The sequence below is a fragment of the Tribolium castaneum genome, chromosome 4 (genome assembly GCF_031307605.1).
Source record: "Tribolium castaneum strain GA2 chromosome 4, icTriCast1.1, whole genome shotgun sequence".
Classification (NCBI taxonomy): Eukaryota; Metazoa; Arthropoda; class Insecta; order Coleoptera; family Tenebrionidae; genus Tribolium; species Tribolium castaneum.
Window position 1 is genome coordinate 21,432,293 of NC_087397.1, and position 132,538 is coordinate 21,564,830.

Genomic DNA, 132,538 nt, shown 5'->3' on the forward strand with positions numbered 1-132,538 from the left:
AAGCTTGACGGAAATGTGAACCTTCCATATCCAAAATTCATTTAAACCTACAAAATCCAATTTGTTTAAAAACAAAATTGTTGGCGTTTTTCCCAAAGCACTTTTTTTTCTCCATTTTAATTAGCATGTATGATTGGATCATATGATGTGAACATTGTTGTAATCACGAATAAAAAACCAAAGTTGAGTGTACATTTGACGTCAAGAATGCCTTGGAAAATACGATGATAGATGTATTATCCGTTTTCTTTATACACAATTGTCAGTGTCAAAATCGAGTATAAAAGTAGTTCGTATCGCTTTAAAATGGAAAATTGAGGAATTATATCTACACATTACGTAAATGACTATTATTGTTTTTCTGTCAAATGTTTGAATTAGATTTCTAGTCACTTTTTTCATTTTTCAGCTAAGTTGTTTAAAGTGTAGGGTTTGTCTTGATTTGTGTTTTATATTTCTTTGTTTTTTTGTGTGTATTCTTTCTTTTTTGGATTCAAAACCCTTTTGCTTTATTTTGTCGGATCTGTCACTTTGACGTCAATCACAATTTAAATTAAGCGACACATTACGTTCAAATTTCATAGGTGACTTGATGAACAATCATTTTTGAACACATTGTAGTTTCTTTAATACGGGGTGGCACACCGACAACAGTCCACCCGCATTTTTTGTTTGGACATTAGCGATTGTCTACAGTTTTTAGAGTTTCATGCACTTTCCAAAGGGTTCTTAAAGACTACATATTTCATGGCCATTTAGAACATTTAATTAAATAATTAAATCAATGAATTGTAATTTTTAAAACGTAAATTGTTGCATCAAATAAAAAATAGCACTTATTGTGAATAGGTTTTATAGACTTTAAGATGACATCATAATTAACCCCTGTTCTTACTGTACTATGATAAGAGGGTCTGACCGAAAGAAGTACAAAAAAACAAAAAGCATTCATTTTTAATTTGTTGTTTGGTTACTTAAGAACAATACCATGAGATCGAAAATGTACTGAATTAAAGCAAGCCTTGAAAGGGAAGTGTAACTTTAGCCACACTTTTTTTTCAAACATCGTGTTGCAAAAGGTAATAGGGAAAACTAAAAAGATGTCCAGAAATACTGTTTCTATTGTATGTCTATGTTTATTTTCGTTGTTTATCTTCGATCTCATGTTATTATTCTTGCTTTTTAGTTAATTATACAGGGTGTATACAAATTGTCGCATAAGCTCTCCAGAACGCTATAGCACACATTCCAACAAACACTAGAAAAATAATAAAAAAATTCTCTCTCAATTATTCTCAAGTAATAGGAAGTAAAGTAGATTTTTAACTTTCTTAAAATATTTTAATCGGTGATAGAACCAAGAAAGAGGCCAAGTTCTTTTACTCTTCCACGTCAACAAAACTGCAAATTATTTATAATAATCATGAATATTAAATTTCTAAAATTGTGATTTTTATATCTAGAAAGCTAAAGAATTGATCTGACAATCCCACAACAATTAAAATAGAGGTACGGCAAAAACATTTTACATTTTTTCCTATACGTACGAAAGAACTTATGCGCTATTTTGTATACACGCAGTATATTTCTTAAATCTGAGGTGATGGATTGTGTAAACTGGTATTATCATAATTAATTAAACTCAAGAGTCAAATAATCAAATTTTGAACTATAATAATTTGGTTGGGTTTTTTCCCATAATTTGCACTAGTTTACCAATCATGGAAAAGAAACCGCCTACTCTAATTATAAATTTAAATGATCTTATAGTATACAACAAAAAACATTTTGATTAACGCACAAGGAACAATTAAGTGACTTATTATTATTATTATTATTACTTAAGTTTGATTGAGTTTACTATGAAACTTTAGACCTTTTTATTTTTCTTATTTTAAATTCCACCTTTCGACGTGAAATTAAAACACGACCTTAATAGATACATAGATAAGCCAAACACATTCAGAGCTTTTTGCCATTTGCTATTTGTCGAGTGTTTTATTGGCAAAATTGGTGATTAATAAAAGTTGAATATGGTTTCAGTGTCCATTTATATCATTCGATATGGTATTAAAAAATGATTTTTTTTCTTATTACAACCCTATCGTAAATCCTAGCACATTTAGAGTTATTTGCCAAAAACTCGTATGGAAAGGTTGGTGTTTCTAAGTGTAGTGGTGTGGAGAAAAATGAAGTCGACTTAGAATTTTCATTATTTGGTGAAGTTACCAGAACGTGACTAAAAAAAATAATGACGGTGTAGGTATCAACTTTGTCATTTTAAATAAATATTGAGGTTTTTTATTTAGTTTTAGTATTACCAGAGTTATTCTATTATAAATAAAAATTGCTAACTTAATTTTTAAATATTTTGAATTCGTATTTGTATTTGTCATGAAGTAAGTGACATTCTCTTAATTATTGTTTCTTATAAAAAACATAATTAAGTTAAACATGAAAATTTCCTTGTCTTACACTAATTTCATTTTGGAGAAATTACTTCATTAATGCGTATAAACAGAATGTACCATGTACGGTTTCAAACTCTAACTTTTACAAGTAGTTAAATACAGTGACTACTTTTTTTACAATTACCGCAAGTTTTTGCCATTTATTAATAGTTATTCATTGTTTAAGTGTTTTAGAAAGCATTTTATCCACGCAAGAATGTTTATAATATTCTTAAGTGGACAAAATGCGACTAAAACACGAATGCAATACAACGTTTTATCCACAATCACCACATTAACAAAATGGAATTAATCGAAGTTAAATTAAAAATATTTGTATTCGTAAAATGAAACTTGGCAGGCTTTGTTTGGTAGTCATAACTAATAGTTGCTATAGCAAAAGTGTAATAAAGTTACTTTATTCTACTAGTGCATAATAGGTCACTTTATATGCTTCATAATAAATCATATAATTATAATGTGATTGTGGATAAAATAATAAAAACCTGATAAACTTTTAAAAAGTATTGCAGATACCAGTAAAAACATATTATTTTCGTTCTTATTTTTAGAAACATTTGATGCGCAATAATTTTATCTTTCAATGACTATTATTCAGTCATCATCATTAACCAGCAAAAGTGAACCTTATGATGTTAATTAAATAAATTAAATTCCTACGTTTGCAATCTAGACTAGTGTATCAAATTAATACAGATTGTTTTCAATGACAAACATGAAAAACAGGAATTAATATCCTAAAAGAACTTAGTGCCTGATTCAAATTGGTGTGAATGCTTAAAATAAATATTGTTAAATTTAAATTTAATCTAAACATACTTACTTTGACTGTGATTGTTGGAGTTTAACGTATTCGTCTTCAAGTCGATGTTTGCTATTAAAAAATGTTGATCCACCTGTAATTAATTTTATGTTATAATAATTGAAGACCGATTCCTATTTTCTGAAAAAAACACATTAATTTGTACATTACAAACTGCCCAGAAAACTTCAATTTTGAAGTTTAATCATTTTACTTGTGTGAACCTTTTTCATTTGTGCGAAAAAATTGGTGGGGTTGAACCCCGGGAATGGAAGGAATACAAGGATGGGAAAGGTAATCAATCTGGAAAGTTTCGGTAAAATGGGATTTTTTATTGTGGGACAGGAACGAGGTATCACAGATTGTAGGATGGAGATGAGATATACGTACATGATTTTTGTTAAAATACATATTGCTAATAATTGATGACTCTTTTTTCTTTAAAAGTGAACGTATGAGATCTGAGATTCCCTAATTAAAACTTAACATAAATCTTAACTTTAGAGATCCTAAATACCCCTCAGTAGGTAAAATAGAAATTAACAAATTTCGTATGAATTTTGTGCATCCAACAAAACATCATTTCGAAATATACAAAATAAAAATAGAATCTCTAATACATAAAAAAATCGTTATATATCACCAAAATAAAACTTAGATAATTTACAGTATATTGCACATCACTGCAATTTGTTTGTTATTCAGGCAGTTTGGAAGACTTGAGAGCATCTTTCTTGCCTCAAACAACATTGAATGATGGTGACGAACAATTCAACAACGAAGGGGTGAAAATTACTCGGTCATGATTGTGGTGTTGAATTGTACATCTTACAGCTTAAATTTAATCGTGATTACACATTTGTACTGCGTTTTAACAAAAATACACGTCTGAATTGACGTTTTCTTAAGATGTTAAAAATCTGGGGTTATAGCAAAATAGCATCCAAGTGATTTGTACTGTGTCCCATACTGATAATTTAAAATTGACTTGTTGAAAATTCTCCATATACATATCTACAGTTGCTTAAAGCTTTGTGTGCATCAGTAGGTATTGTAACGTTGATCCCGTGTTCAGTCATCCCATTGGTTTAAAATGCCATGGGTGGGGATGGACGTTATAATTTCGCTTGATGCATTCGACTAGAGTTTGGATGCTACTTTGTTACTGCAGAGTATTAGAAACTAAACATATATCGTGACACTTATTGAGCACTGCTCACAATCACAAATACAAACTCAAATTTCTCTTCTTTCAACAGTTGAAAAAAATCACATTCAGAAATAGACTTAAGTAAATGTTTAAACTATAGTATATGTCTACATGCTAGTGTACAATCACTGGATTTGTGTGTAGTGATTGTGTATCACAATGCGGCTGAACAGGACAATCTGTTATACATAGGTACACGAAATCATCAGGACCATTGTAGTAGGCGTAATAAAAATAACCGTAATTTAGTATTGTCGTGTTCACTCGCTCCCAACAGACTTAAAATTAGTTTTGAATAGTCCTCAATAGTTCACTCGTCGTAAATTTCTATATAAAGATATGAAATGTCTCTTGAGGTGGTGGCACCTGCCTCGATTTGCTGCAGCGATCTCAGGTGGTCAAGCTTGCACCTTGAGCAGCACCTTGAGCTGATTCTCGATGTCGTGTTGCTCGGGCTTTGGGGGCTGCCGGAAGGGCAGCACACGCGACGATGGCGGCGCCTGCATCCAGTGCTGGGGCGGCGGGGGCAGTGCTGACGGCAGCGGCGGTTCGGTCCACTTGCAGCCTGCGTAGTGACCGGCCCCTACCTAAAAGTGATTAACAATATTTAAATTTCAATGTTGCCATAAGTAGACTAATAATTGTATCGGCCTCCTTCTAGTGCCATAAAGGAGACAACAATTATCCTAGAAATTTTTTATAAAATGTGAATATGTGGTGATTATAATATTGATTTTGATTTTGTAGATATGCAGGGTGTCCCAGCAATTTGAAAAAAAAGTCCATTATTGACCTTTAATCTACATACCCCTTCTATCCTTTTAAAAGAACACAGTACAGAAAACATATGTTTTCATATTCTATTTGTTAACATTAGGTGGCAAATGTTTTCATTGATCAGGACATAACAGATTATGGTTGTATGTATGGCTATCATTATTAGAACTTCCAATACCTCTTATGTGGGGTTTAGACGAAAACTTATGCAAACGAGTTTTGAGGTAATACAATCTAATACCTCATTATTATTATTTTTCCCTAATGCTAACCCCGATATTATCGTTAATGATTCTGAAAAAGAAAATCAGCATACAGATGTTGAAGAGACACATGTTGAAAATTTACCCCTTTCATAATTTTTACAAATAAGAGGGGGCCTCAGTGATAAAAATTTGACAAAATAACACCTAGGGGACAATTTTCCAGCGGTGTATAATGTTTTATAATTTTTAACTTTTTAACACCCATAAAACTCTTTCTACAATTTTTTAATTCTTCATTTATCAAACTTTTCGTTGATTTGACTAACCAGCACGCTAATCAATAAAATTTTGTCGATAACATATCAAGTGATGAAATGTATGTTATGACTGGCGTTGTGCTTCTGTAAGTGGTTACTCCATACGTCCCAAGACAACGCATATACTGGAAAAATTCAAAAGATGTCAATTTTGTTTGTGTTTAACGAATTGTTATCTAGCTAACCGCCCAAAGTACGCGTTACTAACAGCAAGTTAAACAGAAACTTTATTTATACGCTAGTGTAGAACAACATTTTATTCGATTTTGGCTTTTAAACCATGCAATTTCAGAGATAAAATATCAGTCACCAAATTGTCAAACAATTTTTTCAAACGTGAAACCATATTTATTGTGTGTGGAGTCGTTTTCTAATAAGAGGAAAATAATATATTAAAATATAACACGTACGATTTTTCGAGCACGACAGCATGTCCGGAGTGTTCGACATAGAGCAAGTGTTTTAAAACCACTTATCCATGAATACTTTACGTTATTTTTTTTATTGGTACATTTTGAAATCGTAAATATTAACACTGAAAAAATTGAAAATATTGTAATGTGAGATCAGTATACCTTCCGTTGTCATGGAATTGATTGTCATTATAACAAAAAATCATTAAAAAGTTGCCATTTATCTTCACGTTTCTTGTGTTATTGTTGTTGCCATGGACACTTAAAAAAACGTACGTTTTTTAAAGTTGGATTTCACTCTGCTGTGTGCTTTAAATAACAAAATGGATTACCAATAAAAAAACGTTGTTTTTCAAATTTTTCTTAAAAATGAAACGGTAAATTACAAAAATTTAAGTTTCTTTACTCCAAAATAAAGCTGATTTTTCAAGAAATTGTTTTACATTATTATTTTCCACAGTCATATACATATAAACACAAAAAATTTTTAAACTGCGATTGAAAAAAATACAATTCAAAAATAGATCAAATTTAAAAATTCTAGGGATAGAAGCTTATATTACCAGATATAACAAACTTTTCATAACAAATAAACTGCATTATATCAGAAAATTATAAATTATTACAACTGTTGTATTTTTTTAAATAAATTATCACAGGAAATCAAATGTTCGTCAAATGTTTATGTCTTTAAACATAAAGTAAAAAAAGTTACTACTGGAAAAACCAATATACAGAGGGGTTCAAAAAGATGTTGCCAAACTTTAGGATGTTCTAGAGATCAATGAGACAAATTCTGCCAATAAACCTCTAATCGCAAATGAACCGTTTTGTTTCTGGAGCCAACTTGATCCAGAAATATAATGTCGACTTGTATACATTAAAAGACTACAAATTTAATTAATTTTCCTTAAAAATAAGATACAAATAATAAATTTACAACAGTGGTGCATGTCTTTTTGATCTACAAGAAGTCGCAATTCCATAATTCAGCGGGTAGATTTATGTGCCGTTTTGAACGACTCCTGTAAATTTACTGTTTACACAGAATACTCATATCTTATCGCCAAACCTTCTTAACCGCCAAACAGCTGACAGATATTTGGACATTTTTCACACATCTTCCACAAAATAAAAAATTAAGAATTATACAGGGTGTTTCACGTAACTTTACGAGGTCTGCGTCGGATGTACGCACCAAAATATCCAAATTTCACAAAACACTAGATACAAAAAATTCACATCTTAATTACTTAATTTTTAGAAACCCATGACAGTAGTTGTCAAACTAATCATTGTCTGATTAATAGTCATAAATTACTATTTTTTAGAAACAGTTGTCAAGTGTTCCATCAAGAAACGGAATGAATATCATCCTAATCTCTCTATCTTAATCACTAACTACCCAAAAACGTTGAGATTTTTTTGAAAGGGTGAACAAACTAGAGAAGACTAATTTTTCAAAATTTGTAATCGTGTTCCTATAGGAATACGTATTCTTGGTGGCATTTTGCAGGCGCAGGCTTCTCGACTTCTTTTAGTTCGAAATTTATTTACTTAACTGTCAGTGTCACTTATAAAATCAAAAATTACAATGTGTTCAAAAATGGTTGTTCATCAAGTCGACTATAGAATTCCAGTTCAACGTGCTGTTTTGTCGAAATAACTATTGTATTAGCTGTTTCAAAACTATAAAAACGCCAACGTCGCAATATACCAAATTATTTATTTAAATAATATTGATAAAATTGTAAAATAGTTATTAATGATTAGATCTCCCATTGAAACTATAAATTACATTAGCTATTATTTTTTGAAGTGCATAAATAATTTATAACAACCTAGTTTAAAAGAAAATGCGACGTTGGCGTTTTTATAGTTTTGAAACAGCAAATAGTTTCATCTTTGTCAAATCTTTGAATCAGCTTTTCCATTTTTGGCAAAGTTGTTTCAAGTATAGGGTTTTTCCTGATTTGTGTTTTATGTTTCCGTGATTTTAGATTCGAAGTCGCTGCAATATTTTAAGGAATCTGTCACTTTAACGGCATTCACAATTTAAATTAAGCGGCACATTACGTTCAAATTTCATAGGTGACTTGATGGACAACCATTTCTGAATAGTGTGTTTGATCTTAAAATTGGACCAAATGTTCGACACTTCGAACTTTAAATTGGAATAACTTGAGTTAGAGAGCAGATACAGAGAAACTGTTTTCGCTGCTGTAATAAGCGTTTTTAGTACTATCATATAAAATAAAGTTGTTGTACAAGTTGCTAACTAACGTGGTCTCTACACAATGTGATGAATCTTTAAACAAAATAAATTACCGTCGTGGGGGAGGTGGCGGAGCCCCTAACGGGACTCGTCTTGGCGCGGCTGCGGGGGCCCCCATCCGAATTCTTCCTCGCCATCGCACTGACGACACACTTTTGCACCGTTGAGTCTTTGCAACGTAAAATGAACATGAAGTCCTCGTTTGATTATCACAGAGTTGGAAACGGCGCAATTTTGCTCCTGCTGCAGCTTTCACAAAATGGACGCGATTGCACCGAACAAAGGAGGCCCGTCTTCGAACAGATGGCACGATTTCGGACGCCTTTTCAACTCACACTACTGATGTCAACTTCCAAAACAATCAACAACTTTTTTACGTAAATTTCGCACCAAATTGCCAATTTTTCCACCGTTTTCACAAACACCTTGGCTCAACTTGCCTTTCTCCTTCTCCTATTCTATCAAAACAACACATATTTCCGATTATTTTACACGAAGGTAGTGCGTCACACGACTGCGTCAATCGATAGACATTTGGGAGCTTTGTGATTGGTTGAATTCGAGAGGACAAATGAGACGAACAGAGATGGATGCTATGGTTGTCCTTGCTTAATACACACCTTTGGGAAATACTTCACGTCACTAGCGGCTAGCCCCTGCCGGTCTACAAATGTTCGCTCAGTCGAAATGTTGCGAGCGAGGTCGGAACAGTACGAACGGAGACCATAACGGACTTCTCATTTCAGCTGGGCATATTGGAATAGTGGTTTTTATGGAAATATGTTGCGCGTGGCTGGGGCTTCGCCCCAGTTAACTAAAAGGAAACAAACCCCACGACCAATTAAACTCGAAAACGTGGAACTCGAAACGTGGAATAGTGTTTATGTTTATGAACTGTACGCCACCCTAGCTCCATAAAAAAACACTATTCCACGTTTCGAGTTCCACGTTTTCGAGTTTAATTGGTCGTGGGGTTTGTTTCCTTTTAGTTAACTGGGGCGAAGCCCCAGCCACGCGCAACATATTTCCATAAAAACCACTATTCCAATATGCCCAGCTGAAATGAGAAGTCCGTTATGGTCTCCGTTCGTACTGTTCCGACCTCGCTCGCAACATTTCGACTGAGCGAACATTTGTAGACCGGCAGGGGCTAGCCGCTAGTCTTCACGTCCCCACCATTGACGGTCACTTTCTAGAACAAGGAGGAACGGAAAACATTTTATGACGTTTACATCAATTACTTGAGAAATCGAACTTTGTGCAACAGGACTGAACTCCATTATCATTTTTTTTTGTTATTTTGAGATCATTGGTTTTCAGGGTTTTCCCCTAAATTTGGGGTACTATTTGCTACAGGTACGGTGTTATGGTCTTGTGATGGAATTTCCTATTATTATAGTCATGGTCATCAGTTCATGCCAAAACCAGAGTACCGTAACCACCTTCGGCATAGCCTTCAGTTGTTAAATTTGCTTATCTACAAGCTGTTCTCTAATTCCCTGAACCCAAGACACACCCCAGGATCCTAGAATCCCGTTTTCCAATTTGCCCCTTGGTTTTGCTCTACATGCAACCAAAAATACACGCATTCGGTTTTTTACTACAGAGGACTATAACTTAGGAGACGAAACAAAATACAAAATGGCAGGAATTTTCTGAGCCCAAAGTAATAGTACGGCAGAGTAAAAATGAGGGCGCTTTGTCTCGGCACCAAATCGTTTTATAATTATATTATAATTTTACAAAAAAGAAACAAGAAATTTATGCCAGAATTGGGGTTCGAATCTCCCACACAAATTAACATGCTGGCTATAATTTTAAAACATTCTCAAAGGGCTAAATAAAGTTGAAGTATTTACTTAAAACTTAATGAGTATAAAGTAAAAGCAAATACTCGGAGTACAAGTAAAAGCAAATAGTTGAAGTAAAAAGTAAAAGCATTTGCCCTTGCTTTTACTTCGTAGTAAATACTTAAATTTTTTGGAGAATCTGCTTTCAAAATAAATCATTATAGTAAAGTTTTCTGGTTATAATTTTTAAAAGGGATGTTATTTCTTTCGATTACAATTGTTGCTACTCAAGAACATATAAAATGTCGTATCGTATAATCTGACCCCTTCCAAAAAAATTATTATCAAAATTCAGCCTGTTCTTAAATATATATCATTATTGTTAGTGTTATTTTCCTCATCATCTCCGGCAAAATCTTCATCCATCCACCAAATAGTTACAACATTATATAAAACAAAGCAACAAATAATTATTCAATAAATTTCCATTAGGGAAATGAAGATGTTTTCGTTCAAACCGATATAAAGTCTTAAAATCTATTCCTAAGTGTTCGCGAGGTTGTTTATAAGTTTTTCTTACCCTTAGCCACCATCGTTTCGAGTTTGAGGTGTTACTTTTAAAAAGTGACGCTCGGGCTGATTAGTATCAACACTTTTGAAATAAATGCTGAATGAAAAAAGCATTTACTTTTTTATTCATTTTGTTTTGAGTAAAACTTTGACAATGAAGTAAATACTCGATCAATATGTTATACTCACACTTTTACTCATACAATTTAGAGCATTTATATACTTGCAAAATTTGAAGTAAAAGCATTTACTCAATGCATTTTTTTGGAAAAGATGTAAGATGTAAGAAAAGATGTAAGAGTTTTTAATTCGTCTGAACATGTCAAATTCACATATAAAATATTGCTAACCCATTCCTTAACACCCTGTTATTCAAGACGCCGCCAGACATTCATTAAGAAACAAAAATATGCAGAGTATCAGCTGTTTCAAGACCATAAAAACCCCAACGTCGCATTTTACCAATTTTTTTTTAAGATTGATAAAATTGTAAAATAGTTATTAATGATTAGATCTCTCATTGAAAGTATAAATTACATTAGCTGTTAATTTTTTGAAGTGCATGAATATTTTATAACAGCTAATGAGAGAAAATGCAACGTTGGCGTTTTTATAGTTTTGAAACGGCTCATATGTGAGTTGAAGTTAGGTATTTCTTTTGTTTTTGTTAACACATTATTTTATTTGTCAAACATAAAACTAATTGCTGTTGTTTCTGTAAAACAGTCATATTCTAAAAACAGAAACAGAACACTACAATCAAGTAGCTGTCAAACAATCGTGTTGCAGTGTTGCAAACAGTTGAATGAGAAAGTGTTATTCTGTTGCTAACTGAATTCATTCTTGATCATCCTGTATATTCGTGATTAAAGTTACCAACATAAGTTGGTGTACACAGTGTCTTTAATAATAATAAAGTGTTTACGATCTTGAGGGAGCAAAGAAGGTGCTGTTGAAGGTATAAATATCCAATAATGACTTTTCTTATTTTAACTCTTAGTTATATAAAATTACGTACCACTAATGAATTCCGATAATACAACCGTGATCAAGCAATGACACCATACGTCCTCTAAATTTTACATTTGCAAATTCAATCCCAACAAATAATAAATTGTAAACAAACCAGCAACATTTTAGGGTTTTTCGTTTTATCCCCAAACAATGGCCACAGAATAACAGTTTTACAGAAACGCATCTGTCCTTGTTCCGATAGAGCGAAAGTGTCACTAGCACATCTATTGTGGCCAGCGCGTACTAAGTGTTATCGCGGGCGATTTGAATTGCCCGTAGTTATTTTGCTTTTAAAAGTTTGATTGCATTTTTCGTATTGTTTGTAAACATTCACAACAATAGTTGCTAATAACACTTTCTGATGTTAGACAACTATTGTTGCTGAATATTTACAAAGAATACGAAAAATAAAATATGAGAATAAATAAAGACAATAAACTTGTAATAAAAATTTATTATCACTAGTCCAATATACACGATACGATAACTATAAACTGATGGTTAATCCATAAAATTATTTATACACAATTACAAAACTCTAAACAATTCTATTAGCTGTTTCAAAACTATAAAAACGCCAAGGTCGCATTTTCTCTCAAAATTAGGTGTTATAAATTATTCGTGCACTGCAAAAGTATAATAGCTAATGTAATTTATACTTTCAATGTGAGATCTAATCATTAAGAACTATTTTACACTTTTATCAACCTTATTTAAAAAAATTTGGTAAAATGCAACATTGGCGTTTTCATAGTTTTGAAATAGCTAATATTACCACACTAACAATGTCAAAATTAAAGTAAAATAGGTCACAAACATTTGATTTTTGTGAAACAAGAATACACCAACTGAACCCTACTGACAATATTTGTTACGCAAAAGCTCAATTATTTTGTACAGGTTATATCGACATCAATATTATACTTTTTTCCACTAAGAAAAATAATGTAAGTTATTTATTCAGAGTTTGAGTGTAAAATGACCGCTTTATTTCACGAGTGGTTTATCATCCACGAGGTGAAATAAATGGATCGATTTCCACGAAAAGGAGTTGAATACAAAAAACTTTTTATTCTTTAAATTAGACCCAACGAAGTTTAAAATTGCTTTAAATCTATTAAAAATAGTCTGACGTTTCGTATTAAGAAATGCCAAACAGTTGTCAAAAATTCCTTACACAAGAGAAAAACCGAAAGTTTTTACACTGTCTCGGAGAATAAATAAAAATTAATACTAATATAACCAGATCATTTGAAATGAAACCGAATATTAAGTCAGAAAATGTGTATAAATCAAATAAATATATTTTTAAAAGTAAATTAAAGGCTATAGGCAAATGAAAATAGAAAAACAATGAATACAAGTGCGAGAAATAGTCAAAAGTATTAAAGACATTTATAACCCACATCGACTAGTGCCACAGAGAACCAAAAACAAAGAATGTGAAATCACTAAACCAAAATAATAATAATATTAAACAAATTTAAAAAATTAATAAACTAGAAATTCGTATGGGTGTGTTATTTCAACAGTAATTTGATCAAAGATTTTTTACCCCTCAAAACAAAGATAAATAGAAAGCCAATTGTAGAAATATAACCGCATAAGCATAAGGTTACTTCAAACTATCTTGCCCAGGCAGTGCTGCTTTGAGTGTGTGAAAATATGTATAATGTAAAATAATCAAGGGATGTAAAATTAATAAAAAGTATTTGTATAAAATATTCGAAAGATCAAAAATAAGCATTTGAAAAATAAACATGATTTTAACAATAAATGTTTTCAAATGTTATATCATAATAATTATTTATTTAACGAGTTTGAGTGTAAATCGGACGCTTTATTTCACAAGTAGATTTTTAAACCACAAGTGATATCAAGTGATTTATCATCCACAAGGTGGAATAAATGAACCGATTTACACAAAGAGGAGCTGAACACCACAACATTTTATTCTTCAAATAATATCCAACAATGTAAATTGTTGTAAAATTGTAAAATGTGAAGAAGCACGTTCCCACAAAATACATGTTACACACACATTTTGACGGATTGATTAAAAAAAAAAGAGAAAGCAGCTCGTAGAAAGGTTAAAAAAATAACATTAATAAAATTTTGTAAGAGCCTGATTTTATAGTATGGTAACTATTGGCCGGATTATTTTAAGATCAAAAATACAGTAAACGATAAGGCAAAATAATATGTATAAAAACTGAGTTTTCCAAATACTTAAAAAATCCGACCTCTAGTGTTGGTAACCTTAAAAGGATCAGTTTGAATTTATTTCAAATTAATCTTAAGATGGAAACTATCCACGCTAAAAAGCGTCGAATTTCAACCACTTTCCTCTAATGATTTACAGCCATTTTAAGTAACATTTTTAAATCATATTTACAGGATACATTTTTCTACCTAGGCTGTAAAGGAGAAAGACTTTTAAAATGCAATCAGTACTTTATTTAATTCAGAAAAAAATCCTGAAATTGAAGAAAAAATTGGTGCTCTTTGAATATTATTACGCATTGAGTGCGAAATGTAACAGTGAGTGTTAAAGACAAAATAAAATACTGTTGGCCCTGTAGTGGACCCTTAAGAATAAGATTTCATTTGAAAATAAATACAAACTGATCCTTTACACTGGTTCCTAAGAGTACTCTGCACTTGTTATACACGCGTTTATACATTTTATGTACTTCAAGAACGCCTATGGCGACTCCTGTAACGCGAATATAACATATGCATTTCTCTTTGCAAAGGATCTTGATTATCGACCTCAAAGTCATTCACTTTTCCAGAAACAATCAAACTCAACTTTTTGAGATATGTAAAAATATAAAATTTTACAAATTTCTCAAAAAGCTGAGTTTTAATTGCTTCAGAATGTGGACAATTGTCGAAATCAAAATCCAAAGACTGTCTTAGGTGGCTGACTATCCTTGCCAGAATTTGATTGTGAAAAAGCACTGTCGGTACGAGTACCTTTAGCTGACTATAAATGTGAAGTAACACCAGAATTACATTCACATTTATATATTTCAGCCTTCTGTGCTCTTCACTATCATATTCCAGCATTTCCACCAGCCGATGATGACGGGGATCTGGATCGCCAGTATGCTGTAAATTACGTTGACAGATGTCACATTCATATTCCCCCAAAGAGAGTTTATGAACAAGAAATCCGCCAATATAACCCACAGCATATGCGTCAAGATCATCACTATCATCATCTACTGGTGGTGGTGGATGCCACTGATCCCTACTACCGTCGCGATCAACTGGCTCTGGAGGCTCAGAAAGAAAATCTCTAATTGTGACCTGCAGGATATCATCGTCTCCTTCACAATTAGAACCACGAGAATGATACGCCGAAAAATTTCTAATTAGCAAGGACTTATAAAAGGGAACGAATGCCTTGCAAGTTGGATTCGTGTAACGAACTCCATATTGTCTTATTTGGCCAAAAAAGTTCTCCAGCGGATCTTGATTAAACGCTCTCGCAGGAAATTGCGTGAAACCAAGCTTTTGCAAAGAATTTTTGATCAAACAAAACCCTTCAAGAGTTCGCTGCCATCCCATCAAACACTTTGGACGAGGGCGATCCTCAGCGTTCTTTGGGAGGAATGCCATATTGCTAAACAATCGTTTCCCTTCTACCCACGTCCTGTAATGAGAACTATTTTGGGTTACCCTTCTTCGCAGTTTTTTCTTTTCAGACTGTCCTCCAAAGCCACCGTTGACACTGTCGAAGATCTGGTCTATCTCCAACAAAAGTTTTGCGGTGTAGTAAGCATCCGGTGGTAACCTCCCGGTTTCTGGTCTGGCAAACTCATTTATCACTGCAGCTACTCGCTGGCTCAACACCTGTGCCGCTAATTTTACTTTCATTTTCCGAATTTTGAATTTGTCCACATGTTGAGCCGAAATTTTTGGCAACAGGCGGAAAACCCTGTTCTTTTCCCGATCAATTTTAACCACCCTCTGAATATATGCCCACTTAGCAACCCCCCGCTTTTGTTGCCCCCTTACAACATAGGTAAACTGACAATCACGCTCTAAGAGACCATTCCGGAATGCCTTCAAAAGATGAGGAGGGTCAAACAATGGAATCACTTCCTGATATTGATTATCAGGAAGCGGAACCCTGATCACATTGTCCTGAACCACATCATCTTCTGAAGCTCGCACTCTTTTAGAATGATCTAATAGAGCGTTGATTGCCTTGATGTTGTTGCTACCCATGTCGCAAACGGAGGCAACGATATTTAACCCCACCGCGGTAGCTGCAGCAACAATTTGTTTGTAGAAACTAACAATATTGCTGGCTTTCATCGCGGATTTACAGAAGGCAAAAGCTACAGGTTGCTTCCACCGTCTGTAAACACCACGAATCATAAAGACAGCAACATGGTCAGCAACCTCTCCAGTCCGTGTCGTACCGTCATCCTCAAATCCTATGACTCTGTCCTCATGCGGCAAATAGTCCAAATGAGGCTGTATTTGTATCTCATCAAAAATGAGGACACAAATACGATCTTTCTCATTTGGGCCTACTCGCCGACTGAGAACTTCAATCATATGATTTGAAATGCCCGGTCGAATAGAAACTTTACCGAGAGTTGCCTTCAGTGTGCGTTCTGACGGTAGTATAAACATCTTAGAAAGAAGTCTATACGTTCGAGGACTGCTTTTGTGAATAGCAATGGCGTCAGCCTTGTCCTCAAACGTAAAACTTCTTGCCTTAGATTTACACTTATAATTTCTCAATTGACTTTCTAAAAATCGTTGCTGAACAGGAGTAAGTTCCTCAATCAAATGCCGCACTGCTTCATCTTTTGCTATATCTCTCGCCGCCTTTAATTGGTTTCGAACATTTTCCAACTTTCTCACGCGGTTTCTTAATGATCTGGCCAAACTGTACAGCTTCATTTCGTCTTCGCTAAAAGCGACTTTTTTTTTCTTAATTCCCAGTTGGGATAAAATTGCTACAAGAATACATTTTATTAAACGATTACGAGTCACTTAAATCTTAAACTTACGTTTATGCTTCCTTTCTGTAGGAAGGAGATGTTCTGTAACGAATACAAAAACAATATAATAACTAATAGCATATAATAGCATATTATTGTTACTTACCTCTTTGAGTTTTTATAGGCCTAGCCTCCTCGGTCTCAGTGCTTTCAATGTCGTACGCTAAAACATTTATAATTAGTTTATTTCCTGTACTATACTAGCAAATATAATCCAATTATGATTATAAATACATATACAAACTGATCCAGAATTACTGAGTTTGTTGGCAATACTGAATTCAAATTTTAAAAGATATTAATTGAGTACTCCTCCAGCTAACAACAATTTAACAATCTTGTGGGGTTGTACGTCAAATAAATGTCTAAAATAACCAAATCTGTTTGCAGTGTTTCAAATTATAAACAAAAATACTTTCAAATTTGTTGCTAACAGTCTCAGTATTTCAGGATCAGTCTGTATTAAACAAGAGCATAAATGAGTTCACCAATGTATGATAAAATTAAAAATGTACAAATTATATCAAACATGCAAAATAGCGCTTTAGCAATATGAAACTTACTCAAAAAGTGAGACGGTCCAGCTTCAACTACAGGGCCGGACTGGCGACTCATTCCTGAAGGCCCTGGTTGCGGTTCATCTGTTGAAAGTGGTTATTTAGTTTTTTAAATTACTTTTACAAAAAATTTACATGATTATTCAGTATTCTAACCAAGATACATTCTAACTAATATAGCTATTAACTATTCATGCTGCTTTTTTATTTAACTATAATTACAACATTGTAAAAGATTACTTACATTGTCGAAACGCTGGACCAAAACGCAGTAGTAATAATTGTTTCTGCTAAACAAGTAATAATAAGTATACACAATTACTACTTAGCATGCACTAAGTTTCCTGAAAAAACAAATCCAGAAGTGGCAGAAATTTTAGACTTCACTGTTGACGAGATTTTAAAATCACTTACGATGAAACAAACCACTGAAGTAGAAACCTGAACAAACTGAAAATACATAACTACATAAATTAAAGTGCTAAATATGCCCATTCTTCCCTATGTTCAATTTGAAAAAGGACACACCAATGCATTGAGAGTTTTGCTATGCAACTAACATGCAACTAATTAGACCACACACTGCCAAAAATGTTCAAATTGTTAATTAAATTCTGCAAGATTATTCAAGTAGAAAAAAAAATGTTAAATGCGTTAATCGTTAGGTAACGGTATTAAGAAAAGAATGATTAATTACTACACTAAATATTCGAAATGACTTGAAATGTTCGTTGTATGGCTTTAATTGAAGAAATGTTATGAACTAGGTGTATTGCTCACCCCAACTATGTAATGTGTTGTATATCAAATTTCTTAATTTTCCTTTTTTAAGCAATATAAATTACATTTATACCCGATTTTGACACTGACAATTGTTTATTTAAAAAAACCTATAATACCTTTGATTGACTACATTAACTAAACTGCAGACCAACATCTATTTCCATTAGCAGACATGCAGTGATTTTGATGCACTACATTTTATTCTACTTTTTAGATAAATATTCCCATTTACTAGAAGAAAATAAAACAGAATAGAATAGGAAGTAATAGAATACCTGTTTCCGGTAAAAGACCAACACCTTCAACCAGAAAGCCTAGCCCAACACCCCCCACCCCAGGCCCTACCACTTTAGATCCCGATGCCATCTCCAAACTTTCCATGGAAATTTTGGCACCTGTAATCCAAAAAACGTTAAAACATGTGCGTTTTGCATTAAACAATCTTACGTTTTACTGGAATGTCTCCTTTTGATGGAGTTACTCTTTTCCTAGGAGACACCCCAGCCTGCTCCAATAAACACGATGCCTCTTTTTCCGGAGTAAGAAAGTCTGGGATGACCGACACCTTTGAGGGAGTGGTAGGCTCTGTGTCCAAAGGTGATGTTCGCTTACCACCTTCCCCATCTAAAACGAAACTTTATGAGTAAAATCATACTACAAAAGTAATAATCTCACTTGTTGACAAGTCAACAGATGGTACCGCATTTGGTTTAAGTTTGGTGGTGCCCTCATAAAAATCATGTGCACTAAAATGCTTGTGACACACATAGCTGAAACAGATTTAATGCAATTGAATGTAAAACATTTCCTTAGCTACGATGGCTACGATGTTATTTGTTATAAACATGTAAACGTACACCTTTAATACAGACTGATCCCGAAATTCTATCTGTTGTCAATACTGAATTTAAATTTTAAAGGATACGAATGAACTACGCTTCCAGTTGAGAATAATTCAACAATCTTGTGGGGTTGTACGTCAAATAATCGTCAAGATTTAATTTTTCTCGATCAGTCTGTATTATGTGATTGTTAATAAAAAGCTAATTTACAAAACAATTAGTTGATATCAAATTTCAAATCGGTATTATGTAAACTGACGTTTGGCAATGCAGAATTAATGTATTAATTAAATTATTATTTTTATTATTATTATAGGTATTAAAAGTTTGCCGCTTCTTACCACGATAAACGAACAATGATAGTATATGCAAAATTTGGTTTTATTAGTTGCCTGAGTGGATAAAAATTGGTACTTTTCACAAATTTCATAGAATTAGAATAATTAAATGCGGCAAATTGAAATTCCAGAACCACCTGAGATCCTACACTCTCTTATAAACAGTCCGTATATTTACCATTTTCTGGAAAGATGGTAATATGAGTGGTCCACCAAGCTAGGGTTGTTCACAGCAACCTTCCACTTCCGGCACCTGTCTAATCCTTTTTTAGGATTTGGGAAGCGGAACATAGGCCTCTGCCTGTTCTCGCACCCAGGGACAACACAACAATTACGGTTCGTCATGATTTCCTAATATCAACCAATTATTTAGAATACGGCGTGAAAATTGAAATAAGTCCTTACCTCTTAGCTGTCCTAATGATAATCCTAACTATAATTATCCTAAATACTAAAACTAGTTGAAAATCCTGTAAACAAAAACATAAGTATTTTTCTACATTTTGCTCACAATTTAGATGTACCTAACACTATAATTTATATTCCCTCAATAAAAAAGTTCAAAAATAAAATACACACACAAAAAAAAACACAAAACAGTACTAATATCACATAAAACAAAGCCGAAGGCGAACACCAAACAAACGAAGCACAAAATGGCGATTTGCACAATGGCAATATTTACTTTTTAAATTGCGTCATCCACTGTTAATTTCTGCCGATAATATAGGTAGCTTCGCTAAAATTGACTACACGTGTGTGCGACATCTGCGATGGCCAGCCGAACTACAGTCGATTTTGAATTTGGCGCCTATACTTGGCTTGGTGCATTTAGGTTTCACCACCCTGACAATGGCCGTCATGGCCACACTGTAACTCAGATGTGTAAATAAATTAGCCAGTTGATTTTGTAGAATTTTACAGCAACTGTTATAGTTTGGTTAAATTATTGTTCATAATTTGTAGTATCCGTGCGATTTTGTAAGTATAGAGTTGTTTTTGTTGGTAAATGCTCACATTTTTTAATCTGCCATCCCCACCTCTTATCTTTGTTTGTGTTGGTGTTGTGACAGCTTAGGAGGGTGTACGTAGCTGATTTCACAATACTTGTGAACATATTTGTGAAAATTGGTGATTATTTCCCACTCATGTGCACTAGAGATGGGGCGTAACGTGCAAAAGTTGCATTTGTGTTTGTCTCAAATTGAGTTTATTTAACGGACGTGTATTGTGAATGTGCCCTATTGGATCAATAGTACACTACAAATTTGTAAAATTACTCATTCTCTCTTACTCACTCAATGGTGATTGTGATTATATGCTACAAGGTTGTTTTCCCATTTATTGTCTCGCGATTGATTGAAGATGAGGAATGGTTTTGTTTCAGTTGTTAGTGTAATGAATTCCAATAACCACAACCAGTCTCGGAGGAACTCTTCGTCCTTCAGTAGGCACACAAATAACCACTCTAATCGACCAAATCACGGCCACCAGCGGTGGCCTAACCGATATCCCAAAGATTACAGCAGGGAATATGATAATAACTTTAATCGAGGGTAAGACTTGAAAATCGTTAAGGCATTTATTCTATTTAAAGCCACGCTTTGCAGCGAATGCTCAGTACCCCCTAATACTAGCCCTAAGGACTCCAACTACGTTCACGGGTACCCCAAAGTGCCCTCGCAACTGAGCCCCGTTTTGAGAAATAGCCACATACACTACAACAATGAATCCGCTGGTTTGTAGTTTTGGCGTAATTGCATTATTCACTCTCTTGAATTATAGGACACCCCCACCAAGACAGACGCCACATTCCCTTATCAAATGCCCCCGAAAGACGACACGCCCCAGTTCAAAACTACCACAATGGGGGCGATAGAAGACACATGCCTAATTTGGGGGACCGCCGCCACATATCGCCGCCCCTCCATATAAATATCTGTGACAATTCAACAAACATTATGAATAATTCACCGCCGGATGTTTTACATCAAAGGATGGATTTTTCTAATTCACAGAGGAGGCATGGCCGAGGTATGTGTCAAGTTAGCGTCGGAAATGAATGACAATTGACTAAAAATGTGACGTTTGTGTTTTACATTTTACATTCTTTTCGTAATCATACTTCTTCCGATTATGCCATGCATCCCTGTACATCCCTGGAAATCCTTGAAGGTGTTTTTTGCTGTTAAGTAATTGTTGGACGCTGATTTTATAACTGCTACCAGTTTTTTTCTATCAGCTGTAGTTTTTGAGATAAGTTAACATTTCTTTTAAAACATTACACAACTTTCAATCATTAACTTTTCATTATGTTGCCTTCATTTTTTTTACTGTTGAATGACTGTTGGATACTGATTTCAAAACAGCCAAAGGATTTTTTCTATCAGTTGCAGTTAGATATTGGTAACTCATATTAGCATTTATTAAAAAAAATCACACAGCTTTTTTAGTCATTTATTAGCTGTTTTAAAACTACGTAAACGCCAACGTCGCATTTTCTCTCAAAATAAGTTATAAATTATTTATGCACATCATAAAAATTAATAGCTAATGTAATTTATACAGGCTGTCTCAAAATTGACGAATCACTTAAGTAGTCCAAATAAAAAAAAGAAATAAGATTGGGGGCTTCCCCACAAAGATACAGTGTTTTTTTTTAAATAGCTTTATTTAGAGTAAATAAATTTTATATTTTCGTAATTTTTCTTAAAAATCAGACGGAAATTACCAGAATTTAAGATTTTTTTACTCCAAGATAAAGCTAATTTTTCGAGAAATTGTTTTACATTACTATTTTTCACAATCATTTACACCATAAATAGCAATAAACACTTGCCTGCATTTGATGAAATCGCAATTCAAAGTGCACCTGATCTCGGAATTCGCCAATTTTGAGACACGCTGTAGTTTCAATGAGAAATGTATCCATTAATAAGTATTTTACTTTTTTATCAACTTTATTAAAAAAATAAAGCGATCAGTAATAAATTCGATTTTGATCAGTAAAAAATAATAAATGATCAATATTTAATTAATTTTTGCACAGTAAAAAATTTAAATGACAAGTTCAAAGCGATCAGAAAGTCCTTCTATCAAGTAGGCGTATCACTTGAGCACGTGTGTCCAGTCTTGTGTATTAATTCAGCTTGTTATCAAAATTTAAACTGAAATTACCTCAAACATAAAGATGCCGTGAATTCGTGACATAAATAACACCCGAACGCTACACGATCCCTAATTGGTGTCTATGAAGCAAAACGATTCCAACAAAAATTTAATTTGCTTAATTTTTTTTTTTGACATTTGGCTTGAGTTACGCAGACATTCGTCCTTTGATCGCTTTGTAGATCACGCACAGTATTTTATTAAAATTTGCCCGGTAAAAAATCGTATATGCACAGTATTTAATTTTCGTTTGCACAGTTTAAATAATAAACGTTCAGTAGCTAGCTTGCTAAGCTAGCGAACTAAATGGAAACATACTCCTCGAACTATTCTCTACTCCTCGAAAACGTAAAACTCGAAATATGGAATTCTACAATTTCTCGTTTTGAGATGCTGTTATTTACTGTGCATTTTTTATTTTTACTGATCAAAAATATTTGTGGTTTAAATAAAATACTGTGCATTTAATTTGTACCCTTCAAAAAATAAACTGGCAAAATACGTCATTGGCGTTTACATAGTTTTGAAACAGCTTATACTTCTCCGTTACTTCAGATTTTTTTGCTGATGTGAAGTAACTGTTGAACGCTAGTTTCAAAACCACCAACAGATTTTTCCAAGCAGCTCTAGTTTTCGAGCTTATATTAGCACTTTCCGCATTTTTCATAAGCTCAAAAATGGAAACTCGAGCTGATGTACGAATTCTGACGTCAAATTTAAATCAATCTAAAAGTATACACGATGTCCCACGAACGAGTGCAAATAGTTTAACCACAAATTAACAATTAAAAATTAATTGATACGTAATTTTTATAAAAAAAAAGTTTTCAGTTTATTGCCCTTTAAAAATAGTTCCTAAGAAAGATGTTTATTTTTATATCTTAAAAAATATTTAATCAATAACAGCGTAATTCGTATTTATGTAGAGCGTCTCAAAAGGGGGCTGTGGATGCCCTCTTGAAATAAATTGTCTCATTAGTTTTTAACACAAAATTAGTTTAGCTTTACATTTGAATGCTCATTCAATTTAGAAACTTTTTTGTTCCTTGCAATTTTTTCTTAAAACGACGCTTATTCAAAGCAGACTGCAAAATGTCTTTCACTTTAATGCTCAGATTCTTAAAAAAGCATACTGCAGTACCATAAAAGTTGTGCTTTTAAATCATCAGGCGTCAAAGTTTACATTTTTATTAATTTATTACTAAAACTAGAGTTTTGACATTATTTTTCTATGAGTTTATTCAGTACTCGTTCTAGTCTTTCTACATAAAGCATTCTTTACTTTAATCAATTTTGCTTTAAAAATGAATTCTAAAATACAATTTTAACACATTTCACATGATGAAGCTTTGAATTAGTCTGATATTCCAAACTGGTCGCAAACTCTAGCTACAATTGGAATTTTTAATTTATTTCGATCTGTTGTAGTAGATGGAGAAGAAAAATAATGATTAGAATTTGAAGTCAAATTTACCTAATCAGTTCTAGATTTTGTCTTTAAACTTTTTAAACATGCGAGGGCAAGGTGAGAAATTTTCGGCCTACCACAGAATTTACATTGTTATCAATAAAAAATGTATGCGGGAGCAAGTCATCATGTGTCATAATAGCATCCCTTAAGTTTCGTCTTAATCTGACAAATAGTTTTTTTTTCTGAGCATTTTTTAAAGTAAAGGTTCATGTCTATTTTGAACAATGGATAAAATGGAGAATTTCGCCGTCATTAAATTTTTTGTTTTGGAGGGCTTATTGCTAACAGAAATTTATACAAAGTTGGTGGGAGTTTATAAAGAGTCAACCTCTTCATATTCTACTGTCAAAAATGACCAGCTGAATTCGACCGTGGTCGCAAAATGATGAGTTTTGTAAAGGACGACCAAAAACAGTAACCACGGAGGAAAACGATTTGGTATTGGATGATCGGCGAATGTAAGTGTATGAGATAGCTAAGGTCATAGGGATATCTGAGAAAAAGGTGTAGTTTATTTTGCACCACGAAAAAATTGTGTGCAAAAGGGTGACGCATGAGTCCAATACACCTGCTCACAAAGGTGCTCTGGCAATGGGAAAATTGAGGGATTTTAAACATGAATTATTAGAACATTCTTTATATTCGTTTGATTTGACTTCCCCAGACTTCCACCAACAACAAATTTTAAAAAAATGTGGTTAGGAAAAATTATTACTCGAATGAGGAGGTGATTGCAGATTGCAGACATACTAGAAAATCACTTCAGAGATGGGATTAAAAAATTAGTAACACAATGCACTAAGTGCGTTGAACTCAATAAAGATTATACAAAAAATAAACGCATATTTGAATTAAAAAACGAAGTCTTTCATTGTGAGGCCGAGAATTTTTCACCTTGCCCTCGTATACCATCCAAAGCCATTTTTCTAACGTATTATGTTTATTTGCCGAAATTTTTGTAATTTATATTTACGCAAAAAGACTACTTGTATTTTAAGGTTTTATTATTTGCTTTGCTCTCTAAATACTCGTAATATTTCCGAGTGAGCTGCCTAATGCATTCAGATGAAACAATTTGAATTAATGTGGCTTTGTAGATTTTTGAAGTCACAATTTCTGAATTGAATAAAAAATTTGTTTTTGTATGAGAATTTTTAAATTTTAATTGATTTCTCACATAAATAATATTGTAGCGTTTATTTGATGATTCTCTGTGTGATTTTGATCTCAGACGCTCATAACAAAAAACATCATTTTACGATTTACTGACCTATTTGTCCAAATTAGTACTTTTATTTCACTTTTAATAAGTTAAAACTTGTGTAAGGAAATTATATAATTTTTGAAAAAACAGAACATGCGTAGAAAGCTGGAAATGATAACAATTTTTTTTAGCGTTTTCACAGATACGTAATTTAAAAGATACTGCTTTTAACAATTAAATTTTTTTTTATTCAATTCAGTCTTTATTAATAGACAGACTGCAAGTAAATACAGCTTTTTGTGCAGATATTTAAATGAAAATTCGGCAAAGAATACCAGCAGGTATTATGAAGATTGGGTTTAATTTTTTTATAAATTATATTTGAAGTCAGCTCAAAGTTCTGAATTCTTCTGCTGCTTTAATTTCAGAATTAGCACATTTTTAATAATTCTTACGTCTATCGTTCTTATTTAATTTATTGCTTTCTCACTTATTCATGATTATTTTGCGTTTTCGTTACTTCCTGACTAAGAATTGGAGAATGTTGAGAAAATTAATGGTGAGACTTTTGCTCTCACAATTTTCGTTTCAAAATTTACAAAAACTGTGATCGATTTAGAATTTGTGCCTGTTTGTGTTTTGGTCTTCAAAATTTCTTACAGAATTTTATTTTTTTGTTTTTTATTTGACACGTTTTTTAAAAAATGTATCTGTTTTTACAGAAGTTCGGGTGAGCCCGGTCCACTTCCAGCAGCACTCACCGCAGTTTTATAGACAAGGAGGAGAAGAAAGTATTAAAAGTGAAAGTCCGTCCCGTAAACGCCGACGCTTGTCGCGTTCTGGCCATCACATTGAACTGAATGCTCAACCGGCCTCACCTCCAAGGAGGTCACCTAGGCAGCACCCACCCTCTACTTCACATCACAACTTGCAGGTGAGTATTGCCGACACTGCAAAGGTATTGTCCGTTCACTTGATGTGTTATACAGCGTTGGGCAAAAGTATGGAACCAAGCGTTTTAGTCATAAACTATGTACCTTAAGAAAAAACTAATTAGTACATGCCATCAGCTACATTAAAAATGTGATCGGTTTTTAAGAATAATTTTTTTTTTCGAGATTATGGTTTTCGAGTTATTCAAAAAAAATTTTTTGAAGGCACCCTACTACGACGATTTTTTTTGGTAAAAGATTGTGCTCCAAAAATAATACCTACTTTAATAAAAGTTTTTTTTTTAATGAATTATTAAAATTACGGTCCGAACTCATTACGAAGATTTTTCGAACTTGGCCGAAGTGGTTGTATCCATAGATACTTTTAATTCACTAGATTGGTTCGTCAAATTTTTCGCAAATATAAACGTCCGTGGATACAAAAACTTCAGCCAAGTTCGAAAAACCTTCGTAATGAGCTCGGAATGCAATTTTAATAATTTATTTAAGAAAAACCACTAGTTCAAAATAATCTTATTAAAACAAAAGTTATTTTTAGAGCATAATCTTTAATAAGTAGGGTGCCATTTGAAAAAAAAAAATTTTTTGAATAACTCGAAAACCAAAATGATTTGGAAAAAAATTATTCTTAAAAACACACTTTTAAAGTAATTGATGTACTAATTAGTTTTTTCGTAAGGTACATAGTTTCGGCATAAAACGCTTGGTTCCATAGTTTTGCCCAACGCTGTATGTATTATTTTGTGATACATTTCATCTAAGAGAACTAAAAAAGACACAAGAAATTGATAAGGAGTGACATGTTTCGAGATAAATAAGCAGAATCTTTTTTAAGTAGTTGATAATGCGTTTCATAAACAAATTGACAGCTTTTACTATTTATAATACTAACTTTATTTGTTTACTTCAGGTCTTTTTGGAACAAGAGTTACTATGTTTTGTTTTTTTTTTCAAGTTAAGCAAACTGTTTGTATAATAAAATTACGTTAACTGATTTTTCTTTTTTATTTTTATAATAACAAACTTAAATTTTTAATGAGTTTTGCTTTTTTGAGCATTATGTACGTTTTTGACCGTTTTTGTCCTTTTTCTTTTTGTGAAATTTTGAAAAATCGCTAAATTTGGTGGTAATACTTATATAATTTTTATTTCAAGCTTGAGAAGATAACCTGTGGAGAACTTGTAATAAAACAACGATTGTTATGCAACGTTTTGTCTATTATTTATAACACATACATCATCAGGCACTTGGTAACAATACATTTGTATGAAATTTAAATGTGAATAACAATGTCATTAACATTATGTGGATCGAAATTTAGAAAAAGAGCATGTTAAACATCACTCAGATAATTTTTAATTATTTTTTATTTCAATTGTTTTAGCACGTTTTTCTGCCAATCAATTTTGCTAAACCATTCCAAAACTTAGCTAAATTAAGTAAAAGATGTTGGGAGGTTTTAGTATGGTTGTAAATAATTTTACCAAAAATAAGTAAAGTAAAAGTAACTTTTATCTTTGAAAATATTACTTTATGCATAATTGTTAAAATTTTAATTGTCTCTGCTGCTTTTTGGTTGTTGAAGTTTTTGTTTTAATTTAATTATATTTAATTTAATAAGAAGTTGCATCTTAAAATGAGGAAAATAGAAATGAATTTATCTTCGAAATGTTTTAATATTTTATAAAATTCTTACAAAATATTTATAAATTAAGTAAAATATTGAATCGAATCAGTTTCAAGTATATTGTCAAAAATTGCATTTTAAAAGTTTTAATTTTTTGATTATGATCTCTAAACAGAAATTTGTTCTTAGAACTCTAAAACACCATGGATTTTATATCATGGTTACATGGAGTCATAAAAATTTTTGTGAATTCACTTTTTACCTCTTTCCAAATCGCAGATATTTTTATAATAGGCAATACTAATTGTTTGTGGTGTTATAATATTTTCTTTACACAAATTTGTTTATTTTTTGTAAAAAACAATTTATTTTGACTACGTCTTTACCCTGGCACCCCCAAACATCATCAGAAATAAAAGGAGCAGACTAGCATTACAAAAAGATGTGGACATGGAGTAAGTCAAGGCAAAGCAATTTAACTCAACTTACCGTTTGAAACTTTGAAACTTACAGGGTGCCAAAGTTTAGAAATTATTTTGATTTTCCTATAATTACTTCGTAACTGAGTACATAGAGAAAGTTCCTATTCTATAAAAATCGAATGAAAAATCAAATACAGAAATTTAATAATCGTCCAATAGTTCTTTAACAAAATAAAAATGACTTTTTGTATTGTACACAACACGGGCGTCTTGCTTTACAGAACGTTTCCTTTTAACTCGCTGATACAATTTAATTTACCTAAATTTATTTGTTTAAACATTCAGTGCTTGTTAATTATTTCACTGTTTTAATATGTCTGTTAATATTATTGTGCCATCAGCATTGAAAATGAAGCTGGAAGAGTTTCGAAAACGTGTTTTGCAATAAAAATTAAGAAACCGTGGGTTCCATTGACATTACCTCAATTTTATTATCAAAAAAATATAACAAGTGTTCAATAATTGTTCTGGTCAGATCGCCTATGTGTGGCAATTGTCACAAAAAACGTATGTCTCGGTTAAAATTACAAAACAATAACAGATGACAGCTGTCAGTGTCAGGCCAAAAATTCACACGTTCAACTGAGCTTGCAGAGTAAATTTTTGAACGTCTGCATACAATTATCATGATTTTCAATGTGATTTTTATCAAAAACTCCTAAATGCAAAAATAAGAACATTTAAACAGTTGACAGCAAACCATATAAGCTTATCACGCTACCTACGTTCATGCTAGAAAGAGAAAATCACAGCAAACCACGACCAGAACAATTATTGAACACTTGTTATATAGGTTTAGATACGTCACTTTCAAAGGCTACTGTAAAAATTTTCTTAATTTATGATCATCTCCTGATGGAGGAAGTAAAAAATTACTAAACTTTTACTTACACTCAGCATCCCGTACGCTAGAATGCTGACATTAGTAAGTATACTAATTCACACTAAATACAAAGTGTATTTAAATGTGTAAATGTAAAATGTAAAAATGTAAAATGTAAAAATGTAAAAAAATGTAAATGTAAATGTTACTTATCTAGTTAACTTTATAATAGGTTTAGATGTAACATTATGTGCCGCACTGCTCAGTTGAATTCTCTGTCAAATGTCAAAATTGTCAGTTATGAAATTTACAAATTGTCATTTAATTATATTTAATTTTTTTAATTTATAAGCAACTAAAATGTTACCGTGTGCAAGAAAACACTTTTATTATCGAAGCTTATTTCCGAATTGGGGATTAATGGAGAGTGGGAATAATATTCGAAGTCTGAATACTTGTCATTAGTTCTATAAAACGGCATTTCTGATGTTACATGAGACCTTCACAGGCGACTAGATGAAAATCATTCTAACACACCTTGTATAACCCATTCTCAAATTTGGAACTCAGAGAAAACTCTTTTTTATCGAACTCCCGGACAATAACTTTAGTGGAAATAGGATAAAAATAAAATTCCTTTAATCCGGGTTTTACACTAACTTTTTAATTTATTTTTTAAAGAAAATATTACATTGTTCTATCAATGTTGTTGCATAGTTTGTATTAACTGTTAGCCATTACCTAAAAATCATACTCTGTTGTTTTTGTAATTTGAATCAATAAATATCTATCATCTGTACCTGAGAGCGAAAACAGTTTTATCCAAAATGCTCAATTTTCAGGATTAATTTAAAGCAAAAATTATCATTTACCTAGTAAACAATGTCACAATTTTACTAAACATTTGTGGACGGTTATTTTGTTATGGAATTTTTGAGATATTTGTTTTCATTCGATTTATAATCAATAAAAAGTACTAAAGGGAGTTGATACTTAACACCCTACACATATAAAGATAGATTTTTTTACGTATCCAAAAAGCCAAAATAAATTAAGTCTCATCCAAGTGATAAATTACTGTTTAATGCGTTGAAATAGATTTTTTTAAACAATTTAAATGTAATTATTTATCAAAAAAGAAGGTTAGTCGTTTTTCGGAAGATCTTCAGTATTTTGAACGTAAGGAAGATTTCTGCAATAATCCTTACATTCCCCTGGTTTAAGCTGTGGCATATCGTATTTTGCTGTTCTGATGGATTTGCATTCATTTCTAGTTGAAATTTAAAGTCTTTTTTGGTTTTTTTGGCACATTTAACATTTTCTGTGAAATTTTTAACTAAAAAATTTTTTATAGGGGAGTCCCCCGTTACGTCGTCCCAGATACCGTGATAGGAATGACTTCATACACGCACATCATCAAACGTTTTTACCCAGTCCTCCACCCGTTGCTCACGCCCATCCCCATCAGTCTACTGTAATGATGGATATCAATCAGGTAATTAATAACTAAATAAAAAAATCTAATAAAATAATACATAACAATTTCAATACAAGGTACCCGTAACGATTCCAATGAATCACGAAGCCATGTGGAGTTACACCTCGCCCCCACACATATCGCTGTGTACGGCCCCTCCAGGTGCTCCTCCACACATGCACAGTTGTCATATGCACAATGTATACCAAGCGCCCCATCAACTCGTACCCCAACAATTCCCCGGTTGTCTTCCACATCAGGGTTATGGGGGCTTCCCTACTCCGCCTAGTGCCCTTTCCGTCTCAAACCAACACTACAACCAACATCTCCCGCCTCAGAGACCTGATAGTCTCGAACTGGAGCTCCTCAACGATCATCATTCACACACACATTCAGCCCTGCATGGTGCGCCCCCATTACATGTGTCTCCACTTCAAGTCACACCACCTGCATCTTTATTCTTATCGGCTGAGACGAGAGGCAATCAATTGGAGTTGCTACATGCGAGGTCGAGACAGCACAGAAATCCGCGTTTGCAACCACCGAGGACGCGTTGGCATCATAATGCACCCATTATTTCGGCGCCCGCTCAGTATTCAGGCTTCCTACTTCATTTCCTGTAAGTTGATTGGTTGAAGGTTTTATACGGATTACTATAGGTCAGGATACGAAACGACGTACAAATAACGTTAGCACAAGGCAACCATAAAAATTACTAATGTATTGAACATTCAATTCTCAATAGTAAGAAATCAAAATAATGCAAAAATTATATCGTAAACTATACCGGATGTTTCAGTTTGGAATTCACACCCTTTGCAACTTTTTTATTAAAAAAAAAGTACAACAGACCTATACAGGGTGACTTAGTGGTACGTGATACTATAACTTTTTGTCTATGCAAGCTATCTATTTGGTTTTTTTTGAACAATAGGTCTTACAATAAGGCACATTCTAAAAATATTTTAATTTGAATACAAGGTGTTCCAAAATAAAATACTCAACTAAGTTCTGTTTTTGTAAATGAAAACACCAAATTACATTTTTAAAATCGCGACTAAATTGTCTATATAACGTACCCGGGTTTCTTAGACTTATCTGTCATAGTCAGTGTGAGGAAATCTTATGGGCGAAGGTTAGTGCAGTCAAATAAACCTTTAAATCGAAATGTTGTGGAACAGCTTGCATTGTTGATATAAGTTAGGAAAGAGTATTAAAAAATGTTTAGACAAAGAATTTTTTGTTTCAATCCTCACGAAGGGGCTGAAAAGACGTTTTAGCTAAAAATTTGCAAACACCTAAAATTGGACACATTTTGCGTTTACATACTCATATCTTCCTTCTGGATAAAGCTAGAAACTCCGTTTTTTTGCAAAAAAACTTTCAATAAATGCAGATTTATACGTAGTTTAACAAGGTTGAGTTTTGATAAAGGGAAACCAAAAAAATTACATTTTCTTGTAGCGTGGCATAATTGTGTAGTGAAATTTTCGAGATACGAGAAAGTTTTTTAATTTAAAAGATAGACTCCCACATATTCGAGACGAAATAAAGCTAATACTTGAAATAAATTTTTGGTGCAAGAATCATTTCGTTATATGTAAGACTCACCAAGTTATTGCAATTTAAAATTACTGCAAAATGCGCCTGAGGTGAAACCGAACCGTATTTCCCTCTGAAGCGTGTTCATCGCCTTTGATAACATTTCGAGAGCTAAAAATCGTAATTCGTAAATAATTAAAAAATAATTAATGTCACTTATCTATTAATATTATACCTTTACTTTTAACCGCCCTAACTCTCTGTTAATTTTAATAATATCTAAAAAGTCAAAAGAACATTTTTATCTCTTGTACTTATTTAAAAAGCATAAAAGTGACCCAGTAGAACTAAATTACGAAATTGTAATTCATTTCAAAGAATTCTTTGGTGTGACATTAATATTTTTTTAATTATTTACCACTTTTAGCCCTTGAAATGTTGTTGAAGGTTTGTGTAAAGCTTTTATATCTGCTAATATTCCCATAAAAAAACTACATAATCCTTCTTTAAAGTCCTTTTTAAAAAAATATACAAATCGTAACGTTTCTGACGAATCAACAATTGTAGTTACACGCTGGGGTACTTGGTTAGAAGCAAATTTCTAAAAATTTTAATCAATTAAAATCATTTGTTTATTGCTTTAAACGACGATGCACAAAGCATTAAACAATGTAAAACTTTAGTTTCTCAACTTAATTTTATTGAAAACAATTTTTCAAATATTCCAACTCAAATTTTTAGAAACGTAAAATTTAAAATTATCCATTACTGTTGAGAAATTTGATTCTACGTTGATAGAGTTAAAATCTGTAGAATGGTCATTACAAGATAAATTTAATGCAACAATTGACGCAGTTGTTACTGGAAATCCCGATTTTCTAGTTTTAAAACAAATAGCCAATAATGTACCACCTTCGACATATTTTGCATTAGCACCAAACTTTTTATTTACTTCTGTAAAACTGCAAAACGGAATCAGTTTTCGAGAATTTAGAAAGAATCACAGTTATTCAAGCGTATTTCTCAGAGAAAATGATTAAAATATTTTTATTTAGTTTTTAATTTTAATTTCCACAGATTTAAAACGCAACATTTTCAAAATGTAATAGTGACTTACGCTCCCATGTATTAAACATCTTCATTGGTGTCCATGTAAGATTGAGGAAATGATGAAGTTATTTTTTAACGATTATGTCAAATTAGGTGCCTTGTCAGGGTTTGAACTAGCCAATCAGAAGCTGATATTAGCGACTATTTTAATTAAAATTGGTTCAGAAAATAATCTCAACAAATGTACCGCAGTCTTAATAAATTAGCGACTATTTTATTGCCACAATTTTTCTTGGGTACTCCATAATTATAATAAAACAATAATATTTATGTTTTAATTAGATTTTTGTAAGCGACCGGTAACATTAATTGTTTAAACCCCAAGTAAACTACGCCAATGCACGCGCTGTAATGGACCATTTCGTCGATAAATATGAACATCGCGAGAGCGCTACGACGTGTCGGCTGATCGGTTGTGGTCTCATGGCCACCCCATAAAATTTCCTCACACTGGTCATAGTTTTTGAATTGTCAATTTATATTATGAGAAAATAACGTCATGTGTAGATCCACAAGAAAATGTATAACTTTAGAACCAATCATGTTAACTTAACTAACATTTTTCAAATCGATTTCTTAAGCTTTAGCTAAGGTACTGGATGCTGTCATGGACAGAGGTACTGCCATCATATGATTTTTTCAATGACAGCGGCTTTTGACCTTGAAGAAATCACAAAAAATTAAAAATTAAAAAATGAAATATTTTAGAATCTAAAATTCCAATGGTAATCACGGAATCCAGAAATCTATTATTTCAAAACCCCATAATAGGCTGCTGTTACAAGCGATATAACCTTAATTTTAAATGCCAAATAAATTAGTTTAAAACAATTCATGTAAACAGTGCTCTTATTAACGCTACAAAAGTAAAGCAACTTTTTCATTTAGTACTTCTTGTTGGATTTTTTTGGCGTGGAAAATAAATAAAACAAAATTAAAAAAACCCAACATACCAAACCTTTATTTGAAACACTTGAAACTTGAAACAAATAAAGGTTTGGTGTGTCGGGTTTTCTAAATTTTGTTTTATTTATTTTTTTTCATTTAGTGTAAAAAAAATTCTTCATTTAAGGTAAAATTAAAGAAAAATATTTTTGATGGGTTAGTTACGTTTTTGCAAAGTTATTTAGAGAAATAAATATCCCAAAACGCAAACCAATATGTTTAGAATTAAAATTCATAGTGGTGAACTAGTTTTTTGTGGAGAGACAAACAAAAATTTCTAGACAGTTTGTCTTTTCCAAATACAGGATGTAAAAATAGTTTCACTCTACAATGTACGAGGACATTGAAAAAAATGACATTAGAAAAAAATGTCTAAATCTGGAAAACCCAGAAAAACAATATTCTGGATGTATAGAAAAATTAAAAAAAAATCAAAAAGATCTTTTGATGTAGAGGCCAACAATTATTGATAAAATCCTTGAACAAGAAGTTAGTGCAACAAAGTTCAACTAAGGTTTGACGTCCAGTCAGGAAACTATTAGTTTCGGAAGGTAATCATCTCACCAAACTTGAATTTGCACGACGGCATTTTAGCTGGAGAGTTGGAAACTGGAAAAAAAAATTAGCGCCGAAACTTGATATAAAATTTTTACTTATGATTTTTTGTACTCGTACTCGTACTCTTTTAAAAAATTCAATTATAATTTATCTGTGTCTGTAGTCTTTTTTATAATTATTGAAATAACCGCATTCGTCCCACTCGGGCTCGGTTGAATGTACTTCAAAAGAAATACAAAAAGCTATAATCACAGATGCTATAATGTAAAATTACATTTTAAAATTGAACTTTTTCTTTATTTTTTTTTGAAGTTTTAAAATTCTGCATAAAGAATACAAGGTGTGCTAAAATGATTCTTATCTAGTTAATTTGGAAATCGATTTACATGTAAAAAAATGCCGCTTTACTCAAATGAATCTACCTTCAATAAATATCAAATCCGACAGTTGTGAAATTTATAAATAGTAGGGAATCATTCGTACAGTGTGACGGGGAACCATTTTGTAGAATGTAGAATTTTGAAGAAGCCCCAAAAAAGGTGGCGAAATGTCGACAATAAATTATATACCAAAGAATAAACTTGTCCGCATTCCCTAATAATTAGTCACACCTTAATTAAACAAGCAGAAGATGATTGGAGAATTTATAGAAAAAACAATCTACAGGTTGTTTTAGAAATACGTGTCTTAAACATGTAACAGAACTCAACATAACTCAACATGGAAATCATTTGTAATTTTTTAATAAAAAACTGCAACTTTGGAAAAAGATAACATACAGAAACGTGTACCCGCCTGTGGGTACAAAAATAAAAGAGCCGGACTATTCGGAAGTAAAATTACCGTTGGGGGCGCCACTGAGCTAGGTCGAAAACAGTAACCATAAATGGCGGGAAAATGTTAATTCGCATATTTTGAGCGTTGTACGAATTTTGAGGCTTCACAATTATTGCATTGCCTATGCGGAATGACTATTGTATCTTTGGTACAAGAAACGAATGTTCACAAATTAAAGATGACGAAGAAAACACGAATAACGAATGACTGTTTGGTTCACTTTCTTTATTGGAAAATTATTACGACATTGAAAAGCCTACCTTTTGGGATAATTTACGTTTAAGTGTATCAGCAGTTGTTAATCTTAGCTGTAGTTTTGTAGATTTACCGCAGTATTTCATGATTTTTTCAGTGGATTCTAACCTAAAATTCACACACTTCACTAATTTATTGGTTTCTTGAGCCCAATTTTGTGTTCGCCGTGATCCTTTATTTATAGTATTTAATTAAACAACTATTTAATAACATTTTGTAAGCAAAATTTCGATCTTTTTCACTATTTATCCACTTTCAAATTCCAACAATAAACACTTTATACTACGAAAAACCGCAGAACCAAAGTCAAAGCTAGTATTTACCACCACGTACTTTTAAAGTGATTCTCTCTGTAAGTAGTTAATAATATACACGCAAAATTGTTAAACAATTCATTAAATTCAATTAAATGTGGAATTACGAAAATTTAGTTACTGTTTTCGACATAGTTCAAAAGTCATCACCAGAGGGCGTCTAGTTAATTTTATTTCCGCATACATTCAAAAGTTTTCTTAAAAAGTAAATAAAATATTACACTGTGCAAGAAAACACTTATTATAGGTGCCTTTAATTATATTCCATTTATTTTAAGGGGTGATTGTGGAGCTCAAAAGAAGTTAAAATAACTCAATTTGCCTTATACGAATGTTTATAGTTTGCGATATTAAAAGTTTTAATCGACGAATAAATTTACGGGGCAGACATAAATTGTAAAAACGCACATTATAAAAAAATATGATTTTTGAGGTTAGCTCTTCAAAACCTGTTACATTCTTTTAAAGAAATTTTGTTAAAATTTGCAAAAGCAGCCTCAAAAAATTGCCCAATATAAAAAATGTAAAAATTTTGTTTTTTTTTTGTCGATACCATCGAATTTTATTCTCTCAAAAGTCACCCACTATTATTTAGTTTTGCAGACTTGGAAATAATGTATTCAAAAGACATAAACTTTGTGTATTTTTTTTATGTTTCGACGCGATAATGGTAAAGATACAGTGTTTCAACTACAAAAAAAGTTTAGGTAAAAATTAATTTTCCGGTAGTTGACCAGAGAGGGGTAAAATGTAATATGTCGCTTGAACGTCGAAGATAGAAATATTTCTCGCAAGAAATTTAATTCTCTATAACTTTCTTCCCAACAGTTTTCCTGAATCTTGTTAATTAAGCTTATTAAGAATGCAAAGCTCAACATTTCTGCATTTTTTCCAAGTAATTAGTACATTGGTTGGATTTAATTAATTTAAAATGATTTCCCCCTCGAATAATGCTTAAAGAGCCTTTATTTTTTGAGTGCGATTTTGTATCTCCTTTCGTCTCCTACTCTTTGTTGATATTTTTGTATGTTTTTACGACTGTTTATGGGTATTTTTTCAGTGCAATGTTTTCGAACCCGCCAATGTCTCCATTCAGCCAAACCGATCTCAGTAGTTCCGACACAACAGAAACGGAGAATTACGAAGCTCTTCTAAATTTGGCTGAACAATTAGGCGAAGCGAAACCTCGAGGTTTAGGAAAATTAGAAATTGAGTCGCTTCTCAGTTACAAATTTAATGCCGATACTCATCAAGGGGATCAGACTTCATGTGTGGTGTGCATGTGCGATTTTGAAGCCAGACAAGTGCTCAGAGTCTTGCCTTGCTCACACGAATTCCATGCCAAATGTATCGATAAGTGGCTCAGAGTAAGTTGTTTTAAGATTATTTTTTATTGTTTTTACAACACTGTGTGGAACAGCTAGCTATAAAGTAGTTGTTTACATTATACCTGCGGTAGGAGTAACTTTAAAGCGTGAAGTTTTAATATTGAAGTTCGAAATGAAGCGAAGAGCTTTAATAAAACACAACGCTGTAAAATAGAATCTAGTGCACAAATAATGTACAAAAGACCATTCTTCGATTAATTCAAATTTCAATTTTTCCCACAAGATGGCGCTCATTAGAAACTTAAGCAGAACAATTATGTGTTTTGTCTCAGTCAGTGCGTAAAATGTGGTTTATTTGTAATTTATAACATGCGATCAAAAATGATGTAAAGTAGAGCTAGCTGTGACTGTAGAATTTTAGCCTAGCCACATTTTAGCCAATTGTAGTGGTGTATAAATATCGGTATGTGTTTGTAGGAAAAAAACGTGAATTAACTAAAATCATTTTCTTATAAATTTGGGAATAAAAATTAAAAATCAATCCCGCCCAAATTTGATAAAATATGGGTTAACAAAGAGGTAGCAGGACACATTAAAAAATTATTCTTTTAAATACTGGTGCCATATTTTCGAAAATCCACAAAAATATTCGAAAATCCACAAAAATATTTAGGTATGTAAAAATGAAATGATCTAATGGCAATTCCCACACAGAATATAAACTAAGATAAACGGATTCTCATTAGAATTTAATTAAATGAAAGATTATTAACCTCAAAGGGTCAATTATTGTGTTTAGTCACATTATGACTCATAAATAATGTAATAATTTTAAATATTTTGAGAAAGAATGCTTCCTTCAGATTTATTTTATTCTTCTTGCAAGGAAGTGCAATTTTAAAAAATTACAGATTAAGCATTAAGAGTAAATTGATCCATATTTTTTATTTTTTAAAGTTTTTTGTGGTTTTAGTAGCTACCAAAAATAAACAAAAAAGTACAGATTATATTTTACCTTTAAAAATACTTATACAATTTAGATAAACTTGGGCATACAGTCGTTTTAAATAATGATTTAACTGTTAAACGTTTAAAGGGCACTAAATTGACTCATAAAATAAATATAAATATAAATATGCGTATGGTGGTAATGCCATCACCCAAGTGCCAGAGTTTTCAGGTCGCATCTACAGCCTCTGACCTGACCTAACGACCACTAGTAGTGACCGGGACCGACGGCTTAACGTCTCCTCCGAAAGACGAGTTTTGACTCATAACTTTGTAGCACAAATTGGTTTCCCTGATATTACTGGAATTTGAAACCGAAACCACATTCAATTTAAAAAAATGTTTCTTGTAATTTATTTTTTTGTAGAATGTGCTGTTTTCGAGTAAAATAAAAAAATTGAAAAAGTGTAATCAATGCACAGACATCGCAGTGTTTTAGACTGAACGGCTTTCATTTCATAGTTTGAAAGTTTTTTAAGAGAAACAAAGAAATTATTTCAAAAACTAAGTAGAATCGATCAATCATCAGAATTAAAAGGTATGTCTAAAAATTCAATAAAATCTAGGGTGTATGTTTGTTTTTATACAGGGTGTATCTGAATAGCTTATTTCTGAAACACCCTGTATAAACTTATTTTAGGTGATGCAGGGGGTTAGTATATCTTCGGCTTTTGTAAAGAAAAAGATTAATTTTCTAACATTATTGGACATACGCTGAGACACTCAGTATTGTGTTGCTGAAGCCATCACACAGTTATATTTTTTCACGCAAATTGAATGTAAAGTTTTTTTTATAAAAAACATTAAATTGTAAAGAAATCATTGTTTTTCATTCGGTTTCAATTTTTTTTCAGTCCAACATTTTTGAATTTTTACTTGTTACACACATCTGACAAAACCCTCATTTTTAAAAACTTCCATCGTAGTAGTAGGTATACATTTTTGAAAAAAATAAATACCTTTCTATTTCTATTTGAATGATTATAAAAAACAAGCCAAATAGACAGTTATCAGTAAACCGAATTTTTTATTTAATCTGTATAAATTTGATCAGTATATTTTAAAATTCCTATTTTGAACAACCGTGAAATCTAAAATGCAGCTGTAAAAATAGTGAACATAAAATTCCGTGCAGCTAAGAAAGCAAATTAAAAAATCATTTAAAAAGGATTACAGCATCAGAACTTATACCGGGTGCTCAAAAACTGGCGCACCAACTCAGTGGTACGTTATTGAGAAGCAAGTGGCAGATTACGGAAAAAATGTGGAAAAAATTCCTAAAGTCATATTTAAAAAAATCTGAAGCTACAAACTTATTGTGTTAACTTTTTTAGTTTTCATTATTTTTTAATGTTTTCATGCTTCACACAAGGTAGTCGTTCCCTAACAAAACGATGAATAATTTTTTTTTAATTTTCTATCAGATTTTAGCAATTTTTTTAATTTAAAAAAAATAAAATTCATCCAAAAAATCGCAATGTGTAGATGTGTCAACACTGGGAATTATTTCCTAGGAAACCGTTTCAAAAATTATTTATTTTTATTGTTGATCAAGTTCTATTGCGATCACGACTGTTAGACAACGTTGCCACATATCATTTATCTAAAATCCGTTATTTATCAATAACTTTAATACAAAGACTTTTTTTACTATTTTTACCTTTATATGTAACCAGTTCTCTACCACACACCATTGAGTTGTTGCGTCAGTTTTTGAGCATGTTGTATAGTCCGACTGCTGAAGTGTGTAATATTATTGAAATAAATAAAAAAATTTAAATATCCAGTCATTATTTTTAATGTTGGTTACAAATTATTTTTGTTGGCATTTTGTGATAATCTTGCTTCTTATATATTTCTGGCGTTTTGATTTGTTACCAGTTCAATTAAATAGCTATTATATGTTACTGCTCATTTAATTAATTCAAGCATTTTTGTATTTTTTGTATTCGATAAAGATGGTAACAAATACAAAGAGGCAAGTAATATTACTAACCACATTTAAAAATTTTTTGCTATAAGAACATTGCATCAAATGATTTTCTATCATAACCTTTTTTACTAACATAATTGGATAACATTGTTTTAAGCACAGCTTACTCTAATATGTCGCCATCTCTTTAGTTCCTTCTGTGACCACTTATTACCATAGTTACCAAATTAAACCTAATAAACTACCATAGCTACCAAATTAAACAAATAAACTAGTGTTTTTTTGTTTTAAAAATGTACTCTGTCGGTAAATAATTTTAGTAACTGGCTACAATTCTTTTCTTATAATGCGGCTTTCTCTCGTAAATAGAAAATAATTTATTGGCAATAAATTAGTCACAGTTCCGAGACACCTGCAATTAGGGTAATATCAGTATTGCCAATAGATTTTTTTGTCACTTGGCATAATAACTGTAATGTGTATTTGTTTTTCAGTCAAACAGGACCTGTCCTATATGCCGTGGGAACGCTTCGGACTATTTCAACACCAGTGATTAGAATTTCGAAAAAAGTCCCAACGGAAACAATAGCCTCCCTTTTAAATTTTTTTTCAGAATTGAAAGTTTTGTTGTCAGGTGCCATTAGTTTGCCAGTAATAGATTTATAATATCACTAATGAACAAAAATATATATGTGTTAACACTTCCTATTTTACTTATCTCGTAGATATCGTAAGCTTGAAATTGTTAGCAATTATTGTCAGTAAGATTTAGGTGAGCCACATTTTGTTTTATTATTAGTGTCTGTATTCATGTGTCAATGTCGTACACCTAATTCTTCATTGTAACTACCTCTAATACAACAGAGTCGTCAAATTTGCGCAATCAACTCTGTATATACATACCTTTTGATTTTTATTTGTTTGTTTGTGTGAGTGTACGTACCATGTACTACATCTTCCATGATAATGTTGTTCGTTGTGTAATTTTTTGTTACTAACGGTTACATAAGGCTTATCGTTAAATTAATTTTAAATGAGTGTGCCTTTTTATGCACCGAGGTGTTAAATTGGCTCTAGGTTTAGTTGTATTATTTTGCTTATCTAAAAAAATTAAAAAAAAATGTTACAATTCTCCGATGTCTTGCACACACATGCTTTAACTACACTATACGTAAAATTTCATTTGTACTTATTACTTTCTCTCGATAATATTGCAGTACAATTCAACGCTTTTAATGTCATTTTCACCATTGTTAGACTAAAGTAAATTTTATCGGGTGGTAATTATTGTACAGAAAATAATTTAATGTAATAGGTGTGCCTTTATATTGTACAATTCAACATCTGCCATTCCGTTTGATTTGCAAATATTTTTAAAATATGATACAAAAAAATAAAAGAAAAATTATTCAAATGGTATGCAGGACTGCCTCAAAAGTCAAACGGATTAGATAATACGTCTTAGAGCTGAAGAATTGTTCTGTTTTATTAATTTTTAAGTGTAGCTTTATTATTTTAAGTTTTCGTCTTCATTAAACTAGAATTTTAGTTTCGTTCTTCGTTGTTAAAAAATCCTTTGTGGCAGTTAGTATATTTACAACAACATTTTGAAAATGCCTTTAGTTGTTAAGCACCCTCACTTGATGGCGTACTGTTGGAGTTTTTAACACATTCCCTAAATAGCTGAATATACGTTGTCAGTAACTATACTAGTGACCCACGTATAATTATTGACAACGTATGTGTCCATGATTGATTTAATTTGCGTTCGTTGAAATGGCTAAAATTGTTTCGTATTGTTTAATTTGCTCAATTTAATATGTTAAGGGATGGAATAGTTTGTCTCGTAGCCATTTTATAGATTGAAGAAAAAGAAATGATTTTTGTTGTTTGGATGTGTAATGTTTTTGTTGCAATTGCGTGAAATACTCAGTAGAGGGTGCCGTTGTTGTTCAGTATACACATATCTCAGACACAAGTGCAATATGAAAATCATTTTAGCATTTTTTCAAACATGAACTAGCAATATTAATAGTCTAAGGCATTCACATTTAGCAATTACTGCATAATCAAACTATAGAATTGTATTTTTGTGAACGTGAATACCTAAGTGATACTTTTGCTTTTAGTGGATTTTAATATTTATGTATTCATAGGAGCTTATAGTGGCTACTATACTAGTTCTTATTTCAATAAAATATTCAAAAGATTTGTATTTTTCTGTAACTGCCTACCAAACAATTCAAAAAAATGTTAAAATAAGAACTTTACAATATTTTTGTGAAGAAAAAAAAACAAAAAAATATTGCCATACTTGACCTGAATTATTATACTTTCCAGTAAATTTTAGTCAATTGTAAATTCTCTATTATGCTTTCGTTTTCCAGAGAAAAGAAAAAAGTGTCTTTGGCCTTACTTCAAACAGAAATGGAGTCCAAGAAATTTAAAAATCTCAAATTTCTTACAGAAACTACTTTATCGTCTCTTTTAATATTTTCTGTTAAGTTTTTCTTTTTGTTTAAAAGCACTTTTAAATATTTCTTTACTTCCAAATACAACTATTATTTTTTTATTTTAAAATATCTAATCTATAAACTAAACGTGTCATTCTGGTTATACAGGGTGATTAAAAAATATCATACCAACTCTTGCAAGGTGATAAAAGACGTTCAGCAAAGCATACACTGTAATTCAATTTTTTTATAAGCAATTTTTTAATCATCCTGTAGAAATACCGTCATCGAAATAGTTGACAATATACAAGCTGGGGAAAAATTCTATTGAAATAAAATCTTTAACAATTAATTTTTAAAATACTGTACGTGAACCACAGTTTAAATGACGATATTTAATAATAAAATTTTTTACAGATCTAAAAAAATTCATCGTCTGATTTAATCAATAAAATTTCAGAATTGAAAATCTGAAAGATTTTATTTATTTATGTATCAAATCCTATTTGACCATATGAATAAGATGATTTAAAAAAACTTAAAAAACATTGACTCCAAAAATGCCCCTTGTCCGAATTCGACAAAAATTTCTTATATAAAAAGTGAGCGGTGAGAAAAAGTAAGCAAAAATTGCAGATTTTGGAAAATCATTTTGAAAGTTTTTTTCATGTTACTCACTTTTTGTGCTCCGAGAAAAGCAGCGCTGAAAAATTTATATTTTTGATATTTTTTCCAAAAAATTCTCAAAACAGTGAAATTTTAATATTTCTGTAAATGAAATTTATTTATGATGTCACTGGTTTTCAAGTACTGATGGAATATTTTATGACAATAATAAAAAATAAATACAAAAAACAAAAAAATACTGGAAAGCTTTATCTTATTTATTCCTCGTTGGGCTATTGTTTCACCAATATTTTTTAAAATAATGAGCATAAAAATACAAGAAAGAGGAAACAAACAATTATCTCCAATACGTAAAATATTTTTTTATGAAATTCTCCATAATAATTTTTGAAAAACAATTTACAAAATGTGAGCTGCGCAACAAATAAATATGAGTAAATTCAGGAAGGTTTGTCTGTAGCTCCCTATTTTACACAATTCCATATTCTTTATTATAAAACGTATCTTATTTTTGAGGTTTTTTGATTCTAAAGCCAATTTTTTACATTACTTTTGTACAGAACATTTAATAATTAATTAATCAATGACTAGGTACAGAGCAAAACATTATGTTATTTGTTATCAAAGGATCATTTCTGAGTGATTATTATTTTTTGAGATAACTACAGGGAAATCTACTAAAAGTATATTTTTATATCTCGAAAACTAATTATCGCACTGAATTCAGCATCTGCTGTTAAATGCTCTATATTTTTCTCTATACCTGTGAATTATTCTAAAATTCCTTATAATCAAAATTAATTAATTATTACTATAATTACTACTAAGTAGCTGCAAAAAGTTATTTGTGTCATCTGAGAACAAGCGATACTTAAATATTGCTGTATGCAAAACAAACAAATGGCGCTAGCCATTTAAGTAACAGTAATTAAAATTTCAAATAAACAAAATATTTATTAAGAATTTTCTACTCAATAAAATTTAAAAAAGCAGAATTGTTTTATTAATCTCATTAACTAATAGTGTTTTTATTATTATTATTTTGTTTCATTGATATTAATATTTTTAATAAATAAATAATAATAATAAATAAATAATTCCAAAAAAAATCACGTGTATATTGAAAAATATAAAAGTATTTACCGGTAAAGGCATCTAAGCATTGCTTGGTCTCATATGAAACAAAAAATAATATTTTTTTAGCAACTTAATGATAATTAATTAATTAATCTTAATTCTAAGAAATTGTAGAAAAATTCTGAAGAAATTCACAGGAATAGAGAAAAGTATAAAGTATCTAATAGTAAACGCTTAATTCTGAAGGAATATTAGTTTGTGAAATAGTATAGTAAAAATATGCTTTTAGTAGACTCAACCTGTACAAGGTAGGCACTAATAGTTTCATACTAAACAACGGATATCTAAGGGTTAGGATATAAAATGACGTACAAATAAAACGTTTCCCTTCTCAGTAGTTCCGTTAATGTCGCCAGAGAGCGCAGTTGTTTCATTACCATCTAAGGTTTCAGAACAATGAATTTAAATAAAATGGTTGTATTTGTATTACGGTTGACACATAGCAAACAAAAAAACAGGCTGATAGAACAATAAATTCTCAATAGTAAGACATAAACAAAAGCAAAAAAATTATCGTAAACTAAATATATTAAAAAAAAATCAAACTTTTACCAATTTACAGTCTGACCTTTATTTTTCAACAAGAAAAATGTTAGAAAAAAAGTTGTAGAGAATTACGTTTCATACAAAAATGTCCGCAAATCCATGTCCCTATCTTCAACTATTTAGACCCAAGGAGGTTATATAGTATATAACGTCCTTGTTTAGACCCCAAAGTCATTCAAAGACGCTCAAGACGGATTTGCTTCATTTTGCAGTGGTCAAGTATTGGAAAGTTAATTTATACCTAAACCTTTAAAGATAGAAATATGGTGTCTTTTTTGTAGAAAATCCAATTCACAAAGTGTAAGGAACAAATTTGTACTTCATAATCTTCTACACTTTAGCTATATAGTGTGAAAATTTTAACTGAAATAAAATTAATAACTTGGACATTGGCAATTTTGTAAAAATTTCAGAAACAGGTCGCTTTTTGTTTTTTATAGCCCATCATGTGGTGGATATGGTTTTTGTTTATCTGCTTTCAAAACTGCACAGCCACCTCCAACTTTTTTTTCAAATGTAACGGTATGTCGTATGACACCTCATATGAAAGAGCACATATTGTGAACGCCTAAGTGATGAAAAAATTAAAGCAGTGTGGAATTATTGACTAAAATAAAATTTATAAACGATTTTTGTGAGAAATCCCGAAACAGGTCGATTTTTTATTTTCTTTGCACATCATTTGGTGCATGCGGTTTTTAATTATCTGTTTTTAAAAATGCACTGCCACCTCTAACGTTTTTTTTTTTTTCAAATGTAAGTATGTCAAGTGTCACCCCATGTGAAAGAGCGAATACAACGCACTATTTGTTTTCTGAATATTTTCAAAGCCTACCCGATAAAAAAATGAAAACCAATTTTTATAATTTGAAATTACGCAAGTCACACTAGAAATATTGCAATATGTTACTATTATGCTAATATCGTTATGTTATTTCCCAGGAGAGAAACGGTGCCCATTTTGAACATATGTTGCATTAAATAATGTTCAACTTATAAAATTGGTTTTTATTTTTTTATCACGTAGGCTTTGCAAAAATTCAAAAAACAAATAGTTCGTTGTATTGCTTGCGAAAAGGGCTTTCATACGAGGTCTCACTTGACATACCATTACATTTGGAAAAAAAGTTAGAGGTGGCTGTGCATTTCTGACAACAGATAAACAAAAACCATCTGCATCAAACAGTAGGCAAGGAAAAATAAAAATTGACCGGTTTCGGGAATTTTCAGCAAAATCGTTTTAATCAAAGTTATGAATTTTATTCCAGTTAAAAATTTCACGCTGTAAAAATACTTTCAGTCTTTGACGCCCAACATTTTTCTTGTATCTTTAACCATCGTGAAAAATACGAAACAAAACGCAAATTTTAAATATTTTTTTATGTTTCTTATGAAAATTTTAGTCGCCACTTTTTCTCGTCTGTTAAGAGTGCAAAGCTCAACGTTTCTACTTTTTTTTTCCAAGTAATTAGTGAATTGGTTGGACTTTTTTTTAAATCGATATTTTTATAGTCCTCCGAATTTAAACTAAGTTAGAGTACATATCTGACCAATTTTGGATTTCATATATGCTTACTTTCGAGAAAAAATTGAAAAAAAAAATGGACCACGCAAGGGATTGAACCCACAACCTTATAAAGGTATACATTTGGGAAGTGACTTTCATGATTTAAAATTTTAAAACAAACATCTTTTCGGTTTAATTTTATAAAACTACTTGAAACAATTACTTATTTTTAACAATACAGTCTCGTGAGACAGTTTTTGACTGTGGTTTTGATAATTTCACACATAAATCAATCTCTAGTCGAAACATCAAGAGAGGGCAAACAATTCCTACTTCCGTCTATTCGTAATGACCTGTGATAGTATTTCAATCAGTTGTAATTACATAATTAATCTCCAAAACGAAATTATACAATCTTGATTTGAAATTATTGCACAATTTTCTTGGTGATAAGCAAGTCAGCTGTCAAAGTTCATTGTCATTTGATTGGCAGTAGTGGCGTCTGACGTTTAAACTAACCTCTTCAGAACAAGTTCCGAATTTACGCTCAAATCACCAGGAAAAAGTGTCTCAACTTGGCAAAATGTCTCTGATGGGAATCCGCGGCCTCCTAAAGTATGGTAAAATAATCAACGAAAGTGTGATACTCAACACCAGATCAATCACACTTATGAACATGCGGATGAACAATGCCCCTGAAGGACAAGCAAAGCAGGAGCAAGTGTCACAAAATAGTACACCACCACCCTCTGAACAGCCAAAAGTGGAAGACATTGAACAATTAAATAAAAACATTGCCGAACTCACCGAAAAAAATAACGAACTTTTAGTAAGTCATACAGTAGTGTTGTGTAATTTTATTGTGTGCAAAAACTCTAATGTATTGTAGGATAAATACAAACGGGCGTTAGCTGATGGCGAAAATTTACGAAACCGGCTAACCAAACAAATTTCAGAAGCGAAATTGTTTGGTATTCAAGGTTTTTGTAAAGATCTCCTCGATGTGGCAGACGTTTTAGGCAAAGCCACTGAAACTGTACCCAAAGAAGAAATCAGTGATAAAAATCCGCACCTGAAAAGTCTATACGAAGGACTTGTAATGACCGAAGCGCAACTACAATCAGTTTTCAAGAGGCATGGTTTAGAGTGTGTGAATCCACTAAACGAAAAGTTTAATCCAAACTATCACGAAGCCTTGTTTCAACAGGTTTGTTTAACTTTTGGGTAATATTACTGTCATAGATTACTGTGTAATACAAAAATGTTTATTTTAAATTTTTTGTGATTTTACCATCTCAGAGCTGCAAATTACATACAGGGTGTCCACTTTTCGAGCTCCACCATGGGGATCTCAGTTATTAAAAGAGATACAATTTGATGAAATTAGGGCAAAGTTGTGAATTTTTATGTTGAACAATTATCTAACAGAAAATTTGATGTCATTTTTAGTTTTTGAATTATTGAGAAAAACTAAAATTTTGTAATTTTTGTCTTTAATTTTTTAAGTGAAAATCAAAAGAACTATACGCTTTTAGGTAGGACATTCTTCAGACACTTTTTGACAAGGAATCTAAATCTGTCATTGTCTTTTCCAATGCGTTCTTGTTGTTAGAGTTACAACACTCAACTTAGGTTTTTTTGTGGACGCCATATTTGACATTTGTATTTTTTAAAAATCATTTCCTGATTACAATGATGTATCACATGATATCATCGAAACTTACACACTAATTAAAATTAACAAAAAAGCGTTTTTGCAAAGAGTGCTTTGGAAAGATCATCAAAAATTTTGTTTAACAAACAAAATTTTGACAGTTCTATTAAATATACGAGCAGAATTTTTATAACTTTGTCTTGGCTTGTTTTGCAACTCATCAATTATCATGTCCTTTACTTTATAAATAAGTAAGCTTGACGGAAATGTAAACCTTCCAGATGCAAATTCAATTAAACTTCTAAAATCTAGTTTGTTTGAAAACAAAATTGTGGACGTTTTTTCTCAAAAATGATTTTTCTTTGTTTTGATCAGCATGTAAGATTCGAACGTATCATGTGATACATTGTTGTAATTAGAAATAAAAATACTTTTTAAAAATACAAAAAGCGAATATGGCCTCCATAAGAAAAACCAAAGTTGCGTGTTGTAACTCTGACATCAAGAACGCTTTGGAAAATGGGATGACAGATTTAGATTCTTTTTAAAAAAGTGGCTGAAGAACGTCTTAGTTAAAAGTTGTTTTGGTTTTCGCTTGAAAAAATAAAAGCGAAAATTACAAATTTCTGTTTTTTCCAGTAATTCAAAAACTAAAAATTACATCAAATTTTCTTGCAGATAATTGTTTAGCATAAAAATGCTAAATAAATAAAAAAAAAATAAATAAAAACTTTCCTCTTATTTGAGCTACCTTGTATCTCTTATAATAACTGAGATCCCAATAATGGACACCCTATATATGCACTTGTTATTGCTTAAAGGCATTGGCAATCTACTTTACGTATTTCATGTTTTAATGGAAACTGAAAATATCTTTCGTTCTATACCGTTAGGTTCTTTTCAAAATTTTCTGCGATGAGAAATAAGCGAAATAACTGCTTCAAAAGATAGTAAGCGTGTCGTAACAACCGCCTCTTATCACTGAACCCTGTCAATCACCAAAAACTTGACAGATATTTGATCAGTTTTCACACATCTTTCACAAAATAAAAAATTAACTATTTTTTCAAATAATTTCTGTTCTAAATTTTGTCTTGAACTTCGCAAATACATCTGAGAAATTTTGCTAAACTCTGACAATGGTTCAATTTTAAATCAAAATATATCCCATTTCAGTTCATTGTAGAATTTTGCAACAACGCATTTGCTTTTTTTGAGTTTCTGGTGGGTTCTCTTGGCTCAAAATTTGTAACTGGGATTTAGCTTAACACAGAATTCTTTTCATTTAAAGAAACTGTCAATTTGTGCTTTAATTCACTCAAAAAAATTCAAATGCGCTGTCAAAAAATTCTACTATGAAATAAAATGGGATTTAACTTAAGTTAGAGGGCGTATCTAAGTGGCGTTGCTACGTTTTAACTGAGAGGAAAATTTATTTCTGGGTTTTCATTGGAAAAAAATTAAAATCATAATCACGAAAAGAGGCACAATTGTGTTCCAAGCAGGTTGGAAGCCCATTTTCAACAAAAAAAAAGAAAAAATTCAAAAGCTAATTTTATATATTTTTTTTGTTAGTAACATTTTAAGCCTTCTTTTTAATATCTGAATCCTAGATTATAGACACTATTTTAAAATACGTTTGCGATAGCAAAGTGTTTTCACTATTTTAAAACACGCTTCCCACAGCAACGTGTTTTAAATTAAAATGTTCCAAAAAAATTTTTGAATAACACTTATGCGAAAACTTTTAAAGTTCTCTGGTGTCTATGTATCTCGCATACGCTGGTTGCATACAGCCCTCTAACTTTAAGCTTGTGTTTTCGCACTCGTATTATTAATAACTATTTTTTTCGACTGCATTTCTTTGTTTTTAGGAGGTTGAAGGTAAAGAATCTGGGACTGTTGTAGTTGTTTCCAAAATTGGCTACAAATTACACGATCGAGTCATCAGGCCGGCTTTAGTAGGCGTCGCCAAATGAGTATTGTAAAAATTATCGTTTTCTAAGGCTTTGTAAATTACATACAGAAAAGTGGTTGTTATTTTTAGGTTTGTGATTTTTATTATTTCACAAAGATACTTGTATGTTAATAGAAAAGAGAATAAATATCTGTCGAGACCAAAAGTTGCTTTGTTCAATGAGTAGTTCTCTTGACCAATTTTTGTTATACCGGGTGTATTATAGAAATACGTGTGTTAATTTTACCACGTAATAAAACTCCTCAATTACAATTTTTCTATAAAACATTATGCAAAATTCTTATTAATGTATTTTCACTGTTTTCCTCCTTTTTTTAATGTAAACGAGCCGGTTAATGTTTAATAATTATTTTGTATTCATAGCAACAATTTACATTGTTTAAAATGTCTGTTGCTATCACAGCTTTTATTTTTGTATTGAGACCATTCGGGCCTTTACACCTTATGCAACCAACATTTCGGCACAATTTTTTTTTCTCTTTTTTTTTCTTTTCCATTTAACGAGCCAAGCATTCAATATTTAAATTATTTTCTACATCAAAAATCTCACAACGTTTTAAAATACAAGTTGAGAAGCTTCTTTGCGTCACTTTTCGACCCTCGAAGAGACGATTTTACCCAGCCACCGGATGTGAAACAAAAGAGCAGGTAGCGAGGGCCTGAAAAACACCACATTCCTCAAATTCCAAGCGGAGAAAGCTGATTCCAGATGGCGGACTTTTCTATTGTTTTATCCTTATTAAATCGTTAATTCTCTGCATTACCAACCAGGGAAAAACCTAATCTAAATCAAATTCACAAGAGGAAGCCCTAAGCTCGAAATCGCCGATCTTTGATACCGTTTGAGGTACATTTCGATTCATCCCCATTTTATATCAAACAAAATCGTCACGGATTGAATCAAACCTGCAAACTTCATTCAACATACAACTCCAAACCTCATTCAGCTTAAGACACGAGAAAATTATCAAGAATCAAGCAGAATAAACCCGAAGAAAGCTCTTTTATTCCACGTGGAAACGCTTTTATTAATTAATTGGCGATTGAGGAACAAATACGTCGATTCTATCACATCTCGACATCACCCAGAGACGTTTGCAAACTTCCTGTCAATCCTTCGAAGATATTAACGCATTGTTTATCAACTTTAAACAATATTTCTTGTTAGTCACGTAGGCCACAGATCCAGTGACGTCACGCAACCCCTATAAATAGTTGCCGCTTGGAAGAGGAAAATGAGACAGTGTGTACGCTTGGAAGAGGAAAATGAGACAGTGTGTACGTCTTTTCGGAGACAACGCTTGCACTCGTCTCACTGCTGTAGTTGAGCTTCTTTGTCTTCGACGGGTTGAGCCAACTAGCTTTGCGTTCCAAACTCATTTTTTCCACCGACGGGTTGGAAAGACTGTTTGGAGTAACTCCTGGTGCTGGATGTAAATCCTTGGCAGCTTCTTTGTCTCCGACGGGTTGAGCGCCAACTTCAAATAAAGGATTGATTCAGTTACCAACTTAATTCAGGTGCAGCTTCTTTGTCTTCGACGGGTTGAGCGCACCAGCCGCGAGTTTTGTTGAGCTTCTTTGTCTGCGACGGGTTGAGCCAACTAACTCGCGAAGCCGATCAATCTCTCCCGCCGACGGGTTGGAAAGATTGATTGAGAAATATTCTCCTGGAGTTGAACGAAAATCTCAGGCAGCTTCTTTGTCTCCGACGGGTTGAGCGCCTCTTCAAAAGATGAGATTGGTTCAACTTTCAGCTGGGGTTTTTCACCATGGCAGCTTCTTTGTCTGCGACGGGTTGAGCGCCAAACGGTGAAATGTACCTCGAGAGAAACCTCCAGGTCTCAAAGAGACAAACTCTTCGTCACACCACCGGGATCACCATCTTCAACGGTTGGAAGTCTCAGGGGAGGATCTTTATCTAAATCTTTTCTTTTTCAGAGCGTTAATTAATCTTTTCTTTTACAGAGCGTTAATTAATCTTTTCTTTTACAGAGCGTTAATTATTCTTTTTTCCACGGGGCGCAAACTTAATCCTTTCATGTCATTTATTTTATTTTTACTAGACTTTCGCTTACTGTAAAAATACTTAAGTTTAGTTAGGTGCACGTGATATGTACGTGTTGAATTTGACGAGAGCTCTTTTGCTTAATTAAAACAAACTGTTGATTACGAAGGCTTAATTTGGCTGCATGTTTGAGTAGTAACTATCTTTCTGTCTCCCTTTGGAACTTGCCATCACACTAGGGAAAAAGACCTCGGCAGTCCCAGTAAGTGCAATGGCCCAACTACAAAACATGCCAATTCAAAAGAGAGCCTAGCTTTTCCCCCGGGGCTTGGGGAGAGATGTATACCCAAGGTTAGGGAATGGAGAGCACGCGGTGGTCGGAACCTCTGGGAGTCCCTCTTGCAACCGTCTTTCTAGAATCACCAGGTTGGGTTCGAGTAATCAACTTTGCATTCAAATTTCCCGCTCAGTTCTCCGAGATTCAACACTCGATTAGCTGGTTGCCTAGGTATAGTGTTTAACTTGTTGTCTATACTCACTTCTGAATTGTATAACGTGTTGCATACTATCACCAATGACTGTAAATTTAGTGAATAAACATTTTGGGTCGAACTCTTTGCGTTTTCCTTTCCCAGACACTGTAACCGTTCGGGGGTCTGGCCTTGTCAAAATATTTAGTTTTGAGGTGATCGTCTAGAGATTGTTTGGAGGACCGCTACGTTGTCGTGTAGATTTGGAGATTCGTTATTTCAAGCACTGTGTGTCTGGGAAAGGAAAACGCAAAGAGTTCGACCCAAAATGTTTATTCACTAAATTTACAGTCATTGGTGATAGTATGCAACACGTTATACAATTCAGAAGTGAGTATAGACAACAAGTTAAACACTATACCTAGGCAACCAGCTAATCGAGTGTTGAATCTCGGAGAACTGAGCGGGAAATTTGAATGCAAAGTTGATTACTCGAACCCAACCTGGTGATTCTAGAAAGACGGTTGCAAGAGGGACTCCCAGAGGTTCCGACCACCGCGTGCTCTCCATTCCCTAACCTTGGGTATACATCTCTCCCCAAGCCCCGGGGGAAAAGCTAGGCTCTCTTTTGAATTGGCATGTTTTGTAGTTGGGCCATTGCACTCACTGGGACTGCCGAGGTCTTTTTCCCTAGTGTGATGGCAAGTTCCAAAGGGAGACAGAAAGATAGTTACTACTCAAACATGCAGCCAAATTAAGCCTTCGTAATCAACAGTTTGTTTTAATTAAGCAAAAGAGCTCTCGTCAAATTCAACACGTACATATCACGTGCACCTAACTAAACTTAAGTATTTTTACAGTAAGCGAAAGTCTAGTAAAAATAAAATAAATGACATGAAAGGATTAAGTTTGCGCCCTGTGGAAAAAAGAATAATTAACGCTCTGTAAAAGAAAAGATTAATTAACGCTCTGTAAAAGAAAAGATTAATTAACGCTCTGAAAAAGAAAAGATTTAGATAAAGATCCTCCCCTGAGACTTCCAACCGTTGAAGATGGTGATCCCGGTGGTGTGACGAAGAGTTTGTCTCTTTGAGACCTGGAGGTTTCTCTCGAGGTACATTTCACCGTTTGGCGCTCAACCCGTCGCAGACAAAGAAGCTGCCATGGTGAAAAACCCCAGCTGAAAGTTGAACCAATCTCATCTTTTGAAGAGGCGCTCAACCCGTCGGAGACAAAGAAGCTGCCTGAGATTTTCGTTCAACTCCAGGAGAATATTTCTCAATCAATCTTTCCAACCCGTCGGCGGGAGAGATTGATCGGCTTCGCGAGTTAGTTGGCTCAACCCGTCGCAGACAAAGAAGCTCAACAAAACTCGCGGCTGGTGCGCTCAACCCGTCGAAGACAAAGAAGCTGCACCTGAATTAAGTTGGTAACTGAATCAATCCTTTATTTGAAGTTGGCGCTCAACCCGTCGGAGACAAAGAAGCTGCCAAGGATTTACATCCAGCACCAGGAGTTACTCCAAACAGTCTTTCCAACCCGTCGGTGGAAAAAATGAGTTTGGAACGCAAAGCTAGTTGGCTCAACCCGTCGAAGACAAAGAAGCTCAACTACAGCAGTGAGACGAGTGCAAGCGTTGTCTCCGAAAAGACGTACACACTGTCTCATTTTCCTCTTCCAAGCGGCAACTATTTATAGGGGTTGCGTGACGTCACTGGATCTGTGGCCTACGTGACTAACAAGAAATATTGTTTAAAGTTGATAAACAATGCGTTAATATCTTCGAAGGATTGACAGGAAGTTTGCAAACGTCTCTGGGTGATGTCGAGATGTGATAGAATCGACGTATTTGTTCCTCAATCGCCAATTAATTAATAAAAGCGTTTCCACGTGGAATAAAAGAGCTTTCTTCGGGTTTATTCTGCTTGATTCTTGATAATTTTCTCGTGTCTTAAGCTGAATGAGGTTTGGAGTTGTATGTTGAATGAAGTTTGCAGGTTTGATTCAATCCGTGACGATTTTGTTTGATATAAAATGGGGATGAATCGAAATGTACCTCAAGCGGTATCAAAGATCGGCGATTTCGAGCTTAGGGCTTCCTCTTGTGAATTTGATTTAGATTAGGTTTTTCCCTGGTTGGTAATGCAGAGAATTAACGATTTAATAAGGATAAAACAATAGAAAAGTCCGCCATCTGGAATCAGCTTTCTCCCCTTGGAATTTGAGGAATGTGGTGTTTTTCAGGCCCTCGCTACCTGCTCTTTTGTTTCACATCCGGTGGTTGGGTAAAATCGTCTCTTCGAGGGTCGAAAAGTGATGCAAAGAAGCTTCCCAACGTTGTGAGATTTTTGATGAAGAAAATAATTTAAATATTTAATGCTTGGCGCGTTAAATGGAAAAGGAAAAAGAGAAAAAAAAATTGTGCCGAAATGTTGGTTGCATAAGGTGTAAAGGCCCGAATGGTCTCAACACACAGTGCTTGAAATAACGAATCTCCAAATCTACACGACAACGTAGCGGTCCTCCAAACAATCTCTAGACGATCACCTCAAAACTAAATATTTTGACAAGGCCAGACCCCCGAACGGTTACAGTATCCAATTTTTTCCTAATTTTCAGTAAATTGTTGGAATATATTGAAAATTTGCAAATTAAAAAAATGTTTTATTTTGTTGAGCGCCGTTATCTGTTAAAATTAACACAAGTGTTTCTGAAATGAACTTTGTATAGTTTCGGTAGGTTTGCCTCATGGTAGTTCATATGACGATATTGATATGCGGTATCATTAAGTTAAACATTGTTTTGATATGAGCGACAATTCCATTTTAAAACTTGTGGTTTTCTTTTCTTTGCATCATTCCGTGCCATTTCTACTTTTTTTCTTTATTTATTGGTAGGTCATATAATTCGTAGTTCCAAATGTCAGTAAAGTAGTTCAATCGAAGTTGTAAACAGAAACACAGTTTTAATTTTTGAAACGTTTTAAGTGCAAAAATGAGTCGAAAAAGAATAACAGTGAAAGCCAAACACCCCAATCCACTTTTCGAACGCTGGTTAATCGAGTGGAGAGACAAAGCCAAAGAAAACGACTCGAAAATGCAACACTGCTTTTCCATGGCTTTGAAGTCCTTAAAAAATTACCCTTTACCACTGGAGACCGGAAAAGACTGCAAAATATTGAAAGGTTTCGGTGAGAAGTTGTGTAAAATGTTGGACGACAAACTGAAGCAATTTAAAGCCAACGAAAACACCGATATAGTGACCAAAGTAACAACTCCTAAAAAAACTAAACCAAAGGAATATATTCCACAACCGGGTTCAGGGGCTTTTGCCATCTTGTTAACACTGTATGAGAAAAGTCTTGAACCTAATTATCCTGGACATTTAACGAAAGCTGATGTTATAAAATTTGGCCAACATTTGTGCAATGTTTCATTTACTAAAGCTGGACCAGATACGAGATACACAGCTTGGTCGTCAATGAAGACTTTATTAGAGAAGAATTTAGTTGTGAAACGAGGAAACCCAGCCAAGTTTAGTCTAACAGAAGAAGGCACAGTTTTGGCTGATAAATTATTTGTTCAAAAGAAAATTGAAGAGTTTCAAAATCAGGATAATTCGTTACCTGGACCTTCATGTTCAAGTTTAAGCAAAACAAATGACAATAAGGAACAACATGTTTCGCCAACACCCTGTAGTGCAAGCAATGAGGCTGTGATTTTAGCTCCAAATTCTTTCGACATTATTTTATTGGTTGATAATCAAGAACTCAACGGGTATTGTATTATTTTATTTCATCATTTGGTAATAACACGAAAAATTGCCTCACTTTCTCTAGATACATTGCTTTTAATACCGATGATTTTGGTCTCAAATTTTATAAGTCAATTCTGCTTAGTTTTTGAAATAATGCTATTTTATGAAAACGGGCTCTTTTTTAAAATTTAAAAAACGTAAAAAATGATGAAGTTTGTTAAAAGTTGAATAACTAAAACAATATAATAAAACGTTAAGGGTCAGTTTGAAATTAGAGAAATCGCATTTAAAGGAACATTAAATTAAGTGTTGTTTATAATGTGCTCATGGCTATGGATTTCTTGTCAAAAATTTCACATTCTAAATCAACCTTAACTTATTTTATGAAACTGGCCCTAAATGAAACTGTGGCACACTCTATTTTTCGTTTCATAAAGTACTATAGAAGGTGATTCAAAAGTGTCGGACAATCTTTCGGGAGGTGATAAAGGACGTCAAACTGAATTAAAAGTTTCTATTATAAGAAATTGTTTGAGCCTTCTTTACGAGATGTAGCTCTTCAAAGTTAAATTTTTAAGTTTTGGTCTTTAGTGCTTTAGATCATACAGCACTTGCAACATTAAACTAATACCTGTTAAAAAATCACCAATTATGTGTCATAGTGTACAAAACATTTAAAGGTAATTAAAAAAATGTCAATAATTTTTTTTATTTATTGATGTTTGACATAACAATAATGGTATCGTCTTATTTGCTATCATACAATTCAATTTAATTAATTTTTTTATTGTATTCAAATTTGCTAATTTTTTCAAACAATAATTTTTAATAAAATTATTAACTATTGCGCAAGTTTGTATCAATAAAAAAATCAATAAAAAACTTGATTATACCCCAAAATATTATACTATGTCATTTAGAAAAATTTTAAATGCATTTTCATTTTTGTCATACAATGTGTTCAAAAATGGTTATTCATCAAGTTAATTATGGAATTCAAATTCAGTGCTGCTTCCCCCAAATGATGCTGTAGTTTCTCTGGCAAATCTTTGAATTAGCTTTTTAATCACTTTTTTGCATTTTTCGGCAAACTTCTTTCAAGGGTAAGGTTTGTCTTGATTTGTTTTATATTTTCGTGATTTTTGTTGTGGAGTATTTTTTCGTTTTTGGATTCGAAGCCTTTTGCATTATTTTGACGGATCTGTCACTTTGACGGCATTCACAATTTAAATTAAGCGGCACATCACGTTCAAATTTCATAGGTGACTTGGTGAACAACTATTATTGAACATATTGTATGATTTTTTTAAGGTTGTACATGTCATTTCTTTATTCTTAAACATCCTAACTCTGTTAATATTTATAATATCAAAAAAATCAAAAAGACATTTTAATGTAAAAAATGTTTACAACTTTTATTTAGAACTGTTTTTCCTAACTCTTACCTATTTTGAATAATTTTGAAAAATTGTTCTTTGTTTCTTTGATTCAGTATTTTTAAATACCTACTTGAAAATTTTCATTTGAGTTTGTTTTGCTCCCTTATACTTTTTTATTTTTATAAAAAAAATCTCTTGATAATGAGCTTATTAACAATTTTATTTTGCAATGACACTTGGCAGCTCGTATATTTTTTACACCATTTGGTAAATGACTTTAGAGTAGTGTAACAATAATAATAATTATCATTAAAAATTGCGAGACATAGTTACTTTCAAGATTTAAAACCTAGTTCGAGTTCATCGAATACTTACATCGAGTAACCTGTAAGTGTAATTTTTTTGGTCGAGAATGCAATATTGGGAAACCGAAGGTATATACAGCGTTTAAGACCAAAAAAAGAACTTACAGTTTGAGTTTAGTAAGCTATTTTTAGCAATACATTTTCTGAATATATTTTTATGAAAAATCAATAAATGTCAAATTAAAAATTTGTGTGGATTTTGTACTGATGTCACATTACATTATTACCAATGTTTGTTATAGTATTAATATGAGTGTTTATGATTTCAAAGTGTACCAATAAAAAAAATATCGTAACGTATTCGTGGATAACTAGTCTTTGAAACACTTGCTCTATTTCTAGCACTCCGGCTATCCCGTCGTGCTCGAAAAATCGCGCGTGTTTTAAAGATCTCAATTATCCACTTATACTTTAATATATTTTTATTTAATATAAACTTTTTTTCTGATTGTGTTCTATTATTTTGTCGTATTGTGATGCATCTCCAAATTTAGGAGTAAATTAATAATATCAAAAAAAATATATATACAGGTGTCATTAAAAAAAAAGTTGACAGTTAATATTTTGACAAATAAACGTCATCGTAAAGGAAAATTGATACAATTCAATTTGTCAATCTATTTAGGAATATAAATTCCATTTCATTTCAGTAGAATTTTTTTACAGCGCATTTGAATTTTTTGGAGTGAAATAAAGCACAGATTGATTCTGTATAAGTAAAGAACTCTGTGTTAAGCTAAATCCCAGCGACAAATTTTGGGCCAAAAAAATCTACCAGAAACTCCAAAAAATACAAATACGTTGTTGCAAAATTTTACAATGAACTGAAATGGGATATACAGGATGAATCATAAAAGTCTCGGACTGTTTTTTGGGTAGTGACACAAAATTATTTGAGCCTTTTTTCACGAGTTGTAGCTCTTGAAAGTTAATTCTTTAAATTGGGTAAGTTTCTGTTACTTCAGATTGTGTTTTTTTTTTAATTTAGTGGAAGCAACAACTTTTACAGTATGTAATATATACCTGTTGAAAAAAATCACCAATTGATGTTTTTTTATGTATACAGAACATTTAACAAACTCGCGAATTCGAAGAAAAATTAAATTCGACATTATTGTAAACAAAATACAGTTTAAAAAAACACATTAAAAAAATATTCAGTTAAGTTGCTTGGAAATAAATCTGTCTTCATCTTTATGCTTAACTGAACGTCTTTTACGAGTTGAATTTTGAATCACTTTGTAATAATTTAATACAGTGCAAATATTTTTAGCAAATTATTTAGAATAACACTTGTATTCATTTCAAAATACCCGTTTAGTAATTTTCTCACTAAAATTTTGATTAATTCCTAGTTGCTTTGTTAAGTAATGCTGCCAACTTAATTTTAAAATCACAGCCACCTTGATGCAAATTTAATTCTTTGTAGGAGTAACGGTGATGTGGAAACTGATCCTATTATAATGGAACTAAAAAAACTAAATGTTAGATTTGAGACCAGAAATTTAAAAGTGGGAGATTATGCATGGATTTGTCGCGATTTTATATCCAACCATGAATTGATTCTACCGTACATTGTTGAAAGAAAAAGAATGGATGATCTAGGTTGTAGTATCAAAGATTCTAGGTTTCATGAACAGAAATTCAGATTGAAACAATGTGGCATCCCCAACTTAATTTATTTAGTTGAAAGTTACGGAAAAAACGAACATGTTGGCCTCCCGTTAACCACTTTATACCAAGCAGCTACAAATACTTTAGTACAAGATAATTTTATTGTGAGATTTACAAATGATACAAAAGCATCATGTGGTTATTTAGCGTCTTTAACAAAATTTCTTGAAAAGTTATTTAAGGTTTTTAGTAATAGTTTTAATTTTTCGTGGTTTCTTATAGTTTTTTTTTAGCCAAAAACTTTGGTAGGTTGTCAGAAGGATGACTTACAGGAATTTACACTTGACGATGATTTGATACAGTTGATGCGTTTTGCTGATTTCAACATAAGTTCTTCCAAAACAAGGGTAATAATTTGTGTTACTTATTCACAATATTTTAATAAATCTTATAGCACTTTAAAATCAAAGAAATGTTCGTAAAACAACTGCTAAAAATCAAGGGAGTATCCGTGGAGAAAGCACTTGCAGTTGTTGAAAAATATCAAACACCAAAAAATTTAAAATTAGCATATAGTGAGATTAGTGAAGTTGAAGGAGAGAAGCTTTTGTCAACGCTACAATTTGGTGCAAATAAGAAATTTGGGCCTGTTTTGAGTAAAACTGTGTATAAGTTTTTCTGCAATAACTACTAAATATAAAAATAAATTAATTCATGTTTTCATTCCACCCAGAATTCAAATTTGGCGCGTAAAACTTACACGTCACGTGATGTAAATCTGGTAAGTTGGTGGTTTTAGAGCACAAATTAAAATGCTAATTATTATGAATTCGCATCTTTGTGTTTTTTTATCAATGGAATAATCATTATTTGAGTGGAGTGCATTTTTAATTTAATTTAAATATGGGGACTTTTAGGAAAATTTTGCAAATTGTCCGCTGCGTTATGTTGGCACCACTGCGCTCATGTCAGATGGCCGAACATAACCTATAAAAAGTTGATTATTTTATTATTTTTGTGCATAATTTAACAATGTGTTAAATGAAAATGGATGCAAGAGTGAACGACTTTCTTAACGAAATTGACGAAATAGCCCCACTTAGCGAAAACAAGGAGGATTGTGGTAAGAATCATTTGTCTTGTCTTTGGTCCAAATCTTCAAATTTATGGTTTGCTAAAGCTTGGGAAAAGTGTTATGATGAAGAGAGCGGTTATTATTATTACTGGAACACTAAAACAAACGAAGTAACGTGGGATATGCCCGCCGAATACAAATCATTGAACAAAACCAAAAGTAAAAAAACTTGCAACTTGTATATCCCTCCACGAACAGCCCCCTTGTTTCCAAGCACACGTAACTTGTTACCGCCTGTATCAGATGCCATAAAAATTTATAAAATTGGTGAATGTGCTGGGAGTAGTACAAAGAGTGAGAAAGTTGTAAAAGGGGAAGAACATAAAGTTAAAGAAGAGAAAAAGACTGTGGTGAAAACTAAACCGGTTAGGAAACACAGTGATTCTGATGATGAGTAAGGAATTATGTTATTAATGATTGTTTTTTGAGTATTTTTTTCTTCTAGAAAAATTGTTTTGATCTCATCTTATAGTGGCGACAGTGAATCAGAGGAGGAAAAGGAGGAAGCAAATACAAAAAAATTGGTAAGTCATACTTTTATTATCTAAAAATTAGTTTTTGAAAAACAAATTGAATAAAATAAGCCAAAATAACTGATTTCAAACTTTATTGTTGTCAAAATTAGTTTTTAGAATATTTTTCAAAAAATAAAGTACATTGCCGAAAAATGCAACTTAAAACTTGTTTTACGATTCTCTGTATCGAGAAGGAGTGTTTGAAATAAGGAAAAGACCAAGTACTAAAAAAGTCAGATTATTATTTTATAATAATACTATCTTAAATCTTTTAATAGAGCGATTTTGCTTAATATGTTAACTCAAACAAAGTAAGCAGAAGAATTAAATTTTTTTTAAAAATTAAAATTCCATGGCTTAAGTATCAGAATTTAATTATTAGTTACTGCAATTAATAATAAATTTCGGTTTAGAAGAACTGATTTCTGAGTTTCAACAAATAAATTTGAATTTAATTTTAAAAGCTCAATATTTAAATTTAAGCTTTTTGTCACCACTCCAATTACAGAAGTTAATTATTAGTACGATTTAGATTTTTTCACGATTCCATATATTCTTAATTTAATTCATGTATTTGAATAACTAAATGCCTTCTAAATGTTGTGTATTTTTGAAAATGCTTGATTTTCAAATTTCTAATTGTTTTATTCGAAGTTATATTCACACTACTTATCCCAATAGGTTTGTAATTGTTGTTTTCTAAAAATTAATCAGAATTATAATTGTAATTAGGTAATTTAATCTGATCAAACACGAATTAAAAGGTAACTCAAAATAAATTTTGACCACGTTATCAAGTTTAACTTGAAGATGCAGATAAAACTTGCCAAGATCGTCAAAGGTCATTATTATTATTTTTGGTTATAAATTTTTGATAAATTTTTGTACTTATTGCTTACTATTGATCTTGAATTGCAAAAAAAAAATCTTTCAGTTTTTAAAAATATACTATTATTTTTGTTAAATATGAAAGTTGATTATTTATTATTATCTAACTCTGAAAAATCTAGCATGTAAAAGCTCTTTTTTAATTTTCAATAATTTTACTAAAGGAGACAGTTTGGATTACTAATTAAACAAGTAGCATTGACTCAAATATTGCTATCACTACAATTTAAAACATTTTATTTACGAGAAGAAACTTGACTTCAGAAAACCTCCAATAGATGTTTTTGGATGGTGTTTCCTACAATGAGTAAATAAAATAATCTTATAATGTTAATATGTATATCAATATCAAAAATGATCATATGATATCAAAAACTGGAACAGTAGAAACATTGAGATTTTTTGTATTTAATTCTATTTTAAATAATTGTTTACATCTTATGATAAAACTGTCAACTAGTTTAGCTTCAATAGTGATATTTTGTTGATTGTTTGAACTTTAAATATTTATACAAATCGTTTTTAGTTACAAAATTTTAATTTTTGATTTTTGCTTTAACTGAAACGGATTTACCATTGTCTCCACTAAATGACAGACTAATATCCAAGAAATTTTTTTCTGATAATTTGAGTAACAGATTTCGTTGTTTTTTTGTCTTTACGGGTTAATTTTACAAAAGAGATTAAATTAGAATGTATTTTTATGGTTTTTTTGAAAATTCCATTTTACAAAGAATATACAGGGCATATCAGAAATACGTGTGTTAATTTTAACACGTAATAAAACTCATCAAATACAACATCTTTTCTATATTATATCACATTTTGCAAAATTCCTATTTATAATTTTCACTGTTTTCCGCCTTTCTTTTGTGCACTGAGCCAGTCAGTATCTATGGTCAGTATTTAATAATTAGATTGTATTCATAGCAACAATTTAATAGGTTTATGTTTAGATGGATTTTTATCATCTGAAATTTTTGCTTTTAAAGAAGTGATCCCATGAGTTAAGGATTCCGGAAAATTATTCGGCTTTTCACTAAATTTAAAAAAGCCATAAAAGTAGTGAATGTAACAGATAGCATATCTTTTGATATTTCCAGTTTATTTAAATTAGGTACAGTAACAAAATCATTATTTATTTTGTGTTTGTCTGTTTATAATTGTTCTTAATCTTTTGCAATACAGAAATAATTTTTGTAAAAGTATTGTTTTATACTTTAGCTTTTGTTTATAAACGATAGGTACATTCTACTGAAGTATTGAGTTATATATTGGACCTAAATCTTTCCTTATTAGGATTTATTTGGTCTAACTTCTCATTCTGGTATTTTGTTTATGTTTGAAATTCCTAGTTATTGATCTGTAGCTGCACAACAAATTGAAAGAACTCAATATGTTGGAAATTTGTCACTATTAATAATTGTAAGAATTGCCACAATTATTATGTTTTTCAGTTGGAAACATACGTAAATAAAGGAGGCCTTGTTTAAGTTTCTTCTCAATTTTTAACACAGTTATTAATTATTTCAAAATTCTTATTTGTGGAAGTACCACCTGATCAAAAATATAACTATTGGCCAACTTTTTTTAGTTTTTTTTTTTTTGTTTTTATTTACATATTTGAATTTTTTTATTGTCATAATTAATGATGATTTTAATGACAGATGCAGCAGGATTGCTGTATATGATCAAAAAGTTTTCAATCTGATTTAAAATCTTGTTGCCACTGATGAATTACTGCTAGAATCTTCCTTTAATTTAAGTTGAGGATTCGCAGTTTCTGAGGCAAATTAGAAAAAATCGTTAGGCATATCTTTAAAACAAACAATATATTTGAAGATAAATGGATCAAAGCCGCTCCTTACTTCAGAAGATAATGACGAAGTTACGAAACAGAAAACATCAACTGAACCTACGAGTAAAGCTTCAATTGTACCGAAAAAACCTGAAAACAAGGAAATTTCCGGTTTTTCACTCGTTGCCGGTTATAGTGACTCCGATGAAGAGCAGGAAGAATCAAACCACAAGCCTAATTTTTTAATAGGACCACCTCCTCAAGAAAATAAAGTTTCTCATAGCACCCTTTTTCCCGCCACTAAACCAATAGACGTTAAAGATTTTGCTGAATCGCCAAAAATAATCGGAGAAGGTGATGAAGGTTTTGATTCAAAGGCGTTTCAACGTAAACGCCGAATTGGAGTTGCGTTAATAAATACCGGTAAAAAAACAGTAATTGATGATGATAACGAACGAAAAGGACTGGGATTTTCTAATGATAGCAATAGTGGTGAGAATTCAAGCAGTCCGTATCCCGGATTTAAAAGTGGAGGTGTTATGTTTGTCAAAGCTGATGTTTTAAATCCAACGAGTACAGAAGAGAAAGCTGAAGATTGTAGTTTGATTGAAGAAACGTACACGACATTGAAAGAAAAATTAGGATTTTTAAGTGAAGGTCGAGAAGAGGTTTCACCTGTTCAAGTGATGCTTATTCAAGTTGAGGTGAGTTATTATGAATCTATTGTTTCATCAGATTGCCAGTATTTTGACTTCTAATAAGGATATTTATCTCAAATTCTGTGATCTGTTAAATCTGTTTTTGGGAGTGGATTATTCGAGTTATTTTAAGGGAGTTTTCGAAATTTAAAAAAAATTAATTTGCATCATTTCCTTCAAGAATCAATAATTTACATATTTCCCTCAAGAATCAATAATTTACATATTTTATTCGGAAGTAAAGTTACCATTGGGGGCGCCACTGCGCTAGGTCGAAAACAGTAACCATAAATGGCGGGAAAATGTTTATTCGGATATTTTGAGCGATGTACGAATTTTGGGGCTTCACAATTATTACATTGCCAATGCGGAATGACTATTGTATCTTTGGTGGAAGAAACGAATGTTGACAAATGAGAGATGACGAGGAAAACACGAATAACGATGACTTTTTGGTTCACTTTCTTTCTTTATTGGAAAATTATTACAAAGACATTAAAAAGCCTACTTTTTGGCATAATTTACGTTTAAGTGTATTAGCAGTTGTTAATCTTAATTGTAGTTTTGTTGATTTATCGAAGTATTTCATGATTTTATCAGTGGAAAAATTCTAACCTAAAATTCACAAACTTCACTAATTTATTGGTTTCTTGAGCCCAACTATGTGTTCGCTGTGATCCATTACTTATAGTCTTTAATTAGACAACTGTTTGATAACACTTTGTAATGAAAATTTAAATCTTTTTCACTTTTTATCCACATTCAAGTTCCAACAATAAACACTTTATACCACGAAAAACCGCAGAACCAAAGTCAGAGCTAGTATTTACCACCACATACTTTTAAAGTGATTCTCTCCAATGTAAGCAATTAACACTATACACGCAAAATTGTTAAACAATTTATTAGATGTCAATTAAATGTGGAATTACGAAAATTTCGTTACTGTTTTCGACATAGTTCAAAAGTCATCACCAGAGGGCGTCTAGTTAATTTTATTTCCGAATAAGAGATAGCTTAGATCTTCTCTTTGTTAATTAATGTCAATTAATGTCAATGTCAATTAATAAATCAATTTTTACACATGAAATGACCCACTTTTTATTTCACTAATTTAATTCTGATCGATTTCAAGGTATTTTAACTTTTCGTTGACATTGAATTCATTAGCCATAAGAATGGAAAATCCAAGTTTTTCAAACCTGAATGTTATAAATTTATTTTACAATAACTAGATAACGCATAGAAAACTTTATATTTAAAAAAAAACATTTTCTAAGATGTATATTTGTCTAACTTACCGAATTTATTAAACAAAATGGTTGTAGTTTGTTTTTGTTTTTTTATTACCGAATTTTTCCGACAGTATCGTAAGTTAATTAAAATTTTCGAAAATATATTTTATGTTTTTATCATTAAAAAAAATCCTTAAGGTTTAGAAATTTTCTTACAAAAAGTTGCGAATTTCAGGAAGTTATTTTGTTTAAGGTTTTTTGCATTTACTTTTTCTAAGAACTCAAAGTTGGTGTAAAAAACGAAAATTTGTTTGTAAAGTATTTATTTTAACATAGTTTTGCAGCTGCTATTTTCAGAATTAATGAAAAAAAAACAATTCCACTTTTTTAAATAATGCAAAAGACGGTCATTTTTTTATTTAGATGGTAACTAATGGGCATGCGCATATCCTGTTTAGTTTTTTTTTTGGTACGAACGTGTACAATATGTTCTACTTTGACTAAAAATTATTCTTTACAAAAATTACCAAATTTGGAAAATAATAATAAGTGTTAATAAACTCTAGTTGTATGGTATGGTAAAAAGCAGCAAATAAAAGAAAATTTTGCCAACATTTTTTCAAATTCCGGGTGGTCAAAAATCGGCTCACCAACTCAATCTTTTTATTAAAGTTATTAATAAATAAATAAATTTTAAATAAATGATATCTGGCAACGTTGTCTAACAGTCGTGATCGCAATAGAATTTTATCAACAAGAAAAATAAATTATTTTTGAAACGGTTTCCTAGGAAATAATTCCTAGTGTTTATACAAACCGTGATTGTTTTTGATGTTTTTTTTTTAATTCAAACAACTGCTAAAGTCTGATAGTAAATTTAAAAACAATTATTCATCGTTTTGTTACGGAACGATTACTTAGTGTGAAACATAAAACATTGAAAAATTATGAAAACTAAAGAAGTTATGTAGCTCCATATTTTTTAAAATATGACTTTTTTCAAGATTTTTCCCGTAATCTACACATGCTTCTCAACAACGTATCATTGAGTTTGGTGTGCCAGTTTTTGAGCACCCTGTATACAGCAACATTTCTGTTAAGTAATTAAAATCATTCATTTAACTTGTAACAAGATTATTTTTTAACATCAATATTTCAACTTTAATATTGTTTTTAAACATACATGTATACATGTTTGCACCAAAAAACTAGTAGACCTTACAATTTATGAAAAAAAATCCATGTTTAAAATAAGAAAGTTGAATACATTCCAAAATATATACTATCACATTTAGAAAAATTTTACGCTGTGGATTCAGGTTGTACTACATTAAAAGCCATTTACTTTTTTTTAATTTTTAAAATTGGAAAATCGGACCATAAACAAAAATTCTACATTGCCTATCGTTTTTAAAAAAATCACCTAGTATTTGAAAATGTTCGGCAAAACATTTTTGGGAATCACCCAAAAATAAATGTGTCTTTATTTGTGTTATTGATAATTAATTATTGTTAAAACTACTATTAAATGTCGTGTTTTAATCAAATTCTTTCCTAGTAGGAGTTAAATACAATACAATTTTCTTAGCTATTTTTATTTATTATAATTTTTAGGAAATTAACGTAACAATACCTTATTAAATTAAAGTAAATTGTAAATTGTCAACCCTCATTTTTTATGGTAGACCAACATTAGAAATGAATTGTGACTAAAAATTTATCCAGACCTATACTTTTAATAAACATTTTAAAATAAACACAAAAATTTTCACTTTTTGTTACACAGTATAATGCAGGGAAAAATGAAGGAATGCCACATTAGAAGTATTGAAAGTTCTAATAAAGATATTTATTTAAAAGTTGGTACTCGGCCATAATACGTTGAGTTCTGCTCAACGAAAATATTTTTAACATGGCGGCACTCCGGTTATATCGGAAGTCGATATGAACTTTCTTATTTTAAATGGCAAGCAATTTTTTCACTACGTTTTTGGATTAGATGAGTTATTTTAAAGCCGTTTTTACCAGCTTTCCCTAAATATAAGTTTAACCTTTTTCGAGATATTAAAGATTTTTTGAAAATTTGTGGATTTGCACCTGTCACTTAAAAAATCGGTAACTCTCTTAGTTGCATAGATTTTGAAATCATATTTAGAGAATTGAAAGAGAAAGCCTATTTCTGTTTTCCAGTGTGTTCAAAATTGAAAAAGAATTTAATAAACCCAAAAATTTTGTGGTTAAATTGGGCCAATTTCAAGTACCCATATTTTAATTTTACTAAATGAAGGAAAATTTTGTTCTGCATTGATCTGTATTAGTATTCCCTATACCTATAACTGTAATAATTTTCAAGTTATGTTGTTTTTTTGAGATTGTAGGAAATTTCTTACTAACCACAGCTATTTTGCTTAGTTTGTCAAAAAATATTTCTGATTAAACAAACGACAAAATCTTTTTTAAAATTATGTTATCCGTTCTGTGAAAACAAAATAATTTCATTGAATGTGAAAAACTTTATTTTCTCACATTTTTTCTCTTTTTTCCATGGTAATCTATGAGAAAAGGCCTGTGCCTAACGAATTTCTCAATCCCAACAAAAAGTTATTGTAACTTGAAAACTGTTAGACATAAGTATAGGGAATGTTAATCCAGATCGATACAGAATTATATTCTCTACCATTTAGTTAAATAAAACTTGTGGCATTTCTTTGAAAAAAAATAATAGTTATGGGTGCTTAAAGATCTACAAACTTAACTTTAAAAATTTGGGGTTGGTTATCTTTTTTTAGAAATTTGAAAGCACTAGGGGAAAGATCTAGGCGTCCTTTTTCAAATGAGCTGAAAAATATTTTCAAATTTTTAAAAATAGCAGTTAACGATTTTTGAACTTGAAGGTACAAATCCAAAAAAAAAAAATTACAAACGCTAAATATTTCGTAAAGGCTAAATTTAGGTATAAGGACAGCTTATGAAAACTACTTTAAAATAACTCTAGTAATCCAAAAAACGTATTAAAAATATAGCTTTCCATTTAAAATAATGAAGTTGATAGTGACTTCCGGTATTTTGAAAATATTTCCATTGAGCAGGACCTAAGATATTATAGTCGAATACAAATTTTTAGGTGACTATCATTGTTAGAACTACCAATACTTCTGATCTTCTTTTCGATGATCTGAATTCTAAATTTTTAGTCTTGAAAAATTAACAATCTTTGTTTTTCCCTTGTATTCTTCATTTAGCAAAATAATGAGTTACTGCCGTATTTGAAAGAAAAAATTTGATTTTTGCAATCAGGGACGAAATGTCATTACTTTGAGATTTCATAAAATAGTATATTACATGACGAGAGTTATAAGTAACTATTTGTTATATAAGTTATATATATGTTATATAAGTAGCTATTTGATTTTTGACGGATTTATATCTGCTAGTAGATATTTCCTTTAATTTTGAAAAGAAAACTATCAAATGCATACAGGATGTATCAGAAATACGTGTGTTAATTTTAACACGTAACAAAACTCAACAAATGAAACAACTTTTCTACATAACGTTTTGAAAAATTAAAATTTATAATTTTCGTTGTTTCCCTCTTTTATTTCAAACCGAGAATCTTCCTAATCTGCCAATTTGACACTTGGTAAAGTTGTTTAGTCTGCGGTCCGCTTCAACGCACCTGATCCTTGACTATGCCCGTTTTCTCCAAACATCGCTTCAATTTTACTTTTTTTCGCGCACTTTCGGCACGAACAGGCTTCACTTTGAGTGGCACAACCACGTATTGCGCCACACCGTAGCTATTTACGTCCCCTATTTTTACTAAAAATTATTGTATTGTATTTGTATCTATGTAGTTATATGGTATTAAATAAGACAATGATTGTAATGTTAAAAAGCAGCAAGTAATAGAATATTTTGCCAACATTTCTAAATATACTTGCAACATTTCTCTAAAGTAATTAAAAATCATTCATTTAACTTGTAACAAGATTATTTTCAACATCAATATTTTTAATTTTCATTGACACTGCAACTTTTATTAAATTTTTTCAACTATAATATTGTTTTTAAACATACATGTATTAATTAATTAATATACATGTTTGCACCAAAAAACTAATAGTACCTTCCGAATTATGAAAAAAAATTATGGATTCATGTTTAAAATAAGGATACATTCCAAAATAAGTATACTATCACATTTAGAAAAATTTTAAAAGCTTCAAGCTGTGGCTACAGGTTGTACTACATTAAGGCTCGGCTTACAGAAAGTGAAATTAAGAATTAATTCAAAATTAAACTAATTCTAGTTATGTTGCCGTTTAAAATACATTGACAAATGTGAAGTTAATCGCGATTAAAATTTAACTGCAATTAAAATGTTCTGTAAACCGGCTTTTAAACCATTTATTTTTTTATTAATTTTGCCATTAATAAAAATTCTACACTCCTTATCGTTTTTAAAGAATCACTTTGTATTTGAAAATGGTTGACTATATATTTTTAGGAATCATCCAAAAATATAATATGTATCTTTAGTTGTGTCTCTAGTTGTGTGAGTTTATTGTTAAACTACTATTAAATGTTAATTAATTATGTTAAATTAAATTAATTTTTAGTAAATGTACGTGACAATTACATTAATAAATTGTATTTGCGAAAGTGATGTAATAGAAAGGACTTTTTTGTTAAAAAATACGAGGGAAAAACAAGGAATGCCACATTCTTTAGATTGTTATAAAAAAAAACGAGAAATAAATAATAGATTTTATCCGTTTCTTCTCTTCGATGATCAGTAGTTCTCAATTTTTAGTCTTGAAAATTTAACTGTCTTTGATTTTCCCTTGTAGTTTTCATTTGGTGGATTTGCTAATATGATTTTTGACGGATTTATATCTGCTATTAGATGTTTCCTTTAATTTTGAAAAGAAAACTATCAAATGTACCAAATAATCTCACACATTTATTCAGAATCCAAAATTTGTTGATATTTAATAAATTTCGGGTTTTTAGACTCTCTACATCGCACTCAAGTCGGGAAATTTAAAACACACCTATTTAAAGCAATGGCTTGATGAGAAATGCTCCGAACTCATTAAACTTGAAAAAGAAGCGACTCCAGAAGGTTGGCTTCTTCAATGGGATAGGTACGAAACGTGCAATTTTTTATTTATAGTTTCAGTTTTTTTCACCCACTTTTTCTTTATCCTGTGGCCATCCTTTTAACCTTATTATTAGCTCCATTTTTTCTGCTGTTTCCCCTCGCAGCCAACATCGAGATATGCAGTCAATTACTTCAGGTAAGAATTATTTTAATTTTCATTTAATTGATTTGACTAAAAACGAGCTAGAACGTATAGTTTTGACATTGTTGAAATAAAATCGAAGATGCAGTTATTCCAATTGTATGAGGCATTTTTTCTGTAGTTTTAAATCAATTCAGGTTCGTAAATTTATTTTCACTTGAGTTCATTACGTTTTGTTCACTTTTATTAAAGTTTATTTATCACGTTTAAATGAGTGGATTTAATGAAATGAACTCGTTTATCCATTTAATAGTTTGATTAATTGCAATTGTATTAATCTTTTTTTGTGTGTGTAGGACATGAAGATTGGTGGTATTCCTGTGGTCCGAACGCGAAGCTGGATTTATTTATCTTAAATTTCTAAACTTAAATTAGTGTGTAATAATAACTGTTTTGCGGTGTCGCAGGTATAGTATATGCAGAAAAGTGAAAAAAGTAAAATTGGAAGAGAAAACTTAAAAAAAGATTCATCAATTTCCTTGTGTGTTAATTAACTTGATGAATCTTATTTATCATTTTTCCGCGCCTAAAAAATCACTTGACGACATCAAGTCAAAACTGTGTTCTGTGAGGTGGTTTTGGTGATGTTTTAGGTCACATAAGCGCTATTTTTATCAAAATGCGTCTACGGGGGAGAGTCAATGGGAATATCCCCAAGCCGATGTTACAGTGTGTGATGAAGCTATGGATATTTGTACAACACCTCCTCCAACAGAACCAACAATTCATATGTCGCCTCCTTTGCCTCCAGTCATCGCTAGTCCGAGTCCGCCGCCACCACCTAGCATTAGTGACTGCAAGACCAGTAAAAAAAAGAAATGTGGTGAGTTAACTTCAATATTTCTCCCGCCAAAATTAAATTTGCGTCAAAACATCTCAAATTTTTGTTTCTATCGTGTTACAGTTAAAGAGGAACACTAGTTTGAAAATCACGATATTTCGTGCGACTTAGTGCGTTTGAACTTTATTTTGTAAGATCATGCAAGCTTTATGTAATTTAGCTCGGTTTTGTGCGAAATTTCTCCAAAGATAAGCAGTTCCATAAAAAAATGGGTTATTTTTATAAATACGTGCTTGAAGTTACCAGCATATTATCTGATCTTTGAGAGAAACTATATAAGTGAAAAATCACTGATTTTAGTCGAATTTTATGTTCTAAATGTTTTTTAAACCGTAAGTTAGACAAAACGTGATTTATACGTTTTTGGAATTTTTAAACACGTTCCCAAGATAAAAACTTAATTTTTTTTTGAAAAATTTCACTAAACATAGATGGAAATTTGATTATTTCTACCAGAGCTAAAAAAGAGGAGTTTCTTCAGCCAGAAAGGCAATTATTACACAAAATTTTATTAAAAACACCGAAAAGTCTTATTAAGTCCTTTTTTTCAAAAAATTTACTTAAAATTGGACAAAAAAACACTGAATCAGATCGAAAACAATGTTTTTTTTTAGATTGAGACTGATTTATTTTGCACGAGATTGTGAAAACACACCTAAAGATCATAAAATAAAGGGAAGTTGATGTTAATTTTTGTAAGTCATTTATTTTGTAAAATCTTGCCAAAACATGTCTCAAAATAAAAGAAAAAATGAAACTGATGTACTTTGTTTACTTCACTCGATTTCGTTTGTTTTTGAGCAAAATTTTGTGAAGACTAAGCTGAAAAATGACATATTTGGTTGAAAATTATTTGTTGATTTTGGGTAAAAATTTCAAGGAATAAGTCATGAGTAGGCGTTCGTTTATAGACGCGTCATTTTCATTTTGGTTGACTGTACTTACAAGGGTTTAATTTTTTTATTTTCCAAAAAACCTTGTTATTGATTTTTTAACGAATTAAATGTTAAAAATATTCCTTTTTTTATTTATTTTTTTTAATTGAGCCTTTAGCTAAATATTTTTTTTTTAAATATTATCCACAGCATGCAAAATTTTGAAAAATCTAGCAATTAAAAACCTCGTCAATACTGAAAGTAGAAAATAATTGTGCTTTTATGGAGCGAGTAACCCAAAGTTTGCCATATCCAGAACTAAAACTATTTTACGTAAAATAATGCACTTATTTTTGAAAAATTTCATTTGTTTTTAAAAAATTAATGAATGGTATCATTTTTGTTTCTTTGAAGGACTTATTCTTTGATAAAACTATTAGGTCCGGTTTATAGAAAGCTTCATCAAATTTTAATTCGTTATAAAAGTTAACAACGCGAATAGACCAAACAAATTAGCTCAATTTCGTCACGTGATTCGTTAATCACACATTTAATTGCGAATTAAAATAATGACGCTTCTATAAACCGGTCCTTTATATTTAAAAGCCGTTAAATTTTAAATGATAAATTTTAACAGCCCTTCCAACCAATTTGCATTTCTAGTTCAAGTTTATAAACAAACACAATTTACCTCTACTTTTAAGTTCTTTCTTTTTGCCTTTATTTGCTTTTTTTATATTATTTACCTTAACACATTTATTTTTAATGGTGCATTTTTTTTTAACAAGAAAACAAGGAGAATCTGATAGAAAATATAACTGCTTCGGTAAAATTTTTCAGTTAAGCTCGCTTTTTAGTTTGCTATCGTCGTCTATGTATTGCATGTCTATGTTTTTATTTAAATTTCTCTATATTTCTTCAAGATATTCCTCTCCCTCCTGAGCCAAAAAAAGATGTATCTAGTGAAAGGTATGCCAGCAATGGGGAACCATTTCCTCCAGGTGTGGATGCGTCTGATGTGACAACAAAAACAAAGGTATTTGGGTGGAAAATGAGGGTTGAAATCATTTTATTCAACGATTTTTTTTAGGATATTAAAGGAAATGATATGACCGATGTTCTAAACTCGTTTTATTCAGATATTGCTGCAATTGAAACTAGTAATTCACCACCTGTTTCTAATGTTAACGAAGATACAAAATTAGAGTCGACTGTGGACAATGTTCAAGAACCGATGAAGAAAAAGAAGAAAACGAAAGTAATGCTTAAAGTTGTAATATTACTTTGGTATAACTTTCTTTTGTAGGTGAAATTGGCACAAGGAATAGCTATGAAGAAGAAAGGGGTGTCGAAATTGGTGGAAAAATGGAAGAATGTACAATTGTCATATAATGATTGAATGCAAAAGTTTTTTTACCTAAATAATAAAGTAGAGATCAAACTTTTTAGGTATTTTGTATTCCATTATTAAATGATCCACAGAAACAAGTAAACAACTGCCAACTGTTTGATTGGCAATTTTTAATTTTTCAACGTTAAAGAGCAAAACAATTAACAACTGTTGCTAAGAAAAAAAATTAAACTGCTTAAAAGTTAGTTCTTCCAAAGTTGGAACGAAAAATACGTAATAAAAACAAAATATGACAGTCACAGAAGACTTCAGTCTTGTCAACTTAATTTTAAATTGTAGGCCACTGCTTAGAAGTTTATTTGGAAGCATGGAAATATTGTAGCAACGTTTTCTTTATACACCATTAAATTATTATGATCACCCCAAACCGCAAGGACCCTTCAAGCTAATCTCTTAGACAAGCTTATTGCAGACAGGCTATAGTCTTTCAGAGGAACCGATCGATATCGTAAATATTTTCGGGACAACCTTAACATCTTAGTGTGGGGATCGCTTATCTTATACAAAGAAAACGATGCTACAATAAATAACTATTTTTCAATAAACACAAACCGATAACTTATTAGAACAAAATAGAACATTTTACTTGTACTGCATCTAAATGTTTTCCACAAGCCTAAACGTAATCTTAGCCTAGATAGTATTCACCATCCACTTTTAGAAATTGAATAAATTTTAAAAAATAATTGAAAATAAAAAAGTTGTCAAAAGGACGGGAGATTTAAGTATCTCTTGATGTGGTAACAGATGTGTTTTAAGAAATCTCTGTGTATTGGTTTACAATATCTACTCAGTATATTCAAAAACTATAAGTCACGCCGAATTTAGTGTTTGCAATAATTATCAATACCTTGCTCCAAATATTTTTAAAAAATTCACATTCGTAAAGAAAAAAATTGGCAAATAATAAAAATAATGTTAGTTTTACCTTTTTCAAACCTTTTGAGTACAATTTTAATCAAAATCTGGTGATTTTTGTTAGAGATTGTTAATCTAAACTCTAAACCATAGATAGAGGCTAAATCTAAAAGTTACTAAATGAGATTGTTGAAAATGAAATAATTTTTGTATGTTTTGAGCCGAATTTACAGCCTGTTGCAGTTATTTATTTCTAAACATTTTTCTCAAAAACAAATTTTTTTAAATAATTTGTAATTGCACTAAAAACGATATAATTTTTTATTTAATTTGAAAATTTGCATTTTTATTGTGAAAGCAAAAATTACGGTTTTTTTAAGTCTACGAAATGTTATTTCAGCTCGATTTACTTCGTATCTGAACTAGAGACTCATTTATTTTGCAAGATCTTAAAAATCACAAAAATTAATCGAAATCTCGCTCGATTTGACCTAAAATTCGGTAGAAATAACTAAAAAAATCCAAAATTGTGTTTATCTTTTTCAAGCTCTTTACTACATACTGAAAGAGTATAGTTCGTTTTTTAGCAAAACATGCAAAATTTTGGCAAAAACAAGTCCGAAAATGATATTTTTGTTTCTTAAGCTTTTGACCACGTTTAAAAGCCAATAACATTTAAAAAAACTACACCTATAGCTACCAACTTAACAATTAATCAACTGGTTACTCTTACTATTTAAATGAAATGATTAGGTAAAAAATATGCACGTACATTTTGCCAGTTTTTTTTATTCATTTAAAACGCCTTAAAATTAAGCTACTAACGCCGATGCTGTACTTGACTCATACTTCCAGTTTGGGGCCAAAACATTCTTTGTCTTGTAGTATCTTGCAAGTCTGTGTATCCTCGACTCTACCAAAATCAACCGGAACTTGCTGTCTTTATCCTTGCGATTACGTTCCAAATGTTTACGAATAGCCACTGCTTTCTTAATCAAATAATACAAATCTTCGGGTAAATCAGGCGCAAGACCCATAGCTTTCATAATTCGCAGGATTTTATTGCCTGTTACGAACCGAACTTGAGCCACTCCATGAGAATCCCTGAGTGTGACACCTGGCCAAAAAATCGCAAACTTAGTTTCATAAAAAGTGTCACACTGTTACTCACCTATTTGTGAAGGGGTCAAACCTTTCTTGCCCAGTTTGAAAATGTAGTCTTTGACTTCATCTGGAGTGACTTTTAACCACGTGGGAACGCTACGTCTATAGGGCAAAGCTGACTGGGCGATACCCTTCCTGTGCAGTGAAACAAATTTATTGATGTCTATTTTAAACAATAAATCATTACCCAGGGGCGTGCATACGACCCATTTTGAGAAAATTGCGAAAAAACTAATTTAATTAAATTAGAAACACTTCACCTGCTACGGTGCTACGAAATGTCACTCGTTACCAAGGTTGCCAACTGTGCTACTGCCATTCGCAAACCTACGGAGGACTATAAGTTAGGAGACGAAGCAAGACACAAAATCGCACCCGGAAATATAGTACGGTAGAGTAAAAATGAGGGCGCTTTGAGCGTTATACCGTCTTGGCGGCAAATTATTTTAAATTAATTTTAATTTAAGCAGTTTATTAATTACTTGGAAAAAAATGCAGAAATGTTCAGCTCTCATATCTCTATCGTCCACGGTTTAGGCACCAAAACCGTTCAAAGACGGTGACGTGACGGATTTGTTTCATTTTACCGGTGGTCAAGTAAGGAAGAGTCAAGTTATACCTAAACTGCAGAAGATAGAAATATGGTGTCACGGATTTTTTTATAGAAAATTTAGTTCTCTACAACTTTGTTTCTTACTCATCTTTATCCGTATTTCCAGTGTTGTAATAAATATGCTTATATTTTTGCAAATGCTGCAAATATAGTCGAAGATACAAAAAAGATGTAAGAAACAAAATTGTTGAGAATTGAATATTCTACAAAATTCCCGGACACCATATTTCCATCTTCAATATTTTAGCTATAAAGAAACTTTCCAAAATTGCTCACCGGCAAAATGAAACAAAACCGTTACATGAGCGTCTTTGAACAACTTTGAGGCCTAAATGGTTGAAAATATAAATATTGTTTTGCGGACTTTTTTATAAAAAAAGTATGGAGCCGACTGCTAATTAGTAAAAGATTGACTTTTTTTAAATACCCTAGTTTACGATAAAATTTTTGCATTATCTTTATGTCTTACGAACTATTAAGAATTCAATGCTCATATGACTTTTTTTTGTTTGCTATATGTTAATCGTTGTAGATACAAATACAATTATTTTTTCAAATTAATTGCTCTGAAAACTTAGACGGTAATATGACGGTAATGGAACAAATGCGCTCTCTAGCGACATTTACGGAACTATCATTTACGGAACTATCGAGGACGAGAACGTTTATCTGTAGTAAAAACAAAAACACAGTGAAAAAAATCGCCGTAATTTAAAATTGAAGAAAAGTAAAAAAGCAGAGAGAATAAAAACTGAAATAAATACTTTTCTTTTCATAATTCTTCTCTAGTTTTGTATAGAATTTTTCAAAAAGCCGTGCAAATTCTTAGCGTTCACTTTTTACTGTACATTTCTAAAATTATACCGGTGTAAATCTCTCTTTAGACGCGTAAAATTGTTTAAAGGGCAACTTACAATTTGTAAATTTCAACCAAATTACACTAGGAAGTGGACGCAAAGGAAATGAAACTGCTATACAGAGGTTATTTCTAAATACGTATTGCATCAGTCCACACAGCTTCAGTACTCTTCTCTGGAATTTTTAAAATTCTTTTCTGGTGCACGTATAGGTATACTCTTCTAAAATGTCGGTTCGTCTTTGAATATTATTTCATAAGCCATTTTTGTTCTTTATATTCTTTTATAAATTTTTCTCTAGATGCTTCTTTCCAATTATTTTCTAGACTCTACTAAAATGCTTCAAATTCTTTTTTGGATTCTACATTGTGTTTTCTCAAAATTCTTTCATTTAGAATTTTTTTTGCATTGTTTTGGACTGTACTTTGATTCTTTCCCAAAGCTGATTTAAATTTGTAAACTGTCCTTTTCTTTTGATTATTTTTATTTTTTTTATTGCCTTATTTTATAAATATTTTTCTCTAGATTTTTTTATAGAATTATTATTGTTGTGTAGGCTTTTTTACATTATCAAAATTTTCTTTTAAAGACTACTTTGTAGTCCAGTCAAATTAGATAAAAATAAGGCGATCGGTGGAAAAAATTTCTAGGGAGATGGATTTTTTTTAAACGCTTTCTTTAGACTTGGATAAATAAATATCAAGAGTCTCCGAGGGTGGGGGGCAAGCTTGAGGAGGGGAAGGGGTTAAAGGTGGCATTTTTTTATTTCTTGCTTATATTTTGGAAAAGATCACTCTTATTAATCTTTAGCAAAACTAAAATTAAAGCTGATAAAATTTCCTAGAAAATGGTTCTATGCATTTCATTATCTTAACCAAGTGGATGCATTTCAAGTCTTTTATGTCACTGTCAGTTTGCCATCAGATATGGAACAACCTCTATCGTGATTTTTGTAAAATGTGCAAGACCCTAATAAGCACCAATAAAGAATCAAATATTAAATAGACCCATATCTTCATATTTTTTCACAAATTGTCTTTAGACTTTACTAAAAATGCACTTACAAACACTTGTATACATTTCCCAAATACTTTTTTTAGATTCTACTCTGCGTCTTAAGAATGTCCTACTTAAAAACATCTAAAATCGGTGCACTTTCTTAACAACCCCTGTGGTGCAAATAAAAACAAAAGTAAAAAAATTTTTTTTTCAATAATTCAAAAACTAAAAATGACACATTAAATTTTCTTTCAGAAACCATAAAAATACGAAAATTTGCTCAAATTTAACCGACCTCGTATAATAACAGAGATGGTGAAGCTCAAAAAATGGACAGCCTGTATAGCATCGATTTTTGTACAACTGAAGTCTAAAAACAAATTTGATTAAATCTAAAATATTTGGAATACGATTCTCAACTGTTTTTCTCACCAAGTTTTTGGATTTAATATTCTTAGCATTTGCCAAAATTGTTAAAAAATCTTCAAGTTGGAAACACTGTCACTAACGTGCAGTTGTAATTATCAATTGGTTGGCAAAATTACTGAACATAATTAACTATAGTTAATTTTTTTAAATAATCTACTGTCTGTCAAAATTCTGATAAAGACCAGACTATATCACCCTAAAAGTTCATGTCCAACCACTTTTGAAACTAGCTGTATTCTGTATTTGACATTTTGAACACCAGATTTGACATTTTTGAAAATTGGACGTTAGTGTTAATCGTTAATTGGTTAGTCTAAAAGTGGTCTAAAATAAATAACTAAATGTTAAAAAAATACTATTTATGATAATGCCAACCTGACGGCTCTTAGACAGTTGATTAGAAAAAAAACGACTATAATAACAATTTAATATTCATAGCCGGGTGTACGAAACAATGAAATAAATGTGACGGCTGCATGTATTTATTTAAATTTGCCGCCAACTTCACGCCGGTCAGGTGCTACGACAGACGGGTGCTACGTTGTTAATGGCTACGGTACAGTGGCTACGACTTTTTGCTTTTTCTGTCATTGGAAATCTTGTTTGTTATGAGTAGAAACAGTTTAAACTGAAATTCGCTAAAATAAATCGATAGATAAGTTAATCTGGAAATCTGTAAGTAATTGAAACCGGTCGCTTCACCTTATTATGTATTATTGTAACTTGGATTTGAAAAATGAGTGATGATAGTGATTTCGAACCTCGAAATAAGCGCAGACGAAATATTCGTTGTTTAAACGACAGTGGAAGCAGTTCTGCAAGTAGTTCAGTAGTTACAACAACACGAAAAGGCATCAGACGACGATTTGTTGAAGACAGCTCGGACTCAGACAGTGAGAGTTCGATTGAAGCCCGCCCTAAACGAAGAGTTATTCCTGTAAGTGTTGTTCTTTTAATAATAATGATTATTATTGGTGCATTGATAAAATAAATAATTTGTACACAGGTCACAATGGGAAGAGACATTAGTAAGCTACAATTTACATAAATTACATGATAAAAATTCATCCAAGTTGACAATTGATTATGAGATGGTTTTTGTTGACCTGTCTCAGTTTATAGAAAAATTAGTCTTCCAAAAAATTGGAATGAAAGTTGATCTCATGTGAGTTGTACATTTGTACAATAAGTTTCCTCCAGTTTTTGTGCCCATAACTTTTTCCGGTCCCTTAACACGAGTTTTTGATGACAAAATTGAAAGCTCATTCATTTTTCTTTAAAAAAAGTGCGGTTAAAGATACAATAAAAATGTTGAGTACGAAGTTGTAAAGAATAAAATTTTCTACAAAAAATCTTCGATACGATATCTCCTTTTTCTACCATTTAGACCCCAAAGACTTTCATAATTTTCTTATTTTGTTTTCGATAAAGTGTTTGCAGTATCTTTACCTTTGACTATGTATTTATTTTTTAATTTAAAACTTACTTTTCCATTGCAATTTCTGCAGATAAAGCTAAGTTCTTCGCTCCATAATATTTCGGTAAGAAATACATACTTTGAAATATTTCTTTTCTGTACTTTAAACTTTTATGAAATAATTAATAATATTTTTTTTAGTATTATTACCACTTCATTTTAACGGACGGGACACTGCACAAATTTTAAATATTACTTTCGGTTTTTATGATCAGTGGAGTGAATTTTTCTTTAAACGAACTTAGTACCAATCAAACTGTTTCCAACCTACAATTAGAGCCACATTTGTAAAATTTGAAATACGTGCAGAAAAAATACAAATTGATAACGGACGGGACTCAAAAAAGGCTTCACATTTTATTGTTAAACAGTCATTAAAATTCGGCTAAGAAGGTGTAACTTGGTTAAACTTTTGAAACCACGAAACCGAAGAATGGCAGTGACTTTTGATTAATTTACTTTTTTTATACAACGAATAGGACAAATCTTGTACATGAAAATAACTCTAAAACTAACAATATCAAAATTGGATAGTGGAAATTAAAAATTCTTGGTTTTGTTTAACAACGGAAGAAATAAGTGCAACTTATATCAATAACGGACGTAACAGCAAAATTTTCGAAGATAAGAAAGTAATCTTACTAATTAATTCCAATTTCTAAACTACCTGAAACTAGAAAAACAATTTAAAACTTATTCAAAATTATCATCTACAAGGCATTGTATATAAACCTTTATCCATTTGCTTGTGAGTAATTACCTTTAATTAAATTAGCAAGTAGGTATAGTAAATTCACTTTGCTCATAGGAACAAAAATATTTTTTTGTTTTTTCAATATCTCTCTTTTTTGTTTGTTTTTCAAAAAATTATCGAATTTGGTTTTAATTTCTGTGTCTGTAAAACAATAGACTCCTATTTTTTTTTAATGAAAAGCTGTATTAATAGCTTTTCCCAAAAATCTTAAGTTACATGAATTAGTTCTAACCTTTCTTTAACTCTGTGCATTGATTTCTTCTGGTGTTGCTTCCCTCTGCAACATTTTTTTCAAATATCGAATCTCCCTTTATTATCTCCAAATTTCATACCATGAATTAATTATACCTGGGCCTGCTCCGTCTAAACCCCACATTAGAAGTATTGAAGGTTCTAATAAAGACATTTAATTGAAAGTTGGTACTCCGCTATAATCCGTTAAGTTCTACTCAATGAAAATATTTTCAAGATGGTGGCATTTCCGGATGTACCGGAAGTCGCTTTCAACTTTCTTATTTTAAATGGAAAGCTTTGTTTTTCACTGCGTTTTTGGATTACTAGAGTTATTTTAAGGGAGTTGTTATTAGCTTTGCCTTTACCTAAGTTTAACCCTTTTTGGGATTTTTTGAACTTTTTGAAAATTTTTGGATTTGCACCTGTTACTTAAAAAGTCGGTAACTCTCTTGGTTTTAAAGATTTTGAAATCATATTTGCAGAATTGAAAAAGAAAGCCTATATCTGTTCTCCAGTGTGTTCAGAATTGGAAAATAGGTTAATAAACCCAAAAATTTTAGGGTTAACTTTTAGGGACAACTTCAAGTACCCATAACTTAATGTTTTCAAATGGGATGCTCCAATTTTTATTTTACTAGATGGAAGAGAATTTTTTGTGCATCGATCTGTAATAGCATTCCCTATACATACCTGTGAAAATTTTTATGTTATGTTGTTTTTATTTGAGATTGTAAAAAATTTCTTCCTAACCGCAGCTATTTTTGCATAGTTTACCAGAAAAACATTTCTGATTAAACAAACGTCAAAATTGTGTTGTCCGTTCTGTGAAAACAAAATACATTAATTGAATGTTGGTTTCGAAACTTTAATTTCTCACATTTTTTCTCTAGTTTCCATGGCAATCTATGAGAAAAGGCCTATGGCTAATGAATTTTTCAATCCCAGCAAAAAGTTATTGTAACTTGAAAACTATTAAACATGAGTATAGGGAATGCTAATACAGATCGATGCAGAATAATTCTCTACGATTTAATGAAATTAAACTTGTGGCATTTCATTTGAAAAAATTTAGTTATGGGTGCTTAGTGCTGAAAACACTTGGGATTTGTTATTCTTTTTTAGAAATTTGAAAACATCAAAGGAAAGACCTAGGTTTCCTCCTTTCAAATGAGCTAAAAAATATTTCCAGATTTTAAAAATGGCAGTTATCGATGTTTGAACTGAAAGGTGCAAATTAAAAAAAAAAATAAAAACTTTAATAAGTATTTCTTATTAAACGGCTAAATTAAGGCTTACGAAAAGCTTATGAATCCCTTATAATCCCAAAACGCATTAAAAAAATAATTGAAGCTCAGTTGTTATTAAAGTTGGACTTTTGATATTTTGTAAACGTTTTTTATACCCTAGGTGTTTCATTTTTGATTATACAGAGTGTTTTTTGTGTTCATTGTGATACCTTTTTTGCTTCTTACATGTTCCTAAAGACTTTTCCAAATCGGTGTAGGGATTACTGTTAAAAAAAAATGAAATCCAAAAAAAAAGGTTTTATACCTTTAGTTTTAAAAATTACTAAAAAAATAACAGTGCTTTTTCGATGGCTACTTACGTGTTGAACAAGGTCTAACAGACGTATTAATTAAGCTTGGTTGATTTAAATTACTACAGAAAATATTTTATATAATTTCGCATCGAATGATCTAAACGTAAACAGGGTTGGAGCCATCTTTGCCTTTTATTCATTAAATTTGTCAATAAAATAGCAGATATAACAAGTTTTTGATAAATAACTCCGAATGTGTTAGGATTTACGTTAGGGTTGTAATAGGAAAAATATAATGTCGCCAGAACAGCACTGTTTCTATTTTTTTTAACTTTTAAAGGTGTCAAACCGATTTTTTGTTTTTATTTTTTTAACAGTAATCCCTAAATCGATTTGAAACAAACTTTAGGGACATGTAATAAGCTAAAAAGGTATCACAATGAGCACAAAAAATAATAGCATGTCATTAAAAAAAATATTATAATGACGTCATATCTATTTTGAGACACTCTGTATAATCAAAAATATTTTCCTGAAATGTGTCCTAGAGTATAAGTGACATCTACAAAATATCAAATCTCCAACTGTAATAATAACTGAGCTACAAAAGACGGGAGCTGGGCTGGACCAGCCTGCGTTGTATGCGAATTTTCAGATGACTATAGTGGCGGTCAGCTCGATTTGCGTGTCCGTCATCAATTTTATTTTTTCATTACCAACACAAAGCTGTAAAAAAATTATCAAAAACAATGCAAATTTAAACAACTGAGGGGTATCTAAGGGTAGTATCCTTGCACTTTGACAACACCGTCAAGTGTCACGAATTTGTCAACCTGACATTGACAGTAAATTATAGTCGTTGTCGCATGGTTGTCGAAAGTGTTATCGGTGTTAATCGCAAGTATTTTCCGTTCGTTTATTGTGTTTTGTGATTTGCGTTTCGTTAGGTTTTTGATTCTGCGTTTATTAGTTCTTGTTTTCTGAATCTGTATTTTTTGTAACAACTCATAATTTAAACACTTCGTAACCTCAAAAAATATTTGATAGTTTGTTACCGCTATGACCCTGCTATGTAAACGTAGTGACAGAAATGTCTGATGACGCACACGCAAATGGAGCTGAGCGCTACCATAGTTCGTTGCTGCTCGCTTAATTTTTTTAAATTCGTTAATTTTGACACTGCCAAAGACAAACTTCAAATTTTCATGATAGTAGTAAGAACATTGCCAACTTTCTAATTTAGTTACAAAACTTGGTTCGAATATAACAGAATAAAAATCTCTAATATCCCAATATTACAAAAGTGTTCCGACTTTATGTGATATGACACAGACATAATTGCTGCTAATGCCTTCTTCTCTAGCTTTTCATCCTTTGTTCCATCCACATAATCCATCAGTTCACAATTAACTAAATGAATGTCCATTGCATACTTTCAATCCATGTATGCATGTACAGAGTGCTCAAAAACTGGCCCACCAACTCAATGATAAGTTGTTGAGAAGCACGAGTGGATTTCGGAAAAAATCTTCAAAAAATTCCTAAACTAATATTTTAAAAAATCTGGAACTACAAACCTATTTTGTTAACTTCTTTTGTTTTTATTATTTTTAATGTTTTCATCTTTCACACTAAGTAATCGTTTCCTAATAAAACAATAAATAATTATTTTTAAATTTACTATCAGACTTTAGCAGTTTTTGTATTAAAAAAAAAATAAAATTCATCAAAAATATCACAATGGAGTGTTATACTAAAAAATGAAATTTTTTATATGGATAGCTAACAACAAAATAGGCGACCCATATTTTTTTATTTTAATTGCTTACATTGGAGAGAATCATTTTAAAAGTACGTGGTGGTAAATACTAGCTCTGATTTTGGTTCTGCGGTTTTTCGTGGTATAAAGTGTTTGTTGTTGGGATTTGAAAGTGGATAAAAAGTGAAATAGATTTAAATTTTCATTACAAGGTGTTATCAAACAGTTGTCTAATTAAAGACTATAGTAATGGATCACAGCGAACACAAAGTTGGGCTCAAGAAACCAATAAATTAGTGAACTTTGTGAATTTTAGGTTAGAATTTTTCCACTGATAAAATCATGAAATACTTTGATAAATCAACAAAACTACAAATAAGATTAACAACTGCTAATACACTTAAACGTAAATTATGCCAAAAGGTAGGCTTTTCAATGTCTTTGTAATAATTTTCCAATAAAGAAAGTGAACCAAAAAGTCATCGTTATTCGTGTTTTCCTCGTTATCTCTAATTTGTCAACATTCGTTTCTTCCACCAAAGATACAATAGTCATTCCGCATTGGCAATGTAATAATTGTGAATCCTCAAAATTCGTACAACGCTCAAAATATCCGAATAAACAGTTTCCCGCCATCTATGGTTACTGTTTTCGACCTAGCTCAGTGGCGCCCCCAACGGTAACTTTACTTCCGAATAACACTCCATTTGTAAATGTGCCAAACTGGGGATTATTTCCTAGGAAACCGTTTCAAAAATAATTTATTTTTATTGTTGATCAAATTCTATTGCGATCACGACTGTTAAACAACGTTGCCACATATTATTTATTTAAAGTTTGTTATCTACCTATAACTTTATTTCAAAATTTTTTTTTACCATATCTACCTTTATATTTAAGCAATTCTCTGCCACACTCCATTGAGTTGGTGCGCCAGTTTTTGAGCATCCGGTATAGTTGCTACTTCAAGTTTTTAGAAAGATGAAGGAACTTCCCTGGATAGTGTAGTTATTTTACTGATTCCAGTAGCACTTTCTTCGCAAATTTCATGCAGATCCTGGGTCCATAACTAATTGTAAATTAGAAGAGACTCAAATTGTAACTTCTTTATTTTTGATACTCTCCTAACTAACTACACAATACATACAGTGAAGATTGTGCTGAACATTGGCGCTTCTGTGGAACTGTTTGCCGTGCATTGAGATGGATTTACTAAAAACTAAACATAGGCTATTATAATTAATAATGTTTTGTGTGTTATGTAAAGTTCAGCGAAATAAACTCTTTACCATATATACAGGGTCGCTAAAAAGTGTGGATACAGATAAATATTATAAAAACTATTCATCAAAACTTATTGAAATTTGGTATATGCTTAAGAATATATAAATTCTTTCGTCTCAGATGTTTATTAAATTTCTATTTCCATTTGTTCTTTGCATACAAGGCTAACTTGATTTTTTTTAATAGCAACAAGGGTCAAATTTAATATTTTTGAGAAGAGCATTTTTTCCTGAGTTATGTGGTAGAACACATGCATACCTTAATTTAATAGAAACTTTAAAAAAATCGAAAATTTTGAAAAATGTAAAATTTTGTTAGCTTTGGAAATGTTGTCTTTATCTATAGTTAGCTCATTAACCAAAAAATAAGTAAGAGGAAAAAAACACTTTTAACTGAAAAAGAACACGTTTTAATTAAGAAATTACAAACACGGAATACTCTATTTTTTGCTACAAAAGATGTTCAAACTGATTTCCACTAACTTCTTGGCTTTCTTTCCCCATGATAAACCAACATGAGAATTTTTTTCGCTCAGTTTTACTTAAATGTACTATTATTAAACTAATTATTGCACCCAAGTTAAATTTTTGCTTAATATACAAGTCACGGATATCGCTAATAAAAGTATTTTCAAAGCTAACTTGTTTTAGTATTTCAGAAAATTTTTGAATTTTTATTTTTTTACCTTTTAATAAAAGTAAAGGTTTGCTATGTTACAGCACTGAATTCAGAAAAAGATGCTCTTTTAAAAATGATTAAATGTGACCCTTTGTGTCATTAAAGAAAATCAAGTTAGCCTTGTATTTTAAAAATAAATGACGATAAAAATTTGAGAAGCTCTCAGATGATAGAATTTAAACATTTTTAACTGTTTCCCAAATTTCAAGGTTTTCTGTTACACCGTTGTGAAAATATTTAACTGTATTTATACTTTTTCGCGACCCTTTATAATACAGAAGATCTGAACTCTAGTAATGCATTGATATGAATTTTTTTAAACTAAAATGGCTGCTAATATCACGACCCCATAATTTCAACAATGATATGCTGATTACTATGGATTTGTGTACAAAAATTTTACATTCCAAGTATTTTTTTTTTTTTTAAAGAAATTGTTATAAATTTTACATTTTTTACAGAGAGTAACAAGTGACCCAGAATCGGACAGTTCAGGCTCTGTTATCCATCGTCCTAAACGGACGCTTCGAGTGGTCAGCGATTCGAGTGACGACTCGGACCATGGCTTTGAAGGCAGTTCGAGCAGCCAATGGGAAACAGACGTTTCAGACGTCGAAACTCCAGCTAAAATTCAAGACACTGGAGTCGATTCCGACTCATCCGATGGCCAATCAGAAAAATGCCCAATTTGTCTCATCTCGTTCACCAACCAAGAAATCGGAACGCCTGAATCATGCGACCACTTGTTCTGCGTTGATTGCATCCAAGAGTGGTCCAAAAACGTCAACACTTGCCCAGTGGATAGACAAGAGTTTCGCCTCATTTTAGTGCGAAAAAATTTAAACGGGAGCATTTATCGCGAAATACAAGTGCAACCACCGGCTCCACAGAATGAGGTTGACATTCTTGAAGATCCGACTTTTTGCGAGATCTGTGGTTCGAGTGATAGGGAAGAGAGGATGCTTCTGTGTGATGGATGCGACTTGGGGTTTCATATGGAGTGTTTGACGCCACCTCTTGCGGATATTCCACCAGGTGCATGGTTTTGTAATGATTGTACACCGGAGGATTTGGTTGATGCTGAAATCGAGTTGTATGAGCTTCAGTTGCTTCTAGATGATGCTAATGAAGTTGGGAGGCCGAGAAGTAGCCGCAGGACGACAACAACATCGAGGTGACTTTATATTTTATCAACTTTTTGTGTGTGTATGTGTGTGGTTTTAATTGTTTTTTCACATACATTTTTGGCAAAAGTAGTGTAATAAATATTCAGGATTCTACAATTTATTTGTTTCCAATTGCCAAAATCCTTAATTTCACTCATTTGGAAACTAAAGTGAGCAGGACTGTAGTGTTAATGGTACAACTGCCACTTAAAATTAGTCACTTTTGAATGCACGAATATTTTTTGAATATCAAAAATATTACAATCCGTAAGATGCTATCATTGACATTATTTAGTCATTTATTTGATTATTTTTATGTACAGGATGATTTATTATTTCTGTCCGAATAGAGGATTTTTGAAAATAAAACGTCGACTTATTAAAAAAGTTGACATTATTTTTGCGAAACCTTAAAAATTCAGACACTTTAACGGAAAATTTAATAATGGAGTAAACGATTTTTTTAAACATAAGTTATTAGTCTGTTTCAAAACTACGGAAATGCCAACCGAATTATTTTTTTAAATAAAGTTGACGAATGCTAAGAAAAAAGTAGGCCACATTCTAAATTTTTCGTAAAAAAGTTTTTGTTACAAATAAATAAGATAAGAGTTTTTAAAAATTTCTCCAAAATGTATTTTTTTATTTATAAGTCGAAAACAAAAAACGATAGCGGGATGCGGTTTTGACTTCTTTTTGTCAAAAAACAAGCTCGAGAATGTTTCGGACATTCGGACTACCCTGTAAGCTCAACACAGAATCAACAAAAATTTAACAAAAAACTCTAGTGCTAAACAGTCACTGATGATCACTATTTCTCAAGGATTTTAAAAAAGTCTGATCAAGGTTTTCTTAGCTCACGTTGATTCAGAGGTATTTTGATATGGGGTCTCTTATTTATTATGTAAGGTTCTTGGTTTGGGTTTTCTTAAGGTAATAAAAGAGAGAAACTTCGGAAAATTATACAGGGTGCTCAAAAACCGGCGCAAACAACTCAATGGTGTGTGGTAGAGAACTGCTTACATATAAAGATAAAAATTGTTAAAAAATTCTTTGTATTAAAGTTATTGATAAATAACGAATTTTAGATAAATGATATGTGGCAACGTTGTCTAACAGTCGTGATTACAATAGAATTTGATCAACAATAAAATAAATTATTTTTGAAACAGTTTCCTAGGAAATAATTCCCAGTGTTGACATATCTACACTTTGTGATTTTTTTATGAATATTATTTTTTTTAATTAAAAAAACTTCTAAACTCTGATAGAAAATTTAAAAATAATTATTAATTGTTTTGTTAGGGAACGATTACTTAGTGTGAGACATAAAAACATTAAAAAATAATGAAAACTGAAGAAGTTAACAAAATAAGTTTGTAACTCCAGATTTTTTAAAATATGACTTAAGGAATTTTTTCAACATTTTTTTTGTCAATAACGTATCACTGAGTCGGTGCGCCAGTTTTTGAGCACCCTGAAGTTTATATATGTTACGGCTAATATGTAAACTTGGCTAGTTTGTAAACTAACTGGTTAGTTTGTAAACTAGCCAAACCGTTGGCTATTTTAATAGAAAACGCTGTTTCAACGAAATTTGCGGCTAGTTTACAAAAGTAAAACAAATTTTTATTCGCATTTTAACCATAAGTTGGAAGGTTGGTTGTTTTATAAAGTAGCTAAAACAAACAATGTTTTATTTAGTTTATAAATCTAACCCGGTATTAAAAAATAAAAGATCTCATAACTCTTATAATCTCAACGGTTTGGCTAGTTTACAAACTAGCCAGGTTTACACATTAGCTGTAACATAATATACCTTATATGATGTGAACCGACCTTAAAGTTTTCATAGATTTTATTTTCATGTTGTATTATGGTGTTTTGTCCATTATCAAAATACATTTTATTAAAAAAAGGGGAAATTATTTTATAGATTCGAAAAAAACTGTTGTTTTCATATTATTCAGATATTGACAATTATTTACATTCTATTAAAAAAAACTATAAACTCAAAGATGCAAAAATTTTTACTTCCAGAGTCACTTAAAAACTATACAAGTTTTGTATTGAAACTAGATACAAAGAGCAGATATTTATTAAACAAGATAAAATTAATAATCCCTCCTAACCGACTTTGCTCCCTAACTTTTGTCAAGACTAATGAATTATTTTGCTTAAAAAAAGGGTGTATTTATGAACGTTTTTTTTTTGTTATTTTGACGATTAAAAATTTAAACCTACCTCTTTGACATCTGCAAGTGTACAAAAATTGCACCCGAAGCGATCCGTTGAGGTACAATTATTGTGGCTCCTGGCTCTTAGACAAAGACAACAGCGCTTTGATTTGTTATCAATTTCAAATTTTGTCACCAGAATAAAAGAGTATGCGGTTAACGAAAAAAATGTTGCAATGAACTTGTTTGTTAATTGACTATAATATAAAAGGCACTCACTCGCTGTTGCTCGTTTGTGCTTTAAACAGTATCGACTATTAGTCACCCGCATTAACAAATTAGTTTATTGAATAATTATTATTATTCAAGTGACATTCTCTTTTTCACTAGATGACTAGGGTTTGTAAAATCCAGATTAAGACTAATTTTGAATTGGAACCATTTTACCAAACAATGCAAAAAATGAGAAAAACTTAATTTTTAATCAAAACAATTGATAAACGTAACAAGTAGCAGTACTAAATAGTTGGCTTGATGAAGAAACAATCTTGAACAGTCTATAAGTCAATTTTTGATTTTTTGCTATTTTATAACACATTCATTTATTGTGTTTTTAAGTTTGTACATAAACGATTATTAAAAACAGCGGCTACAAGGTAATATGTATCAGAAATGCAAAGAATCCACTAAATTTAACAAGTCTTAAAAAAATTTTGTTTAACAAAACCGTGGTGGGGGTGAACTTTAACAAAAATTATTGATTACATATTAATTTAAGAAATTTATTAAATAGAATAAATTTAACCCAAGTTTGTTTCTGTATTTTTGTTGTTCGTGTTTGAAGAACAAAATTTCGAAAATTGATTATAATTTAGAGTTGTTCACCAGAAGGAAGGTCAAAATTAGTCTTTTTCGAATGTTCATTAAATTACGAATGCATTATAATTACGAAGAATATAACATAAGCCGCCACTTTTTATGTTTTTGTTTTTTGAATGTGGCTTGGTTTGGCACAAATTTGATTTTCATTTATATTTTTCATTAAACGAGGCGTCGTACAGTTATGTGTAACACCCTATAAATCGAACGTACAGTCGAACAATGTGAAAATGACGCCAGGATCGTAAATTATCGGATTGTAAACTTGACGTAGTTTCAAGATAAATTTCTTTAGGAGCCGCAAATTGATTTGAAATTTTTTAGTTCTTCTTCAAAATTAATTTTTTGATAATTGTAATATTTATAACTTACCTATTTTTATTTTCTGGAATTTTTAAAATGCAATTTTATTATTCAGAACTAATTGTTATTAAATAGTTCCGACGTATTTACGCTTATGTAGTTACAACTCATTTTTTTTTAGGTTTTACATTGAAACAAATTAGATTTGAATGAGTTTATGACTTGTCAATGTATTATGTGAAAATGATAATTTTCATAAATTTTATTAAAGATAAACATATACAATAGTCGACTTTCGGTGGTTAATACATTTCTCATTAAAAAAAATACATTTTTATTTAACTTGTTTAATTTCGCTCTCTGTAAATGTGAATTTATCTTGAAACTACGTTTGCAATTCGATAATGTACCGCATCCACACCAGGAACTGCTTTATTGAGGCGTCATTTTCACTTTGTTCGACTGTACAGTGGTATAAAGTCTATGTCAATAAAATATTTGTTGTAAATCAACCTTTAATTAGGTGGTTTTGTCAAATATGTTATTCCACCTTGTACGAGTTGTTTCCATTGACAGCCTTTCTGTTTCCAGGTTTTTAAAGGCGCTATTAATCACTGATTTAATAGAATTATCATTGATGCTTGAAATTGCGCAGAGTTTCGAAGAAATTCTTGATTAGAGAGAGACATGTCGAACGAGACCACGTATTAATTTTTTGTAATTATGTTTTTTCCATATTTCACAATAAAGTTTGCAAATCACTTGAATAGTTCCATCTAATAATCAATCGAAAAGAAGAAAACCGTCATTTTTACTTGACAGATTAGTACCTCGGACTCGCCAAAGTGAAAGGGTTCGCCAACGAATAGCAAATAACCGAAACAACAATGAAGCATCTGATGAACGCCCTCAACCTGTTTCAAGTACATCACGTCCTGTCCGAAGAGTAAAGAAGAAGAAACGGAGGAAGAAGAAGCCACGTTATCGTGTCGTTTATCAGATAGATAGTACCACTGGTGAAACAATCGCTGTGAAAAAACGCCGAAAGAAACGACGAACAAAACCAGTCCCAAAAAAAACCACTGTAAAAAAACGATTAGCCCAACAATTGGGTATTTGTGCACCGAGAAACGTCCCACAGAACTTACCCGACGTGAGAACACAACCACAAACAAACAGCTTACAAACACAACGCTACCATGCAGGAATACCAACGTTAAATATTTTTGGAAATCGGGACGAATTGGATTTTGTGGTATCTGAAGAAGATGATGATTTTGGTGATGGTGGTGTTGTGCTTAGACGTGGAATAACACGTCGAAGAACACGTATTAAAAGTATAACTGTTCCGAATTCGGTTTCAAGCAGTACCGATGTTTTGGGGAGCATTTTAGACGTCCAATCACGATTCCATTCGAAACATACGAAGTTTTCCCTTGGTCAGGATGGTAAATTTACGATGGAAAACACAAAAGATAGATTGAAGGATTTAAATAATTGGAATCAAGTCGTAAGGCAACGACCGATTTCGCAGGAAACTAGCGACCAACCTACATCAAGTGGGCACAGGAGTTCCAGTCCTGAGCATAACAACACAGCTCCGACATCTACCGTTGAAAATAGCAACGTTTCCGCCATTTCGTCTGGAAACATCCAGGAACAGTACAATAACCCACAGGACTACACACAGAGCAATCTCAATACTATTTATGATGTGACAATGGAGGAGAAAAGAGTAGATAAGAAAAAAAAGGAAGATGCATCTGAAGACAATACACCAAGGAGTGGGACACCGGCAAGTGAATCGGAAATTGACATTTACAGTGATATTGAAACTGTGACTACTAGTAAAGTTGACGAAGCTGATTTCAAAGCACCATCACCTCTACCTGCAACACCTAACACCGGAACCGATGATGATAATAATGATAGTGAACCAGACATGGTTATAGATACGGATAAACCTGAAGAAACAACAGTTACCTCAACGGTTGACTCTAACTCAGAAATAACACCAACGGCACAAGACGTATCTTCATCGTCCGAAATCCAGTCACAAGCAATCCAGTCGTCGAACCTACTTTTCGACGATAAAAAATACGAAGAAGAGAAGTGTGTTGATGATGATGATTCGGAAGATGGATGTCCTAATTTTAGTATATATTCCAAAGAAACAATAACTATGGCTAAAACTATAACAGAGGACGCAAAACCGGAGGAAAACCTCGAGAATGATCAAGTGGGTGAAGTGAGTTCTTCACCGGCCACCAAAACAAAAGAACCTGTAAAAAAAAGTACAGGTCTATATAGTGATTCTGAGGATGAGTCAATAGTTAAGAAGGAAAATTCGTTTGGAATCACCGATTTACGCAACATGACTGAAGACATCAGTGAGGAGGAACGCAGTTATACGCCGTGTCTTGACGAAAGACCGCATCATTGTATCGAAGGTTTGGATACGGAAATGATATCAGATGAAGACCGGAACGATTTTGATGAATCTCACGATTTAAAAACGGCCTCTGACGGCGATGCGCTTGAAATCAATGCGAAAGAATCGGAACTAGATTTTACCCGACCTGAGGATTACGAAGAAGGTGAAATCGTCGATAAATCAAAGGTTAAGAAAGAAACAAAAGAACCGGTGAAAAAGAAGGACGAAACGGACAAATCCGGAAATAAGGAAAACGAAAATCAGAATGTCAAACAACCTGAGTTTAAAAAACTGAGTAAAAGTAACAAGGAGCGCAACTATCGCGATAAAGACCGCGAACGGAGTAAGGACAAAGACTCGAAAAAAGATAAAAAGAAGGAGAAACGTAAGGAAATCGAGCGGTATGATGTTAGGGCGTTAATAGCCGAGAAGCCGCGACGTTTGATTACGAAAGATAAGTTTGGGCGTGATGTTAGAAGGAGTCCGTCGGGGTCTGTGACGAAGACGCCGCCTAGACGTACGAAGTCGCCGTCGCCTAAAGTTCGTCGGTCCGTTTCTAAAGCGAGGTCTACGTCGCGTGAAAGAAGTCGCAAGAAGGCGAGGAAACGGCGGTCGGTGTCGAGGTCCAAGTCACGGTCGAGGTCTAAAACGAAGAAGAGACGGCGGTCGGCAAGCAGGGAGAGGAGGAGGAAATCACGATCGAAAGGTATAATAATATGTGTTCTTTATACTTAGGGCCAGTTTATAGAAAGCTTTGTTAAAATTTAATTCGTTGTTAAAATGGACCAATCAAATTTGTTCAATTTGGTCTGATCAGTTAATCACGCATTTAATTGCAGATTAACTTAATTACGCTTCTATAAACCGGCCCTTTTTGTATTGTTTTGCGTAAATCAGTTACTAAATGTTTACCAAAACGAGTGAGCGTTTTAGAAATTATATTATAAAATCTGGTATTTGGTAACTGGATTAGGAAAATTATTGTTATACGCTCACTGGGTATTAAAGGGTATTAAAAAATAACTTTGATTTAAAAAAAGGGTGATCTTTAATTATGGAAGACTATAGATTAGGAGAGGAAACGAGATACAAAATTGCAGAACTTTCGGTACCCCAAAAAATAAAAGTAGTTTTTTGCTGAATTATTGTTAAAAATGCGTTAAAATAAGGATGAAACAACACAAATTTATAAAAACAATTTATTGGCTATTTTTTGTCCCGACCTGAAACGTGTATATGTCACATCAATTTGAAAAAGTCTGTTATTGACATTTAAATGTTAAAAAATAAATTTTTTTCTTTACAAACACCGTATATACCAACCTTTTGCAAAAAATTTAAGTGGAACACTTCAAATTTTATTGATTTTTTGGATGTAGCTTTTAACACTGATGATTGTGATCTGAACTTGCATTGGTCAATACTGGACATTATCAGATAGCTGGAACAGCCTGTATGCTACCGTTAATAATATAGTGTGTTCAAAAATGGTTGTGCATCAAGTCACCTATGAAATTTGAACGTAATGTGCCGCTTAATTTAAATTGAGAAACCCGTCAAAATGACAGATCCTTTAAAATAATGCAAAAGGCTTCGAAACCAAAAACGAAAGAATACATAACAAAAATCACGGAAGTATAAAACACAAATCAAAACAAACTTTACTCTTGAAACAACTTTGCCGAAAAATACAAAAAAAATTTGAATTTTAATTTCATAGCCAACTTGATGAACAACCATTTTTGAACAAATTGTAGTTTCTATGTGAGCGACTTAATAAACAAACATTAATCTTCTTAAATTTGAAAGCAATATTACCCAAACCAAAGTTAAATAAAACACAACTAAAATAGATTAGCTGCTATGCAATAAATTATGTATGGAATGACAAACTGCTTTTTTACCTGATGTAACTGCTTCAAGAGAATTAAAAAATTAGTGAGGTTTTATCATTAAAATTCCTAAAATTTCAGCGTGAAATAGTCTAAAATTTTTAATGGTAGCGGCCGAAAATTGGATATAATAGGATTCTGAAGAAATTAATAAAAACTTCAAAATGTTACTGTTTATATGAGCAGATTTTCGAGAAAACCTCTAACGAAATATTTTAAATTAAAATCTTTCTTTCTAGCTTTCTGAGCCTTTTCACTACGTTGATTAGTTGCTAACAAACATGGGTAATCATTTCAGAACCATGAGTTAAAATTTTATAAACATTTGTTGGGTACCAAGGTTTACAAGTTAATGAAAACTTGCATCAGGTATAGTGTGTCAATACAGGGTGTATCAGAAATACGTGTGTTAATTTTACCACGTAATAAAACTCAACAAATAAAAGAACTTTTCTATATAACGTTTTGAAAAATTTTTATTTATAATTTTCGTTGTTTTCCTCCTTTATTTTGTGCAAATGAGCCGGTTAGTGTTTAATAATTAGTTTGTATTCATAGCAACAAGTTTCATTATTGTTTTAAATTGTCCGTTTCTATCACAATTTTTGTACCAATAGGCGGGTACGCGTTTCAGTATATTATCTTTTTCCAAATTTTAAGTAAACTTGCAAATTTTTTATTGAAAAATAACAAACAGAAAAGTTGTTTCATTTGTTGAGTTCTGTTACCTGTTAAAATTAAGATACGTATTTCGGATACAACCTGTATTCTTTAAACTTTTCAACTTTAATTTTGTAGCCACTTGATATAATAATAACCGTGATAATATTTTTAATATCAGAATGAAGCTTCTTAGGTACCAAAGATCTAAGAACGTCTTCTTGAACATACAGGGTGTATCAGAAATACGTGTCTTAATTTTAATAACTCAATAAATAAACATTTTTTATTTGTAATTTTTCAATAAAAGCTTCGACAGTTTTCTTAACATTTGGAAAAGATAATACTATATCGAAACGTGTACCCGCCTATAGATATAAAAATTAAAGTACCGAACTATTTTCGTTGTGATAGAAACGTACAATTTGAACAATTTAAAATAACAATGAAAATTGTTGCTATGAATACAAATTCATTATTAAACACTGACCAGCTCGTTTATAGAAAAGAAAGGAGAAAAACAGTGAAAACAATAGATAAGAATGCAAAATGTTAGAGGTATAGTAATCCATACGTGTGAGATAGCAGTATTTGGGTCCATTGCTACAAGAACACAAATAAAACTTTTTTTATTGGTAATCTTATTTTGCTTATTTAAAAAACGCTGCAGCGTGTGTAAGTCCAACTTTCAAAAAACGTGTCTATGGCAACATCAATAACCCAAGAAACGTGAGGTATAAATGGCATCTTTTTAATAATTTTTTATTACAATAATCATTATACTAATATCAGTATTTATTATTTCATATTGCATATTTTTATTAAATTAAGCCTTAACACCATTTGATTTTGACTATTTTTACGATGACACTTATACTGTGACTCTTACCTACTTTGTTGCTAAATTAAAAGAATGAAACGAAGTTAACTGAAATGTGTATTGTGTTGTCTGCTTAAAAATTTTCAGACGGGATCAGATAAAATGGACCCCATGTATCAGTATTTATGATTTCAAAATGTACCAATAAAAAAAAATAACGTAAAGTATTCATAGATAACTGGTCTTTAAAACACTTACTCTATTTCGAGCACTTCGGGTACGCCGTCGTGCTCGAAAAATAGCGCGTGTTTTAAAGGTACTACTTTCATAGTTAGATATTTTTTTGCATTCCGATTTTTTTAAATAATTAATTGTTTTCTTCGCGAAGGTAAAAGCAAAAAACACCGAAGTCGCAGTAGACACCGTACCAGGTCTCCCACACCCAAACGAACAAAAGAATGGTCTCGAAGACATTCAAGAGATTGGACACCTTCATTATCACGATCGCGAACTCCTGAACCGAGACACTTAACCCCATCATGGACACCCCCAAGAATTATGGATAATACCGTAAAACCACACAACTTAACTGTGATTTTAACCAACGATGCCAATAAGAAAAAGAAGGAAAAGAAACGCAAATCTGAGAAAAAGACAAAGGAAAATGAACGTGCAAAAAAACGGAAACGTAACGAACGTACACCGCCACCTTCCAAAGAAGTGTTTGCTTCAGGCGATAATATTCTAGTTAGTGTGAGTTTCAACAAAGATAACGAAACACGAGACGTTTCGACGAAGAAGAAACGCGAAGTTGTCGAAGAAGTTAAGAAGGTTAAAAAAGACAAAACGAAGAAGAAAAAGAAGAATAATCGTGATTTGGCTGGAGTTAAACCGGTGGCGATTATTGATTTGGAAAGATCACCGTTTAAAGAATTGACACCTTCACCGAAAGACATTATCGTGTTGAGCGATAGTGATAATGAAGAAGCTAGGAACAAGTTACAGAAAACAATTTGTGATTCGTCACAACAAGTAACCAGTCCGGTTAATAATTACACAACTGGTCCCAAAACACCACCAGAACCTCAAGTTAAGTTCACTTTAACCTCCAAACAAACACAGATGCGTGCAATTTCGAATCCGTTACATGACCCTGAAGATATCGAACCAACGGGTGACGAAACCCAGGAAAATGTGGAACATAAAGGTCCCAACACACCTCCAGAACCTCCAAATTCACCTCCAAGTTCTCCAGATGCCTACGATCCGTTCGAACCAACAAAATCACGATCACCAACACCTGAAGTAGCTCCAAGCAGCAATGCGTTAAATATTGACAATAATCGTGACGAAAGTATTACCATTATTAGTACAGAGGTGGAAAAAACGGATCAAACGCCTGATCAAAAATCACATACGCCACCTTTGGCCGATGTACAACCAGCCGACTCGCAGAGTAGCATCCAAGTCACTCCCGAATCAAGCTTGAGTAAATCCCCCGAACGTCCCGTAACAAATGCCACACAACCAGTTGCTCAAACAATTCCGTTTTCTTCGTCAGTACCGACGTCGTTAATGACTTCGACACCTGTTAATAGTTTAGCACCTCCAAGGATTAATATTTTGAGTACGACCCTTTTGGCGCCGGTGTCCATCCCGCAAAGGAATGTTTTGCCAAATGCCAATGCAACATCGAAACCTGCAAGGAAGTCGAGTAATCGGAACGGAAGTGATGTTGCTGATACGAATTTAGGGTTTGATTCGCCCTATTCGCCAGGATCTAGTGATTATGAGGATTTGTTTGAACCGCCAGTTGAAACAGCACCGAAGACTGTGACGAAAACGACGAAAAATGTTAAATCACCGTCAAAGGTGCAGAATGCGTTTGATGCACTTTTTGGAACATCGCCGTTTAATAAAGTTAAGAAACAGGACAGTAAGAAGTTTAGCAAGAAGGCGCCGCCTGCTGCTGTTCCGAGTGGGGGAAAAGGTAAGTTGGGGGTTTTACTTATGGAGGGGCTGAGTTTTACAATGGGTGCACAAACAACAAATCTAAAAAAAATTAAATTTCGTCAACAAACCATGTCTTGGCATTATTCTTATAGGTTTTAATATAGTGAGTGGAAAAATTAATTAAAAATAATTTGTTTTCGTCAATTTTCTTTTAAAAAGTACATCATTCCTAATTAAATTTGAATTTTTTTGATTTTTGAGTGATGACTATAAATTTGGTTTAAAGTCGTCGTTATTGAAAGGTACAGGGGAAAAACGACCTCAGTTCACTTGTTTAAACAAATGACGTGTGAAGTTGCAATATTGTAGTTTTTGAGACTTTAGTACAAAGCAAAATGTATTACGAGGTTAGTTAAATTAGGGCAAAGTTGTGCATTTTTATGCTGAACAATTATCTGAAAGAAAATTTGATGAGGCATTTTTAGTTTTTAAGTTATTGGAAAAAACGGAAATTTGTAATTTTATTTTTGTTTTTTTAAGTGAAAACCAAAAAAATTGACGTTTTTAACTAGGACATTCTTCAGGCACTTTTTTACAAGGAATCTGAATCTATTATCGTATTTTCTAAAGCGTTCTTGATGTCAGAGTTACAACACCCTGATTAAAATGGAGAAAAAAACATTTTTGCGAAGAGTGCTTTGAAAAAAACGCCAATCATTTTGTTTTTAGACAAACTAGATTTTGGAAGATTAATTGAATTTGGATCTAGAATTTTTACATTTCCGTCAAGCTTACTTACTTAAAAACTAAACGACATGGTAAGCTAGAAGTTTATTCTTGGCAAAACAAAACAACACAGAGTTATAAAAATTCTGCTCGCATATTTAATAAAACAGTCAAAATTTGGTTTGTTAAACAAAGTTTTTGGTATTTTTTTTCTAAAACACTCTTTGCAAAAACGCTTTTTTCCTAATTTTAATCAGCATGTTTACTCTGTATAGTGAAGAAAAAAGGCATAGGTCCACGTTAGAAAACTTTGGATTTGATTGTTCGTGATTTTAATCAAAATGGACTGAGGTGGATTTTCTCTTGCACCTTTCAATTATTTTTAGCCATGTAAATGGCAATACAAAAGAATTAAACGTTACATAACGAAAAAAAATTCCAAACGATGGAAAAAGTTAATTTTAATTATGACCAGAAAAGATTATTAGTAATTTGGGGCAGGGAGTAATTATGTTTTCTCCCTTGTAGTCTGATGAAGATTTAATAGAAAATCGAAATGCCGCGGAAAATATAAATTTTAATTACTCATTGAGCTAAATAACCAATAATCATTTCTGGTCATAACCATAATTTTCAAGGGCATAAATGTTATCTCAAAAATTAATTTTAATATCTATAAAAAAAAAAAACAAAATTCAAATAACAAGAAAGACTCAATTCTTCATTTAAATACAATTTTCAAAGTACCATCCAAAAAGCTTCTGATAATGATGTTACCTGTGGACACACTTTTTGTACACTCGTTGTACAGTCGAACAAAGTGAAAATGACGCCTTCATAAACCAGCCCTTGCTACCGGTGCAATTATCGGGTTGCATACTTGACATAGTTTTCAGATAAATTTCTTTAGTATTAGGAGTCGATTTACATAAAGTGAAATAAAATTGTAATTCAGATTTAAACTAATTCGAATAAAGTTGCCACTTATTTTGCATTGACAAACGTCAAATTAATCAAATGAAAATGTTTTTTTAATAAAAAAATTAATACACCAACTCTTAAAGAAATTTATACGTTAAAAATAAATCATTATAAACTTAATATTTTTTTTAACTTTGTTTTTAAAATAAACTTAATTAATATAATTTTTGTACGAAATAAGCTTTCTTTATTTTGGATTTGATTTTATGTAAAACAATAGTATTTTAAATGATTTTTAAAAATTTAAAAAACCTACCTCTTTTATTTTATTTTCTGAAATTTTTAAAATGCGGTTATTCAGAATCAATTGTTGTTAAATTGCTCTGACATATTTACGCGCGCAGTAATAATAACTCAGAAATAGGTTTGTATTAGTTTATGTTAGATTTGTTAATGTATTATGTAGAAATTTTATTTTTCAAACATTGATGAATAAAGATAAACATAAAAAATCGTTGACTTTCCATGGTTGTTAAATTTTTCGTTAAAAAAATTATTTTCACTTAACTTGACGTTTGTCAATGCAAAATAAATGGCAACTTTATTCGAATTAGTTTAATTCCGAATTAAATTTTAATTTCATTGTCTGTAAACTGGTACCTAAAGGAATTTATTTTGAAACTACGTCTAGTTTGCAATCCGATAATTTATGACTGCAGTTAGAAAGGTAGGCATCTACAGTAGGAACTGGTTTATTGATTGGGGCGGCATTTTCAATTTGTTCGACTGTACATTGTCCAAAGTTAAATAATTTAATTTTTTACTAAAATAAATTTCTACCAAAAATTGTCGCTTTATAAAAATAAGTTTTAATGACTTTTTAAAACGATGTTTTGGCATTATTCTTGTAGGTTTTAAAATTCTTTTCCGTGGAATAGCTATAATAATTAAAACATAAAAAATAACAGTTTAAACTAGTGGTTCTTAATTATTTTATCTCCAGTTAAGTAAGTTCAATTTATGCAAATACATGCTTTGAAATGAGTTACTGTGGCTTGTTTCCTTCAATGTAGCATTATAAAAAAAATTACCTTTAGGTGGAGTATTTGCCAAAAATTGCATTATTATGTAATAAAAACTCTTCATTAAGCGATGCAGTAAGTTGTTAAAGGAAAGTGCTAAACTTAATTTTTCACCTTATTTTGTATTTTGGATGAATTAATTCAGAAATTGTAAAATTAGCGAACTTTTTTTGGGTCAATTTTTTCTAATCAAACCAAAAAATTGCAACAAAATAACACCATTCAACAAATGCTGAAGTTTTTAATAATTTGAATAATCAACTAAGCCCAGGTAAAAGAAGCAATGATCCACTGATTTAAACAATATACGTATAATGTTCCAAACAGTGCAAATAAAAAACCATAAGTAAAGAAATACAAAAATTGTTTTTCTGTATATTTCGTTTGACCAATGCAAATTGCCCATAAATAAAAAAAGTTGTTTCGTTCAATTTGGCTTTTAATTTTTTGTGATAATTAAATAGGTTTTTCTTTTCGATCGTGTTGAAAGTTATATGAGGAATTGTAAAATTGGCTATGAGTGCACCCATGTAATCGGTTCACGTGTTGAATTTAAACGATTGTTTGACCTCTGATAGCTGCCGCAGGTACTAAACAAGTCGGAGTTAAAATAGATGAAGACAACTTGAAGATTCTCGATGATCTGCCGAATTCCGCCGTCGAAATGCAAGTAAAGGACAAGGTTTGATGGTGGTGTCTCTATGGAAAATTTAATCGTAATGTTTTTTCTTACAGTTTTTGAAGAAACTGAACCGACAAGAGCGAGTCGTTGAAGAGGTTAAATTGGTCTTAAAGCCGCATTATAACAAGAAACATATAAATAAGGAGGAGTACAAGGATATCTTAAGACGGGCTGTTCCAAAGGTAATGAATCGTTATTTCTAGTAAGGGGGTAAAAGTCTGATTGTTCTTATTTCAGATTTGTCACAACAAAACCGGCGAAATAAATCCGACAAAAATCAAGAATCTGATTGAAGCATATGTGAAAAAAGTGAGACATAGTAAAAAGGTGACCTCCAGTAGTAGTTCCGTCAATCCCCAGAAAGCTTAATGAACGACTCTTGTGTACATATTATTTTAAGTTAGTGATTATTTTTTAAAAGTAGACTAAAGAAATAAGTTAATTTATGTGAATCAGCTGAATGAATCTTGTGGACTTTTTCAATGTATTGAAATTTTTAGGCAAATATACATCTGTATATTAAGGAAAACTGCAACGACGCTTTATTGTATTGAAGGTATCTACAAGCTTTACAACTTAAAAAAAATCTTTGGAACGATAAACACAGAAAACTATTTAAGCAGCAACGGCAAACCCAACTCGGTTGTTTCCTAAATCAAACTCTGTATAAAATTTCCCGATAAACACATCTCCCAAAATCCACAAGGGCCCATTTGGTGGTGGGATATCAATGCCCATGAAACCAGACAAGCAAATAGTTTTGCCCATTTGTGCCACCTACAATACCATTCTGTAACTGCCTTTGCAACATTTAGTTACTTACCCTTAGAACATAGTCTTTTCCCTCCAATGTGAAATTCTTGCCTCCTAGAGTGAAGTCGATCAATGGTAAATTTGGAATCAAGTTACAGTCCACCATATATTCCCCTCCAACAATGGGAGTAGCACCTATTGCTTTGTTGATTCCTTGCACTTCACTAACCGGTCCTGCGATCAAACTAGTGCCAGTGTCAGCAATAGCTTCACAACCATTGGCACAGAACGTGTTTTTACCACCAACACTTATGCTATCCATTTTGAACTGCCAATACGCTTGTCTATCAACAGACAAATAGGTAAAGTCTCCTTTATAGTGAGCTGGATCTGATCCTCCCAAAATTATTTCTCCGCCTTGTGCAGCACTTGGATCTCTATGAAAATTGTTAATAATTTATTGTGAAAAAACAATTAAAACTGCACCACCTATTAAGATAGAATGAGAAGACGGGTTGGGCGACTAAATTTTGTTGAATCATGTTATAGAAGACTGGAGTGACACCATCAACTGAGATGCGGTTGTAGGCCATTCCTAAAATTCCGTCGAATTTTGCGGCAACAAATGCTAGACCTGGTTCGCTCATGGCTTCAGCAAATGTTTGTTGTTGTACCTTTAAACCGCCAACCTGAAACACAACAAACTATTTACCTGAAATATTTCTAGAAAGTCTGTCGGACAGAGACGTAGCAAAAATAACAAATTTTATAACTGAATGTCGAAGATAAAAGTTTTAGTTTTCAGCCATGGAGTAAAAAAAAGTTCTAATTTTGTGTCTAGGCATTTTTATTTTTACCAATGTAACTCACACTAAATTACTGTGTATTTTAGTTCACAAGCTTTAGAATAATATCCACTAGTTCTCTGGAGAATGTGGCAAAAGTATTAGCAATGAATTTTTTGCGAGTTGAGTGTAAATCAGACATTATATTCTTTAAATTAGACACAACAAAGCTTAAAATTGCTTTAAGGCAATTTTAATAATTTAGTGATCGTTGTCCACGATCACTAAGACCCCTATAATTCCCTTAGTATATAAATAACTACTTATTTTTCACCCTTTACTGCTAGTGATTTTAACTACTGCACTAGCCTGAGTTTGGTAAGGAAGATTTTATCAGATTCTGGTGACTGAACATGTTCTTTAGTAATTTGCAGTCCACATTATTTTTTGTCAAAAAAATGTAACATATGTAACCAATTTTGATACAGCATCACTTACATTTTATGTTAAAGCACAAGAGCTGTTCATTTTAGAAAACATTAAATTCTATGCACTCCGTTAAAATAGATCTGGTTTACGATGAGCGACTGAAAATACATTTTCATACTTTTAAATTTAAAAAAGAAGAAGTAAAAGTAAAAAAAACATTCTAAGTAGTGGAACTTAAGGTCGGCGATTTTAATAATTTGAGAGAATTTTCTGTCCAAATAATTAAAAACAGAAATAAAGATGATGTAGTACAGTGGTTGAAAATAAAATCTTTAAAAAAATCTCTCCAGAAATTATTTTGCATCATTCTGAGCATAGAAAAGAATCGGTGTAAAAAGCCAAGGTAGAATTAAGCAACTTTGGTACCATAGAATTCCTACCAACGCAAATAAAATATCACAATTAGTTTGTCCCGAACCTACCGCTGAACCAAATGAAAGCGGCGTCTATAAAAATATAAAAAAATTAAAATTATCTTCATTAATTAAAAAAGTAGAAAAAATATTCAATGGGTAAAATTTATTACGTGCACACATAAACCATCCCTTTAGTAGTTTCATAATACCCATAATAAAGTTTTGAAGTTCATCGCCATTCCAATGTAACATTCTCCAGTACCTCTTAAGGTGTTTCAAAAAATTTGTCTTTTACTGCAACTTTTAGATCTTTCAGTCAAATGGGCTGTGTGCAGTCGGGCGCTTTTTTTTTATCAAAATCACACTTCATACTGAAAGATCCCGATTTTGAATAAAATGAGAGAGCTTAACTTTAACAATAAATTGTGTTAAAGAACAAAAAATTTTTTTAATAATTTTGCAGTTTTTTTCCGGTTAAATTGAATAAATAACTTATGGCAGACTTAACAGAACGTGTTAGTTTAATTTCGCTTTTTTGCTCAAAGAACTAAACCACTCACGGTAAATGCACACGTGGAATTAATCCTTCTTCTCGTTAATAAACAATGGTTTAAGTCGTTTGTTATTTTACATAAAATCAAGTTTAAAAAAAGAAAACCTACCTCGTATAAAACTCATACAATGTGTTCAAGAATGGTTGTTCATCAAGTCGGCAATGCAATTCAAATTTAATGTGTCGTTTTATCCAGTTGTCTCTTGTACTAAGTACTGTTATCTCTGTCAAATTACCTTTTTAATCATTTTTCTGTAAAGATGTTTCAGGTGGAGAGTTTGTCATGATATTTACGTCATTATTGTTGTAGTGTATTCTTTCGTTTTTAGATTCGAAACCTTTTTACATTATTTTGACGAACGTGTCACTTTAACAGCATTCACAATTTGAATTAAGCGGCACGCTACGTTCAAATTTCATAGGTAACTTGATGAACAACCATTTTGGAACACATTGTATTAATTTTATTTTGAAAAAAAGTTAAAAAAAATATTAAATTAATAATGTATTTTATTGCATAAATTGTTAAATTTTTCATTAAAAAAACTTAACATTTTTATAGGTAGGTTGCCATTAAAAAAATTGTTTTTTCATTAACACAAAAACTAAAAGGATTTTCGAAAAATGTATTCTTGAAAAATCACATCTAGTTAGTGTACTAATTAGTTTTTTCGTACGAAGTATTTACTTTATAATAACAAAAACGAAAGAAATAGCACTAAAACAAGTAGCAAATTGCATGTAACGAATTTCATAAAAATCGATAATTCCATTAAAAAAACACGAAAATAATATTAAAACTTTAGTAGTGTCCTCTAAATTTTAAATAGTACAACTTGCAGTATAAACTACACAGTAAGTTAGGTTAAATTGTTTGATTTTGCATATTTCGCTAATACCTTTTTGCCCTCATCTTTTCCTCACACTTTGCATAAAAAAAGCTTAACTCGAAGGAACTCTCATAATTTTAATTGATTAAAAACAACAAATGAACGACACTTGATATTTATCAAGTGTGCTTTATTTATTGTTTTTAATCACTCTGTTGTCAACAAACAAAAGCGCAAACATTTATAAATGAACTCATCTTGGTTAAAAATTTTCCCAATCATCGAGCGTAACAATATTGTTTCAGCTGCTTTCACAGCAGAAAAACCATAGTGACAAAGTAAATCTATAACTTTCACACAGATTTGGAAAAAATATGAAAGTTTCACTTAAAAATCAATGAAGCCTGTAATACACTAAAATATATTATTTTTTAAATAAAACAATCCATACAAAGCTGCGCAAAAGTATGGAACCAAGCGTTTTGTGTCTAAACTCTACCAAAAAACAATTAGTACATCATCAACTACTTTAAAAATTGAAAAATACATTTTTTCGTATTCCTTTTAGTTTCCGAGTGATTTCTAACTCGATAATATTGTTTTTGAACCAATCAAATTACTCGAATAAAAATATCCATGGATACAACCTCTTCGTAATCGTCGTAATGAACTTGGAATGGAACTTTAACAATTTATTTTAAAAAAATTACTGGTTCAAAAACAATATTATTGAATTAGAAGTCATTTTGAAAGCATAATCTTTTACCAAAAAAATTTCCGTGCCAATTACCAAAAAAAAATTTAATATCTTGGAAAACTAAAAAGAATTTCGAAAAATTTATTCATGACATTTTTAAAATAGTTTTTTTGTAAACTATATAGTTTTTAGTTTAGGCACAAAACGCTTGGTTCCATATTTTGGCCTTACTCTGTATATCACTCATCGAACATAATAATACCGGTAGGTAATCATTATTTTTACTTACTGTAACAATATCAGTTGATAAGAATCCACTCAAACTCCCCGATCCATATTGAATAGCAAAATCGGTGCCGTTTTTCTTGTAGGTCTTTGACTGTGACGAATCATACTTATTGTGAAGCACTAGACAAGAAAAAAATCTTAGAATTCTTATTTCTCACAATGTAATATAAATAGATATTTATCAATATTTTGTGACCTAACATTATCAAGTGAACTTAATAAACAATTTATTTGCAAACACTTACAGCAGGCTATGTTTGTATAATGACATTTCTTGGAAGGCACCCATAAATTGGATGATCCTGTATCAAAAACAACCTTGAAATTTTGCGGGGGGTTCCCAATTGAAATCGGCCCGTAATATTGCGCCTACAATCAATGAAAATCAACAAAAACGCACACACTAATCTACAAAATTATACATCCAGATAATTGGAGAGAGGTTCAGGAGTAGGGCCCCCATACCTCATGCGGACTTGTTGCACATGTGTGCCCACTTCTTGTAGACTGCGTCTAGCCGACTTTACCTTATATAAAGGCACTCTAGCAATAATAACACAATTTTCATTAGGCAATGTTTTCAAAGTGCAAAACAATGTGACTTACCGGACAAAAGCATTCGCCACAAGAACACAAACTATGAAAAATATCACACTTGACCTCAGCATTGTGTTGAGAGATTGCAATAAACCGACTGAACTTTAACTCTGCCGGCTATTTGTATTTATAAGAACTCGCGCGATAACAAAAAGATTAATAAGATATGTTTGTTCGAGCAAATTGTTGGGTTAGAATGACAAGTACCAATGTGACAACATTAAAATTCCTAGATCGATGATGGATTTTTCAAATTGTTGGTACTTGGAAAAAAATCTTGTAGGGAAAAAATGCAGAAATGTTGAACCTTTATTGAGACGGGAAAAAAGTGGCGACTGAAATTGCAGCGAGAAAAAATTAATGAAAATTTAAAATTTGCGTTCCGTCTCATTTTTTTCCAGGACTGTTGTTTATTATTCCTTGTCTTTCTAGCCTTTTACATGTCTCTAAAGTTTTTTTTAAATCGGTTCAGGGATTAATAAAAACCAAAAAATCTGTTTTACACTTTTATTACCTGTTTCAAAACTATAAAAACGCCAACGTCGCTTTTTCTTTCAAAATTAGCTGTTATAAATTATTCATGCACTTCAAAAAAATAATAGCTAATATAATTTATAATTTCAATGAGAGATCTAATCATTAATAACCATTTTACATTTTTATCAACCTTATTTACAAAAATTATTTGGTAAAATGCGACGTTGGCGTTTACACAGTTTTGAAACAGCTTATATAAGGGCCGGTTTATACACTGACCCCACATAGAAGTTTTGGGAATTGTAATAATCTGAAAATTTGTCTACAACTATAATCCTTTACGTCTTGCGCAATGAAAATATTTTCAAGATGGCAGCACTTCCGGTTATACCGGAAGTCTCTATAAATTTCCTTATTTAAAATGAAAAGTTATATTTTTTAATGGGTTTTTGAATTACTGGAGTTATTTTAAGATAGTTTTCATAAGCTTTCCCTATACCTAAATTTAGCCGTTTACGAAATACACTGCTCAACAATTGAAGTGGATATTGAGAGAAATTCTAAATTTTGGTAATTCATTGTATATTAAATAACAAAAAACAATCACAGTAAATAAATTTGTACTCGTTCACACTCAAAATGAAAAACTGAAGAAAAGTGTAAGTGAAAAACCAGCACTAGAAGTAAAACACAAAAACGAATAAAACGTAACGAAACTTAAAGTTCTCAAATTTAAATTTTACATCATCCCTGTTTTACTTCTAGTGCTGGTTTTTCACTTACAATTTTCTTCAGTTTTTCATTTTGAGTGTGAACGAGTATAAATTTATTTACTGTGATTGTTTTTTGTTATTTAATATACAATAAATTACCAAAATTTAGAATTTCTCTCAATATCCACTTCAATTGTTGAGCAGTATATTTAGGGTCTAATATTTTTTTTGTGGTTTGAACCTTCCAGTTTAAAAACCAATAACTCTGCCATTTTTAAAAATTTGGAAATATTTTTCAGCTCATTTGAAAGAGGAAGCCTAGATCTTTCCTTTAATGTTTTCAAATTTAAAAAAAATAACAAACTCCAAATTTTTAAAGTTAAATTTGCAGAACTTTAAACACCCATAACTTTTTTTCATATGCCAAAAGATTTATCTCACTAATAAATGGTAGGGAATTTAATTATGCAACGATCTGTATTAACATCCCTATACTTATGTTTAATAGTTTTCAAGTTACAATAACTTTTTGTTGGGTCTATTCTCATACTTTGCCATGGAAACGAATGAAAAAATGTGATAAATTAAAGTTTTTTTAACCAACATTCAATGAATTTATTTTGTTTTTAGGGGATGAATAATACAATTTTGAACAGAGTTTATCGTTTAAGTTTGATCAAAGTTCTCATACGGAATCTCAAAGAATTATCAGAGGAACCTGGTGTACCAACGAAGTAAAAAAAGCAATTGAAAAGGGGTACAAAATAATAACTATTGATGAGGTTTGGCATTTTTACAAAAAATCATCAAATTTGTTTAAAGGATATGTGAAAGCGTTTATGAAAATTAAATTAGAAACAAGCCCTTGGCAGGATGATTTTGAATCAGAAGAAGAATATAGAAAATCCGTAAAAGAAATTCTAGGTATCGAATTGGGTAAAATAGAAAATAATCCTGGAAAGAGAGCTGTTGCGAAAATATGCTTAAATTCCTTATGGGGTAAATTTGGGCAAAGACAAAATATGGGTGCAACAGAATATGTTACGAATGTTAAAAGGTTTTATGAAATTTTATTAGACGAGAAACTTGATAATATACGTATAAACGATATAAATGAAAATATGTTACAAATTGATTAGAAGTTAAAAGATTGTTATGTTGAAAATGATTTCAATACCAATATATTTATAGCTGCCTTTACAACTGCAAACGCAAGACTAGGATTATACGAAATGTTAGATAAATTAGGAAAAAGCGTAGGATATTATGATACAAATAGTATTGAAAATATAGATGATGGAAAAAACACTGTTAAAACAGGCTGTCTGTTGGGAGATTGGACAGACGAATTAGGTAAAGGTGTATGGATAATAGACTGGATATCAACAGACCCAAAAAGTTATTGTTATAAGACTATTACAGGTAAAGTTGTTTGTAAAATAAAAGGATTTACGTTAAACTATGAAACGTCCGAAAAGATTAATTCCGATAGTATTAATAATATTTTAGAATACAAAGACAAAAAAATCACTACACAATATCACTAAAAGCAAAGAACTTTCAAATAAAATAGAAACAAAAGAATTTGGTTTTGTTTATGACAAGAGAGTTATTTTAGAAACCTTAGATACATTACCGTTTGGATTTTAATCCTTTTCATTGTTAATTAATACTACTTAAATCAATTAAAAATTAAACGTTCAAGTAATTACAATAATGTTTTACTATGCAATTCATCCCTAAAGATAAAATTTTATTTGATGTCCTAAAGAATTTTGAACCATAAAACTAAAAAATTTTTAAAAAACAAAAAACTGGTATACAATTTTTGTCATTAGAAAGTATCCTTTAGAAATTAATTTCGATCGAAATCATAAACTTTCTGTGATTGGTTGAAATGGTCCGCCATATTGAACGGGGGCGGTGTCAGTCCATAATTAGGAGTGAAATTATTTTCGATTTAAATCTGATTAGTTAAAACAGACCGCCATATTGAGCGGCTACGTCATCACTGACGTCCTTACGATATGGAACTTAACCATCGTCTTCACAAGAAGGCGATTACTAAAAGCACTCGTCAACTTGAATTTCGATTGAAATTCTTACGAGACCGTTACAGCTCTTGTTTATTGATTTTATTATTTTTTATGCCTTTATTTTCAATAAAATTAATTATTATTTGGCCTCTAAGAATATACATACCTAACATTAATAATAATATTCTACTGTGTATATTTGGTTGTCTACCCACCGCGATATATCAATGACGTATAAGGACGTGTAAACAAGTGAGGTTAAGTGTCAACAGTTTGAATTTGTGAATTGTAGCTTGAATATTAGGATTTTGTCACAGTGTCCGTGAACAATGCTTTCCCTATTGTGCACGTTGTAGCAATTGAAGACATAGAAAGAGTGGAGCAACGACGAGAAGTGCGCTTGTTTAAACTAACTCCGCCTCCGTACCTCTGACGTCATCAAAGAAATTTCGACTAAAAATGGTCGAAATAAATTGAAATAACCCCTCTGTGCTCACCCTGTGTTACGCCTATGGTGCCTTAGTACAACATGTGTTGTTAGAGGCGCTACAGTCAACAGCTGTTAAATGTCACTAGCGTCTGGCCCGTGCCGGTCTACAAATGTTCGATCAGTCGAAATGTTGCGAGCGAGGTCGGAACAGTACGAACGGAGACCATAACGGACTTCTCATTTCAGCTGGGCATATTGGAATAGTGGTTTTTATGGAAATATGTTGCGCGTGGCTGGGGCTTCGCCCCAGTTAACTAAAAGGAAACAAACCCCACGACCAATTAAACTCGAAAACGTGGAACTCGAAACGTGGAATAGTGTTTTTTTATGGAGCTAGGGTGGCGTACAGTTCATAAACATAAACACTATTCCACGTTTCGAGTTCCACGTTTTCGAGTTTAATTGGTCGTGGGGTTTGTTTCCTTTTAGTTAACTGGGGCGAAGCCCCAGCCACGCGCAACATATTTCCATAAAAACCACTATTCCAATATGCCCATCAATGCCGATTGTTAATGTAATTATTTTTAAAATACTCAGAAAACTCTTTAGACTTAACCAGCCCAGCTGAAATGAGAAGTCCGTTATGGTCTCCGTTCGTACTGTTCCGACCTCGCTCGCAACATTTCGACTGATCGAACATTTGTAGACCGGCACGGGCCAGACGCTAGTTTAAATGTCCTGTCTACTGTCAAGTTCCAAACATTATTTCTATGGTCAAGTAAACTGCTGCGAAGTTTATTCTCGAAGATTCGGCGCATAGAGAAATACATTTAAATTGTAAAATTCTCAGTTCTAAAGTGAACGAGAAATTATTATTATTTTAATTGGCACATCATAATTGTAGATACCACAAGGTAAGATTTGTGTTTGTTAAACATTGGTAACAATATTAGCACAGATTAGAGAGGTTAGGTTAACTGATCTGTGGTATTAGAGTTACTTACCTTCACTTATGCTTTTATAACCTGGTGAAAACAACGCGATTGTTGTAACGTCGCTTTTGATATTAAATAGTATGAGAATAAACTGGGGGATAGGTAAAAAAACAATCTAAAATTTATTTGTTTTTGTTCGCAGGTATGGCGGAAGCTATAAACCCCATGCCTTGTGTTGATAATGAACACAACATGAACACGTTAATCAGGGCAACTCAAATCTTTGAACAAAGATGTTTGCCAGAATTTGTTGTGGCCAGGGTAGTGGCGGACAAATGCCCTGGAAAGACGCCGTGCCGCTGGGAAGTCTGGTATAAATACAGAAATCCACAACAATTATATGAAGGAGGAGAATATGCGAAACGTCTTGTCCGAAGATTTGATGCAGTCAAACCGGAACGTACGAACATTTTGAAGCCACCAATAAGTCTTACAACAGTTATCAATGATGGTCCTTGTTACAAAATACGTTATGGCGTAATTTGCGAGTGCATATATGATGATATCCCGTTTTTTGGCATAAATGAGGATGGTCCATTTGATGTTAGTGAAATTTCTGCATACTAATATTATTTGGATATGGAAAAACTAAATGTAAAAAAGGGTAAAATAATTCAATCTTTTGTAATCACATATAAAGCTTTGTTAATAAAATTTCAATTTTGTACTTTTCAACTATTTGGTTGATTTTATAGTTCTGAATTTAGTTAGTTATTTTCTGATACAAACAGAGCGAAATACCTTAGCTTCATGAAGCAAAGGCAAATTTTAACTTTTTTAACATGTTCGCGAACAAGACGGCTGTACAATTTTAACTTTTAACTAAGGTACTGTGATGATCGCGGTATTTAAAATTTTATTTTATTAACCAGCGCAAAATATTCGGAGTCAGTTTAAACGTTTAGTTCTTTGACAATATTAATTCAACTTCAATTCAAAAGTTGCAACAAATTTTAATTTAACTTATTTATTCCTTTGTTAGCATTAAAATGTTTAGAAAATTATCGTTCCCACGAAACTTTCCAAGAACTGTTAAAAACGTTATAAATCGCCAAATTGGGTGGTCGAAAGGCCATGTGTTTTAACAAGTGGATATGCAAAGATATGGGGGTTGGCGACGGCCTGGCTCTGCACCACAGTCGCCCAGCTAATCCAATGATTTTCTCACAAAAGCATAATTAATTTACTTTCGTTTAAAATAGCCAAAATTTATTGATAAACCTAAAATTAAATCCAAAATTTTGTTTAGAAATTAACTAGTCACGTTTCAAAAAGAAAGGAATTTATGAGCCAATTTAAGGCACGTTGATGATCAGTAAACAACTCGAGAAAGAATCAAAATTTCATCTTATTCAAAAATTCCCGTAACGTTTCGTACCAAAAAGTTGAGTCTTTATGCAGTGTACTCCAGTCATCAAATAAAATTGAATAATTTATTTTATTCGGCGTAATTGTTAACAAATTGTTGCAAAACTTCAAGAACGAATTGGTCGATTGAAATTCATGTCTGTTAACTAGATTAGTATAGCCAAAACGACGTTGGTCAAGTGCCGCTTGAATAGGGGGTGTTGACAAATTCGTTACAGAACAGAGCTTTTTAAAAGAATATCAAATTACAAGCACACATGTGCATTCCTTATAAGAAATTGCAGCGAAATTAACGTTTTCTTTGTTAAATCAACATCAGATCACGAAACCAGTAGTTTAGAAAAACACGCGAAATTTTTCTGAACATTTTGATGTAAAATTTAACCCTAATATTTAAGGCGCAGCCGTCGAAATTCGGATGTATAAATCATTCTATTTAATTAAATTATTGTAAGCAAAAAAATTGCATGACACGATTGCTGCCCGTTACTAACATAATCCTAAGAGGAAAGTAGACAGGAAAATCCCTAAGGAAATTGGAGAAAAACGCGGAAATGTTAAAATAGTACCGGTGTAGTACTGGGGGCGACATCTAACAAGGGGTAGTACGACCAAAATTACAGTTTCCTCACGGGGTTCTTCCTTATATTTTCTGTGTTATTTAAACAAACAAAATTTGTTGTTACACAAAATTCATTTCATTGTGTTCCCAAAAACAACTTCAGACCTGACAACAACCAATTTTGGAGTTTAATTTCTCTTTCAGGATATTTGGGGAAATTCCATAGCGTTCTTGTATTGTATTCAGTTCAGATCGACGATTACCAAATTTAATGTTTAATTATAATGAAATTGTTAATCGGAAAACACCCCAGCTGTTAATTAATAATAATATTTAGAAAGTTAAACAAGGTTTGATCAAATGCCAAGACATCATAAGAGTCAAATTTGCAAAATTTCGCATATGTGGAAACTACTTAACAAGGGTAGTGGGGTAAGCGAGTTAGTGTAGCTTACGCAAGATGAGCCCTTGACTTTAGGAGGGATTCGATTTTTGACGGTCTTTCGAGGTAGTCGATTGTCGTGTTGCCCTTTTAAATTTTTATAAATTTAAAAAACATCTTCGTTTACCTTTTAGTGCGTCTAAATTGTACTAAGTGCATTTAAGCGTAATTTTAAATTAAATTAATTTAAATTCTTGAATTAAGTGATAGCGTTAGTGATTAGTGAGTAAGTTAAAAACGAGACAAGTTTAGTGTTCGTTCGATTAGGTAGTGCTGCGAACTACAACACCTGGGAAGCAGCTAACCCCCTGCGTTAGGAGGATTAAAATTTCTAGGTAGGCCCTCAAAAGGATTAATTAATTTTTTATTCATTTAATATTATAATATTAAATCATTTAAGTCATTTCGAAATAGTGATCATTATCATTCATTTCATAAATTCTCTCGTAACCACCAAGTTATTAAGCATCGGAAATGCCGAAAAGACCAGTAATTATTTAAATTCTTGTGCTTCGTCTTACGTCAGCTATATAAATTTTAAATAAATCATTTTCAACTTAAAATAACTCGCAACAAACAATTTCATATTTTTCAATTCAACCATCCCACCTTTAAATTACAATATTAAAAGTTCTTTATATTCTTTGCTTCTAACTTCTAAATCTGTTACGACAAATTTGAGTGAAACGGCATCAAACAAATATTCAACTACAACAAAAGTCTAAATCCAAAACCCACGGTGCTATTCAAACTGTTGTACACAGATAATTTAAGGTTGCATACACCAAAATATTACGAAATAGAAGGATTTGTTGCTAGTTAAGGATAGGTTTAGAGTAGAACGATTTCTCTTCCGCAACGCGTTAGGCGATAAAGCAAAAGAGTGTTTCTCTTTTGCGTCCAGATCAGAAATTACAGGCTCGTGAGTTGGCCATCTTCATGGGAAGAGTCGTAGTCCCCGGGGACGCTCTTCCCCAACTTTAACAAGGTCTAAGACGCGGTGGCAGGTCGTAGTTTCCGCCCGTTGTACTTAGAATGGACGTTGTAATTCCCGTCCCAACGGCAAGTACTTCCACGTACTTGCAGGCTACTACGGACGATCGAGCAGACATAATCATCCGTGATTATCTGTAATAAACTGATATCGCGACATGGCAAAGTTCTGCACAAGTCTTTGTCAAAGCTCGTGGACGGAAAACTTTAGAGAGAAATTACTTCTACATTTATTCAGATTGATTTGTAAAAGCTTGTATGTCCGGGTTTTATTCGTAATTCATTCTAGGTGTTGATCACCTGACTTTTACCGGAGACGGAATTTCGGCACTAGGGCGCAAAATTCAATGCGATGCACGTATCAAAGATTCCGCGAGCATGTTATAATCCGCCTTTGGTACAAGTAATTTAGAAACGCGTTGTCAATTGCCTGGATCCTATGAGTTCGAGCAATATCATCTGAAACGTAGGTTAATTTATTTGGACATTATCGAATTAAATTAATTCATGTTAAATATTAACGTCATATCATATCAATAAAACTTTTTCGTATCACTCAGCAACTTCGAAACTATTTACTTGGAATTTCAAACGAATTGTGGTTACGACTCTGAGATATGTTTTGACGACATTACTATACAAAAACAAATAACAATTGGCCAAATTTGATCAAACTTTCATAACCATTGATTATTGTAATCCATCCAACGGAATATTCATTATTCTTGTAATAAATAACTTTGGAGGAAACTTGTGGTTTAAATTTCTTCTCCCATGCGTTTTGACACTACTTTGAATCCGGACTTGCGTTACGGATAAATCCGGAACCCTTTCTGATAAGAATTAAGATCAAATTACGATATCATTATAAGAGTGACTTCGTACATCAAAACAACACAACGTAGGTAAGTGAAATGATCATGTAGCGTATCGATTAACTAGACGAGCCAAACCATTTCAAAAAAAGAAAACAAAAGTAAAATTCAAGATTAATTAAATAAATCAATTAAAATAAGTTGTAAATCATTTAAACATCGATCAACCATCATCAATCACAGTCTCACTACACTACATTTTTATTGGTGCCGTGACCAGGATTCAAAGTCATAAAGTGTCATTTCCGAGGGGAAAATTGCCGTAAATAAGATACTGCTGTGTTATTAAAATTTCTAGGACTCCAATTTATTTGATCGTTCGATACCCGAGATTGAAGGTTGTCGACATGGAAAACAACAGGAACACCGGAAACGCCGGAGCCCCACCGCAAGAAATGCCGACGTGGTTCGTTCGTTGGTTAAACTCCCAACAACCAAGGAATGTGCCAAACTTCGCGGCGCCATCGACGTCGACAGCGGTTCAAAGACCGCAAGCCATCCTTCAGGTACGTCCAAGTACCAGCGCCGCCGCTGATGTCGATGGTTGGCAAGTCACTCCACTACCTAGCGACGGGACGACTTCGCCAGAACCCGACCCGGAAATTCCGGTAGCTCCGGAACCAGCCCCTCTTGCGAGCCCTCTTGTGCAAGAGCCGGGAAGTTCGACCACATCAGCGACTTCGGGAGCAGTGATGGCCTCACCACCTATGCCAATCACAACAGACAATGTGGCCGCAATTTCCGGAGTACTCCGGAGCTTGCTGGATCGCCCACTTCCAGCTCCTGAACGACCATCTTTCGAAGGCCTGAAAAGGCAAAATCCGGTGAAATTCTTACGAGCCATTGAAGAATATGGACGTTTTTTCGGGCTCGACTCGCAGCGTCTTTTGGGAGTCGCCATGGATTGCTTGAAAGGCAATGCCAAACATTGGACGGGAATATTCCAGAAGAAGTGGCGTGGTTACGAGGACTTTCGACGGGACTTTCTCCGGACCTACTGGTCGGCCAAGCGTCAACGGGACATCAGATTTCAAATCGCTACAGGCCGCTATGACGAAACCAGGGGCACGATGCTGTCGCATTTTGCTTATTACGTCGACATGGCGAACATGTTAACAACACCTTTATCGGAGGAAGTGTTGCTGGATGAATTACTGCGTCACTTCCCCGAAAGAATACAGTCGTGGTGGGTATTAGAGAAAATCTGTACCACCACGGATGCCGCCGAATTCCTGGCAGCTCAAGAAATTCCGGGACAAAATCCGGGAGAGAAAACCAACATCGCTCCCAGGGAACGACCCCGCGCAACAGACCACCAGCGGCGTAACGAGCCAAAGCGCCCGCGGCCAAACATTGACCACCACGAAGTAACTCGTCCTGCGGCTCCTGCAAATCGTGGAAATGGTTTCCCAAAACGCTCAAGTGACGAACAACAATGGCGCAACAACCAACCCAGCACCAGCAACAACCGTTGGCACAATAACAACGGAAACAACAGCAACAATCACTGGCGCAAAAACAACCCCAACGACAACCGCAACAACACAAGTTCGAGAGCGCAGGGTGAAACATCACGAAACTCCAAGAATTCGGGAAACGGGGGCGGAGTACAGGACGGGGCCTAAAGTACTCCGGCCAGCAGCACGGCCCACAAAGCGACAGCAGGAACCAACAATTGAGGACGGGAGAGAAACGTAAACGTTCAACTTCGTCACAGTCAACAGAAGGGGAAAACGATGCTCGACCGCGAGCATCCCAGGTTAAGTTAAATGTTTTTTCTATAATTAAATCCGCTGCCGCAGGTAACAACAACATACAAAGGGTCGTGCCGGAGATTAAGATCCAAATCTCTCAACAACAATCAGTCACCGCGCTTTTAGACACCGGAAGTGAAGTCAGCTGTATTTCCGAAGAAGTTTGGTCCAAGTTGATCGAGACCGGAAACAAACCGCCCACATTACCGGTTACCTCAATCCATCTTCGTGGAGCCATCGGCCAGCGAAGTTGCCAGGTTGTTATTCAGTGTTACCTGGAAATCAAAATCGACGAACATCTCTACCCCGTCGTGGCGCTTGTCGTTAAAAATTTAATCAAGCCAACCATTTTGGGAGCAGACTGGCTAAATGAACAACGCGCGGTCATCGATTTCGATAACAACGAAATCCTTTTGAGAAACGGGGAGAAGCACCACAGTTTTCCGTTTAGAAAAACCACGGAGATACCACCGGAACCGGAGGATTATGTGGAAGATCTTGTTGGTCACATCGAAGTCAATCATTCGGCGCCGATCACGACTTGTAACAAAAAGCAACACTTAGAGTCACCCAGTGCCCTACAAGCCAAGGTGGACCCATTAAAAATTCCTGAGGCCGAGAAACGGAAATTAATACACCTGCTGCAAGAGTACAGATGTATCTTTAGTTTGCGTCCAGGGCTAACACACAAATACACTCACGAAATAAAACTACACGACAAGACTCCCTTCTTGAAACGACCGTACCCAGTACCTTTTGCTCTACGTCCTGCCGTCGACGCCACAATTCAGGAAATGTTAGACTTGGGGGTGATAAAACGTGAGGCGTCACCTTACGCAAGTCCCATGACGGTAGTGAAAAAGAAAGATGGAACGGTGAGAATTTGCCTCGACGCCCGAATGATCAATTCCAAAATGATCGCCGATTGTGAGTCACCACCCGCTGCTGACGAATTATTACGTCGATTTCACGAAATTCGCTACATGTCCACCATTGATTTGAGATCGTCGTACTGGCAAATCCCACTTTCGCCAGAAAGCAGACAGTACACCGCCTTTCTGTACAACGGTCGCAGTTACACATACCAAGTCCTACCTTTCGGGTTAAAAACTGCTGTGGGTTCATTCAGTCGTGCAATGGACGTAGTGTTAGGAACAGAAGTTCGCGAATTCGTCGTGAATTATATCGACGATTTGTTAGTGGCTTCCGAAACGCTAAACGAACATTTGGAACATCTCCGACAAGTTTTCGAAAAATTGAAGCAAGCTAGAATGACGATAAATCTCGAAAAATCCAATTTCATACAAAAGGAAGTGAAATTTCTGGGGCACATTCTCACAATCAACGGTATCAAAGCCGACCCGGAAAAAATCAGCGCCATCCGAAATTTTCCGGTTCCCCAGAAAACTAAACACGTTCGAGCCTTCCTGGGACTTTGTAATTTTTATCGAAAATTTTGTGCTCGATACAGTGCAGCCACACAAGACTTAAACAAACTACTTCGAAAGGGTGAAAAATGGAGATGGGGACGAAATGAACAAGAAGCTTTCGATCGTGTGAAAGAGCTGTTCCTCGAAGCTGTGTTGTTACGTTACCCCGACCTGAATAAAATATTCTACGTCCAAACTGACAGTTCTGGTTACGGATTGGGGGCGGAATTGTATCAAATTCAGGAAGACGGTTCGCGAGGTGTGATCGCTTTTGCAAGTCGCTCTTTGAAAGGACCCGAACTCAACTACACGACTACAGAAAAGGAATTACTCGGCGTCATTTTTGCCTTACACAAATTTCGAATCTACATCCAAGTCACAAAAATCATCATCCGAACCGACCACCAAGCTTTGAAATTTCTGAGCCGTTGTCGTTTGCTCAGTGAACGCCTAACTCGATGGACTTTGATACTAGGACAGTACGACTACGAAATCGAGTTGGTAAAAGGAAAGGATAATGTAGTTGCCGACATCCTGTCACGATACCCGTCCGACGGTGAAGCCAGTTATGAATATCCACGTGAACAACCAATAGTTGCAATGTTTGAAGTCAACAACACACCTGAAATTCTCCAACTGATGTCCGATCTCAAACAACACCAATCAGATGATCCTGTTTTGAGTCAAATAATTGCCAACAAACAATCCGGTGCAGCTGCTCCAGATGCGAGAACTCAACGGGTTTGGTCCCAATATAATTTCACAAATAATGTGTTAGTTCACAGATCTCAAAATTCAAACGACGTTTGCCTGGCCATACCTGAGAGTTTGGTAATTAAGCTCGTGGATTACCATCACCAACTCCTGGGCCATTTCGGGGCAACCAAAGTGTACAATTCCATGAAGCGCGAGTACTACTGGCCGAACATGTATCGTACAATTAAGAAACGTCTACGAAGTTGTGACCTTTGTCAGAAGACAAAAAGTTCCAACCGTCCACATCAGGGTCCATTAACGCCAATCCTTTACGACCACATTGGAGACCTAGTTTGCGTCGATTTCTATGGGCCTTTACCAACAGGTCGATTGGGGGCGTCCTATGTATTTGTGGTCATTGACGTCTTCAGCAAGTTTCTCAAACTTTACCCACTGAGAAAAGCCACCGCCAAAATCGCTGCCAAACGTCTCATAGAGGATTTCTCTGGGTACATCAAACCCAAATGTGTGTTAAGCGACCACGGGACACAATTTATTTCGAACACTTGGCAGAATAGTTTGAGAGCTGCCGACATTCAACCAACGCTCTCGTCGATTCGTCACCCAGAATCGAACCCTAGCGAGCGCGTAATGCGGGAGCTGGGGAGAATTTTCCGAGCGTATTGTAGAGAAAACCACACCAGTTGGGTCAACCATTTGAGCAACATCGAAGATTGTTTGAACTACGTGCCACACATCAGTACCGGATTTTCTCCATATGAAATCCTGTACGGCAGAACACCACCAAACCCACTAGATGCAGTCACATCGGGTTTACTGCCTGTACGTCCGCCACTCACGAGAGAAGAAATTCATGAAAAGGCTCGCGAATACTTGAGACATCACGCGAACTTACGGCAGAAAAACCAAAAGGGTGAAGTTACCGTACTGGAAATTGAAGATTGGGTCCTACTGAAGAACAAAGTGACTTCCGATACCAGAACCCACCAATTCGCCAAGTTCATGCCTTTGTACAGTGGTCCGTACAAAATAATCGCCAAGCCTCATCCAAACACATACCAAATCGCCGACCCAGTGACGAACGAAATTAAAGGTGTATACAACATGACAAATTTGAAATTCTACCACCGACGAGACGACTAAAATAAAACCGCAAGAAGTTCATGAGGGCCAATCTCGAGGCGTATCTACCAATTCGAGCGTTTCTGACATTATGGGCGCATCCACCATCTGGTGATTCCACCATTCCGACCACCAACCAGAGGACAGCAAACCTACACGCGGTGTCTTACGCTGCATCTACGAAGCAACGCAAGACAGGGGGCGAATGTGATGATCGCGGTATTTAAAATTTTATTTTATTAACCAGCGCAAAATATTCGGAGTCAGTTTAAACGTTTAGTTCTTTGACAATATTAATTCAACTTCAATTCAAAAGTTGCAACAAATTTTAATTTAACTTATTTATTCCTTTGTTAGCATTAAAATGTTTAGAAAATTATCGTTCCCACGAAACTTTCCAAGAACTGTTAAAAACGTTATAAATCGCCAAATTGGGTGGTCGAAAGGCCATGTGTTTTAACAAGTGGATATGCAAAGATATGGGGGTTGGCGACGGCCTGGCTCTGCACCACAGTCGCCCAGCTAATCCAATGATTTTCTCACAAAAGCATAATTAATTTACTTTCGTTTAAAATAGCCAAAATTTATTGATAAACCTAAAATTAAATCCAAAATTTTGTTTAGAAATTAACTAGTCACGTTTCAAAAAGAAAGGAATTTATGAGCCAATTTAAGGCACGTTGATGATCAGTAAACAACTCGAGAAAGAATCAAAATTTCATCTTATTCAAAAATTCCCGTAACGTTTCGTACCAAAAAGTTGAGTCTTTATGCAGTGTACTCCAGTCATCAAATAAAATTGAATAATTTATTTTATTCGGCGTAATTGTTAACAAATTGTTGCAAAACTTCAAGAACGAATTGGTCGATTGAAATTCATGTCTGTTAACTAGATTAGTATAGCCAAAACGACGTTGGTCAAGTGCCGCTTGAATAGGGGGTGTTGACAAATTCGTTACAGAACAGAGCTTTTTAAAAGAATATCAAATTACAAGCACACATGTGCATTCCTTATAAGAAATTGCAGCGAAATTAACGTTTTCTTTGTTAAATCAACATCAGATCACGAAACCAGTAGTTTAGAAAAACACGCGAAATTTTTCTGAACATTTTGATGTAAAATTTAACCCTAATATTTAAGGCGCAGCCGTCGAAATTCGGATGTATAAATCATTCTATTTAATTAAATTATTGTAAGCAAAAAAATTGCATGACACGATTGCTGCCCGTTACTAACATAATCCTAAGAGGAAAGTAGACAGGAAAATCCCTAAGGAAATTGGAGAAAAACGCGGAAATGTTAAAATAGTACCGGTGTAGTACTGGGGGCGACATCTAACAAGGGGTAGTACGACCAAAATTACAGTTTCCTCACGGGGTTCTTCCTTATATTTTCTGTGTTATTTAAACAAACAAAATTTGTTGTTACACAAAATTCATTTCATTGTGTTCCCAAAAACAACTTCAGACCTGACAACAACCAATTTTGGAGTTTAATTTCTCTTTCAGGATATTTGGGGAAATTCCATAGCGTTCTTGTATTGTATTCAGTTCAGATCGACGATTACCAAATTTAATGTTTAATTATAATGAAATTGTTAATCGGAAAACACCCCAGCTGTTAATTAATAATAATATTTAGAAAGTTAAACAAGGTTTGATCAAATGCCAAGACATCATAAGAGTCAAATTTGCAAAATTTCGCATATGTGGAAACTACTTAACAAGGGTAGTGGGGTAAGCGAGTTAGTGTAGCTTACGCAAGATGAGCCCTTGACTTTAGGAGGGATTCGATTTTTGACGGTCTTTCGAGGTAGTCGATTGTCGTGTTGCCCTTTTAAATTTTTATAAATTTAAAAAACATCTTCGTTTACCTTTTAGTGCGTCTAAATTGTACTAAGTGCATTTAAGCGTAATTTTAAATTAAATTAATTTAAATTCTTGAATTAAGTGATAGCGTTAGTGATTAGTGAGTAAGTTAAAAACGAGACAAGTTTAGTGTTCGTTCGATTAGGTAGTGCTGCGAACTACAACACCTGGGAAGCAGCTAACCCCCTGCGTTAGGAGGATTAAAATTTCTAGGTAGGCCCTCAAAAGGATTAATTAATTTTTTATTCATTTAATATTATAATATTAAATCATTTAAGTCATTTCGAAATAGTGATCATTATCATTCATTTCATAAATTCTCTCGTAACCACCAAGTTATTAAGCATCGGAAATGCCGAAAAGACCAGTAATTATTTAAATTCTTGTGCTTCGTCTTACGTCAGCTATATAAATTTTAAATAAATCATTTTCAACTTAAAATAACTCGCAACAAACAATTTCATATTTTTCAATTCAACCATCCCACCTTTAAATTACAATATTAAAAGTTCTTTATATTCTTTGCTTCTAACTTCTAAATCTGTTACGACAAATTTGAGTGAAACGGCATCAAACAAATATTCAACTACAACAAAAGTCTAAATCCAAAACCCACGGTGCTATTCAAACTGTTGTACACAGATAATTTAAGGTTGCATACACCAAAATATTACGAAATAGAAGGATTTGTTGCTAGTTAAGGATAGGTTTAGAGTAGAACGATTTCTCTTCCGCAACGCGTTAGGCGATAAAGCAAAAGAGTGTTTCTCTTTTGCGTCCAGATCAGAAATTACAGGCTCGTGAGTTGGCCATCTTCATGGGAAGAGTCGTAGTCCCCGGGGACGCTCTTCCCCAACTTTAACAAGGTCTAAGACGCGGTGGCAGGTCGTAGTTTCCGCCCGTTGTACTTAGAATGGACGTTGTAATTCCCGTCCCAACGGCAAGTACTTCCACGTACTTGCAGGCTACTACGGACGATCGAGCAGACATAATCATCCGTGATTATCTGTAATAAACTGATATCGCGACATGGCAAAGTTCTGCACAAGTCTTTGTCAAAGCTCGTGGACGGAAAACTTTAGAGAGAAATTACTTCTACATTTATTCAGATTGATTTGTAAAAGCTTGTATGTCCGGGTTTTATTCGTAATTCATTCTAGGTGTTGATCACCTGACTTTTACCGGAGACGGAATTTCGGCACTAGGGCGCAAAATTCAATGCGATGCACGTATCAAAGATTCCGCGAGCATGTTATAATCCGCCTTTGGTACAAGTAATTTAGAAACGCGTTGTCAATTGCCTGGATCCTATGAGTTCGAGCAATATCATCTGAAACGTAGGTTAATTTATTTGGACATTATCGAATTAAATTAATTCATGTTAAATATTAACGTCATATCATATCAATAAAACTTTTTCGTATCACTCAGCAACTTCGAAACTATTTACTTGGAATTTCAAACGAATTGTGGTTACGACTCTGAGATATGTTTTGACGACATTACTATACAAAAACAAATAACAATTGGCCAAATTTGATCAAACTTTCATAACCATTGATTATTGTAATCCATCCAACGGAATATTCATTATTCTTGTAATAAATAACTTTGGAGGAAACTTGTGGTTTAAATTTCTTCTCCCATGCGTTTTGACACTACTTTGAATCCGGACTTGCGTTACGGATAAATCCGGAACCCTTTCTGATAAGAATTAAGATCAAATTACGATATCATTATAAGAGTGACTTCGTACATCAAAACAACACAACGTAGGTAAGTGAAATGATCATGTAGCGTATCAATTAACTAGACGAGCCAAACCATTTCAAAAAAAGAAAACAAAAGTAAAATTCAAGATTAATTAAATAAATCAATTAAAATAAGTTGTAAATCATTTAAACATCGATCAACCATCATCAATCACAGTCTCACTACAGTACTTTGAAAACGGGGTAGATTTAATAAAAAGTGCTGTGTGCTGAAGGGGCCTACTAGTACAAAATTCAAAACGGGATAAAATCTTTGAAAAATGTTAATTTTAAAATATACCTTTAAAATCGGAGTGTTTTCACGATTTTTTCTGTTAACCCTTGAAAAACGGGGTGTTTTACCTTAAAAAGTGCTGTGTGCTGAAGGGGGGGGCTCTTATGGTAGTTTTGAAGGAATAAATTTTCCTGTCAAAATCCAGGACATACCTAAATTTGAATCACATAATAAAATTAATGTTACTGTGTTTAGTTACAAAGAACAAATATATTCTCCTTTGTATCATAATAAGAAGCGATTCTATGAAATGAACAATCATTATTGTTGGATCAAGAATTTGAGTCGATTGTTAAATGATCAGTTGGAAGTAAATAGAAACAAAAAACATTTCTGTAGAAGATGTTTAAACTACTCCGCTAGAACTGAAGATACTTTAAAGAAACATCAAAATGTGTGCTTTAGTAATGAACCATGTTTTCCGAACATGCCTGAAGATAGTGTATTAAAATTTTAAAATATTCAAAGAATGTTAAGACATCTGTATGTAATTTATTCCGATTTTGAATCTATTCTGAAACCTATTCATACATGCGAACCAAATCCTGAATCATCATATACTCATAAAACACAATCTCAGATTTCTGAAACAATTTTTGTTTAGATGAGTTTCCAGTATCCTCACACAGAAGTGCTTCGTAATGTGAACAGTTTGGAGGCCTCTTTGTTTAATGTTTTTGGTGTCGATTTATTATTTACATGATTGAAGCATAAGTTTAAAAGTTCCATGGAATCTGCTCATAACCAATAACCAGAGGAAGACTACAAATGAGCATCAGAATCACTGTGCTCTTTACCAATTTCTCAAAGGTGAGAATGTCCTCACAGTTCTGACGTTTTGATGTTCAAAATTATTGACAATTTGAAGAACCATTAAAATTACAGCGTTATTACAAAAAATGTCGAACCTTGCAAAAGTAAATTGCCTATTTAAATACATTCTCGATTCAAATCTAACATCTAACGTGACCTTCAACGAATATCTTTTTGAGTATCCTCTTTAACAATTTTATTTATTGAAGATTAAGCGTAGAATCAGGCACTTAATAAAGCTTTTCAAGTCTGTAAATAATGCGGTAGAGCTCGGAAACTCTGTAAACGACCACGATAGGCGGAGCCAATGCGTACTTCATCGTGTGGTGAGATTGAGCAGTGGCGTAGCAAAAAACTATTCTATGATCAAGAAGGGTTTGACATTTATAATTTGTAGTAGTTATGATTTCCTCTATTCAATAATAGCAAGATGAAATAGTAAAAATCATATCTAATGCTAATACACGTTGATTTCCTAGAAATACAAAGCAGAGACGTCGAATAAATAAAAATACACAATGAGTAACGAGTAAAAACGCGTTTATTGCAAAAAAATTTTCTACTGGTATCTTTACTATAACTGGTAATATTGAAATGTTAAACTTTAAGACGAATTCCCTACACATGTAAATACACGCCACGCCACTGTTTTCTGCCAACACCCCTAATTTATAGATTGGACTCGTCCGTGACGAGTTTTCGTCTCTGCGCTCTCCTACCACCGTGAACGATCTGTCATTTTGCGGACTCTATATGTCGAATTTCGATAGTTGCGCCCTCTCTAGAATGTATAATCGTTATTGTTGACATGTCAAGGTCCGTGTCGCTACTTTAGTATATCCACTGGCTTTGTTGTGTGGGAGATTCGAATCCCTGTCCTGGCAATAAATAATTTTTGTTTTTTTTTACGTAAAATTTACCAACAAAACAAATTGAAATAGAAAAATAACTTAGTGGACTAACAAGTTAATTTACCTCTGCTGTTTTGTCAATAATATTAAAATTTACGCAAATTTTTATGATTCTAGTTCAGCGATTCTCAAAATTTGGGACTTTAATTCCAGAACGATTTTTTGGGAAAACTATGCATTTTTGATTTACATAAATTTTGCTTAATCGATTTGTCTTGCCATTCTCTATTTACCTTTAAATTTTGCTAAACCATTCCCTAATACGATCAATAAAGCGATCAGTAAAAAATCCGATTTTGATCAGTAAAAATAATAAATGATCAGTATTTAATTATTTTGTGTACAGTAAAAAAATAAAAGTGTTCGGTATAACATAATATTCTGCACAGTAAAAATAATAGACAAGTAAACCACGCATAGTTCAGTGTAAAGTGCCCTGTAAAAAAATCGTATATGCACACACAGTTTAAAATAATAAACGCCCAGTAGCTGCATTGCAGGCTGAGGCTTTGCCCCCGCTAACTAAAAGGAATTTGTAATTTGATTACTTTATAACAGATTACTCAAGTAATTTGAGTAACTAATTACAGATTAATCTAATTACAGAGTAGTCTAATTACAATGTAATCTGATTACTTTATTCAATTACATTATACATAATTTATAGTAATTACTTTTTTATTAAATATATTTTTAAAGATATACCATAAAAAGCCTAAATATCAGTTTAACTTAAAGAATGTAAAATTTTTATTTTGCACCCCCTTACGCTTGCAATTTCCAAAACGTCCAAAACATGCGTTTTTTATCTTTAACCAAAACTTAAAACACCAATTTCTATAAATATCCTAATTTCAAACAATTTCTAATTTTTTGTACAATTTTTAACCCCTATTTAACCACCCTACTCCTTTCAGGATGAAATTTTTAAAAAAACTAAACACGTGTTTCGTAATTTTTTAGCAAAGATCCCATTACCAATTTTATGATATATGCATATTTGACAGATTTTCTGGAATTCAAACTTACATACCCCATTTAACTTCCTCAGGGGATGATTTTCTAAATTAATCTAAATTATTAATTACAAAGTAACCGATTACTTTTCAATTGAATTAATATGTAATTTATTACAGCTATTAAAAAAGTAATTGCAATTACGATATAATTGATTAATCTGTAATTGGATTATTAATTTAATTACATTGTAATCTGATTACGCCCAACTCTGTTTTTACTTTGTATCTATCACTTTTAGTAGGCGTTTAATAGTTATGCTGTGCATTTATCATTTTTACTTAACAAAAATACTAGTCGTTTAAATAAAATACCGTGCATTCAATTTGAACCTATAAGGAATCACCCTATGATGGTGGAGGTTAAACGTGGAAAATTACAATAGTGATTTTTACCAAGCGCCTTTGAGAATATGAAAGCGGCACAGTTGGCAACACTGATGTGCTCCAGTTACTAAAGTCATGAACCTCTCATGAACGGACAAAACGCTCCGCAAACGAGACATCTGTTTGATTCTATTACCAGCTGTTTATTTCCTTTTGTATTTTGTTACGTGTCTACATGAACATTTAATGCATTGCGTAGTGTATGTGAAAAGCTGTGTAGTAATGGCACCCAGAAAGACTTTCTTTACACTTAGGCAGAAAATCGAGGTGATTAATGTTGCAGAGCGAGAACATTTAAGTGTTCGCAAATTAGGTGAACGGTAGGTTATTATTTAAAAAAACTATTAACTTTATTCCAATTCATTTAGCTTTAACATTAGCAAAACTCAAGCCGCACATATTGTAAAACACAAGGACAACATTCGTAAACGATGGCAATCTGGTGAAAATTTGGACCAGAAAAAAAGAAAACTAAAAAATGAGGCAGCACAGATTGACAAGATGTGTTTTGAGTGGTTTGTCCATGCTAGAAATCAACAGATTTCCATAACAGGACCGCTAATAAAAGCCAAAGCTAAAGAAATAGCCAGTGATTTACAATATCATAAGTTTAGCGCATCTGATGGCTGGCTACAAAAATGGAGGAAAAGACATAACATTAACTTTAAGTGTAATAAACCCATATTTTCAGAAGATGACCAGTCTGAAAAAAATAATTTGGAGCAAAAGTTGTTAATTAAAAATGAAGTAAATGAGCAGATAAGCGAAAATATTGCAACAGAAGAATTCATAGTGAAACAAGAGCAAGAAAGTGACGAAGAAGAACAAGGTGAAGATTTTGGTTCCATAACTTGTTACGAAGACGCGTTAAAAGTTGTTAAAAGTCTCAAAAACTTTTCAAAAGGCGATTTTTTTGCCTTAGAGCATTTAAAGAATCTTGAATTTCATTTCCAAAATTGTTTTCTACAAGAAAAATCCAAAAATTGTTAGATTTTTTACAAAATAGACTTGTTGTATTTATTGAATAAAAATTATAAACCACAGTTGGGGGAATTGTTTTTATGTATGGTTATGATTTGATATCTTTTTGTGAGGCTTTTTGTTAGGGGACAGCTCCTAAAAGCGGACAAAAGATTGGAAGCGTTGGTGTCCGCTAATAAGAGCTTTCTATATTTATTATTGGCCCTAATTTGTTTAATTTTTAAATTAGTTAAAAAAAGAGATTTCACTGAATGAACAAAAGCAGTTAACAATGTTAATGAGAAAATAAGTTACTAACACTCCGCACTAAAAGTAGTACCGAATCAAATTTTGATTTTTATTTTAAAATCCTTTATTTTACGTTTCTAGAAGTGACAATGTTTAGGATTGAGATCCGATTATATGTTTGATTATACACAGTGTTCCAAAAAAGTATGACTTTGTAATAATAATTTTTTAATGCCATGGTATTATTTTTTTGTGCTTATTAGTGTATCCTTTTATCTTCTTACATTTCCCTATTTTTTTTTTCAAAAATGGGTTTAAGGATTACTGTTAAAAAATAATACACCCTTAGTTTTAAAAGTTAATGAAAATACAAACAGTGCTTTTTTGATAATATTATGACTAGGTAGGTGTTAAACAAGGTCTGAGAAACTTACAAATTAAATTATTGATCTGAGTTACTACAGATGTTCACAATTTACTTCAAAATTTTTAAATTTTGGTTATTTTAAATGGACACCCCTGCTTATTTTTACATCATTCGATGCGGAATTAGAAAACGAACATTTCTTTTCTTATTACAACCTTAACATAAATTCTAATTCTGCTGAAAACACGTTTTGTCAACGATTAAATGACTTTACTGATTAAAAGTTAAATATGGCAACCGTTTTTGGCAAATAACTCCGAATGTGTTAGGATTTAGGGTAGTGTTCTTATAAGAAAAAATCTTCCATTTTTAATTCTGCATCTAATACATTTAAAATAAGCAAAATAAAAAGTTTTAAAGTTTAAAATTTTTGGAAATACAATGTAATACAAACACCCTGTAGTAATTCAGATTAATCAAACTTAATTAATAAGTCTGTAAGACCTTGTTTAAAAAGTACTTACTATTAATGTCATCAACAAAGAACAGTTTCTATTTTTTATTAATAAATTTTAAAACCCAATTAATCCCCTTAGCGGGTGATTTTAAAAAAATAGGTGCATTGTCACGGAGATTACGTATGTATGTAAAATTCTAGTTCGTTTGGATGTCAGGAATCCTTTCAAATTTGACTCAGAAACTTTGAAACAGACAACAAAACAAATAATAATAAAACCTTTAAAAAAACACCTGTTTCCAAACAAAATATTTTCAGTATTTTTACTCAGACTGTGTATTTCTACACTTCTAAATAAAGCTTTAGATAATTAATTTTTTTTATGGAATACTTAATATTTCGTATTAGTCAAGAACCTATTTTATCAAGCTGTAAAAGAAGTTAGTTATTTAATTGCATAGAAATATTTGAAAATACAGCATTTAACAGATAAATTACAAAAATTTAAAAAGTTAACAAAAATCATTAAGTAGACGATACTTAAGTTTCCTTTGCAGAAAATAAAATACATACCAAGTTACACAATTAGTTAGTGCACTTTATCGAAAAAAGTATTAAAAAAATGTACGGAATAAAGTTGTACAATATGTTTTTAAATGATTCTCATCTAGTTCTCTGTGTATAAATGTCAAAACAAAAAATGTATAAATGTCAGTTATGAAATTCAAAAATTGCCATTCAATTAATTTTAAAAATTTCATTAAAATGAAACTGAATTGTTACACTGTAACACTTTTATTGTCGGAGCTTATTTCTGAATTGAAGACTTAATAAATGGAGAATGGTATAATTCGGCGTGTAAATGCCCTGTCATTAGTTCTATAAAGCTTCATTTCTGATTTTACATGAGAAATTCACAGACTAGATGAGAATTATTTAACATTATTTATTTAAATTATTTATACACATTGTATAAAGTGAAGTGAGATTGTTTTCATAGGTAAGTTAGTATTTATTCAAATTGAAAAAAAAAAGAGTTATAATTTGACATATGTCATCGTAAAGATTAATTGATAATTTTATCCAGATATATATATATATATATATATATATATATATATATATATATATATATATATATATATATATATACCGGGTGCTCAAAAACCGGCGCACCAACTCAATGGAATGTGGTAAAGAATTGCTTACATATAACGGTAAAAATAGTAAAAAAAA

The 132,538-nt window shown here is 32.3% G+C and overlaps 9 protein-coding genes and 1 non-coding gene across 13 annotated transcripts; 7 read left to right on the forward strand and 3 right to left on the reverse strand.

Annotated features, from left to right (window-relative positions):
- Positions 1 to 3,519: 3,519 nt before the first annotated feature.
- Positions 3,520 to 9,081, reverse strand: aqz (aaquetzalli). The gene is made up of 2 exons (XM_064356017.1): positions 8,525 to 9,081; positions 3,520 to 5,070 (listed from the first exon to the last, which is right to left on the reverse strand). The coding sequence occupies exons 1-2, from the start codon at positions 8,660 to 8,662 to the stop codon at positions 4,882 to 4,884; spliced, it is 327 nt and encodes a 108-aa protein (XP_064212087.1). The 5' UTR covers positions 8,663 to 9,081; the 3' UTR covers positions 3,520 to 4,881.
- Positions 9,082 to 11,633: 2,552 nt separating this feature from the next.
- mura (murashka) lies at positions 11,634 to 42,637 on the forward strand. Of its 3 annotated transcripts, none has more exons than XM_064356016.1 (9): positions 11,634 to 11,789; positions 20,780 to 20,948; positions 21,003 to 21,130; positions 21,178 to 21,426; positions 25,958 to 26,169; positions 30,476 to 30,616; positions 30,676 to 31,217; positions 37,220 to 37,526; positions 40,923 to 42,637. In XM_064356016.1, the coding sequence occupies exons 2-9, from the start codon at positions 20,791 to 20,793 to the stop codon at positions 40,983 to 40,985; spliced, it is 1,800 nt and encodes a 599-aa protein (XP_064212086.1). In that variant the 5' UTR covers positions 11,634 to 11,789; positions 20,780 to 20,790; the 3' UTR covers positions 40,986 to 42,637. The 3 variants fall into 3 exon arrangements, with proteins under 3 accessions (XP_064212086.1, XP_064212085.1, XP_064212084.1); XM_064356015.1 differs by lacking the exon at positions 11,634 to 11,789 and adding an exon at positions 20,237 to 20,373; XM_064356014.1 differs by lacking the exon at positions 11,634 to 11,789 and adding an exon at positions 20,444 to 20,720.
- A 4,525-nt stretch (positions 42,638 to 47,162) lies between these two features.
- Roe1 lies at positions 47,163 to 50,475 on the forward strand. Its single transcript, XM_962604.5, has 3 exons — positions 47,163 to 47,527; positions 47,588 to 47,905; positions 50,227 to 50,475. Exons 1-3 carry the CDS (start codon positions 47,282 to 47,284, stop codon positions 50,329 to 50,331), a joined length of 669 nt encoding a protein of 222 aa, XP_967697.1. The 5' UTR covers positions 47,163 to 47,281; the 3' UTR covers positions 50,332 to 50,475.
- Positions 50,476 to 55,712: 5,237 nt separating this feature from the next.
- Positions 55,713 to 60,630, forward strand: mus81. Its single transcript, XM_962679.4, has 4 exons — positions 55,713 to 56,581; positions 59,735 to 60,161; positions 60,213 to 60,326; positions 60,374 to 60,630. The coding sequence occupies exons 1-4, from the start codon at positions 55,800 to 55,802 to the stop codon at positions 60,611 to 60,613; spliced, it is 1,563 nt and encodes a 520-aa protein (XP_967772.1). The 5' UTR covers positions 55,713 to 55,799; the 3' UTR covers positions 60,614 to 60,630.
- Positions 60,631 to 60,855: 225 nt separating this feature from the next.
- On the forward strand, positions 60,856 to 74,658 carry LOC103314708 (formin-binding protein 4). Its single transcript, XM_008201384.3, has 9 exons — positions 60,856 to 61,042; positions 61,100 to 61,448; positions 61,500 to 61,578; positions 64,300 to 64,959; positions 71,205 to 71,338; positions 72,091 to 72,320; positions 74,137 to 74,249; positions 74,304 to 74,471; positions 74,520 to 74,658. The coding sequence occupies exons 1-9, from the start codon at positions 60,961 to 60,963 to the stop codon at positions 74,610 to 74,612; spliced, it is 1,908 nt and encodes a 635-aa protein (XP_008199606.1). The 5' UTR covers positions 60,856 to 60,960; the 3' UTR covers positions 74,613 to 74,658.
- Positions 64,171 to 64,258, forward strand: Mir3835 (microRNA mir-3835). The gene has a single exon (NR_038658.1). It is a non-coding gene; the product is annotated as a microRNA mir-3835 (primary transcript).
- Positions 74,659 to 76,253: 1,595 nt separating the features above from the next.
- LOC656303 (ribosomal protein S13-like protein) lies at positions 76,254 to 76,992 on the reverse strand. Its single transcript, XM_962843.4, has 3 exons — positions 76,834 to 76,992; positions 76,654 to 76,781; positions 76,254 to 76,599 (listed from the first exon to the last, which is right to left on the reverse strand). The coding sequence occupies exons 1-3, from the start codon at positions 76,854 to 76,856 to the stop codon at positions 76,295 to 76,297; spliced, it is 456 nt and encodes a 151-aa protein (XP_967936.1). The 5' UTR covers positions 76,857 to 76,992; the 3' UTR covers positions 76,254 to 76,294.
- Positions 76,993 to 80,066: 3,074 nt separating this feature from the next.
- On the forward strand, positions 80,067 to 103,494 carry LOC656383 (uncharacterized protein). 2 transcript variants are annotated; one of them, XM_008201385.3, is made up of 7 exons: positions 80,067 to 80,481; positions 87,732 to 88,444; positions 92,618 to 94,935; positions 97,990 to 99,591; positions 102,862 to 102,965; positions 103,019 to 103,147; positions 103,203 to 103,494. In XM_008201385.3, the coding sequence occupies exons 1-7, from the start codon at positions 80,281 to 80,283 to the stop codon at positions 103,332 to 103,334; spliced, it is 5,199 nt and encodes a 1,732-aa protein (XP_008199607.1). In that variant the 5' UTR covers positions 80,067 to 80,280; the 3' UTR covers positions 103,335 to 103,494. The 2 variants fall into 2 exon arrangements, with proteins under 2 accessions (XP_008199607.1, XP_008199608.1); XM_008201386.3 differs by having other exon boundaries at positions 102,871 to 102,965.
- Positions 103,483 to 108,514, reverse strand: LOC655494 (lysosomal aspartic protease). Its single transcript, XM_961424.4, has 7 exons — positions 108,323 to 108,514; positions 108,139 to 108,259; positions 107,962 to 108,085; positions 107,718 to 107,836; positions 104,208 to 104,407; positions 103,789 to 104,155; positions 103,483 to 103,742 (listed from the first exon to the last, which is right to left on the reverse strand). The coding sequence occupies exons 1-7, from the start codon at positions 108,382 to 108,384 to the stop codon at positions 103,581 to 103,583; spliced, it is 1,155 nt and encodes a 384-aa protein (XP_966517.1). The 5' UTR covers positions 108,385 to 108,514; the 3' UTR covers positions 103,483 to 103,580.
- A 9,037-nt stretch (positions 108,515 to 117,551) lies between these two features.
- On the forward strand, positions 117,552 to 118,829 carry LOC135265897 (uncharacterized). The gene has a single exon (XM_064356248.1). It carries the CDS (start codon positions 117,552 to 117,554, stop codon positions 118,827 to 118,829), a length of 1,278 nt encoding a protein of 425 aa, XP_064212318.1.
- The last annotated feature ends 13,709 nt before the right edge of the window (positions 118,830 to 132,538 follow it).

What these genes read in the sequence shown, in the direction of transcription:
- aqz (XM_064356017.1), bottom strand. Translation starts at nt 8,662, where the DNA reads ATGTTCATTTTACGTTGCAAAGACTCAACGGTGCAAAAGTGTGTCGTC. An exon ending in CCGCCACCTCCCCCACGACG is followed by an intron (nt 5,071 to 8,524) that starts GTAATTTATTTT and finishes AATCACTTTTAG; the next exon opens with GTAGGGGCCGGTCACTACGC.
- mura (XM_064356014.1), top strand. Translation starts at nt 20,627, where the DNA reads ATGTGCCCTATTGGATCAATAGTACACTACAAATTTGTAAAATTACTC. An exon ending in TTGTGATTATATGCTACAAG is followed by an intron (nt 20,721 to 20,779) that starts GTTGTTTTCCCA and finishes GTTTTGTTTCAG; the next exon opens with TTGTTAGTGTAATGAATTCC. An exon ending in CTACAACAATGAATCCGCTG is followed by an intron (nt 21,131 to 21,177) that starts GTTTGTAGTTTT and finishes CTTGAATTATAG; the next exon opens with GACACCCCCACCAAGACAGA.
- Roe1 (XM_962604.5), top strand. Translation starts at nt 47,282, where the DNA reads ATGTCTCTGATGGGAATCCGCGGCCTCCTAAAGTATGGTAAAATAATC. An exon ending in AAAAAAATAACGAACTTTTA is followed by an intron (nt 47,528 to 47,587) that starts GTAAGTCATACA and finishes AATGTATTGTAG; the next exon opens with GATAAATACAAACGGGCGTT. An exon ending in ACGAAGCCTTGTTTCAACAG is followed by an intron (nt 47,906 to 50,226) that starts GTTTGTTTAACT and finishes CTTTGTTTTTAG; the next exon opens with GAGGTTGAAGGTAAAGAATC.
- mus81 (XM_962679.4), top strand. Translation starts at nt 55,800, where the DNA reads ATGAGTCGAAAAAGAATAACAGTGAAAGCCAAACACCCCAATCCACTT. An exon ending in GATAATCAAGAACTCAACGG is followed by an intron (nt 56,582 to 59,734) that starts GTATTGTATTAT and finishes AATTCTTTGTAG; the next exon opens with GAGTAACGGTGATGTGGAAA. An exon ending in TAAGTTCTTCCAAAACAAGG is followed by an intron (nt 60,327 to 60,373) that starts GTAATAATTTGT and finishes TAAATCTTATAG; the next exon opens with CACTTTAAAATCAAAGAAAT.
- LOC103314708 (XM_008201384.3), top strand. Translation starts at nt 60,961, where the DNA reads ATGAAAATGGATGCAAGAGTGAACGACTTTCTTAACGAAATTGACGAA. An exon ending in CGAAAACAAGGAGGATTGTG is followed by an intron (nt 61,043 to 61,099) that starts GTAAGAATCATT and finishes GGTTTGCTAAAG; the next exon opens with CTTGGGAAAAGTGTTATGAT. An exon ending in CAGTAAAAAAAAGAAATGTG is followed by an intron (nt 72,321 to 74,136) that starts GTGAGTTAACTT and finishes TATTTCTTCAAG; the next exon opens with ATATTCCTCTCCCTCCTGAG.
- LOC656303 (XM_962843.4), bottom strand. Translation starts at nt 76,856, where the DNA reads ATGGGTCGTATGCACGCCCCTGG. An exon ending in GGTCGTATGCACGCCCCTGG is followed by an intron (nt 76,782 to 76,833) that starts GTAATGATTTAT and finishes TTCACTGCACAG; the next exon opens with GAAGGGTATCGCCCAGTCAG. An exon ending in TTTGACCCCTTCACAAATAG is followed by an intron (nt 76,600 to 76,653) that starts GTGAGTAACAGT and finishes TTTTTTGGCCAG; the next exon opens with GTGTCACACTCAGGGATTCT.
- LOC656383 (XM_008201385.3), top strand. Translation starts at nt 80,281, where the DNA reads ATGAGTGATGATAGTGATTTCGAACCTCGAAATAAGCGCAGACGAAAT. An exon ending in AGGACGACAACAACATCGAG is followed by an intron (nt 88,445 to 92,617) that starts GTGACTTTATAT and finishes TTTACTTGACAG; the next exon opens with ATTAGTACCTCGGACTCGCC. An exon ending in GAGGAAATCACGATCGAAAG is followed by an intron (nt 94,936 to 97,989) that starts GTATAATAATAT and finishes TTCTTCGCGAAG; the next exon opens with GTAAAAGCAAAAAACACCGA.
- LOC655494 (XM_961424.4), bottom strand. Translation starts at nt 108,384, where the DNA reads ATGCTGAGGTCAAGTGTGATATTTTTCATAGTTTGTGTTCTTGTGGCG. An exon ending in CTCTCTCCAATTATCTGGAT is followed by an intron (nt 108,086 to 108,138) that starts GTATAATTTTGT and finishes CATTGATTGTAG; the next exon opens with GCGCAATATTACGGGCCGAT. An exon ending in TTCTCATTCTATCTTAATAG is followed by an intron (nt 104,156 to 104,207) that starts GTGGTGCAGTTT and finishes CAATTTTCATAG; the next exon opens with AGATCCAAGTGCTGCACAAG.
- LOC135265897 (XM_064356248.1), top strand. Translation starts at nt 117,552, where the DNA reads ATGGAAAACAACAGGAACACCGGAAACGCCGGAGCCCCACCGCAAGAA.